Source organism: Poeciliopsis prolifica, unplaced genomic scaffold (assembly GCF_027474105.1).
Source record: "Poeciliopsis prolifica strain line A6 unplaced genomic scaffold, Auburn_PproV2 SCAFFOLD002, whole genome shotgun sequence".
NCBI lineage: Eukaryota > Metazoa > Chordata > Actinopteri > Cyprinodontiformes > Poeciliidae > Poeciliopsis > Poeciliopsis prolifica.
Window position 1 is genome coordinate 23,116,366 of NW_026562377.1, and position 144,179 is coordinate 23,260,544.

General features: G+C 42.3%; 4 protein-coding genes across 7 annotated transcripts in view; 3 read left to right on the forward strand and 1 right to left on the reverse strand.

Moving 5' to 3' along the window:
• Window positions 1–2,781: 2,781 nt before the first annotated feature.
• On the forward strand, window positions 2,782–65,280 carry nhsa (Nance-Horan syndrome a (congenital cataracts and dental anomalies)). Its single transcript, XM_055055716.1, is given in 17 exon segments — window positions 2,782–3,270; window positions 52,107–52,259; window positions 53,068–53,180; window positions 54,236–54,283; window positions 56,434–56,626; window positions 58,311–58,442; window positions 59,445–60,959; window positions 60,962–61,070; window positions 61,072–61,353; window positions 61,355–61,785; window positions 61,788–61,862; window positions 61,865–61,978; window positions 61,981–62,247; window positions 62,653–62,694; window positions 62,697–62,775; window positions 63,513–63,624; window positions 63,627–65,280. Coding segments are annotated over 17 exon segments (4,482 nt in total). The 5' UTR covers window positions 2,782–2,963; the 3' UTR covers window positions 64,137–65,280.
• A 5,895-nt stretch (window positions 65,281–71,175) lies between these two features.
• Window positions 71,176–82,560, forward strand: LOC129378490 (retinoic acid-induced protein 2-like). The gene is made up of 2 exons (XM_055058784.1): window positions 71,176–71,339; window positions 78,756–82,560. The coding sequence occupies exon 2, from the start codon at window positions 78,762–78,764 to the stop codon at window positions 80,370–80,372; it is 1,611 nt and encodes a 536-aa protein (XP_054914759.1). The 5' UTR covers window positions 71,176–71,339; window positions 78,756–78,761; the 3' UTR covers window positions 80,373–82,560.
• A 2,005-nt stretch (window positions 82,561–84,565) lies between these two features.
• LOC129377244 (sex comb on midleg-like protein 2) lies at window positions 84,566–99,262 on the reverse strand. 3 transcript variants are annotated; one of them, XM_055057069.1, is made up of 15 exons: window positions 99,186–99,262; window positions 97,335–97,417; window positions 96,850–96,924; window positions 96,195–96,265; window positions 93,963–94,197; window positions 93,798–93,886; window positions 93,479–93,722; window positions 92,223–92,485; window positions 91,705–91,798; window positions 91,377–91,580; window positions 91,111–91,272; window positions 90,901–91,029; window positions 89,175–89,393; window positions 87,650–87,807; window positions 84,566–87,566 (listed from the first exon to the last, which is right to left on the reverse strand). In XM_055057069.1, exons 2-15 carry the CDS (start codon window positions 97,354–97,356, stop codon window positions 87,441–87,443), a joined length of 2,091 nt encoding a protein of 696 aa, XP_054913044.1. In that variant the 5' UTR covers window positions 97,357–97,417; window positions 99,186–99,262; the 3' UTR covers window positions 84,566–87,440. The 3 variants fall into 3 exon arrangements, with proteins under 3 accessions (XP_054913044.1, XP_054913034.1, XP_054913030.1); XM_055057059.1 differs by having other exon boundaries at window positions 87,650–87,804; window positions 89,175–89,396; XM_055057055.1 differs by having other exon boundaries at window positions 89,175–89,396.
• A 2,305-nt stretch (window positions 99,263–101,567) lies between these two features.
• The window catches only part of LOC129370569 (cyclin-dependent kinase-like 5), a 44,463-nt gene continuing 1,851 nt past the window's right edge, over window positions 101,568–144,179 (forward strand). Inside the window, exons 1-18 of one of the 2 annotated variants that reach the window (XM_055046642.1) lie at window positions 101,568–101,696; window positions 105,617–105,828; window positions 109,869–109,903; window positions 127,349–127,394; window positions 128,016–128,152; window positions 128,246–128,366; window positions 128,872–128,931; window positions 130,462–130,552; window positions 130,653–130,842; window positions 133,774–133,854; window positions 134,814–134,980; window positions 135,439–136,480; window positions 137,677–137,778; window positions 138,149–138,254; window positions 139,010–139,133; window positions 139,327–139,432; window positions 140,944–141,105; window positions 142,226–144,179. The exon at window positions 142,226–144,179 is cut by the window's right edge and continues 1,851 nt beyond it. In XM_055046642.1, coding sequence (XP_054902617.1) covers window positions 105,735–105,828; window positions 109,869–109,903; window positions 127,349–127,394; window positions 128,016–128,152; window positions 128,246–128,366; window positions 128,872–128,931; window positions 130,462–130,552; window positions 130,653–130,842; window positions 133,774–133,854; window positions 134,814–134,980; window positions 135,439–136,480; window positions 137,677–137,778; window positions 138,149–138,254; window positions 139,010–139,133; window positions 139,327–139,432; window positions 140,944–141,105; window positions 142,226–142,585 — 3,024 coding nt within the window. In that variant the 5' untranslated portion in view covers window positions 101,568–101,696; window positions 105,617–105,734 and the 3' untranslated portion in view covers window positions 142,586–144,179. The remainder of the gene's footprint in view (window positions 101,697–105,616; window positions 105,829–109,868; window positions 109,904–127,348; window positions 127,395–128,015; window positions 128,153–128,245; window positions 128,367–128,871; window positions 128,932–130,461; window positions 130,553–130,652; window positions 130,843–133,773; window positions 133,855–134,813; window positions 134,981–135,438; window positions 136,481–137,676; window positions 137,779–138,148; window positions 138,255–139,009; window positions 139,134–139,326; window positions 139,433–140,943; window positions 141,106–142,225) is intronic. The other variant, XM_055046651.1, reaches the window with a different exon arrangement.

Genomic DNA, 144,179 nt, shown 5'->3' on the forward strand with positions numbered 1-144,179 from the left:
ATGATAAATTTTAAAAAAGTACGATAAATCCTGTCACTTCAAATTAAGCAAATTTTAAAAACATTTTTACCTAAAAAGGCTCTTAATTTATTTAAACCAACTGCTTACTATAAATATGTCAAAAAGGTGTTAAATCCACTTAATTTATTTGACTAAAGCCATCATTGTAATTCGCTATACACCCAAGTACTCACTGGACACAGCTTAATTGTTAGCAAAATCTTGACAAATGTGAAATTATATCCACTTTTCTTTTTCAGTTTACTACAATGTTACAATTTATACCGTTCACATAAAAGTCGCAGAACCTGCGATTCCGTTAAAATTGCGCAAATTGAAATTACGAAAATGATTTCGCGTAGTGGAGACACACACACAAACAAAAATAAACACAAATTTCGATTTTGTGTTTAAGATGTTCAATCGGAAAAAGCGGGTGCTTTTTCAGCTGAATCGAAACAGATGTATTTAGCAAAACTGTAATGGGAATGCTACCTTCGGAGTGGTCATGTGATCAACCAGACGTTACTGCTGGTGGAAACGACGAAGACGACGACAGGAAGAGGTAAGGGGTGGACGCTTTGTTTTGTGTTTGTTTTTTTTGACAATGTGTTGCGACAGCTGGCTGTTCCTCTGCACTATAACCAGTATTTACCTGCTGCATTAACCTTCCTGGTCTCCTCCCATACTCATAGGTTTTGTTTCTTACGCGTCACGGGAGAGCTGCAAGTATTCATGCAAACACTCAGCTTAGCCGGGGGCATTTCTCACTCAACTATAAATACCATTTAAAAGTGTTCGCTTTGCATTGCCACATGACAGCTGCGCGGCACGGGGAAACCACTACATGCCAGTTGTGTGTGGACTCTAAGTATACGCCTGCTTAATATAATTGCAGCCCCAGCTGAGTCTGCTCCTGGGTTATTACCGTTAATGAAAAATCAAGCTGGAGATGGTGAGACTTCAGGCTCTCAAACACAAATCCACAGTGACAGAAACGCCATTAAAATGTGTTGGAGTAGCTTGAAGAAGTTGAAAACACTCCGGCGACTTGACGCTTTGTGTCTGTCTGAGCATCAACGCTGAAGCCAACTCTTCTCACAATGTAGATTACAAGCTTCTATGTGTTCAAGTTTGCTCTTTTGTTGCCGCAACATTACTCTAAGATGACGACATACGCCACGTCTCTCGTCCCTCCTTTGTCCCCGAGCCGGGCTTTGCAAAGGTTGCACTTCTGCTGTGGACATTAGCTGGGCCACGGACCGCCACCTCTTTCCATTCTGGCTCCGTCAGCTGGTGGGATTTAGCTAAACACTCATTCAGCAAAAGTGAATGCGGCCCAGTCCAGGATGTCAGGCCTCCACACCCAGGAGGTGAAGGCAACAGAGGCCTATGAGCCGGCGGCAAAAAATGCAGGGAAGGAATTCCTGTTAATAAGAGGAAAAACTTAGCATTGGTATTTAAAATCTTTGAACTGCCGACATCTGTGGGAATTGGGATTAGTAACTAAATTCTCCTTGAAAGTGTATTTAACCTTTGTTTTAAAAAAATATTTTTACATATTTGTGAAAATCGTGTTGTGACAGATGATCTTTGAGGAAAAACAACGGATTTCCAGACTGCAGAAATACAACCAATCAGAGCCAGGAGGAGGGTCTTACTGCTGACAATCACTCAGCAGCAAGAGTGATTGTTACAAATATTTACAAATATTTCCCCAACAGTGGCAGCAGCCAATGGAAGATAATTATTCTGTTATTTGTGTGAAAATGCTAAAAAATATATATTAGTAGTTTCCCGCAGTTGGTTTGTATTATTTATCCATCCATTTTCTAACACCCTTGTTCCAAGTGGGCTCACGAGGAATGCTGGTGCCCGTCTCCAGCTAATGTTCTGGACAAGAGGCAAGGTCACCCTGGACAGGTCGCCAGTCTGTCGCTGGGCAGCAAGGAGACAGACAGGACAAACAATCACACACACACACACACACACACACACACACACACACACACACACACACACACACACACACACACACACACACAGAATTTAAAGAGAGACCAGCGAACCTGACAGTCGTGTTTTTGGACTGTGGGAGGAAGCCGGAGAGAACCGTATTATTATTGTTCTAAATATAGTTTTTTTTCTCCCCATTACGCTTGGTGCTTTTGGAGGCCCCCTGGTGGTGTGGAGGCATTAAGCAGCCGCTTAACTCGCACCTGCCTTGGGCCAGATCTGTTCCCTAACTTTTTTTTTTTTTTTTTACTTGACCAAGTTTTCTCAGTAATATTTTTTTGATCAAACTCATTACTCAGTTTGAATTAAATATCTTGTTCAAGAATGTGAATAAACGATTTCCAAATTAAGGTCAGATTTATTGCATGTTTCAGTTTGAGATGCTGCTGTCAATCATTTTACTTAAGGCATTTTTCCTGTTGCTTTTAGGGGTTTCAGCCCTTTTTTCCCCAGATGGTTTATGCTAAACACTGAAAGAGCAGCACTTAAGTAAATACATTTAATAAACCTGTGATATAAATAGGCTGATTACGGTTATTCAACTTCTCCGTAGTGAACTGGACGTAGTTAATATCACTGCGTCTTTGCCATCTCTCTGTATTACACGTCCACGCTTCAGACTCCGGCTCCCCTTGGAAACCCACTCCAGGTTTTACCCGCTGCCGTTCTTTTTTTTTTTTTTTTTTTTGAAAACAACCACCTCCAGTTTGGAGGAGTGAAGAACGCAGCGGCGTCAGGGCAGCAGATGACCCGGCGCAGCAGCGAGGAGCGCACCAGTCCTCTCCCTGACGAACCAAAGGGATGGGGGGCTTCAGCCGCAGCTGAGCTCCGCACGCCTGGACCAGGGGGAGCGAGGGGCCACAGCAGCTTTCTGCCCCCACTTGGGTGACTTTTTGCTGGATTTCTGAGCCACCCCCCCCCCTCCTCAGCCTCCTCTACACAACAACATGCCATTTGCCAAAAGAGCCGTGAAGCCGCAGTCACTGTGCCGGTATCGGAGCCCGGGCGAGGTGGTGGAGCAGCAGCAGCAGGAGGAGGAGGGTCTGCTGTTCGATGATCTGGTCTCCATCAGTAACGTGGCTCTGTCCCGGACCCTGCGCCAGCTGTCGGACCTGGCCAGACACGCCTGCTCCGTTTTCCAGGAGCTGGAGAGCGACCTGGCGTCCACCAGCCAGCGGGTCAGGGGGCTCCAGGGGAAGATAGCCCAACTCCAGCAGTGCTGCTCCCAGCTGGACCCCAGACAGGAGGCAGTGCGTGAGTACTCAGCCGCTGCACACGGCGCGCGCGTCTTAGCTCCTCTTCCCCTCCGGACCTGCGCACGAGGACACATTTTTGTCTTTTTTTTTTCTCTCTTTTTTTTTCTTTAAACAACTTTTTAGAGAAAACTTACAGAACTTTCCCTAACAAATACAGCTCACTGTACAGAGATTCAGCTCGCCGTGTTTTTGTTCTTTAATCGGAAACGCGTTGTTTACGTTTCTGAAGTAAGTTTTGTTGTTTTTTGTTTGTTTGTTTTTTTTTTTGTCGCGGCAGTCTTTGCTTCACGCTCGGCCCGCTGCTCGTATGACGCCGCGTTCACCTCGTGTCAGCAGCTCTTTAAAACCAGCCGTTTCTCTTCCACGCGCCGTCCTCCGGTAGCTCCGTCACTGTGCCTCTACGACGAGCGCGTGTCATGCGGCCATCGCTGCCAAATGACGCACGTCGCTCGCGCGGCTTCGTCAGAGCCTCGAGAGGAGCGTGATTTCCCATCGACATCAAGAACAGTGTGGTGTCGGTCGGTCGGTCGTGTTTGGGGAAATGGTGGGTTGAAATGTAAAGGTCAAAAGGTCAGCTCTCCTCCTCTAAGTGCTCAGAGGCTCACATAGATTTCCCAGGTGGAGCAAACAAACGCAAGTTGGTCCATAAATGCCAGTTTGTTTGGCAGAACCGTAATTTACACTTTCTGTTCGTAAAGTTTTGAGGCTCATTCTGCGTCGTTGACGGTTTCCTGTTTGAGAAGTTGAGCGTTCTCTGGGGCTCCTCTGCTAAGGATGCTAAACAGCATCTTAGTTTGCTTATATCTCAGGCCGGCTGCCCAAAGTCAAACTGTGTTGTAGGATTCTTCCCACTTCATATGGTGAAGTTTGATTGGCCGATTTGGCAGGAACTCATCACCCTGATACCAGGGGAAGGCGGTTGGATATTTATAAAGGTGTGTGTGTGTGTGTGTGTGCGTGCGTGCGTGTGTGTGTGCGTGCGTGTGTGCGTATGTGAGCATGGCATCCACAGCTTTGGATACATCCCAGCGGATTTTAACCCACTTCACTTTAGGTTCAGCAAGTCCTTGCACGTTCCCCCAGACCCCTGCTTCCTGTGGTCTCTAAATGGGTAATTTTGCCTTGAGGTATTTATGTGTGGCATGGATAGCTTTCTACTGCAACCCCCCCTTCAACCTCCCCTTTGAAAAAAAAAAGAAAGGCCTGACCCCCTTTAAAGCCAATTTAAACACACCGCAGTACGCAGTCTGCAGAGATTCTTAATTTCAACAGCGAGTTGCTGGTTTGTTTTGCCTGCATGCATAGTTGTGCTGTGAAACGCAGGCCGCTGGCATTTCTGTTCGGTCTTGCAGACTGTTTATGTCTGATTTCAGAGCTGTCAGTTGTTGTTTGCGAGTACTTTCCCTGTGAGGAAACCTGCAGAAGTATTTCTCGGAAGAGCATGCACAAACGTCATGCAACGTCAAGGTGTGGAAAAGTTAAGCCGTGAATTTCTGAATGGATTTCTGGGTGCGATGGCGTCTCGCGTGCCGTGTTTCTGTTTTTCCTCCTTCGTTTCTTGTCAACCCCCTTTTTGCTTTTAATTGCTCTTTTCACTGTAATGGTGTCATGCGTGGCCTTTAACAACAGAACCCCGGTCTCATCTGAATGATAATGGGGGTGTAAATGGAGCGGTCCGAGGCTCGGTGGGGTGGGGTGCAGTGGGGTGGGGTGGAACGTCCACAAGGTGAAATGTAGAGGAACGCCCCGCTGAGGGGTTGTTTATCACGCTGAAGGAGCAGGCAGATGTTAAACCTGCTGTTAAAGCCTGGGAGCTGCTCGTTGTCATAAACAACCTGCAGGTAACATGGAGTTATTCTGGGAGCGCATCAAATAAACAGCATTTGAGGTGACGTTAAATATAGCCGAAGGCCATGTGGTAAAATCTGCACAGGCAGACATCTTTTTTTTTTTTTTTTTCATCCAAGATGTTGATTTATGTGGATCGTGACGTCTGCCTCACCGCTTCCATCGGATACACAGCACCTTTTCACAGTAAAAGCAAAAGCCCTGTCTCGTTGAGTCAGAAGTGAACGAAACACTTCCTGCCGAAGCTACAGTCCTTCTGCAGAGCATCTGTACCAGCTCTGCGAGAGTGCGAAGGTTTTGCCTGTTTCTTTGATAAAATGCTCAAGCTGAGACAGATTGGGGAGATAACATTTGTGAGGGTTATAATGTAAGTCTTGCCATGCATTCTCAGTTGGATTTAGGTCTGGACTTTGACTGGGCCATTCTAAACATGACAAGTATTTGATCCAAACCCTTTAGTGTGACTCAGGACAACTTTCTCCTGAACCGGCACGTAAACGGTCTTCATAGGGTTGGAGTTGTGTCATGCCAGGTGTGTTCTCGGTACATTTTGCTTTAATCAAACTCTAGTCTGCTTGTCCAGAAAGTCCATTTTGTTTGGGGAGATGTGAATGTGCAACTCAACTCTGATGAGGACCAAAAAAAAGCTAACTCTAAAATCCTAGGTTTAGGTTTGACTAAAGTGAACTCTGGAGTGGAGACCGCTCCAAAAAGCAGGAAGCGAACTATAGCGCACAGCATTCTGGGTAAATCCAGCCAAACAAACCTGTGTGTTTAGCGCGAAAGGGAGAAATGGCTCATAGTCTTTTTCCAAAAACAAAAGAGAAATCCTCCGGCCGCTAAAGTCTGATGCTACTCCATTTTCTGAAGAAGGAGGTTGCTCTCAGTGTCTTCTTCTGAGGGTTTCTTCTGGAACTTGGTGCAGTGCCCCCACAGGCGAGGAGGGAACAGGTCAAACACAGATCAACGTGAAAGCCAACAGCACCGGCTGAAAATGTTCTAAATGTTGCAACTTTGGTCCCAATTCGAAAACTCCCACTCTTTCCATGTCTTTCTCTAACATACCTCTGCCTGAGTCCTTCACAGACCATTTAGATTTGAATAAATTCCTCGCAGGTTGACTCGGTTTACTAATGAGGTGACTGATGAAGACAATGGGTTTTTTTTCCTCCACTGTACTTGCTGCGAGTTTATTCCACAAAATCCTTAAAATTCTCCACATACATGAAAGTTTGTTGTTGTGATGTGGCAAAAGCTGAGAACAAAGATAAGAGGTGCACTTTCAGCTCTCCAAAAATGTCTTTTCTTTAATCCTCTCTCTTTTACCCTCACACACACCGAACCAGAACCAAACCCGGCGCCTGGCAAATATCCCCCCTCCCCCGGCGTAGGTTAGACAGCTCTCCCATGACACCCCGTCAACATCTTCCCTGGACTACCATCAGATCTCTTCAGGCAGACTGTCCCACCTCGGAGTTTCTGGCCGGGTTTCGGGTTACCCTGGCTCAGTTTGGAGGAGTAGCCGTAATGCTGGCGGCCTTCTGGCTTCTCTGGTCGCGCAGCACATGGCTGGCACTTTGAGCGCATTCCTCATGGCAGACTGTGCCCCAGGAAAACAGTAGTTACGCAGCTCAAACTGAGTTAAACTCGACAGCAAACAGGAGAGCAATAATAATTCCTCATCCCTCTGGCACGCTGTCAGATTCTGCACAGCCATCAAGCAAAGAAAAAAAAAAAGAAGGAAAAGCAGAGTCTAATGTTGTGATAAGACGTATCTGCTGTGAAACATAAACAATTTATAAAACTGTAAAAGTCGGGATGACATAGAGCTGTTTCCATCTTTGGAGGATGAGTACATTTGTCCCTACTGTGTAATTTTTTTGAGAAAATTCATGACCACACATTAAAAATATAGCACCAGAAACATGCCTCCTCCTTTTTAAGAGTACTCTTAAGAAAACTAGATCTTCTTGACGAAATGCATGCATAAAATGAACCAAACGAATGAGAACGTTGTCCTGAAGTCACTTGGCAATGCCTGTGATTGCCCATTAATGTCAGTCAGTAGTTTTCAACACGTAGAATCAATGATTTACACATGAGGGGCCGGGAGCAGGAAGTTTCTCACTCCATATTTCAGGGCATCCCTTCGCACTGTTTTCCATCCACCAGACCAGCTCATGAAAAATGGCTGAACCTCATTAGATAATGCGCTGCAGTTGCTCTCCACCCCATCATTAGCAGTCCTGTGAGCTTCGGCGCCTTGGAACCCAGAGTTTCCCCCGTGTGGACGGCGGTAGCTCTGCTCGCTCTCCACTCCGCAGGAAAGCACGCTCGCTTGCTGACTCTGCCTTCTGAATTTGATTGACCCAGTCTGTCCATTACTGGGACTTTGATGTGCTAAGTGAGGCCTCATCGACAAGTCAATGCTCATTTTATCCGAGGTCAGTGTCGGTCAATGCTGGAGTCATCCGTAGAGCTGCGGTTAATGTATGTTGTTAGTAAATATCAAACGATCTGCACATCTGTCTTTGTGGTTGAAGTAGATCCATTTGAGACATGTAACAAACACACAAATTTATGTTGAAAACTTGATGTTTGTCTCTATGCGAAATGCCGTGTGTGGCAGAAACCACAATACAGATCACAATAAACCAGCCCCAGCGTCATATAATACTATACTTTAAAAAGTTCCACCAAACTTCATCCAAAGCCCAACAGTCTCGTCCGCAACCAGGGTACGCAGTCGTGTTTGCGGACCATTTGCATTCGCAAACACTTTTCATACAACGGTATGAAAGGCGACTCCCCTTCTGCTTCAGTGTACGCCACACCCCTATCCATAGACATAGGCAGACTTTTTGCCACTCAATTGTGCATTTTCAGATTTACATATTGAGCAAAATTTTCTGCAGACAAGCCTCCTCTGATTCAGTTTCTATCCAGGGGTTTTTATCCATTCCACAGTTTTATTGCTGTAGTAGTTATTTTGTGGAAAACTGTCCACATGTCCTCACGTTGTCAGACAAGCATACAAAAACCGCACAGTGTAAGCAGACTATCAACATTGATGTTCGAGTCCATTTTCACATAAAACACGGCAACGAACTTCTGACCAATCGTACGACACTTTGCACGGACAAAATAGTTTGACCCAGGCCTGGTGTCGAGTTTGGAAGGCGGATGCCTGTTTGAACAAAATGACGCAGTTTCCATCACAGGTCTACGTTAGTGGTAGCCGATTTCTAAATTTGGGATAAAGTATGCCCCGGCCTCAACGGGGACAGAGAAACTGGTCGGATTTTCAAAAACGAACCAGAAGTGAACCCATCCTCACAGAGAAAATCCTTCATGGCTCAGAGACTGCAAAACGTCTGTGCAGACCTAATTATGAAGTTCAACAGACACAAAGACTTCTAATAACTCACACCAAGAAGATGACAAAGGTAACTTGGGTCTGCAGCCTCTAGCTCTCTCTTCTCTTTCATTAACAGAACCATTTGCATACTTCTGCAGGTCTGGGCAACCAGCTATTGATATACTAGTCTTGCTAATTACAGTGCAGATTTCAAAGTCTTTGCTCAGTCATTCCTGCGCCCTCCCTCTCCATCCTCCTCTTCACAGGCATGCAGTGAGAGAACCTCAGCCAGACTTGATGCTGCAACGTCTTTCCTTTCATCTGTCATACAGTTGATGTCACTAAGTTTTGAAACTAAAGCACATGCATCGATGAAATATTAAAAGTACTGTTGATGTACCGTGCAGGATTGAAGGTTTCCTACCAACCAGGGTCTCCGTACCTCCGGTGGATCCCCTGGGCGGCAAGTCCAGGCGGTTTCTGCTGAACTGCTCTTTCAGGTCAAGCATTCCAGAAAGCCAGTGGCCAGGAAACCACACTGCTGCTGCTTCACTTCTGGGACCTTTTCCCCTTAATTGGCCTTCAGTGCTTGTGTCATTAGAGGGTGGGAGGGGGTAGAAACCAGAGGCTGGGGTTCGTTTATTAAAGGAGTCACCATTCAAATGGAGGGTAAGGCATTTCATTGCCTCGCTTGAGAGAAATGTGTGACTTATTAACGTATATCTTGCGGTGAGACCACTGACCAGAACAAGTGTTCCTGAGTCAGTTCCAATCCTTTGGCTCGCCGCCTGTATATTTTCAGGTGAATGTGCTAACATTTGGACACCTCTGTGCCGGCGCCAGTGTGAGAAGAGTTTCTGCTTTTGTAACGTCAGATTCCTTCAGAGGATGACGAGTCTTAGTTTGTTGTTGGAAATGGGAGATTTATTTTTATTTTGTCAAGGTTGCTGAATTTATGGGTCATGACAGGATACCTCACCGCCCTGAGATGTGGAAGTAAAATGTCTCCCCCACTCATGTAAACTTTACCCTTATTGGAAACATTTCCCCTTCTCTCATTGTTTATGTAGTTCTGAGTGTGGGACTGAAACACCAGGGGTATAATTAAAGTCCGCGCTAAAGTAAAAGGTTATCTGGGGGGGCTAAGTCATCTACCCACTGACCTTAAAAGCCTGTCGACCTCCTCACCGCCCCTCACCCCCATCCATACACACACCATCGAAACACAAAAGCTCTGACACGGCCGTCCCCATTTTTTCCCTGATCACTGGCCTTTGAAATTAGAGTGGATTTTGACATGATATGGGTTGGCCACAGGTCAGCAAACCTGCAAGATGCAGAGCAGGGTCTGGTCTGACTGAACTGCCACCGTTAACTCAATAAAGTAAACAAAGCCTTCGGTTCAGGTTGCTACCCCTGACTGGAGATGAAGTGAGCCATGAAAAGCTTTGTGGCTACTTTTTTGAAGTCCTTCTTTTTTGTCTTAAATCTCCTGTCACACCGTTTCCTTTCTTACCAAGTATGTTGGCATCTTGGTAGGAAAGATGCCAACATCTACATCTGCATTCATCTTTTATCCATCCCCAATATTGTTATCAACCAATGTTCCGAGCTGCAATATTGGTATCGTATACCGATATGAGGCTGTATCGGTTGAACACCTATAGTATTAAGCCACGTGAAATAAAACCCCTTTTTTCCCCGTTTCTGGCCGCTCGCCATCTGCTCAGCCTTCAGTCCAAGCCCCATCTGGAGCCGCTGTTCCTAATGCTGATGCAGAAACGACTCTTGCTTTGCCAAATATCAAATTTATTTGCTCTCCAGATCTTAACTTCAGGGAGTTTGTGTTTCACTAGCTCTCGCCGCATTCCTTTCCGTGGCAACCTGGAGAAATACGGACAGCCGAGATGGACCAAAGAAACCATAAAAACTATCGGCTGCTCTTTGTTTCTCCGTCGCAAGACAGAAGCATTTCGCTCTGCTAGCGCCAGCTTCCTTTCCCCCCCTCAGCCTCTATACTTGAGGTCATTCGATATCCCCCCTCGACTAACGGCACCGTCACAGAGGCATATTTAAAGGTTATGTAATAGAACTGCGAGTGAATACGCGTCTCTGGATCAGGAAGGGAAGATTAAAAAAGAAACGAAGGAAGGCTCTTATGATCTCTCCTGTTCCAGACTGTTGGAGGAGATTAGTAGGAAGCAAGAGATAAAGGATCTTATATTAGGTGACGAGTCACAGCTTTTAAAAAATAAAAGCTTTATGGTAAGCAAATCCTCCCTCCCCCACTCCCTGCTCTGTTTAAAAGGCTTTACTCTTTCCAACAGAAACTTAAACCGGAGCAGTGAACCGTAGAGCGTTTTGCGTACGCACCACCGTCATGTGAATTCAAGCCCTTTCGAAAGACACCCTCATGCAACTCCACCGAGCAGACAGAGGACAGAAATTGATACTGAAGCTAAATCCCAGGAAGGAAGCACATGTGGGTCTGTGGTCTCTGCCATGCAGGTGTTTAGACTGGGATCTGTGGAGGAATGTGAGCCACCCCCCTCCTCTCCTCTTCTCTCGTCCGCGCCGCTACGTACAGCCGCACACACCAGCCATGTTGAGTCTTTCAAAGTTGAAAGAGCCTCTTCATCCATCATCTTGCCATCGTGCCAGTGCTGCAAAAAATGGGAAGCACCTGTTGGATATCAGGGTATGTGAGCATAACTTCACAGGTTTAGGGTTGAGTTTGTTTTTTTTCTCCTCTGGCACTTGGATCTTCTTTCCGTCTAAAACTGCCTGTTCCCATCTTAATCCCGATCATCTGACTGGAGCAACAGGTTCGTCTAGATTTGGACTACCGATGACAACAGGCTCACGAGAAACGTTCAACATCAGAAAAAAAACACGAAGTAAACGTCACGCTGACGCCACGTTAACACACTCGCTCGCGGCAAAGTTTGCATCATTTATTCATTACATTAATGTACAAAGTCTCATAAAAAATATCAGTTCAGTTGGACATATTCTGCCCACAGTGTGGAAGCATAGCCTGGGAGTTTTTGCAATGTGAGTTTTTTTTTTTTCCTCACCAAGGAGCCATTTAAGAGGAAAATGCTGAAGCATGGGGTGGAGACAGCAGTGGTAGCCATGTTGGCCACAACTGTCACTGAAATGTTTTACTGCTGCCTTGCCTTTCCTTCTGCTGTTCCTCTGCATGTGTTGTTGCATTAGCCAGAACAACAACTCTAAACCAAGAGTCTCAGTTAGTAGGAATCTCCAGTCGAGTTCAAATTGTCCCTCTGGAAAAACAAAATCCGGAACTTCTCTCACTTAAGGCCAAGTTATTTTTCTTTTTCTTTTTTCGCGCCGTTGTCTGCTTCCAGCTGTTCTGGTAGCATCCTGTGGGCCTTCTCATGTCACACTGATTTGTGCTTTTAGCTCCGGTGGTTTATGTACTGACTGGTTCCAACCTACATTCATTAACAACATGGAGTGTTTGTCGGTGAGCATCGGTGACCTGGAAGCTGACGTCTCGGCGCTCTGACTTTTGTCACGTTTACTCTCTCAAAATATTTCTGATTTTGCGATTTGTCTGCATGGGTTTTATGTTTCCGCTTCTCAGACGTTCACCGGAGTGTCGTCGCTGGCACAAGCATGACGAAGAACAGCGGAGCTAACCGTCATGCAGGGTTATGACATGGCACATCTTTCAGGCCTAGTAAAAGTCCTTTCATCACCTCAGCTGAGAATATTTAGCTCTCAAGATTTCATCAGTGAAAGTGAAAGTTGAACGACATGAAATAAGCCTGATAAAACCAGATTATTCTACCTTTGAATGTGAAGAAGTCTTTAAGAATGTGAAACGTTTCTTCAGTATTGAGGACTCTGTCTGCTTTTGAAATAAGCAAATAGTTTAAGTCCTGATTTACATAGTTTAGATTTTTGTCCTCTTCATTGTGCTTAACAGCCCAAACAAGTTCACCCCTGTTTGACTTTTGCTTCTTCCTCCTTCATTGCCTTCCTTTTTAAGGGATCTGTTCCTCACCATCTACATTCATCTTTTATCCTTGCCAGTAATTTCTGTGCCTCGGCTCCCTCGGGCATTTTTCATACTCCGCTCTCTCTAAGCTCTCACTCTCTGAGCATCTCTGTCTCTATTGCACTCTCTTTTCTCTTTCTCTCTCCCAGTTTCTTATTTTGGGAATCAGCCAGTCCTGCTCCCAGCAGCCCCACTGGCTAGAGTGCTGGGATATAAAAATGGATGACCTGCCCTCCATTATGCTCCTCGAACAGCGCTCAGCTTGAAACATTTAGCGACCCTAAAAAGCGGTGCTTTCACGCTCGGCGTGAAGATGCGTTGATTAATATTTGATCCAGTTTCCCCAGGCTAACGCGTACCTGAATCACACACCTGCCGGGCGCCTTTCTAAATCCAGAATTCAAGCTTTTCTGTTTTCTTGGCTTGTGGCTCATCACAGCAGTCAAAATAAAGAATTCATTAGATTTCCCAATAAAGCTTTCAGTTTCGGTCTGACCATTTTATTAAGCTCATGACACAAACCTCCACAAACAGACAGACAGAGAGAGAGGGAGGGAGGGAGAAGCTTTACAAGAAGTCCACCACTGCGTTTCCAAGAAGTTGTTTCTCAAGACCCCGTTTCCAACGTACAGACTCACTGCTCACTGGGGAGCCAATGGGGACTTCCACTGACATCCGAGCGCTGGAAACACTGGACTGAATGAGGCGCTGCATTGTTGCGAGGCACAGTGCAGAAACAGTTAAAGGCCCGCAGCCCATCTGTTCAGATTCTGACATACCACGGCGTTTTGGCTCTCCGGAACCGTCCTGGTTGGCAAACTGCTGCGTAATCCGCCATTAGAGACTGCAAGTACGTTTACTGTACACCCGAGAAGCCAGGGGATAGCAAAGTCCGTCAGTCATCAAGAGCAGGGGTAACACCCACTTCATGAGCGCCATTAATGGCTGGGAAAAGGAGGAGAGGGAAAAAAGTAAGACGATAGTTTTGGTCAAACCCAGATTTATATCATCCATCAAAAGCTGCTGAACGGTCCTTGTGATGCGTTGCCCAGTCTGTGTTGGCAACCCCTCTCTACACCAGGATCCATTCATCGTCAAACAAGTCGCTGCGAAGTTTAGACTTCATGTCTGGCTTTGTGTGACGCTGGATCACATCACCCTTTATCAGGATTTCAACTCTTCCTTCGAAAAGCAATCGTAAAGTCTGATGAGCGTAATTTGTCCCTAACGTTAACTTTACAATACATTTATGCAGTGCTAAGCCCTTTTCGGTCGCTTGCGAGTGAGTCGCGATATTTTCCCGCTCAGTCTCCAGAGTTTCGGCTGTCTCCGCTGCCAGACCCCATGAGAAATAATTGCCTTAAATAACTTTTTATGGCGAGCCATTCATGGGAAAAGCGAGGGCCGGTGTCTGCGGTTGCGTTACAGGACTCACGGATGGGGAACCCTGCTTTGGATCAAGGACTTCGTGGAGTCTGAACGGAGTGTTATTACTCTCTGGCTGCTCTGGAGATGGCAGCTTGTCGGGCCGGGTGAGGAGGAAAGCACCCAGAAGGTGCGCCTGGGTCCTTACTAGCCGAGAAAGTCCCCATGTGTTGGCCGCCAGCCTGGAGGCTCGTAAGCGCCGTGGAAGGTGTCTCATCGGAGGCACACCCTGTCCGTTTAGGAATACTGCTAAAATCTAACCAGATGTGTAGATTTGTTTCGTTTGCTGTGATTTCTTTCTTTTCTTTTTTCACAGAAGAACAGCCCACAGCTCTTGGATTAAGCACTCTGTTATTCAAACACACTAGAAGATTTAGATATAGACATGTTTTCACTCAATCGGGAAAATTGCTTCTGATGCAGAATGAGGCGGGCATCTCTCAAAAGATGACCGTCTTACAGGAAAAGTTATTTTATTTTATTAAAAAAATAATTAAGTTCTGAGTAGTCTGTTGAAAAATGTTTTTTGGCAAAAGATCAGTCAACCTTTGCACATGTTTATCACTGGTGTTTTGATGACTTATCGTCGGTGGTGAACTCTCTTTGAGGTTGGAAGGTCTTCTTGCCATCGCCCTAATCTTTAGCTCCCTCCACTGATTCTCTAAACTGATTCTTTAAGTTTGCACTCTGGCATAGCTGCTCCGAAATCCTAATATTAACGCCATTCAGAAGACAAATATTGATCAGCTCAACCCTCTTTGGTTCTACAAACCTACATATGCGAGGTGGATTCATAATTTTATTAATAATAATATTTTTGAGTGCATTTCCTTTAAGGACACACACATCGGTGTGCTGCTGGCCTTCTTTCTCCAGTTTTTGAAAAGGATTGACCAGCCAATATTGACTTTAGCTGATTCTGATGTGTCTTTAAGAACCGCTTGCATAAACAATGTAAACAATCTTTCTGGCTATCGTGTTGCGTCTTCATTATTTATATTGGGAGCAGAGGTGATGTCACACTGTGTGTGACAATATGGTGTGAGAGAGAGCAGGTGCTGTAAAAGTACTTCTTTAAAACAAAGCTAAAATAATTACAGAGGTGATCTTTTAAAATCCCTTTAGCATTTTATTTTAGCAGCTGGCTCGGTGAGCCTGGTTGCCACAATGAAAATGCAGACCTTTAATTCTGTTTTCCAAATCCAAAAGGTTCCTTGACGAGCTCGAAAGCATGAAAGCTTAATTAATGTAATACTTCCTGTTTTCTGTGGATGTACAGATTTTTGTTACAATGTTTGCCTCTTATCCTTTGGCACCACTCGGCTCAATGCCACTCGGTTCTTAGGTGTGGTGCATTCACTGATCAGAGAAAAGCCTGGATTATTTCCAACCGACCAGTCACTGCTCAGGCCTGAAAATCAGCCTTTCAGCAGATATTTCAGTTTTTTTTTCACACGTTTGGATTCTTAGTGGGTGTTTGTTGCTATAGCTTACACTACTGAATAAAGTTGTTTTTTTTTTATCTAAATTGGGTACATAATCCAAGTTTATCTGTTGTTTTGTTTGTTTGTTTTTTTCTCTTTTTTATTTTTGCAAGGTCGTTCCTCCTCTCTGCGCACTCCAGATTTGACTAGACGTCCTTCCAAAGCAGCCCGGATGACTCTGGCATTTACATGTTTCGTCACACGTGCTCAAATGCAACTCGGCCTTCCCCAAAAGCCGCGGCACACAATCTGCTTTGCGCGCAGTCGCATCTGTATCCTCAGCCCCGAGAACGGGAGGACATGCGGGGATTTCCGTCCTAATGACCTGCTTCTGCCACGTTCCAGAAGCAGGTGATCCCTGAAGAGAAAGTAAACAGAAACATGCCTGCATTATGAAACCGACTATAAAGGTGGATGAAATGAAAAGCGGGTTCTGAATGACTGGCTGCCTTGAGGTAAAGGTCTGGCCTGCATACCAGCTGGCTGGCTGCTGAGTCGCTTTTCGGGGCCCCTTTGCCGTTTCAGAGGGAGTCGGGGGGTGGGCACCTGTCCATTAGAGCTGGGAGTCTCTCTCCTCCACCTTAACACCAGCCCCAGTATTACAGCCCTCCTGCTGGGCCAAAGTCTGGTACCTTCATCACCCAGCAGCTCATTACTAACAGAGTCCTCTGTGGCGGGACTCATTCATCAATGGGAGGTCTCTCCATTCACTTTAATGTTACCTTGGCAGCGCTTTGTGTGAGGGGAGTAATTTCCCAGCGACAGCCACTCGGGGAGGACACATTCACGACTATTGGTTTGAATTCTTTCACTGCATGCGTCCTCAAAGCGTGGCCGGCCCCCGTGTCTGTTTTACGGCCCCCGCTGCTCCTTCCCTCTGAGACTGAATGCCACCGTGGCACCGGCCCCTGGCAGAAACGCCTCGTTCACGTCTTTTCCGCTCGGTTCCCATCGTAAAGCTGTTGTGTCGTTTGGCCCATGAAGAGCCAGCTTTTGTTGGGTTGGACAGGGTGGGCTGAAGAGGTGTAGAAAAATGGTTGTAATTCCTGGACCTGATCATTCTGAATCGATCTAAAAAGTCAGGAATCGATTTCAGAATGTGTTTAAGTGTATTGCATTACAATATGGTTGAATGAATTCTGTTTCATTTTTGTAAAATTGTATTTTGAATGATTCTTGAAAAACTAAGCAGCTGCCTTTTTTTTACTATAAATTGGTGGAATTTGATATGGTGTTTTCCAATATGGAACATTAGAGATTTGTCTTAATAAAATTGACTTTACATAATATTATAATGATACTCCATCATTGAAAAACAAACCTGCAGTATTACTTTGATTTTTTTATGTATGTTTGAGAAATCCTTTAATCTCCCTGTGGCAACCATTTGACTGTGCAAAACACCTGGTTGGACATAATCCGAGGACAGTTTTCAATAGAAGTCTTCCCCAACGACTCCCCCAGTCAGCTCCTTCAGACTAGCCAGGAGCAATTAGCAAACATCTGGTGGAACTGTGCATCTGCTGAGCTCATTATATTAACTATGTCTCAGTGAAACACTGGTAAAAACATTGTTTAACATGGCTAATAAAGGACCCATATTGTGATTACTTCCTGAAGGCGGAGTTTCAGAAAAAGCAGGAGCTTCTTAAAGAGAGAGAGGCCCAATTTCAAGATGTTAAGTGATTAAATAATTTTTTTTTACGTTATAGTTAATGTAGTAGCATTCTTATAACAACCGAAGATAACAGGGAAACTTGATTGTGCTACAAAATTACACTATGTGCCTGGAAAACACACAATACTGCCTCCCTAAATAAATGTTGGATTCGTTTACACGATCTTTTCCTCTTGCCAAATGGTTTCCGAAATGGAAATAATTTATGATTCAAATCGTGACCCAGAAATCGACTCAGAATTGAGTTGAATCACCCGTTCAGTGGACTGTCAGGTTTGGGGAGTTGCTCGTTGTCAGAGTAAAGCGGACGAGGTGGATCAAAGACAGGTCGGTTCTGATGGAACAACACTTTGTAATCAGGAGCATATGCTGCAGCTCTCAGGAGATCCGTGCAGACAGCGAGCTGGGGGTGAACAAGGAGATATTCTGTGAAAAAAAAAATTGCTGGAGTGTTTTTCAAAGCTTACAATCATAATAAATACCCAGCTGCATACCCGGGCAGATTACAACGTCTTAGCTAAAGCAACAACAGTGTTCTGTTTTGTTTTTTTTTCTTCGCCCTCACTTTGTGTGTGGTTTTCTCTTTCAGCTCACCAGCTCCCATCAGGTTAACCCTCCGTCTGAATGTGGGACCTTGTAAGACGCGGCCTGGCACGGGGGGCCATCTGTGACTCTGCAGATGGCCCCCGGCTTGTTAAAGTGGGCCACTATAGATATGGCCCTGTCCTCAAACCCGGCGATGGGACAATGAGAGATTACAAATGTCTGATCTCTCAGTTTAAACGCGGTCTGAGGACTGCGGGACACGGGGAGGGGCTCGGTGCCGTGATCTTTGTTTTGTTTTTTTTCCCCTATTAACATCAAGGGAATACGAAGGCACAAAGTCACAGAGAGCAACCAACGTCCAACTCTGAGAAAACTCAGTTGGAGGATTTAGTCGGTTGTTTCTCATGTTGCCTTCTTGTGTTTTGATCTTTTATGGTGGCTTTCAAGAGAATGGTAATCATTCACAGAAGCCTGAGCAGAAAAAGTGGAGGTCCAAAAGAGGTCCAAAAGAGGAAGAAAAAAAAGAAGAAAAAATGCTTTGCCTGTTTTTACCTCTTTGTTTTCAGCCGTGCATCAACCTTTGCTTCTACTCTTTCCTGCTCTTCGCCACGCCCAATTTAGTGTTTCTTGATTTTTGTTGATGTTGGTCATGAGCCAGAGGCCGATCTGCGTTCTCATCCTGCGGAGCAGCCAGACTGAGACGTTGTACCCTGGTTCAGAGTGTGGTTAGCAGGCAAAAAAGAGCAGATATAGAACATACTGGCAACAGAAGAAAGGAATCTCATGTATCTTTTAAGAGCGCGCCGACTTTTAAGGACTTTTATTGAGCAGCCAAAGTCCAGTAACTCAGACGTGTTTGGTAGTCATTAGTTTTGGGAGAAAATCTCCTTGGTGTACTTTTTTTTTTTTTTTTTTGACGTTTTTTCCAGCTTTTCTTTACAGGCCTCGGAGGTTTATTAGAGGATATCAGTGAAATAACGGCCTTACGAAACCCAAGGGTCACACCAGACAGGACCTGGAGAAACGTGTTAAGACGTTTACAGTAGTAGCAGCAAGTCTATAAAACCATATCACCTCTTGCTTTTATCATCTCGCCGTTTAGCGCATCTTGGTACAAACATATGAGGAAATGACAGGCCACCTAAACCGCCAGGGTTTCCCCCAAAAAACCTGGTAAGCCTGATTATAGAGGCGAGATGGCGGTCCAACAGAGTGTTTTTGTAGATCGGTGATTTGCCAGAAAACTTCAATCAGTGCACCTCTAACTGGATTACTAGCCCAGGTGTGTCCAGCCCTTGTCCTCGAGATCTTGTGTCTCACAGGTTTTAGATGCACCAAACCAGCCGAATCATATAATTGAAACGTGCCATCAAGTTTGGCAGAGGCCTGCTAATGATCCATTTGGTTCAGGTGTGCTGAAGCCGGGTTGACAGGACAGTACATCTCAAGGATCAGGGTTAGAATCTCCTGTCCATACAAACTGGACTCGACCTTGCAATCGGATGAGAGCTCCTGGTTAAAAGACCGGTGGATCCACAGTATGTTTAGAAGCTGTTTATTAGCCACTGAGCGTTGGCTTCAACAGGCTGAGGCAGGTTCTCTCATTCGTCTCATTTAGCATCGCCGATGCGCTGACTTCATACTGCTTGACATTATTTATCTCTGCTGGGAAAAACAACAAGTGAATATCTGTCTCTTCATCTGTCTTGTAGTATCATCGCTGAGGGCCAGATCAGTGTGTACATTGGCACTGTGTCCAATTCTCACTTCTTGCACAACAATCACTTGACTCGTCCCCCTCCTCCCTCAGCTTTCGTGACCTCTGCCTGGAGAATCCTTAAGAAATCCGAGATGTTGGGAAGGCTTCGAGACGAAGGTTATCCCGGAGTGATTTACCTCTCTGTGTAAACCTCCCCCGATCCGCGGAACGCCTCTTAATTTATGTGCACAAACGTGGGAGGGGATAAGCGATTCCAAGGAATCTGTCAGGAGAATTTTGAATCCAGATCGTCGGCCTGTTTGCTTTCATCTGCATTGTTGGGAAACTTTACTGCACCTCTGCAAGAGTGCGAGTCACTGATTGCAGTTGTTACTTATCTTTGATTATGTCCACAGAGCCGGATGTAAACTGTGACAGCTGATAAGTTTTCACTGTGGAATGTGGTCAAGACGAGGCCTGGCGCCATAAGCAATAAATTAATCGCATGATCAATTACAATAAGTTCAATCATTTCCAATAGCATATCTTATCATTTTTCTCTTCTTTCTACCAAAAACTGGTTGACAAAAGTCTTCGGTCTGGTGCTTTGGTCTCAACCAGCTCATTTTTTTGAAGGACAGTTTTGTTTACAGAGACTCCATAGCTCATTTTATTGATTGCTTCCATTAATTTTGGATATTTAAGATGTCTTCCAGTTCCAGTGTCAAATGTTCATTACAATTGAAAGTTTATTGATCTTTGAGAATGCACTATAATGCGATTATCAATATTCCACTTGATAATAGCCTCAAAACAGCAATATTATCGTGCATCGCAATAACTTCTGTGACAATTTATAGTCCAGCAAAATTAATTATTGTGACAGGTCTAGTCTAGACCAATATTTTCAAGATACTGGACTGCGACGTCTACTGCCCTCCGATTCTGTGATGTGGAAACGCATCAACCCCTGACTCAGATCTCCTGTACAGTCGGAATCACCCTGACCTGACTTCAGCCTATGAAGACGTCACCTTTACAGACGTAAATAAAGGGGCTGAGTTTGCCGTTCATCCCCTCAATCACCAGGCGTTCAGTGCTCCCATTATGTTCAGTGCTCCCCTCTAAGTGGCATTTCTGCAATTGTAACAGCAGCACGCAGGAGCGCATGCCTTCTCAGTGATGTAATACGCGCCCGGTCATGCCAATAAGCGAAGAACTACGGCGAGGTTCCTCTTTGAAAGGCGCTGGGGCAGCTGCGCCCCTCGCTCTCCATCTGTGAAGTGTGTACGTTCAACGCAGGCCTTTGTTGCGGGGCGCTGATGGAATTGACCCCGGGTCATCCCGCTGTGGCTTCCCCCTCTGTGAAAATATACACACTTTGTGGCATTTCAATACAGTTTGATTTCAACCAGGTGTCTTCGTCCCTCAGCAGCTTGAGGAACGAGAGGCGGCAGCGGAGGGAGAAGCTGAAGCGGAGATGCATGCTGACGGAGGAATAAGGAGCGGCGTCGACGACGCCATCTGTCTGCTTGAGTGCGTTGAGACGGGGTGTCAGGCGGGCAATCTGTTTTCTTCCTGTCTGTTGTGCTGTTTCACGGGAAAGCGGGTGTTTATTGTCTGAACCTGAATGGCTTTGCTGCTGTGTATACCACTCTCGCACATCGGCCTCGAACTTGTTTGGCGCCTGTGTGACACATCACGATTGTTTACCTTTGAAAAAAAATTCACCTTCCGCTCCGAGCAGATCTGTCTCGCCCACAAAACCAGAGCCAGTTCGACGCGTTTCGGAAAGATTTAATGTTTACATTTGAAGGAGTGCAGGTTTCATTTTTACCAAACAAAAATGAAAATAATCTGTGGTGTGATTTGGACAAATATTTGAGTCTCAGCGTGTTTATTTTTTTTGTATTTATTTATTTGTACTTTTACTTCCTGTGCAACTTTTGTAGGTTTGAAAAAGTCGCACAGGTCTTTTCAAACCTACTTTTTCAAACCTACATCATGTCTGGAAGCCACACTTGATCTGCTATGGCTTCCATGACAGCAAGCTCACTTGTTAGAAATGTGTAAAACCTTTGAAGATGTTTTTCTGGACTTTAGAATTTATAGTTTTCATGTGCAAGCGCACATGAAAACGAAAACCAGCAAATTCTTGAGAATATCCGCACAATTTTTTTTTTTTTTTTTTGCAAATAATTTGCAAAGAACATAAAGTTACATTCCGTAGAAAAATCTGTAAAGAAGTGGATTTGTGAATCCTGAATCATGAAAAGGCGAGGGTCCACAGGTGCAAACATAACTGTCTCTCCGCTGATATTTTAGATGCTAATCTGTTTTTCGCATCTTATATTAGCGGTTGATGTGATTATTGGTATTGCTATATTTTATGAGTTCCCAGATCGGAAAACGGTCTGATCTGTACATTTCCAACCAGCGAACCGGAGACCATTGAGCTGAAAATCCTCCAGTTCACTTCTGTGTCAGTTTCTCTGTGAATGTCTTGATTTTTACCACGAAGCAAATATTTCTCCTCAGTAATTGCTCAAAGTCAAATCTAGTCAGCCTCGCTTGTGTGAGATAATTTTCTGTTTTTACTTCCAGATTCTCACCAGGAATGAGCTCACTGCTCGATTGCATTTGCCATAGCTTTTTAATAAAAACCTCCAAGTACACATTGAAGTGTTTTGTAGCGTGATTTATTCAGCCGGTTCCATTTGTTGACTAACACTTGTAAATTGGTAGCCATTAAAAAGCACAAACAAAAGTGATTTATACATGTGTTACTGTTGCGTCACTCTGGGTGTTTTGTGGCTTTAACGAGTGAGCGGGTTGTTGGTGCTGCAATATCATGTTGCCCAAATGGTCAAATAAGGAGGATGTTTGTGGGATGGGCACCGATCACTGAGACAAAGGGCCTTTTCAGACGCTCTCGGGCGCAATCGGAAAGTTTATGACAAGGTTTCAAAAGGTCAGTTTCCTCGTCAGACAGTGAGAGCTCACATGTAGCTTTTAAGATGTGAGTATGGATCAAGTATCTGCATGTTGTAAGCTTTTAAGGGGCAGTCTTAGGTATTCCCCTGGCACATAGTGGCACTTTATAGCAAAATCAAGTACCGTATTTCCCAGACTATAAGTAACAGTTTTTTCATGGTTTGACTAGAGGTGCGACTTATACTCAGCAGCGACTTATGTGTGGAAATGAACACATCATTATATCATTTCACATGTTATGTTCACACTAAACCACAAGAGGGCGCTCTAGGCCTGTGTTATTCTACCTTTGGAGTTAACAAAGTTGTTTAAAAGCGACATCGAGGACAAAGTTTTCATTGCATTTAGTGATTTAGTGACACGGATGGTTCGGTAAACTTCTTAGCATGTTATTTATGCTATAGTTATCTGAATAACTCTTAATATGTTAACATACCAGGCATGTTCTCAGTTTGTTGTTTGTCATGTAACGTTAGCATACCGTACAATTATTCAGCCTGATGTTGCCTCCATTCTATTTTTATTGCCTTTCAAGATGACATGTCTGTTCTTGGTGTTGGATTTTATCAAATAAATTTGCCTCAAAAATGCGACTTATATATCTATTTTTCTTCTTTATTATGCATTTTATGGCTGGTGTGACTTATACTCCAGAAAATATGGTAACTATGTTACCTTCAATTATAAAATGCTGTATGTGTCATATGTGACTTCAAAGAAATTTAACTTTGGAGTTTTGTGCCTTGAAAATTGGAATATGTCTCTTTAAGAAGCTCTGGCTCTTTCTGAAACTCCGCCTACAAGAAGTCATCACAACATGGCTATTAACCCTCCAGCAACGTTTTTACCAGCATTGCACTGAGCATTAGCTCTTATAATGAGCTCAGCAGATGTGCAGTTCCAGCACAACAATTAGCAGGTGTTTGCTAATTGTCGCTGGCTAGTCTGAAGGAGCTTGGAAGGGCTGCTCTGTGAAGTGGAAGCTTGGTAACTTGTGCTAGGTCCACCCAGGCGTTTTGCACAGCTTGCCATGGGAGATTAAAGGATTTTAAACCACGCATGAAAGAATCAAAGCAACAATCCAGGTATGCTTTTGATGAGAGAAAAACATGACACGATGTAAAGCTAAAAAAAATGTGATTTTACATCATACTGCCCCTTTAAGAATTCTAATGATTGCTTTATATCCCTAATGTTTTCTATTGGGATTTTGCTTATTGAGATTCTGTCCTTTGTTCTACCTCTGCAAAGTGGTTCTTGTATGCCTAAAATGTAATGCCATATGGTTCATCAGCCATTTCCATCATTCTGAAAAATAAAAAATAAAAAAACACAGCCTTTAGATTTTCAAAATCTGCAGGGTGAGTGGGAACAGGGGTGACGGAGGATTCCCTCCCTCTGAGCAAAGGCACAACCCGCCCATTTGGATTTTTGCTTTCTGTGGACTCACAGCTGTCCGGGAGGCGACGGAGGAAACTGGAGGTGTGATGTAGTCATTCTGCTCATGCTCCTCGTCAGATATCGCACCACAGATAAGCTGCCTTCACGCTGCCAAGAGTGACAAGCCTCGGAAACCCCGATCCACTGAGACTTCATTTCCTTCCATAAACAAACTGTGGAGGACCAATAGGGGGGGCCCCAGTTACACCATGATTACCCTGTGATCTTAAATGCACTTGAGGTTCGCCGTACAAACACACACCACACACAGGCGTGTGTAGATTAGATCCGGGATTGTGGCAGGGGTTAACCAAGGTAAACATCACAATGACCCGCCTGTCGCTTCCATGTCATTTGAGTGGGATCCCACTGGGGAGCATGTATACGAGCTCCCCAGTCTCCCCGGCGTGCATCGCTCTGTTTGAAAGTTGCCTGACATTTGAGCGTATGATTGCGTTGGAGCCAGATTCTGCAAGTCCGTTTGTACCGTTTCAGCAGAAATCACCAGCTCTACACGAGGATCTTTGTGTTTATTCACGGAGACGGACGACATTTTGTCCATTTTCCTTTTCAAATCAGATTTAAAGATGAGATTAGAAACATTCACTGTCTCAAGTTCATTCAGCATTTTTATCCGTTGTGCCGTTTCGAACGGAAACTGAACATGACGGCAGCTGAGTCAGTGTTAAGACTGAACAGCTATCAGTCAACACAAATAAATTCACTGTTGGTTTTAGGTTTGGACTTTGACTAGGCCATTCTAACATGTGGGCATGTGTTGATTTAAGTCACATCGTTGTAGTTCAGGCCAGAGGTGGGCGATGTGGACTTAAAAATTTCATCTCAATATTTTGAGGTGCCATTGTGATAAAAGTGACGATAATAAAAAGAAACTGATAATATTCTGATAACAGTCACGTAAAGCAGTGTGATTTGCCATTGTGCAGTTTAAGATTCCAATATGGCGGCGCCCAAATATCCATTGTTCTGTACCCCTCATGAATCTTGTTTTAAGCTGTAACTTCCGCACGCAAAACTCAAACGACAACTATAAAATCTTAGAAAAGGCAGACATTAAAAATACAAATAAATAAGTAATGCTTAGCCTGGTGGGGTCCCAAGTAAAGCCTGGTGGCCCGCCATTATGATGCAATGGGGGAAACCTTGAAAAATATTCTTTGGGAGGCGTCCCAGTTGATTTTCCTGACTGAAGCCTTTTAAATGTAACGGGTCGTACTGCATCTTATTGAAGGACGTCAGAAAAGAGGGGGATGAATACAAATGTCCAGCACAGTTAGTTTCTGTTTCTAAAACTCATTGAAAAACTTTATTTTCTCTCTCTTTTTTTTTAAACCAAAGTACCAAACTTTTTTTTGTTGTTTTATGGGTCTGTCAGATGAAAATTTCATAAAATACATTGCAGTCATATAGCATAGAATATTTGAGATAACTTATTTACGTGACATCGCAGCACAGCAGTCAAATTTTTCCTTGTTTTGTTGTTTGTGTTTATGCAAATAACCAACACAGATCCTTTTTTATCTGGGACACTCCTCATCCCTAATCTGCTGGGTTTTTCTTTTTTTTTTTTTTTTTTTGAAAAACGAGGGTGGCACACTTCTCCCCCCGTAGAGTTTGCTGCCGACCCATTCAGGGACAAAGCGTGAGGGGGAAACCTCATCCAAATCTCAAGCCCCGCCCACGCCGCCGTGCAAGTGACATCTGGTGCGTGGGTGATTGATGTCACCGACTCAAGCTGCCCGTTAATTGCGTGTTTTTGTGCAAAAATATTTGCAAAGTCAGAAGCTGGCCCGTTTCAGTCTGGGTCGTAATCTGTTTTTATTAGGCTTCACTTTCAATTAGTTGTTTCTGCATGAAACCCAAAATGACTCAGCTGAAACCCTGCAAAAACAACGGCAACAAAAAATCCTACAAATTATTGTTTTTGTAGTGCAAATGTCTTGTAAGACAGGAGATATAGCAACTTCTTTTAGCTCCATAATTATTGAATATTGATGTTCAAAAAGTACTAGTTCCATCGACTGATTTTCTTTTTCACTTAAAACATTGGAAGAATGTCTAGTTATAAGTGAAATAAGTGCATATATCTTGCACATAAGTTAGTTGTCTTTGTTTTCAAGTGTCTAGTAAAAACTAGACCTAAACTGCTTGGTAACATTTTGTGTTTTAACATTGCCGGGAAGAAAAATCCATCAGTCAATGACAGGAAGTTGCACTCAATACTTAATATAAATCACACAAGTTCCTCTCTTTTTAAACCCAAAACTATTTCCTCTGGCACACGGTGTGTGCAGACTGCTCAGACCGCGCATGTTCACCAAAACACCCAAGGCTTTCTGAAGCTCATCCCCCCACCGTTTCAAATTTAGCTTTTAATGGCAGGGACGGGTATCAGGAGTGATGTTTGAATCTGAGCCTCTTGAGCTTCCTTAGAGCGTTACTCTGCGTCTCCCAACCCTCTGCTGCGTGATTAGAGGTTCTGTGGACCCACAGGCTTCTGCTCCGCCGCTGGATTTCCACTGTGGCCTGCCAGGGCGGGATAAGCTCGCCGTGATGTCACTCTGCCTCGGCTACAAAGTTGATGTGATTACCATCTTAGAAATCACTGTCAGGCTGCAGAGAAGCAAATTACCGAGCTTGTTCGCTCTCTCTCTCCGTCTCTCTCTCCCTTCCTCTCTCTACGTCTTGTTCCGGCGGGCGGCGGGGTTTGGGTTCAGGTTCACCCTGCTCTGCTATGTCACGCCCTCTTCCCAGGATCATTCCCACACTCAGATTGTCTCTTATGCTTAGTGAGGAAAGCAGGAGAAAAGAAAAAAACAACCTGCAGTTTTTGCCTTCATTTCTTTCCCTGCATGCAGTCAGCCTTGTTTCTTTTCTTCTCTGCCTCTCTTTGATCTGTAAAACATGTGCCAATTATTAAATCACTTGTTTTACAGCGTTCTCCTCTTCAAGGGGAGCTCAGCCTGCACTCGTGGAACAACGAAAGTGGCTCGTGCGCAGGCTTTTCGGTGCTCCCTAAAAGCATTGTTGGCTTTTCTGCGCGCTCGCATTCCAGCTGCAGCTCTCCTGACCACACAAGACGGCCAGCGGTGACGAGTCCAGGAGAGACGCACGAGTTTGCCGGTTATCGAGCACCTACTGGTTGTTCTGGGGCTGGGCGCAAGGATCCGAGGCATCGGGGGGAGCGGTGAACCCCCGTCAGGATTAATGAACCCCTGACAAGGGTTTGACTCTCGGAAGTCGAGGAATTACAAGTTTAAGTTACGGCTGGAATTAGTAAAGCCAAGACAAATGGCTTAGGGGATGAGAGAGGGGCGATTTGAAGATGAAACCTCACTAACAAACCATTTTATCCCTTTATGAGATAAAAAAAAAAAAAACTCATCCTAAAAGGAGAGACTGAAGGCTATGCATAGCTGAACGGCAGCTGCTGACTCTGGGGTCTTTCTAACGTGGAGAAAGGTGAACCCAACCCTGTTACCCTTAGCCCCCTCCCACACACACACACACACACACACACACACACAGACGCAAACTGAGACCCAGTGTTATAAATATGCACGTTTTGCCTTCTGTTACATGTAAATGAATATTTATTCTTGGACTTAGTGGAGCTTTTCTGTTTTAAATCATTCTTTACTCTGGGACTCCGGCACTCCAGCAGAGACTTTACCGACTGAAAGAAGAGTTATTTGTAGAGCTGAACTAAAAAAAAAAATCTGGCAACCAAAGTGAAGCTACGTTTACACAAGACCGCTGACAGGAAACTGCCGGTATTTTCGGATGTTGATTGAGGAAACGTTCCACGGTTAGACTGCGCCGCCGCCGAGACACCTCGAGTCAGCTGTAGTTGTCATGCCAGGCCACTATGGGGCGCTGTGGTGTAAGAGGGCCATCAAACACACACAGACTGCTGTCACTGTTGCTGCTAATGCAGACAGCGGTATCCACAAAACTTGACAATAGCTAGCTTAAAAACCGATCCGTACCTTCCCCTCTTGTCGTGTTCGTTGATTTGATCAAATTATTTTGGACAGTCTGCGTGGAATAGTTTGCCATTGTGACATAAACCGCGTTTCCTATGAAAACGGACATAAAATCTTACAAACGTCTAGGCGCTTACCAGTTTGTTTTTTCGTGGATGCTAGGCCACATACATGATAGTGGGGCATTTTCTCCAATGATAAGTCATCTTCTTCAGGATGCAGTATTTTGTTCCGTCTTACTAATCTCACTTAATTTATAAAAAAGTGTTCACTGCAAATCCGTTTCTAGTCGTTTAGACTAGTTTTGCCCAAAGTTTTAGAAAATTAGAAAACTAAAAAAAATCCATCAGTCAATGACAGGAAGTTGCACTCAATACTTAATATAAATCACACAAGTTTCTCTCTTTTAAACCCAAAACTATTTCCTCTAACCCTAACCCTAAACTGAAAAAAGAAAAAAGTTATGCTTATTATTTTTTGCAGTTATAAGATTACATTTCGCAAAGTTTCCCATTGGAAACTTGTTCAGGTTGGTGGTTGGGCGCTAGGGCAGTCAGTCATCCAGAGGCCCGTCGTGTTTTTGAGCTAAAAAAATGTTTAAAATTGACAGGAAATTAGAAAATATCACTTGATAATCGTGTATTATTTAAAGATTGGGAGATTAATACCTGAACACCAACTATAAAGTCTTAAAAAAATGCAATCATTTTTGAAAAAAAAACTTAAATAAGGAATTCTCAGCCTGGTGGGGGAACAAGTAAAGCCTGGTGGCCCGCCAGGCTTATAATGCACTGAGGGAAACCCTGAAACTTTCATATGTTCAAAGTGTGAGCTGGCATTGTTTGCTTTATGACAGAGAACAAAAGAATTTCTTACTTTCCACCTGACTCTGGACATTATCTGCAAATCTGGCACGTTTGGTATGCTCTGCAGAAATCCCATGCACCAGTAGCAATATCTGTATTGATAAGTTGAATACATTGTATGACACAATGAGTTGTGTCATACAATGTATGACACAACTCAGATAGCTTCAGATAACTTCAGATGTGTGACTTTGAAGCTTCGAGCTGAGTTGAGGCTCCAGTGTTTAAAGCCTGAACAGACGTTAGCAATCACATCAGAGCTGAAGGTCAGTCGTAATTGCATCTATCCTTCCAAAAAAACATTCATTATGAAATTAAAGTGGGCGTAATTGTGCACAGGTTGCCTCTTGCTGCTAACATGAGAGTTTAGTTTAGACTGTAAGGTTGCTCCCTGGAAGTCAGGCGGTTTCAGGAGAGAGCGGGAAACTCCGGCTGGGATTTATGTCCAACTCGGAACGGAGCTGCCAGATCTCCAGAGCCGGCTACAGGCAGAGCGAGCTCACTCTGCCTGGTTGTATTTTTACTGCCCCACTACTTGAGCCTGTGGGGAGACAGGCCATCATCCCGAAGCTACACACGCTCTGGAATATTACGGACGCTAATGCTGCCTCTGGAGAACCACGATTTCCTGCAGACTGAGACAGAAAGAAAAAAAAAATTATAGTCTGCCTCAGTCAGATAAAATGAGAAAAATGTGCTGATTTACTGTGGGGTTTTTTAAATGGGATGTGATTTGGGCTGAGTAGTGAAAGTGCTCACGTGATGTGGGTGTGTGTGTGTGTGTGTGTCACTGCCAGCGCTGTTTATTTAACAGATTATGTCTGTAAATGGGTAGGAGCAGTGAGGAGGAGAGGAGAAGACAATGAAATCCTCTTGCTTGGCTGCCTTCGGTATTGAGGTCGGCCCCGACGTTCTGTCCGCTCTGCTCCCTCACACACACACACACACACACACCACACACACACCACACACACACACACACACACACACACACACACACACACACACACACCACACACACACACCCCGACTCCACCGCACACGGACGAGGCAAGCCGAACACACACACACACACACATACACAGGAACAATGCAGAGCAGCACTATTGGCTGCCAGACCACGCACTTCTGGCCAATGGGAGCACATGTTGATTGTACCGTATTAAGTTTCCCTGATCGCCTTTTCAGTGGTTTATTTGAATTTGGATCAGAAACCGTGGAGGTGTGTGCTGCCTAATGTTCAAGAAACAAAAGTCCAGTGCTTTGCAAAAGTGCACCTTTCCTAGTTTTTTTTATATTTTCGTCCCATTAGAACCAGAAACGTTGTTGTGTTTTAATGGTACTTTGGACCTCTGGCTTTATGTTCAGCGCCGTCGTCCTGCTGGACGATGAATCTCCACTCAAGTCTGAAGCTTCCAACCAGTTTGCCTCCCCTTTATTTATCTCCGTCCAGCTTCTCATCAGCTTCTCACAACCTACACGTTCCTGCTCCAGAAAAATACCCCCATGCATCATGCTGCCACCACCATGTTTCACAATGCTCAGTCTTTGTTTTCTATAACACATGGATCTTTTTTTATTTATTTTCATAGCACTTATTCTTCCAAATGTCTGTCTCTCTCTAGGTTCAAACACTGGGTTCGAATATGTAATAAGCTCCCTTCACCAAGTTAAGTCGGCATTTCGCATCAAATCCGAATTTAAAAAGTTGTAGTTTTTGGTGGCTGTGATGTGAAACAATGTGAATTAAATCGAACTGGCTATGGATGCATTTGTGAGGCTCTTTAAAAACTCATGCATCTTATCTTAAAGTGTCTCTTTCGCTCAGGTATTGGTTCTCTGCTATCAGCTTCTTTCTGATAGCTTCTGAAGAGTCGTTTAGAGAGATTTAACCCGGCCTCCGGCTGCATGGCTACCTTTTTTTAATTTGTTAATTTTTTTCTTTTATTGCATTTCTTCAGCAAAAACAAGTTGCTGAAGAAAAGCAGCAGCGATTGTTGGTGCTTTTGAAAGTCGAGAGCAGACGAAGGAGGCTGAAGGACAGGAGCGTGTTGAAAATATCCCCTAATTGGTTAAAATATCCTGAATGCATTTAGTCTGTGACCTCACGGCGCTTAAGTAATCATGGAGCCATTTTCCAAATAGAAGGAGATTGTGCTGCAGCACTTCAAAAGGCAAAGCTCCGGTTGCTCTGGCAAAGATCTGAGTTTATGTTAAAGGGATCGAATTCTGCCCCGTGTTATGATCTGAACCAAACATCACCGCAGTGTGCGATCTGAGCGGTCCGCTTCTCATCTGGTGTGTGCGTGTGTGTGATGGGGGAAAGTTGTCAAAAGTCTCCACCGGGTGTGAGTTTCCATGTTTTTCCCCCTATAATGCTTTTATTGCCAATATTAGACACGATGTTATACCACTCAGATGGAATGCAAGCCGCTATTGATTACAGAAACGTGTTGAGTCAAACATAAAGGTGAAAGGTCATCCCACTGTGGCATTTCTTCTGCCTTCATAAGATTTGGCTGAAGACATTTTTCATATTCTCCAGCGTGTGAACAGAGTTGCACCCAGATGATAAAACACACACATCGTTAATGTGCAGGTATTGAACAACCTGCCAAAGCATTCGTGTCTTTTTGAGTGTTTCCACTCTTTAGGACGTTTGCAAAGGCCAAACTCCAGACCAACAGACCAGTTTGAAGTTGAAGGAAAACAATGACTGGATTTAGATGTTTTAGCCAAAAGAACAAAAAACATCTGTAGAAGGAGACGTGCTTCGGTTACTCAAGAGGTAAAACGTACCTTCAAGAGGCCCGGTAGACTTTCGGCTTGACGACCCAGAAACATTGGGCGGTCCGCGTTTAGTTCATGTCGACGCAGATTATATTCAGATGAGAACAAATTGGGTTGCATCATAGCGGGCCAGGGCATGAAGTTTTGCCCCTACTCTTTCCTCAGCCACTCTTCCCCCCCAAACACAAACTCTCCCCGTTCCTTTTTATCCAAAGAGAAAAGATCACCGGCCATGACGCTGCGTGTGCTCCAGTGAGGAAAATGTCATGCAGACTGTAAACAACTTCTTTCCTATGTGGGTTTGCATGTTCCTCTGTTGGATATGAAAACATTTCATATGTAATGAGGGTGACCGAGGTGAGACGGTAAAGACCGGTCAGTCCGGTTCGCAGGTAGACAGCGGGGAAACGTTTTTGGGGAAAGTGCTTATAAACGGGATGAATGGATTCTGTTGGAGTTTTGTTTCCTGGTCCCCGGCGAGAGAGAGAGAGAGAGAGGACGGGTTTTCACACCCTCTCGCAAAAGTTGGGCAGCGACTGATTTTCAGAAACGGATGTGAAACAGTTGGTGTACACGTAAGGAGACAGGGATGAAACGGTGGCGCAAAGGTACCAGGCAGCCCTAAAACGTCAAAAATCAAGGCCTTAAATGTCGTAAATTCAAAATTGTAAGTTGTTCTTCACATGCAGCGTGAGAACCACAAACCTTCTGTCAAGACTCACAAAGAGAGCCCAGAAATGTAAAAGGTTTCTTATTTCTGATACAACCATCCCTTATATTTTTTTCTGTCTTAAATTTCATTTAAGGTAGCATGAAAATGATCTTTAAAATACTTCAATCGGACTCGCTGAAACCTGCAGAGACGTCGAGGTGCGCAATGGCGATTCGAAGCTCCCCGAGCCGCCGTCGGCTCGATTTGCAAAAGACCATTTGAAATGAAGTGTCACTCGTCCTCCTCAATCATTTTTAAGATCTGTTGTTGTTTTTAAAGCTTTCCGTTCCATCTCCCACATCTTCGCCGCTTAGGAAACCGGGAACGCCCTCCGTATTGTGACACGTCTCCATCGGCGCAGAAATGTGTGGCTGATGGATCCGCAGGCCGCCGGTCGGCACTAAACCCCCAGTTTCAGGGATTCATTATGACGCAGCGTGTGTTCGTCAACAGAAAGATGTACAATTGTTTTGTTGTTTTTTCAAGTTGTGGTTCACACACTTGGGTTAATGTGTGACACACAAAGCCACCGCTAACCAACCACAAAAAATCCATCCAGCAGGCTTTCTTGGAGCGTAATACAGAGCAGAGCTTAGGAAGTTATGGGAGCATAATGAAGAAATTCCTCTCTCCGCTCGGCCTTTTGAAGATGCCCCCTCCTCCTCCCTTTATTAGCCCCGTATGCCCACTTCTCTCCTAAATCCGCCCTTATGGGAATAGACAGGCAACACTCCTGGGAGCATCCTCCAGTCCCCCTGAATCCTGCGAAGGCATGCCTATTGCAGAGTGGGGCTGCTGCCATATCTATATAAGGTCAAAAAATCCTCTGATTATTGAGAGAGAGCGAGCGAGGGAAGCAAACTGATCGTCAGATAAAGGGGGGAAAAATGAAACATAAACAGGAGCTGTGAGAGCCGGCTTTGATGTGCGCTGCCTTGCGCTCCTGTCCGCCCCGCTGGTTCTTCTGCTCAGGAAGGTTCTTGACTTTAAAGCCCGTTCCCGTGGGGGCGGCCTCCATGCTGCACCGCATCAGACATGTGGACGCTCGTGCATGCTAAACACACACGAGGAAACACACTTTTCCTCTCTAATTGACTGAAAACCCTGCTGCCCAGTCGAGTCTCCGTGGTTATTTGTTCACTTATTAAGAACCCCCCTCTTCTTCACCACGTCCATTAACTTTCAAGCCCCTTTCTTCCTCTCTTTCTTATAGTTCATCTGTTTAAACTGCAGCTGCTAAGTAATTCATCATTAAACATCTCTTTTGTTCGTCTTGTCTAGTTCTCAGCTCTAACTGATCCGTTCGTTAATCGCTTGAAGCGCCGTGGCTCACCGTCGGTTCAAATGACGGCGCGTGATTTTCAAGAAAAAGGGGTTTTTTGCGACTTTCGCTCGGCTCGACGGAGCGTTCTGCTCGTCTTTCAGAACGCTGCGTTGGACCCGTTGTGCCCTCGGTGCAGAGAAACAATCAGACGGGGAGACAAACAGGCTGATTAGCTGCTGGACGGAGCAGAGAGCTCAGCTACCAAAACAACCAGGTGTTTTTTTTTTCTTTTTTTCTTGGGTGTTGATGGAAGCAAATAAAGAAGCTGAGAAAGTTATAAAATAACAACCAAATAAAGTCAACACTGTGATCGTTTATGTGTCGTCATTTTTCTTCCAGCTGCTCAACAACAGCTGTTTTGTTTCCAGGAATGGTCCCACTTAAGCTTAATTGCCTGACATTTACAGTCATACAAAATACTGCATAATTATGAGGATAAATAAAAATAAAATGTGGTTTTCACTTTTTTTGATTTTTTTTCTTTTCTTTCTTGCACATAAAAATCTCTGCCTCCTTCGTCCCGATTCCTCCAAAATCAAAATGAAACCTTCAAAGGTCACCGGTTAGAGCTCGGCATGTATTACTATTGTTTATAATTTATTGTGATAAGTGATAAAAATTTTTGATGTATCGTTGCCTTTGTACATTCCAACAAATAATGTTGAACTATTTGTTTTTTGATAAATCAATAAATCTGAGTCACAGGGTTGCGTTACAACTGTGCCCTATCTTTTCTCACATGAAGTCCCAGTGAAAGTTTCTGGTTGTGACAACTCTGTGAAGATTGAAGGGATGAGCACTTTTCCCACACGGCAATTAACTGGTTTATCTGGGGGAAAACTGGACCTGGTGTGGCTCTGACTGGACTGAACACGAAAGTCGGCGACTCTGTTTGATTTCATTAGGTGATCGGCAGACTCCGAGGAAGCGTTTCTGTCGTGCGTGAATGTGATTAGGTGGAGGCTCGGCTTCCCGGAGCTGAAAGCAAAAGGCTCAAAAGACAAAACGGCAAGTGAAACTCTACACTCCTGGGAATAACCACGACCGGGAAATCCGATGCGCTTTCACTTTAAATCGCTCCGATTGGGTTTTACTGCTTCGGGAGGAGCCGGGTTTCTGCCTCCCGGCTGACTTTTGATATCGGGGAGGGGAACGAGCGGCAATAATAGCCGGTGTTTCAGAAGGGTTGGCTTCCCAGAATAACAATCCGTTGTGGCAGCAGCATCTCTCTCTCTCTCTCTGACACCTGTCTGAAGCGTCAGTGCAACCAAAGCCGCTGAATCAGCAGCCTTGTCACCATGCCCGCCTGCTTAGCGACTCCAGCTTCCACTCTGATGTGATCACAAATTTTAATGAGAGTCAACTGTGTTGCATTTATAGATCCGGAGCCTCCACTTGATACACGTGAGAAGTGACCTCTTTGCCTCGAAGCTGGACGAGCGCATCCTTCACATGCACGCCGCAAGTCAGTCTGCAAGAGCTGTTCATAACCTCACTGTAGTTTTATTTAGCTTTTTCTGATGGCGTCTGTCGTATTATGATGGAGGACAGTGTCTAGGAGGGGTGATCACCTGACTTATCATCTTGAAAAAAGCTTCTGTGGGTTGTTTCTTTGTCATCCTGGATGCTCTTAGATGCCTAAAGATGGCAGCGATTATTGCCCAAATGACTACGAATTTTTAGCGTTTGTATTTTTGTGTTGTGTGATGTTTTTATAGCACACAAATATAGCTTCTTCACCAGTTCCCTACAATTCCATGTCCTGTATTCTCCACAGTTTTGTGAATCCCATAACCTCTGGCTTCTTATCTAATAAAACCAAAACAAAACAAAAACCCATAAAGACTAAGTACCATTTCCCTGCCCCCAATTTTACAACTATTCCCTCATGTGTTTTGATCCATCAAAGTTCATGGTAGTTTGTATTTGCAACCTGTAACATGAAAACGTGAATACTTTTCACTCCGTCTGCAGTTTTCATGTTTCTCTAAGCTCCTGTTGGTGTATTATCTGCGCTGCTGCTGGTATGGTGACATGCAGAAGGTCAGGGTGAGGCTCACCTCTATAAACAGCCATACTACACACACACACAGGCGCAGGCGCGCACGCACACTCGGCGCGGCCGCTCCTGGCTGTCTGACAGTCACACCCCTCCCTGCGCCACTCTGTGCAGTTCAGCTGTTTGTTCAGCTGGAGCAGCAGATCCTCCTCTGGCTTCGGCCGGGAACTTCGACTCCATACTTCCACGGGAGTCTCTCTGGAGCGAGGCGGCCGGCAGCGCGCCGCAAACAGATGTTATATTTTTCAGCCCTGATTTGCTCTCCTGGGCTGAGACCTTTGGGAAGTGGTGTAGAGTAGATTTAAGGGCTTGCATGTTTTTATGAGTTGGCTGCAGCTCCCACAGGTGCATTAGGGGGGAAAAGAGCCCAACTTGCTTGTTATGATTATGACCCAGCTCTTGGCTCCGACATGATTGCTTTCAATGTTTTCTGTTTTCTTTCTTTTTTTTTTTCCTCTCGTTTTGTTTTGCTCATGTCCCCGGTCAAGCCGAGACCCGGCATGAAATGACAGGAAACGTAAGGAAGTGTTTCCGCTGTTAAGCCTGAGAGAATCCAGGATCGGTGATAACAGTCCTGCCTCACTCGGGGGGCCAGTTGTTATCTTAGTGGCATACGCTCCGCTTCACAGCTTCAGTTCGGATGTCTGCTGTCGTTGCTGGAAAATGTAATGGTCTATACCCCCGGCCTCCGCGTGCTGACTCGGCAAAGCGACGTGTGGCACTAAAGCTGAAGTGTAAAACTTCAGGCCTGATCTCCGGTTCTCGGCCTCGGTCGGGCTTCCTCTGAGAAAAAACGTCTAGTGGAGGTCGGACTCCATTAGAAACAAGCAAGAGCGGATGAAGATACGTTTAGTTTTTTTTCTCCCCCCGAAACAACCTGTGCTGGTCTAAAACTGGTTCTGTGCTTTTAAGAGAACGTATTTTTCTGCTCACGACATAAAGGAAACGCGAGTAGCAGTCTGTTGCAATCAGAATACGCTGCAGTATCAAACTCATTGTCAATACTGCAAGAGAGGGAGAGAGCAAGCAGACACACAGTTGTCCAAAGCTGATGCTGTCACTGAGTGAAGAATGTCAGATTTACCGGGAACATTTTTGAAGGCTGTTTTTACATCTTATGCTTCTGCTGAAGCAGCTCAGTGTGGCATTGGCAGGTCAGAGCTTGTGAAAATATGACAACTGGAAATCAGCCAACAAATCCACATGCATCCATCTCCCAATAAAACAGCATCCTGAAGACCTCTGGGCTCCCATTGGCACATCCAGACGTCTGATGGGCGCTGCTGCGTCGAAGACGTCTCCTGGTGTAAAACCGTCGCCACACGTCCTGCAGAGTGTCGCGGGGTGCCGTGCCTCTTCACCGTGCCGCTAATTGTACATCTTGACAGCAGAACGGGACCCGTCATTACCAAAGTGCTGCTGCTGCAGTCCGGTCTGGCGAGCAGATTTTGTCAAGTCGCAGCATATACCAGTCGTGCTGTACGACAGAAAAGACCTGAACAGCATGGAGGAGTTTATAAAGAAAAGAATAAAGCAGTTTCTCTTTGCAGGGCAAAGCTGCTCTTTAGCTCCAGCTTTATGGCCCCAGAAGCATATTTTGCTCTTTGAGCTGGATGGCGCCTGTCCCTCGCAGCATAATAACCCAATGACTGCTGTGATTTCAGGGCCTATTGGCAGCCATTCCTTTAGTTTGCCTTTCACGAAGCTCTTAGGGAAAATAAATAAGAAAAGAAAAATCCCTCCAGGGCCAGCGGGGGCTATTCAGGAGTCAGGCCTACTTTCTCCTCTCTGGACCGTTTCTCTCTTTGTCTCGGCGAGCTCCCCTCGGGGGAAGATCGCATTCAGAGCGAGGCGGTCGGCGCGCGAGCGGGGCCCGACTCCGGCGTCCGTGAAGTTCCGTCAAACTCTCTGGGGAGCGGGAGAGGGGCTTTTTGCCATCGGAGGGAGGCGGCGGGGTTTTGGTTCCTCTCTCCGGCTTGGAAGATAAGATTTTATCAAGGAGCAGAAAGCGGAGCTGCGGTTTAATGTCATGAAACACGACGCCGCCTCTCCTGCGCAGGTAGAAAAACTGTGTTAGCTAAAATGAGATGTTTAGCCGATATCCTGCCTGCAATCAACTAATTGTGTTTTCTTTCTCTCTCTTTTTTTTCATCCTTCTCCTTCCCCTCCACCCTCTGGTGCTTCCTGCTTCTGATCAATAGGTAAGTACCAATAGAAACTTAAAAGTACATCTGGAGCCAATCTGTTTTTCATTTAAACATTAGCTTGTTAATTTCCCGCCAATGATCTCACACACACACACACCCACGCAAACACACACACACACATGCATAATGTGCAGAGGACTCACGGTTCACTGCAGGGGTCCTCTGGAGTTTCCTCTCCACAGCTGAGGCATGAACTGTGAAAGAGCGAGTGCTCTCCTTCATTGGAGGTTACGTCTAATTGCGCTACAAAAGGCTTAACTCCCCTTAAAACATTTTCATGTTTTGTCACTTTTCAACCACAAAATTAACTGTTTGTAATAGGAATTCTAAGTATTGCGTAAACTGAGAAATGGACTCAAATTTTTTTTCAAATAAAAATGTAAAAAGCATGTGATGCTAAAGATTGATTCCGGATGGCTTCACTGTAAACAGGAAGTAACTTCAGCAGCAGTCAGTCTTCCCACTCATTTGAAAAGGCCTCTGACTGAAGAGGCCGGAAGATGTTTGCTGCATGACGGTCTCTTGACTGCAATGGCGTCAGAGGAGCCGAGACAATAGTCCGCAGTCAGACGTCCTGGATGACATCATCAGCTGTTGCCAAGCGATGCTAATCCACCTCACTTGCTTTAGCCGCTCCGCTTAAAACCTGTCTGGCCGTACGCTGTAAACATTAATGCAGGATGTTTTTGTTTTTTCAACGACTTATGGCATGAAAATGAAAAACTTACTCACGTGTGATTTTAATTGTGTTTTTTTATCCATAGTGTTATACGGTATTAGCAGAGCACCGACAAAGGTTTACGTTCGTAATGGAAACGCAGTCAAGCGATAAGTGGAGTTTGTCCAGAGTTAATTCACATCCAGGTCACAGTTTCTGTAATTTTCTGCAGCAATGTGTGTTTTTTTATTTTTTATTTTTTTTGTATTTGCAGCAGTGTGCTGACTCAGAGAGGCTATCAATAGAAAGAGTCTTGTTTATTTCCAGTCTGTCTGGGAACGGAGGGCTGGGCGAGGGCTGATCTTCCCACTCAAACCTCCCAGTCAGCCTTTATGTAACAGACCCAAAAGCACGGTTTAGCGTAGACTTTGACTCGCCAATTTCCTATGAACAGCTTGTCATGCCATCTGGGCGTGGCGTTGGTAGCTGGTACGCTCTGATCCCCTCCATTGTTTCCAGTGAAAGCACTGCTGGGTTGGCTCCATCCCTCCCCCTTGGTAACTGCCAGACGTCCAGTTTACTTTCCCTCCTGCCTCGGCCAAGTCTCCGTCAGGGAGAGAGTTGAGCGGGATGGTTCAACCTCAGACCAGTGCCACTCTTTCCTAATGACTTTCCCACACACACACAACGGGTCACCTGCCTGCAAGGCTAACCTCAAACGGCTAAAGGGAGGTTTCCACTGCGGTCCCTCGTCTTTCTCCTTCCCAAACCGCGGCGTCCCCCCCAATGCCTGCGTGCTCCACTTCCTGTTTGGGTTTCCTCTCCGTCTGTTCTGTTTCTTCTGCTCCATGCGAGCGATGACTGATGCCGCTGAACTGGAGAAACCAGAGTCTCAGGTCGATGCAGCTCGGTGTTTGTAGACGTGGAGGGAAAATCTCTTGAGACGAAACCCTCCAGACGCTTTCAGAGCAGTCTGCGTCTTCCTCTCCACCTGGCGGCAGATCACCTGGCAACCGTCCGAACGTATGAGGGCTCCTTTTAGCCATCCCTCTGTCCCACTGTGGACAGAGACACCTGAACACACAGACAAACACATCTCTCTGCCCTCTGTGTTTCTCCTACTGTGACTGTAAACATACGTTCCATCCCTTCCTGGAGCTTCTGACCTTTGACCTTTCTATGCTCTTGACAACAAGCTGATGAATGAACTGCTGCAGATTACATGCTCCCATTTTTTTAATGGGCAGTCAGCATTGTTCACGAATGATGATGATGTTTTGCACTTCAGCGTGTTTTTCTTGCATACCTTCTTGAAGCATGCCAAGCTGCTTTGCATACAGAAAGAGCTTAAGTTAAGGAAAACCTTAACAAGAAGATCCAATACAGCTTTGCTCAAATACAACAATCAAAAAAAGAAATATTTAAACGGATCAAATGCCCGTTTGTTGTTGTCCCTCAAGACACACGCCAAACTGAAGATCAAAGATGAGTCAGCCATCAAAGGAATTAAAACAACAGAATGCATTTTACAATAAAATGATGGTGTTTCCAGAGTGAATCACAAAACCTCACAGAAGGTTCCGCAAAAGACTCCAGTCGCACTTTGCTTCGTCTGCTTCTACTTGTCCCACACTTCCTGAGTAGCGCCACTCACAGGTCTGGGGGAGTAAAAGCAGAATTTTCGAGCCGTTCTCGTCGTTTTCCGTGTGGATGAAAACATTTCTGGGAACAGTTCCACGTTCAAAAGGTACTAATTGCACTGGCGGATTATTTCACTTATAACAAGACACTTTTCCTACGTTATAAGTGAAATAACTTTTTAATCAGTATTGGAGATAATTTACTTAAAGGAAGCCCCTACATCTATCTTAAAAGTCGATTGTAAGTTAGCTTTGTCTTATTTCAAGTGAACTGAGATATTTGCACCAGAAATTAGACCAAAAATACTTGGTAAGATTTCGTGTTTTCGCAGTGCAGCACAGTGGACACACTCATTGTTGGATCAAATTTCTTTACATTCACTCATAACGTACTCTTTTTAAGTTGAACATGTTGGGTATGTGTGCTCCTCTTCTCCCTGGGTGGGACGAGTGATCTCAGCATATCATCCTATAATCCCTGACGCTCTACTTTTAAGAGGAGTGTTTTTAAAATACGCTTGAATTCCTTTAAATGTGCAGATGAAAACGAGTGACGTCAGACTCACGGACCCGCGTCGGTATTGTGTAGCGTCTCCGGTAGCCAGGCCCTGTGGCAGAACCGTGGCTTCAAAAGGTTCAGCTGAGCGTGTTGGTTTGGCAGAGGCTCGGCTCGATGACAGATTAATCCGGTTTGTTGTTCGCTTCCCGTCGTTTCTGGCTTTGTGGCTAAAGTCGTCGCGCTCTCGCAGCATCCTGTGCGGCCACAGGAGAAAGGTTTCTCTTGTTCTGACTTCCGGCTTTTCCGTTATACTCTGCCTTGTGGTCGACTACCTTTCTTTCCAGTAAATCAGGAATGCGCTTTAAAAAAATGTTTTTAAAATTTATTATTATTGTTTCAATTCATTCTCAAGAATTCCCGCTTTTCTTAGAGTTTCTGCCAGACGGAAGCGCAAAGCAAACAAAACCCCCAAAGGCTGCTGTGAAGCTAATCGATGTACCTGAGAGCCCCTTTGAGCGCGGGCCAGCACCCGTCACACCCCTTCCTCCTCCTCCTCCTCCTCTGTTGAGGTTTTTGCATAAACGTGCGCGAGCTCTTCAAAAAGGTCTAGCTAAAAGCGGGCCAAGCTCGGCGGGAGAGCCATTACATCCCAATGGGAGTCAGCTGTGACCTCAAACGGCGTTAATTGATGTGATACGAGAGGGTGTGTTTGCAGAGTGAGCCTCGTGCTGATTTAAAGGCCAGGGGAATTTTAAAACTCGAGAACGGGCTGTGACTTTTTTTTTGTGATTTGTTTTGTTTGTTGCCAATTAGTGATGGATTAAGACCTCAGAATTTGTTCCTCATGTTGTCGGAGGCAAGACTTTTCACATCCAATGTCGGCTCACTCCACAGCGAGACCGGATTTGTTTCTATCATGTCGTCGCCTTCCTGAAATTATTTTTTGGCCATTGTTTTTATCCAATTCCCTTTTGGCAAAAAAAAAACAGGCAAAGGTCATTATTTTCAGAAGGTGATGATATAGAGCAGGACGAGGGGAGTGAGTGATTTTCCAATGAGCTGGTGATTTACTCGAGTGTTTAATGACATGAGCTGACCTCCCCGTCTGCATGCAGACATCATAATGAGGTGCGTAAAGGTCAATAGGTAAAAAGGTCGGCCTGCTGAGTGTGCATGTGGACGACTGAAATTTAAAATCTGCTGCCTCTGTGGGCTCTGCGTCCTTTACTCTCCTTTTCTTTTCTTTCTGTCAGTCATCAGCTGCAGCTGTGAGTCACAGAGTGGTAAACACGAGGCGTTTCACAGTGTTTGTATTTCCGACAGGCTGGAAGGTCATTCAGAGGTCATCCTCAGATGTAAAGGCCAGGTTAGAATCGACAGAGCGGTGATGTAGTGAGGTAATCCAGCGTGTCGGTCCTTTCCCTCCCGAACAGTAGACGTCCCCGCCGTTACAGTGACCTTTTTTTTTCTTCTGCTTATGCAACGGCGACCAGTCGTACCATTTAAAAATGTTTTGCTCGCTGTACCGATGTCTTCAAAAACAGACACGCTTAGAGGCGCCTCCTGTTTCCTTCTGGACTTTGTGGCCGCGTTTTATGCGGGGAAAGAAACGGCGCTACTCAACTTCCACGAGTCGGTTTTTCAGCCGCAGAGCAACGCTGGGCCCTCGAGTTCTTCGATGTGGAGGAACAGCTTCTCTCCCATGGATGACGTAGTTCCTCACCCTATCTGGGGAAAAGCCTCCGGAGGAAGCTCGCTCCAGCTGCTCGATGCCGATTTTAATCTGGAGTAAATGTTCGGCAGCAGTTTTTGCCTGGAGATCGCTAGGAAAACACAGCATCTTGTTTTAGTTTATGCTCTTTCGCTCTCGTCTCTCTCTCTCCTCGTCGCTTCAAACTTTTGTTTAAATTCACATTAAATCATAAACATCTTATAGCCCTCTGACAACATGGCCGCGCTCATTACTGCACAGTAAACCTCCACCGCACGCTCCCGTGAACATTACACGGGTTTTACGAGGAAAATGTTTCTGAGGACGTCACGCGTCGAACGCCTGCCGCTCTCTTCCCTCCTCGTGGAGAAAGAGAAATCCACTCGCTGGCTTCAAGCCCACTCTACAGTATGCCCCAATCCAGAGGGTTCAGAATGGAAAGTATTTCAAAGCGACCGCAGCCTGCTGTCAGACTTCGTGGCGGTAATATGGAGCAGCTGAGAAAGCAGACTCTGTTCACACGGCGCCCATTCGTCCACAGCTGGGAGCGACGCTGACCTCTCTTCAGGCTCCCAGAACCCAACCAGGTTCTGGAGTGTGTGTGTGTTTTAAATATCGATAATATTAGATATTTTACAGTCCAAGGCTCTTCAACCCAAAGAGCCGCCCCCGGCCTTTAGCGCGCTTATTAAAACACACTCAGACCCGCAAATTTCATGAAAATACAAACTTAAAAAGAAACGCTCACTGAATATCTACCACAGGACATCTGTGGTCACTTTCAAACAGCCGCCATTTTATTTTAAAGCGTTTGCACAAATGCATCAAAATAAAACATTTTCTTGTTCTATGGGATGTTGTTTGTGGAAAATGATTTCGACAAACGGCAAAAACCCCCAAAAGAAACAGTTTGCAAAGTAATGGTGAGAAGGGATAATAATTACTGATTACTGATCTCGGGTCAGACTCAAAAGTGGCAGTAGCCCAGGGCTTCAAGTTTGGGGCCACAAAACTTTATTTATATCAAGTTATATCAATAACTTGAAAAAAGTCATGATACATCAATAACTTAATTGATATGAATCATCAAGTTATTGATACTGACATCTACCCATGTCAGTAATTCATTCATAATTATTGAATGAATTATATTAATTGAGGTGTTTTAATAATGTTGTGTATATATAAACAATACCAAATAACTAAATCAATAGAAATTGAAGTATATAAAATTTAAATGCATCTTTTCTGGCTCAACATGTTGGCTCCTCCCAGACTTTTTAACCAAAGAATGCATTCATTTTTACCCACCAGTGTTGCTCTACTTATCAATGTATTGTAATTTACATAAATAAAATACATTTTTTGGTAGAAAGGGCACCAAAACTGGCTCCAGCCCAAGGACCTTATATCCTTTAGATCCGGCCCTGCTGGGAAATCAATCTGAGATTTAGTCCATGAGGGAGAAAAAAAATAGTTAAAATCTGTATCTGTTATATCTATTTTAGAAATTTGTTGGTTATTGAGCCTCAGCCAGTTAGTGTACCCCTGCCCACCCCCCCACCCCCCTTGACCTTTGACCTTTTCCTCAGATTGGAAGCCTTGCGCTTCATGTCGCTAGTAATGGTGGACGACCCTGATGTGCTCGGCTCTCTGTCTCTCTCTCTCTCTTTCTCTCTCTCTTTCTCTGTGAGCTGCTTGTTGAGCTGCTTGTTGGAAGGTTGTGTTGATAGACTGCATATTTATAGCTTCACATCAGCAGAGCGTTCTGTTGAAGATGAGGTCATGGTAGTTTTCCTCATTCATAGTGGAACCTGTGATATCTGACGGAAACCCCCTTCAAACCCCCCCCCCCCCCCCCCACTCCCCCCCCACCTCCACCCCCCCCCCCACACACACACATACACACATTTCCTCACTTCCACCTCCTCCTCCTCCTTTACCTCCCGGCATGCGGGCAGACAGGCAAATTGGAGGTCCCGGCACTTGCCCAGAAAAACCCGAGTTTAAAGCAGCGTCTCCCGGGGCGATGGTGGGATCTCGCCAGACGACTTTTCGTGTGTGGGCTTGCAGCGCTGCCAGCGGCGGCCATCCTGACCCTGAGTCAGGAAACTCAGGCAAGCCTTCTTTTGTGCGAGAACAATTCTACACACCTGCGTGTCTTTCCCCCCACCCCACCCCACACCCCCGCTGTGGTAATGTCACGCCCTCGTTTTGAAGGAACGGCTCTCGTCATTTTTTTTTTCTTTTCCCATTGGCCAGACTGAATAAAATCAGCTGTGGAGGGAGGCGGGTGGCCTTCCCTGTCTGCCTCTCAGACGCGTAATGACCGGCTGCTTTCTGAGCTCGTCAGGAAGTCAGCTGGTGAGTTGATTACAGCTGGCCTGTGAAACCTGCGGCAACATCAGGCCAGGTGAAACAAACAAACCAAAAAAAAAAGGACAAAAATGAAAAGGGTCGAGTAGAGAAAGAGAGAGAGATGTTGGCAGGCTTTTACGCTCCGCTTTTATCCTGCTCTTTTACAGCCCTGTCTGGGTTTTATTATCTGAAATCATTTTCCCCCCTCAGCTGATAAAAGAGCAGTAAAGTTACACTTGGCAGCAGCAGACGCCACCGGTAAAGATGTGCAAAAAAAAAAAAGCCGACAGATAAAATAACCTTTTATGGCAGTGACACAATTTTTTCTTTTTTTTGTTTGTTTTTTTTTTTCAAAATAATCCATGCTTATTACCAGATCTAAAGAGCCCCAATAAATCAGATGCGTCTGATTTACATACCGAGTCTTTCTACACGTCTCTACCAGAGGAGCCAATAGAGGAAGGCGACATCAGCCGTATCGTTGTTGCATCTTCAGCAGCTGCTTTGTGAAACAGTGGCTCCGTATGGATGTTTGCTCTCACCACTTCCACGATGAACGTCTCAACATTTCACCAACTTCCATCCCAAACAAAGCCGCTGCATTCGCTCCACTCAGGCTTTCCTGTTAGCAGACTTCATCAGAAGCCTGACTCCTTCCAGAGTGTAAACAGTCATGCAGCCCACCTGCTGCAGCCGCTCATCATCAGCATCATCATCAGCAGCAGCAGCAGCAGCGGTCAGCTGGCCGCATGACGGCTTAGAGCGGATTAGCGCAGACGGGTATTATTGTGTGTTTACTGGCATGGGGACTCTGGTCTTTGTCTTTTCCTGATCAGACGTCAGAGCGGACGTTCTCCAGCAGCTCACTGTCACCAGGACGGGTCAGTTCACGCAGTGACATCAGACTGCGGCTTTTTATTCCGATCAGCGTCTGTCAGGTGTTTTTCTGGACTTGTTGTTTTATGTTGGCGTTCAGGTGAGCGGTTAACGTTTATTTCAAGGATCTTTGAGCTGCCGTCATTCTGTGGGAATCCGTCCAACAGGTTTTCCCTAATAATGTTCAGTTTACTCTCATGTCAGGCACAGAACCGGGTTGTAATTGTTCCGTGTGCATGCAGATTAAATCTCGTCATTCAGTTGAAGGATGCCTGCGTCCTGCGCCTCATCTTCAGCCTCCTGGTTAGGCGGTCAGCGGCGTGGATTAACACTCCTCCTCTCCTCAGCAGCACACCGCGTTCAGATTAGCGGTCACCCGAGTCGGGCCCCGACCGGACCATCTGGGTGGTGAAAGCGACATGGGGGGAGGTGTGTGTGCATGTGTGTGTTTGCATGTGTGTGTGAGCAGATGTTTCAGAGAGGTTGAAGGGTAATGCAGCTACAGAGCCGAGGGCGACATTTCTGGAAAAGGAAGGAAGATTTTTATTTTTTTTTCACTTCCGACACTCCAAAAGTACAAAATTTGACCAAGTATAGTTGCTTTATAATCATTTTAAGTCAATTATTCATTAATACTGATAAAAAGAACTATTTCCATTGGCACTGATGATTGAAAACGAGTTTTATCATTTAAATGATCTGCCATTTGAACTAGTATTTGTTTTAATGAAAATTAAAACAAATACTAGTTGACTAAAAAGTTAATTGTAAGTCAGTTTTGTCTCATTTCCAAAGCGCTGAGATATTTGCAGTAGAACCTGGACGCTGGAACTCGGTAAGGTTTTATGTTTTTGCAGCGCGACACAGGGAGACTGTCATTCTGTTCTCGTGGCGTTTCTATCTGATCTGTGCGTCAGGAGTCTGTGGACACCTTTGCCCAGGCTGCTGGCAAATTGTAGGTGTGTGCGAGTGTAAGTGTAGGTGAAGAGGCAGTGGGGTTGAGCCGGCTCCTGTCTGGGCCAGTACCGACTAAATTACAGGACAGATTCAGAAGAGCTGCACAGCAGTCAGGTTATCGGATAATCCTGCTTCCAGATGATCGTGAGGACGAAAATGGAAGTTGATAATGCTGCCGAAGGAAGAAAATGTGAAAGAACTGGCAAAAGGAAAGCCAACCCCTCATCATCCTAAAAAAGAGGGAGCAGTCAGAGTGAGTGAAAGCACCAGGGAAGGGGGTCAGTGAGCTGACAGGAGCCCGATCTGTTGTCTTTGGCCTCATGTGGGACAACAGCTGAGAGCTGTAAATTACCTTTAAAGGCTTCCCCAGATGGGTGTCTGTCCTGGCAAGCATTCCTGTGAAAGTAAAAGGATTAAAACTCCTGAAAGGTTGACGGTGAAGCGCCGGCTCACTGTTTCAATCTTTGTTCTTTTTTCGCTTAGTGCTTCCTTATTTTTATTCTCTTGTTGCTGTTTTATTTAGATCACCTGGGTCAAACTCCACCCACCGTAGCCTTTCCTTTGTATGTGGCCGTGTAGAGTCCAGAGGGACAGGGAAATACAGCGTTCAAGGTAACAGCTGTGTGCTTACATGTGAATTTTTTCATCACATCAAGGACATTTTCATACTACCAAAGCTGCGTTTGTCCCTCCAGTCTTTTGTGGAGCTTCACGTAAAAATTAACAGATAATTCGGAGTCTGTGCCGGATTTTAGAAATGACTCACAGGGGCTATAGCCCAGAGCGCCATGATTTTAGGGGCAGCAAAGATTTTAAATGTTTTTGTAATGAACACATGTTTTACATTGTACCGTATATAAAACTCATATGAAGTGTGTTAATATTGTTACATTTTTAGTAAGGTGTAAAAAGCTGAAATACAAAGATTTTTCTTGTGTTTTACATAAAAAATGCCTGTTTTACGTAGTACCTTAGATGAAACTCATATACCCATATTTTTTTAACTTTGTTACTTGTTATTAATGCATACAAAACTCTAATAGAAGAACAGGTTGAACTTGTAGTTCATCGTTTTGGGACCGACATAAAGTCATTTCACATGGGAAGCTTTAAACCTGCTGATGTTCGCCTATCGATGAATGTACTGGAATTTGCATGAGTGAAAAGCTTGTTTCGTTTTTTCATTATTATTATTATTGAAAAAATAATAATGCCCGTTGAAAACATTTGTGATCCTGATACGACCCAAAATGCTGAAAATGAGTTTGAATCTTCTGATTTAGATGATTCTGGTTATGATCCTGAATTAGGGTCCATTATGACCCTCAATGAAACCACATGAAGTGACTTTGTGCTTGTAAATATATCCTATCATCACGTCTCACTAAGGCGTCAGTAGATTTTAGAAAATGACAAACCTGCAGAGACACTCAGCAACCTGTTGTTGTTGAATAGGTTGTTTGTGTGTTGGAGAGGTGGAGGGTGTCACTGCAGGGCCAACAGTTCATTTCTCAGCAGGGTGGAGAAAGGATGGCTCCCCCCCCCATTATCCCACACACAACACACACACACACCTGACTCCGTATCTCTCTGCAGCTCTCATCTGAACGTCGTTACGCAGTCATCTGTGTCACTTTTGAAATATCGCTGCCGTTTGTTGGGGTTTATGTTGCTCCACTCGTGTGACACATGATATGAAAAGCAAAACGGGAAACAGGGTGTTCCCCAGTGTTTTCATTAAAATCAAAACCAGAGCCAGATGGAAGCTCTAACTCATTATTTACAATGAAGTTGTGATATTTATCTAATGAAATTCATTCTTGCATTCATAGTTTTTACTTGGCAGAAGTGTCATAGTGTCACTTTGTCATGTTACGGCTATTGACCTTGATGCATTGGGATTTTAATTGTTAGGCCAACACAAAGTATTGCACGCTTGTTACATGGATCGCTTTTCTTGCAAAAACATTTTAGGTTTTTTAAAGAAAATTATGAAACCCCTAAATAAATCCAGTGAAATTTGTCAGACTAAATTATCTCATTTGTTAAGTTATTCCCGCATCAAAAGCATATCTGAAGTGTCTTAATTCTTTCATGCATGTTTGAGAAATCCTTTAATCTTCATGGCAACTATTCAGCTGCCCCACTCCGCTCGAGACTAGCTGACAGCAATTAGCAAACACCTGGAGAGCAGGTGCAGCTACTTCTTAGTTCAAGTTTAAAATGTTATTAAAGGGCAACTAGAGGAGCCTTGTTGGGATGACTTCTGTGTCAGATAGAGCAGGAGTTTTTAAAGACAGAGGCCCAATTTCAAAGCATCGCATTATGAAGTCAAATGTCTTTTCAGTCATATTTGACACATACAGCAGTGTTTACAACACACCTGAAGGGTAACATAGTTTCTTGATTGTGTTAGATAATACATAAACTGCCCCTTTCATTTTGGGTGACTGGTAAACGGGCGACACTCACACGTGAAGCCAATCTCATCTTCCTCCACAAAGGTCTGAAAATCCAACTTAGCGACTTTGACACTGTATTTAGTGAGTTTTCAGGCAAAATAAATTGGAGCGGTCCAAAATCGGAATTGGCCAGTTAGGCTTTTTTTTTTTTTAATCAGTGGTCGTCCAGAAAACTGCAGTCAGTGCATGTGAAGAGGCCAGACCTGCATTCCAAAGAAAGTCTGTGGGAAAAACCCACCAAAATAAACTGAGGTTTGAGGTTGTGACATGATAAAATGTTTAAGGGGGATGAAAACCTTCGCAAGTGTTACGTGTTGCTCAGATTAAAATGCACAAAACGGAACAGAAGAAATGCAAAGCCATGCTGCTGGTGCTAATTTACGTCACCACAAACTGGAACGATCTTCCAAAATGTAGGTTTTATTGATATCTAAAGTAACAAAATGCTAGTTAAACATATATATTGTAAATTCTAGTTTCAGATATGTTTATAAGTTGCCAAAGTTAAGTATCCCGGTAGCTTTAGTGGTAAATCAGCCGTTTTCATTGAGCTCTGTCTGGACTGTTTACGTTCTGCTGCTGCTGGCGCTCAGCAGGAGACACAACGCAGAGCCTTCTCGGCCCAGCAGGGTCAACACACAGAGGCCTTTTCAGGTCAGCCAGAGCCGTTTCATGGAAACCGTCAGCCTGTCTCCGATAAACTCATTTCCCTTTGTTTCTCCGTCTGAGATTTAACAGCGCTGTTAGCAATCACTCAGCACACGTAGCAGTCGGGTCCACTGCCACTGGCTGAGCTTCAGCGGGTCGCCCTGACCTCTGCTGCTGAGCCATGTCTTTCTCGACTAAGAGGCTAAAGTTTAGTTCCTGGCAGCGCTGCAGAGCAAACCAGGAGCGTGTCGAACCAGGGCCGGCCCTCGTCGGACACGGGGGTCCCACAGAGCCGGCGGGTCAGAGGTGAAATCCACCAGGTGGGAAAAGACTCAGAGACGTGAAGAAAGCAGGCGAAATGATGCGGGTCGTTTTCTGTCTGTGATGAAATAGCGCAGAAACCTAAATCTTGATACGACAGACAGAGTTGGACAGTATGGATTCACTTTTTTTTCCTTTTCTTTTTGGGCTTACTTCCTTATCTAAAGACGAAAGTACATCAAATATTTCCAAAAGGTGTTTTTATGTCAATCATCTGTTTGGCGTGTACGAGGGCCGGGCTATGAGATTGTTTGTTAAATTATGAGGATATAGTCATAATATTAACATTAAATTTTTTTGTTATTTTTCATGCTGGAGTAAACTGGTAATATTACAACTTTATTCTTGTATTCCTTTTACTCTGTTGTTGTATGGTTGCAATACTGTGACTATATTCACGTAGTTAAAAGTTTTAGTCCGGTGCTAATATTCTGTCACAGAATTCAAAGTCCAAATTATAAGAAGTAGTAAAACACTTGTCGAAAAAAAAAAAAGAAAAAAAAGACAAACCTTGAACGGGTTGATATCGCTCTGAATTATGGAAATCCAAAATCTTCAAAGGCCAAAATTTTGATTAATCAATAAAAACAATTAATTGCCTAGACCTGCTGGGGTCATTGTTATAGAAAGTTTTGTCTCGATTTCTTGTATTTTTAACATTCTGCTCATTGCTCTGCTCATTTATCACGTCTCCGCTCCTCTATAGTGAGTCACCTCAGTGTGCAGTTCATAAACAGCTCCTGTCAAAGTGCTGCCTTTCACCTCCTTGGATCTGCAGTAACGTGAGATCTGTAACTCGAGGTGGGGGTGGTGTTAGTGGTCACAGTGCAGGGACTGGTCAATGTTTGCAGGATGAAAGTCTCACTATCAGGTTGCATTAAGACCAATTGTTTGGCCTCAGGCGATGGATGCCATTGCCTTAGTAAACAGACCATGTTTACCCTGGACCTGAGTTAGATCAGATGTTATTTAATCTCCTGCAAAACCAAAACAATCATCTTTGTGTTCGTGCGCCAAAGAATGTGGCGTCTCTCTTGTCAGAAGCTGGGCCAGGCCGTAGGAAGGGCTGACGAGGGCGGAAGCCCAGGGCTCCAATATTTGTGGGCGGCTCAAAATTTTTTACTGTTTTTTACTTTTTTAATGAATGGGGGTTTTGAAAACATTGTACTGTATGTAAAACTCATAAGCTCAAATCATGTGAGTTGTATTATTTTAGAATTTTTATGTTTTTAAAAAATATCAAATTAATTGAAACTGTAGTGGATTTTTTTTCTGGAACAACATGGAGTTGTTATCACTGATGAAGGTAAAGAAGTTGTTTTGTAAATTGCCTGTTGGCTTATAGTTTGACTGGCTTACTTGGTATTAGTGAGACGAGAATAATGGATTATCAGACATTTATCTAATTACTTACTTTTAGCAATTTATGATATGTTAAGTCATTCCCGATTATATCTACCTGTCCAGGAACATCGTCGCTGTGTAAATAAACAGCATAAAGTATTATTGGCTACAGGGCTGCAACTAAAGATGATTTAGTGATCAATTAATCTATCAATTATTCTAACGATTAATCGATTAGCCCGATAAAAAAAATGACAGGCTACGGAGTTTTCATTTAACCATTTAAAACCATTTTTAATCCAAAATTAGAAATACATTAAAAGATGCAAATAAACAATGGAATTATTTTTCCATTTAAATGAATATTTAAATGAAAAAAACATTTGATGATGCAATACACCCGAAATGCAACATGTGTATATTTTTTGTACAGTTTTAGCTTAATTTACTAGTCTGAATATGTCGGGAGTTGGGTTTGTTTTTCAGCAGTTAATAATTTGTATATTCCAGCTAATAATTAATCAATTACTAATTACTACTTATTTCAGTATTTGAGTAATCACAATTAATTGCATTTTATCCGATTAGTTTTTCAGCCCTTATTAACTAGAAGTCGTCTTAAGCACGCCATGCATCAGTTCAGACCTGCTGATTGTACGACTGGCTAATAATTGTAGTTATCATTGGTAAATGACATTTTACTGAGTAAATAGAGCACAAGACTGGCTGTGGCCCAGGGCCCCAGATTCTTGTAAATCCGGCCCTGGTCAGGCGCTGTGACGTTGAGTCAGCGTTTACCCTCCTACTTGGGGAAATATCAGTTTTGTTTGTTTTTCCCCTCATTGCTTTCTATGTCTTATGCCAAAGAATAAACGCTGTGTTCGTTTCTCCGACAGCGGTGTCTGACCTGGACGTGGAGAGTAAGCTGACGGCACACTTCAGAGCGCCGTGGCGCCTCCAGAGGAATGTTCTGCACCCCTCCACTCGGCCAGCATGTGTGGAAGAGCTGCACAGGCAGGCCAACCACAGCCTGTGGTCACTGAACCAAGGTGAGCCGCTGGGCCTTAGCACCTGACCCATACTTCTGCTGCTCTCTGTGGCTCAGGATGATTGTATGCCATTGTTCAATTTCAGATTTATCACTTAACGTTAAGTTTTAGTATGTTCTCGCTTTGCTTTGAACATACGAAGAAAGCCTAGAGACTTTGGAAGGAAGTACCCCGGAAGTATGGCCTAGTCAACTTGTTAAAATTACTAAAGATTCCAAAGAATAATTTGACTGTTTTACAGTTTTACATGTTGAGTTGGCATGTTGCCTTATTCCAACTCATTCTTAAAACGAAATACAATCTATTGATTTCAAATATGGAAAATGTCAGAGAAAAAAAATGAATAAGAACAAAACAACAAGAAAAAGACATAATAATCAAACATAAACAGCAAAACTTTAATATCTGATTCGAAAAGGAGCAGGAAGAAGCCAAATATATCCCACATTACTCATATCTACACATTTAGTTTTTACTCCACGTCACAGTCTCTGCACTTTCAAATTACAATTAATAACAAAAAAAGAAGTAAAATTTTTTTGTCTTGTGTTTATTTCTGACTTGCATTTGAAGCAGCGCCTTGGTAAAAAGTCAAGTTGTTCTGAAGTCAACCTGCTTTCAAGCAGGATTCTGGTGTTATTTTGCCCCCTGGTGGAAAATGCATGTAAATGCACCCTCACAAAGACTTGATCAAAAGTTCAATCGAAAAGCAATGATGCTCACAAAACCTGTAATCATAAGTGCGTCTTCTGCTTCCTCTCATAATCATGTTTTGTGCTTGTTGTGATTAAAGTGTGTGTGTTTTCAGATCACCAGAGGAGGGAGCGCAGAGTGACCATCTCAGCCCTGCCCCCTATGCCCATGTACCCCTCCCCTCTCATCGAGCCGACGCAAGACGGTCGGGGCAAAAGTCTAACAACGGTGAGGCGATTATCCCGTTATCTTTAGTCTCCAAGAACAACAATCGATACATCAATGTGTTAGGCTGCGGAAGAACAACAATCGATACATCAATGTGTTAGGCTGCGGAAGTCCTTCCAGTCAGCTTGTTGTGTCTCTTAACGCCTGATCTGTGGAGCTGTAAACGTAAAGTTGCACAAACATGTAACATTTAAAGCGACGCAATGGCTTTTCTTTACAAATACATTCATACCTCCAGATGTCTTCCTAATCTTGTCGAGTTTGGTAGCTCATAACCGGGGAAGTGGAACAATGGTTTTCGAAAAATTATTACAAATACAAATCAGAAAATCGTACAGAGTTCAAAAACAGGTTCGAGAGAGGCTTCCAAAACAGCAGCAGAAAATTTGACAATACGGAACAACACTCCCACTGTGGGACCTGGTGGTGGCAGCATTACAGTTTTGGGGTTTTTTTTTTCTTTCCCTCAGCAGGGAATTGGAAAGCCTTTGAGAGTCGACGGGACAAAGCTAAAAACAGGACAAACTCAAAATCAAAAATAAAAATAACAATAGAGATAAGATTTGAAATTGAGAGTGTCAGCGGGTCGTATTCCAGAAAAACAGCAATATCGCACATCCGATGAAACAGTTTTTATGGTTTGTTTGTTTTTTGGCTTGAATTTTAGAACGGCCCTGTCAAAGCCCACACATGCGTCCACTCTCATTGAGCGTGAGCAGTTTTCCAAATTTTTATAGACCTCAATGGACCTGCATGGGCCGCACTTTTCAGATTTGAAATGCTTTTTTAACAAACAAAAAAAAAGTCACTTCACAATTTTTCTCTTTTTTGTGTTTGTAATGTGATAAGATGTGAAACTGCTGTGAAGCATTTTTCACAAAAACCAGCTGAACTCTACAGATCAGTCTCAGTTTAATGATCCAGATGTGCCAAGACTTTCCACTGGCACAAGGAAGGTTTTGTTTAGTTCTTTGTAATATAATGAAGTTTAGCCATAATTCTCCTTGTAACGTGAAGGCGCCTTTTTTTTTTGCTCTCCCCCTCAATCCAAGCAGCCAGAGAGACGTGTTAGAGATGCATCCACTCAGTTAGCCGAGGCTCAGGTAAAGGCGGCAGCGGAGACGTTTTGTTTTTCATGTCACCACTGTATGTTCGGACCTGCGTCACGCTCCTCCGCGCCCTCGCCGCCACTCGTGTCATTATTTTACATTTTTGTTGTCGTTTGCTTGTGTCCTGTGTGTTTCCGTTTTGTCATCGTCTCTCCACCCTGTCGTTCAGTTCGACTCCACCCGCTCCTCCTCCCCCACCGAATGTTGCAGCCTCTCTCCGGAGCAGAAAGGTACTGGTTCTGGTCCTCCCGCCCGCCCGACCCTCCCGTTTGCTTTCCACCTGTCCTTTCATCTGATTTGCATGATTTTCATCTGCTTTAGATGCATGAACTCTCGGTTTCTCCGCCCTCTTGAGGTGGTGAAGTAAAAAAAAGAAAAAAAAAAAGACGGAGGTTATCAGTTTGACGTTTTTCTGTGAAGTTTCAGTTTGAAGTATGTGAGGAATGTGTGTGTGTGTGAGCCACATTCACTCTATGTTAATGAAAGGGTTGACGTTTTGGGAGCTTGTGTCTGTGATTACCCATGATCCTCCTCTCTGCACTAGCCGACAACCTTTGAGCTTGTTTGTTTGACCCAAAAGGCCCGATGTGCGCGGACAAAGACAAACACAAACCGTCGCTACTCCTCTTCACCCTCCTCCTCCTTCATCCTTCCTCTCAGAGCCTCTTCAAAACAGATCAGCTGTAAATGGTCCCCCCCTTTGATTTTGTTTTCTTCTTCTGCTCATTGCGAGAAGTTTCCAAGGAAACTGGTTTCTTTTGTTGGCCCCGTTGGTCTGCTGGGAACCGGGAGCACAAAGGCTGGAGAGGCGGCTTTAAATGGAGAGGGGGCCGTGGGGGTGGGAAGACTTTGGGTGTCAGAGGTGGGAACCAGTTCGGCCTGAGAGTCACTCCCAGTTTCACATGTTGGAAACTGGAGGGAAGGCAGAGAAATCCTCAGCTCGCGAGACGTCAGAGTCGGTTTCCGGCGCGTCTCTGAGGTCCGGGAGGTTTGCTGCAGCTCAGAGGAATTTGATCCTTGCGCGTTTTTCCCAGAGGCTCGCCTGCCACCGCCGCAGAGGTGCCGCTCATTCTCACAGTGCGACTGCAGGCTGCAGAATACATCTCGCAGAATAGGGACTGTGACGTGTGTGTGGAGTGAGTGCTAAAGTTTTTCTTGGTCTGCGCTTCCTGCAAGCTGGAACTGTTTCTCTTTTACTTTTCCTTTTTTTATTGCATGAAAGTCTGTTTGTGTTTCTTTGAATGCTTCTCTCGCTTCCTGCTCTCATTTGCTATGAAGCACGCTGTTCGTTACTCAACGGATTCTTTGCACTGCTGTGTGAAACTCAGCTACTGGAAGGGTGGGTGTGTTTTACTGACGTGTTCTCAGAGGCAGGGTTCACACTCCCGGCTTCGTGGTTCTCAAACTTTTCTCGGCAAACGCCACCTCAGGATCAGGTTTTCCACCACCGTCCTGACCGCACTGCAAAAAGACTAAATCGTACCGAGTCGTTTTGGGTCCAGTTTCTAGTGCAAATATGTTAGGAGACTTGAAATAACACAAAACTAACTGAAAAGTAACTTTTCAGCAAGATGTAGGAGCTTGTTTTAAGGCACTTATTTCTTAATATTGATTAAAAAAATAAGTTTATGTTGCATTGGCAGATTATTCCACTCATAACACGTTTTTCACATGTTATATGTGAAATATATATATTAAGTACACATGAGTATACATTGAGAAACGACTGACTCAAAACAAGCCACTATATCTTGCTTAGTTTTGTCTTATTTCAATTGTCCTGGGGAATTTGCACTAGAAACTTGACCAAAATGCTTGGTAAGATTTTGTCTTTGTGCAGTGCAGAACAAAAGATCAGAAGACCTAATCAGGAAAATCTGAGGTTTCTTCCCAACTTCACTTCCAAAATCAAATTTTGAAATTGCTTTAAATATGCAAGTAGGTGATAGCTACACAGTGCAGAATCTGTTAGTCTGGAGATTATGTATCTCATTAAAATATCCTCTTTCCACATTTCCTCCACACTTTACCCTCTCTGAAGCTGAGTTTTTTTTTTTTTCCTTCTTCTTCTTTAACTCTGCCGACCCATTTTCATATAATCCCACCATAACAGTCTAACCATGCAAAATATCCATCTGTTGCAGGCTGCGCCTACTGACCCCGACACTGACGGGGTGGCTCTAGGTCACCGGTCTAAGTTTCCCATCCCTAACATCCCCTCCACCCTGGACAAGCAGACTAACTGGTCTAGAGCTCTGCCGCTGCCCACCCCAGAGGAGAGAATGAAATGCAATTCCCAAGTCATCGCCTCATGCGTCATTCCTATTAATGTGACCGGTAAATTCAAATCACCAAAATGTCTCAGTTGTCATCTCTTTGTTCAGGTCTGTCTTTGCATCTTTTAAAGAAGCTCTGGAACGCTAAATTTTTTTGTTTGTTTGTTTTGTTTTATCTTTTAATGTATTGGAAACTCCTCTAATAGTAGAAAAATGGCATTTTACAGGAGAATGTGGACGTGCTGGCTGATTAGCCACATTGAGTGAAGTCAGAGTATTATTCTTTTTAAAACATTAAATGAGAGCAGATTTGTTATGGCAACAAAAATACTTAAAAATTGTGGCAAAACTCGCTGAGTCGCAGACGTTTGAGATAAAAACCAGAACAGGAGAAGGCCTTCTTGCTGATATACTTAGATTAGCAACGGTTTTGGGCCATTTTGATAGATGAACCATTAAAATGATTGTGGTGTTTGTTTATGATTCAAAAGACTATTCGACAAATGTATAAAATCTCTTCTTCTTTGGGGAAAAAATAGAAACCTTTCTTCTTTTTTGTAATTCCTGGTAGAAAACGACCACACTACCAGCTGTCGTCTTTATTAATTGATCCACTTTGAAATCCCCATAACAATACAGCTTCTTACTGGCCACATAAAATTAAAAAGTCTTATCGTCCCGTTATAAATAAAAAAAAGTTGTAGTTGTAGCAAAGCCGGATATTGAGATTTCATTTTATTTTTTTTTTTATGTTTAAAATCAAAAAGTTAGCCGCGCTCAGTGAGCGCACAAATGGTAAAGGGAAAACCGTTTCTGAATAGATTTTTCAGTCTCCAGTGAGTTATTGTAGAATGTTTCCAAACACTAAAATAACTAAAATAACGCTTTGCTAGAGCTGGATCGTAAAACTGAATCACTATGCATCTCATTGTGATTAGCCCTTTTGGCTCTGACCTGAGAGTGGAGAGGAAGAAGCGCGTTTACGAGAAGGTTCTGCATATTTCACATTTTGACTCATTTTGTTCCGATAGCGTCAAACTCCTCGTCCTCAAAAGATCCTGGCTTGCGCGAATTACCCTTGCAGACTGCAACTATAAAAGTGCGAGTCATGCTTTGTGCCGGGCGAACTCTGTTCCTCAGTGACGCTTTGCATTGCTGAGAGGCCAGGTGCTGTGACATGAATGGCAATTAGTTTTGTTGAAGCGGATAAAAAGATGTGCTTGATGTTATTTACTGTCCCTCTCGCTGACTTGAAAACAGGAGCTATGTGCCAACATGGGCCGAGTCAAAGACAGTTGAAGGGGGGGGGGGGGGCACATTTATAAGCAGATTCCTGCAATCGCCATGGTGCTGAAAGCCCAGACTTGTCACATGACGGTCATAACGTGACAGAGGGGCAGCAGGGAGGTTAGTTGGTAAACTTCAGCAGAGGTATTCAGTTTACAGTCAGATTTCTCCTTTTTAAATGCTTGTTTGCAATTTCTGTCATAGTTGTCAGAAAAAATTATAGCTCAGCAACCGAAAACTCCACGCAGACACTGCGGCTTTTTATGCTCTCTCAGATCTCAGACCGCCTCTGCTATTTTTGCACGCCGCCGTATTTATTTCAGTCATTCGATGTATTTATTTCAACTTTTGCCGTTTTATGTGACAGCGTGAGAGTTAAAAAAAAAAAAAAAAAAGGAAAGGATTCTCTGCATTTGGGACCAAACAAAGATTCCTCACATGTCCCGTCTCCGCTGCAGGGCTCGGCTTTGACAGAGATGCTAGTGTGCGCTGCTCACTCGTTCACTCGCAGTCTTTGCTTCAGAGGAGACGGAAGCTGAGGAGGCGGAGGACAGTCGCCGGTTTCCCCAGACAGGTGCAGCAGGATTTTGGTATGTATCTTCTTAGTTTGTCTGTTTTTTAACCTCATGTCATGTTGGATTTTTTTTATTATTATTTTTTATTTTAGTAATTATACCCTTTGAACTTCTTCTTGTTTTACAAATTGGGTTTCATGTGGACATTTCTGTGACAGCCCAATACAAAGTTGTGCATAATTGCGACGCAAGAGATGAAGCGTGTGCGGTTTTTAGGAATTTTTTCTGATTTTTACATAATTGTACAAATGTTTGAACCTCTTTGGATGTTGCCATTTTAACTTCAGGTTGCTTCTCGTCTTTATCAGCTTTGACCGCCCGAAGTCTGATTCAGTTGTTTCATACCAACGCAGTTCTGTCCCAGTTATGGGACAATACAGTACAAATTCAGTGGATAATGACAATTAAATGAAAAGAAACAGTTAGCTATTTATCTAAATTATTGACTAAAGGGGGCTGAATGAATGCCACCCTTTTCAAATTTTGCTAGGAAAAAAACAAAAGTGAAAAGTATGTGTCCATTTTCTTTCACTTCTCTAATATCAACTATTCTGTCTTGGTTTATCACACAAAGTCTTTGTTTATCACACAAATGTATCAAAGTTTGTGGGTTTAGCAAGACAAAATAACAGATTCATCTCCATAACATAAAAATATTTTTTATTAATTATCTTGAAGACACAGTACTGTATCCTTTGACTGACAGATTTATTTTTTTTGAAGTTCATACTTTAACACCACAGTTCACTGCAAACACACTAAATTGTACCTTTTTTTGTTTAGTTTGTATAGCAAATATCTTAGCGACAAAACTAATTTACATGTAACTTTTCTTCCAGGTAAATTTAAGTACCGGTATTTTGTTATAAGTAGAACTGGTACTTTTTTCAAAATACAAAAACTACTCTGTAAGATTTTGCATTTTCTTCATTTTTGCACTGTTGAAAAATTCAGAAAATAAAGTCTGGTTTTAAGAATCTGTAGCTGAAACTCTTTCAATCCTCCTTCCTCCTCCAGACTCTGATGACTCCCCTGGTTCCAGGGAGCGGACGGTCATTGTTCACACCACTGCCGATATAACTCCTTCCACTGAGGAGCTGGCCAGCCATCTGACCACCAGAGACTCGGGTTGCCAGACCGAAGACTTTTTGACGTCAGGAGCGCCGTGTCGGAGGAGGCTCCGGGTCCAGAGAGGTCAGGGCGTGTCACTCCTGCTCTCCCACTCGGCAGGCAACATCTCCTGCCTGCCCGACAGCGCTGACCCCATGTTCTCCAGTTCAGCGGAGGCCCGTTTGCGGTCGCGAAGTCTGCCCAGAGACAGCAGCAGGATGATGATGATCTTGATGGACGATGAGCGCAACGACAGCGACGAAGAGGAGGAGCTGGCACCCTTTGACTCCGAGGGTTTCCTTCCCGGGCGCAGAGAGAGGATCCTGAAGGAGGAAGAGGAGAGCGCCGACGACCGTGCCGTGACAGAGCGACAGCTGGGGGCGCTGAAATTTGCGCAACTGTCAGAGAGTCCAGAGTGCAGCTGGATGGAGCGGACCGGCGCTCAGCTGCCCAGGAAAGCCGACATGGGCAGCTGCGAGATCTCGTCCAGTTCGGACACCTTCAGCAGCCCCGTTCACTCCGTCTCAGCGGCGGGAGTGCTGGGCAGCCAATTGGACCATAAGGATGACCATCAGTCTTCCAGCGGGAACTGGAGTGGCAGCAGCTCCACCTGCCCCTCCCAGACCTCAGAAACTATCCCCCCCGCAGCGTCCCCTCCACTCACCGGCTCCTCGCACTGCGACTCTGAGTTGTCCCTCAATGCCGCCACTCACACCGCCGAAGACCAGACCAGCTTCCTGCTGGACAACTACCAGGGCCTCAGAAGCCAGCGAGCCGGCTCCTTCTCCTCAGCAGCTATGGATATATTAGAGGAGGCGGGAGTGAGTACGCCCATGGAGGGGGAGTGGGATTTCCCCAACACACAACCGTCTTCCTCTCAGGGGTTCAGCCCTGAACCGGGCAGGGAGGCCGAGAGCAGCCTGGGCTGCCCCAGCTTCACCAGCATGGCTACCTGCGAGAGCAGCTTCTCTGACAAGCCGCATCAGAGAAAGCAGACCGTCTCTTACTACTCTGTGGACACCGAAGGGTACTACACCTCCATGCACTTTGACTGCGGTTTAAAAGGCAGCAAAAGCTTCACCTACAACTATGCAACCCCTGGTTCCGATTACGGTTTGTCGGAGGTGAGCGGCCAGCTGACTATGGGGAGACGCTGCCTCTCCTTGAAAAAGTCAAAGGCCAAGCCCTCCCCACCAAAGAGGAGTTCCTCCTTGAGGAAGATATGCAGTGAGGAACACATCCCTGAAAAGAGAGAACCAAAGATTACCGGTATCTACAGACATCCAGCGTCTCTGTCCTCTAAAGAGCGGAGAATGCAGCTGGCTCTGTCTGGATCGCAAGGACTCCTGGAGAACTCCTCACTAGTGCGAGAGCCCCTCGAGGTCTGGGCGATGGAAGGCACGTCGGATCTGACGGATTTAGGCTTTTAAGCTCCAAAGACTCACATTCCTTTAAGGACAACGGCATTGTGCAGTCAGACTATGCAGATCTCTGGCTTCTAAACGATTTGAAGTCCAGTGATCCTTACCGATCGCTCAAACTCCAGCACAGCCACGGGTACGACTGTGATCGAGTGCATCAAGTCACAGGAGAGCTCCGAGTCCCAGACTTCCCAGTCTGGCTCCAGAGCCACCACCCCATCACTTCCATCAGTGGAGAGCGAGTTCAAGTTGACGTCTCCGGAGAAGCTGGCCGGACTGGCGAGCCCATCGAGCGGCTACTCCAGTCAGTCTGAAACCCCCACCTCCTCATTTCCCTCCACCTTCTTCCCTGGTCCTCTGTCCCCAGCAGCTGGGAAGAGGAAGCCCAAAGTCCCAGAGGAAGTCGTCTCTTTCCTCTCTGTCTCTGCAGGCACGCTCATCCAGAGACGTAGCGACCTCGAAGAAAGATCTGGAGCTGCCGATGATTCCTCCTTCTCACCTCGACTTAAGTGCCCTTCACAGTTCAAGCAATAAAGACTCGGCTTACGGGAAGCAGTTACCAAACCTTCTCCAGATCAAGCAAAAAGATGCACCAACTGCCAAAGCTGTCACATCTCCAAACTTGGAGTCCTTCACTGCCCACACTCTGTCTATAACACCCTCAGTTCTTCAAAAAGTGCAGCTGCGGTCCATCAGCAAGCAGCCTGAAGACCTGCATGAGAACAAAGCGGCCTCGAGACTCCAGTGTCTGTCTGAGAACTCAACCAGCAGTCGATCGCTAGCTCTCACGAGTCCCTCACTGCACAATTCTCATAACCATCATGTTTCATCAACGACTCAATCCATGCCTCAAATGAAGATCTTTCAATGGCGAAAAGCAAGGGCACAGAGGTATTATCAGGAGCACGACAGCTGTCGGACTGCGGTCAGAACCGTGTTTGGAGGGTTCAAACGTCCCCAAGACGTTGACTGTTCACGAAGCAGAGCAGCGCTCAGAGTCGCCGGTAACAGCCGTCTGCTCCGGAGTCTGTCTCACACGTACTCTTCGGGTCAGCAGCAGACCGAACCGGCCGAAGTGGAAACGTGTCCTTGCCCTCCAGTTTTACACAGCTCACCCAAGAGGTCCAACGGTGTGGACAAAGTTCCTGCAGCTGACAGTCCTCTGGAGACGTCAGGAGAGCTCCATCAGCAGCGAAGGGAGAACGACTCATCGGGGGTTTCAGCCGAAAGTGCCTCACCGGACAGGAAAGAGGAATCCACAGAGGACGCAGACGATTGCTTTAGCAAAGGCAGGTTCTTCACTATAAACTATTATCTACTCCAGATTTGACACATGGATCATTTTAATACAAATAAAAGCATAGAAATAATAAAGAAAAAACCCATGTAACACAGATGCTATATGTTGAAATCCAAATTTGTCGTTTTTTTAGTTTTGTAAAAAAACATTTTTTATAATTTCCCAGGTTTCTTTACTCTGCTAAGCTATTCTTTTACTTAATTATTTACACTTAAACCATTACATTTACTCTTTATGTCTAAACAGAACCTGTTAATATTGTACATATTAAATTTTACCTCAATAGCAATAAAGGAATTTCAAAAAATATATATATATTTTTACATATTATGGAGTTGTTACAATCTGCTAATCGTACTTTTAAAAGTTTTTTTTTCATCTTTTATTTTTGCAGACTACACAGAAAGCGACAACTCTGCGTCGTCGCAGCTCGAGGAGTCAAGAAAGAGGATGACAGTGTGTTTCTGTCACCCACCAAGTCCCGCACCACTGAGGATCTGTTCGCCATGATTCACAGGTGAGCTTTTGGACAGACGGCGTCTCAGTCCGTTCACACAAAGTGTCTCATAGTTGTCCGTGGCGACGGTTCGATCCTCGCTCCGTCGTGTTTTTTGACCAGCTGCTATATTCCGCTGAGCCCATATAAAACCAGTGAGGTCACGCGCCGAAGCTTCAGCTCCCCCTGCTGGAGAGAATTAAAAAGCCTGCTCTCTGACGATCACTGTCAGTAGTTTTAGTTGTCAGCATAATGCACTAGATCTTAGATATATGCATAATACATGATAAAAGAAGAAGGAAAAACAGGGTGCTTTGCTGCTAATTCACTAGCAAGGACCACATTAAACAACGTTTTAAGGATTTAATGTAGGAAGGGGTGAAGAAGACGGGATGTTGGGATGAATGAGTTTGGCCTGGTCATCCGGGGATGGGAGATGAAGACTCGGCGTGGGGGTATAGGTCTTCGGGAAATTTGTTCCACTTATTTTCCCGAGCGTGCATAGATGGCAACGGCAGCAAGAAAGAGTAAAGCTTGGTTGTGAGATGGAAGGACAAAAAAGGGGAAGAGGTCATGGGATGGAGAGGTAAAAGAGGTGGAGGATAAAAATATACCTCCAGGTTTCATTTTGTTAACAAAACTGATTATAGACGACATATAAAAGAACAGTCTTTTTCCCCCCCAGCAGTAAATTTCCAGACGTAAACAATAACATGTCTATAGAGCTCTGATTTCATGTCAATTAATTTCATCCGTAGATCCAAAAGGAAAGTGTTGGGGAGGAAAGACTCCACCGAGCTGGCTGCAAGGCCCCGCCTCAGCGCCTCATCAGGCAACACCCCGCCACCCAGCAGCACCGTCACCTCCCCCTGGTCCCTGCGGCGTCCCCCTCCTCCTCCCCCGCTGTGACCCCGCCCGCCCCACACAGAGTCTTGGGGTCCATCTACAGGAACGCAAAGAAGTCCAGCACCTCCAACGAGGAGTTCAAGCAGCTGCTGCTTAAAAAGGGGAGCCGCTCGGACTCCAGCTACCGCATGTCGGCTGCTGAGATCCTGAAGAGCCCCGTCACGCCGAAGTCGCCGGGAGACCTTCTGACCGAGTCGCCCAGACAGCCGGAGGAGGCCCCCTCCCCACTGCAGCAACTCCTGTTGGACCAAGAGCAGCTGTCCAGCCCGTACCCCAAAGCCAACGCAGAGAGCTTCTCTCCGAGACCCTTCCTCGCGTCTGCCGCATCCAGGCAGGGCCGCTCGAGAGTCCCGCCGCCCGCCAGCAGCAGCCGCTACAGCGTGCGCAGCAGGCTGTACTCCACGCCCATGCAGGCCATCTCCGAGGGCGAGACGGAGAACTCGGACGGAAGCCCTCACGATGACCGCTCCACGTAGGACACGGAGCACGGCGGAAATAAATCTATACGTTTACAAAGACGACAGATGGACCACCATGAAATATCATATATCAAACATGCACAAGGCAGGGGAGCAGATTAAATCATTTTAATTGTTGACAAAAATAATAAAAGTCAATCAGATTCCTCGCAAATTTTTGGGATGAATTTTAAAAAAAAAAATTGTATTTCAGTCCACAAAATGTACCACTTTTTACAAACTATTTTTTAAAATAAAGCCCTGTTATTATAAAATGCCTTTATAAAAAAACCAAAAAAATAATAGAAACATCCGAAACCCAAATATGCATTCTGCCCAATTTAACTCTTAATGTTCAGATTATAGACGCACCGATCGAAGTATCCTATAGTCTTTGTAAACCGTGCCAACACAGACTGTCTTCTACTGCGATTTTTCTACCGAATGGCTGTTTTTCAATAAAGTTAGCACAACTAGGATGACGTAGCTCTGCGTATCCCTTGATAGATTTTTGCGAAAAGCTGCCAGCATTTCAAAGTTTGCTCTATGACTGGCAGAGGTGGAAAAACTCAGAGTTAAAACCAGAGCAACCTGGATCCTGTTTAGCCTTCTTGCTCTCTGCAGACACGTCTCAACATTAAATAACTCCCCATCTCAGCGATTCACCTGATGTCCCTAATAATGTGTTTGAACAGCTAATGTTGAGCCTTCTTCTGACAGTGACAACTTCCACACCGAAGAGTGGTTGTCAGCGGGACGGGTCAGGGCTTACGTTTGATTATCGATCGTCTCTAGTTGTACAGGGATATTTTGTTTGAAGACAGGTCAAGCCTTCGTCTCGGGACAGCACACGCGCTTCGTCTTTTCTGTTCTGTTGACAGATTTAAAAAGAAAAAAAAAAAACATAATAGTTGACCTTCATTTTGTATCCTATAGATGCAGATTTTTACCTTTTATGTATGTATTCTGTGAATACCTGTGCAAGAACAGACACAAAGCTTTCCTCAAGCCTCTTTATCTTTCCCGCCAATCGGCACGTCACAATTAGCTTCAGAGGAATTATCCCTCAGTCTTTTCATTCATGTTGTCAGCAACAGCAGTTAGAATACTTTAACTCCAGACAAGGACCTAAATGACGTAAGGCAGCTACTTGTTAATAATACTTCAGTCATCATAGCGAGGCGGAACGGTCTAAACCAAGCGACGATCTCTGGAGACGGGAAAGACGCAGGTGTTATCACGGGAACACGAAAAAGTGCTCAAAAAGTCCGAGGCGGTGGAAGCGCAGCGTGGAAAGATACAACGAGAAGGTCATGTGTTTAAAGAGCAGTAGTCGTTTGTGGCTGAAGACGCGGCATGTTTGTGAATAGTCGAAAGAGGCGATGGGAAAGTGCTCAGTAGGATCGAATATGCCTTACTGTACTCGACAGGAAACAATACGTGACAAAACGTTTTTCCCCGGGGGAGGAGGATTTTTCATGGTTTCGAACCAGAGGATGTAAAAATGCTTGGCCGGGTCATCAAGAATGGCAAGAATCTGTTAGATTCTGGAGCATTTGCTGCTGTCATGTGCCAAATGTTCCTTGATGACGCCATACGGCCATAAAATAAATATCTTCTGTGTGGTTAACAACTTAAACATTGTTTTTTAATCAGACGGATGGCCCCTGTTTAGTTTTTTTTTTTCCCTTCTTCTTTTAACAAACTAAAGGTAACATTTTAACAATGAACTGCTGGAAATTTTTAAAAACATATTTGAATACCTACTTCCATTTTGAAAGACAGTTTTAGTTTTTCTGTTTTCTGATTTCCTGGTATCGCATTTTGATACGTTATGATATAAGCAATAGATGATTCAAAGAGCTATTTCAAAGCGCTATAAGCTATGCCCAACCTATGCAAAGCTGACAGAATCTGTGTCAGTGAGGATAGATTTGTGGCCTTAATGACACTCCCGTACGCGGCCCCAGCCACAGGGAACTCAGTGAGATTAGCCTCTCAACTTTCATTCCACCTAACCGCCCCGCCCCCTTTTTTGCACTGACAAAGTGATGTTTGTGAGGTTTCTTTTGTCCCTTGCTGCGTGCCGTACCTGGAGATATTCATCGACCCTTCCACTCAGCTGTAGAAATAACTCTTCCTGAATAAGTTTTGTCGTGATGTAAGACTGGAGTTGTGCAGATGCTTCTGCCAAAAGGCCACAGGACCTGTTTGGAGTGTTGGACTGTGCTTTTCTCTTGTTACTTGACCGAAATGTTCTTGAAATCACAAAACAGTACTAAACAAAAGAGAGTCACAGCTTATGGCACTAGATTAATTAACAAAAAAAAAAAAAAAAAAAGAAAAAAGAAATGGGACATGAAATGAACCTATACAAACAGTACTGTATGTGTTTTTTTCTCTTTTCTTTCTTCCTCTCTTTCTTTTTTGTGTACAAAACTGTAAATACACAAACTGTTCAGAACGATCACAAAGGCTATCTAATTGTCTCTAATGTAAAAAATGATAATAATAATAATAATAATGTTTTCAGAGTTTACATTGATTTCAGACCTTTGTATATTTTTGAGTTGTGGAACACTTTGTCTTGTATTTATTTTTTAGTAAGCATCGAGGACATCCCATAGAAAATCTTTATCTACTGCTGAAGCACAACGGGCTGCTTAGCGAAACGTGTATGAACAGACAAATAAATGTGACTGCTTTGGAAATACAGCCTGGAGTGTGAGTGGTCAGTTCCAGGCCGCGGGAGGTCAGCTCATCCTGTCGCTAACTATTACCGACATCTTGCCATTTCATCCCTTCCTCCTGTTATTTTGCTGACATCCTGAACCTAAAGCTACAGTGCGTGGGTTTTACAAAAATACAATGTTTTTTTTTTTTTAAAACAAATATTGTTAATGAACAGGTGTGTTTAAAGAGGACACACCAGGAAGTTCCAGTTTTTAAAACGTTCATATTTTCCCCTTTCCGCGGTTTCTACCAAAACAAAACCGACTGATATTAATAACTTTGGAGGAAATGTAAATCTTCTGGTCCCAGGAAGGATGAAACTGAATCGCGCTTCGCCCCAGCAGAACGCTAGAGGGCGCACTTCACATGAAACCTCAGCATTGTTTTCCAGCTGTGATTCAATGCAAATTGATCAGGTTTTCTTTTTGGTCTCCGTTGCCTTAATATTATTATTTTTTTCTCATTTTTAAACGTTGAAACACGTTCCTCTCCGCGGAAGACCTTCGTTTCTTTCTGCACACGTTTTTTCCGTGTTCCTGCTGCGCAGCTGGGACAGAAAATACCCATTGTTGTTCTGGCTGATGTCAAGGAGGCCTTGGGATGGACAAAAAAAAAAAAAAAGCCTTGTTCACTGGGTCCTTGCATGTCAGCTAAGATTGAGAGGAGGGGGGCGGGAACAGGCTGTAGTGGTGGAGGAATTAAAGGTTATTTCTGCTCTCATGACGAACCATCATGAAATGTTCAAATACAAACGTATTTGAACATTTGGAGCTTCCTTCTGGAGACATGCTGCAGTGGTTGGTGCCCCAATTGAACCGTCAGGCTCAGCAGATGTGTCGGTGGTAATCCAGTGTAATAACGACAGCCTGTGTGCGTTTTGATCATTTTCGTGTGTTTGATCGCTGAGGCGAGGGGGCAGAAAGGGTTCGCCGGTCATTCCCTACATGCAGATGTAAAGAGATGTTTGGAGATTAATTGATAGGAATTCGAATTTTCATACGTCATCGTGGATAGATTTTCTTCTTTTTTGCAGCAAAGCAATTTGGCAGCAATTCCGAGGCCAGGTTGTCTCCTTCAATCTGCTCATTCTGCGTCCGACTCTTAATTGGCTTTCTTGGTTACGTTGAATTATTGAAATTTGAGGAAATAAGACATACAGGGTGGTCAAAGGTCAACCAGAAAAAAAAACAGCCTGGCAGCCCCTCCTCATGCTGGTCACCTGCTTGGTCACTCGCTGAGGACAAATCTGTGACATAAAGCTGAGCGATCACTGACTCCGAACTGACTTTTCTATTCATCTTTCAGTTTGATCAACAAGCAAAGTAGAACAATGGTGAACTTTATTTGAATTCTTAGGGATAATTTCTGTGAGGGACAAAACATTCATTGCTACACAATGCAAATCATAGTTTTTGTTGTTGTTGTTATTTTATTGCTTCTTTGCAAGGTTATTAATCAAAAAGGCTAAAAAAACAAACATCACTCCATAAAAATTTTTTTAAAAACATGCAAATGACATTTTTTTCTGATTTATAGTTTAAAGATGTGTATCCAAAAAAAAAAAAACACACGTCACTTTTTCTGCAGCACTAACAGTTGTTCGCTTCTCATTAAGTTGTCCATAAAATTCCGCTTTGAGAAAACATGAGGGAAGGTCAGCGGGTCGGTGTTGAGTCCTGACTGTTGGAGTCAGACTGGAGATTCTCCAGTATGTAGCCGAGACGGCCTGCAGGTCACTGCACCGAATTTATCGTGTCATGAAAAAGTTTCCCACCCTCAAAAAAGAAAACGCCTCAATGATCCCAGCTGGTCATACAAATGATAATATCAGGCAAAGACAATAGGAGTAAATGTAACGTCTTCCACTTTGATTTTCTCGAGGGAAAACAATCTACCCAAACCAATAATGTGAAAAAGCAATTCCTCCTCCTCACTAAATCAGGAACAAAACAGCAATTAACTACATTTCTGGCTCAATTTCTTCTCTCCACACACAGGCTTGATTGCTACCAGACCCTGAAGAATGAAGACGTCTCCGGACATACGTACACGCTCGTCTGTGGAGTGGACTGAAAGATCTCAACAGGCACCATCACATTGTGACCAGATCTAAAGAAATTCAAGAACAGATGAGAAACGAGCTCAATCTGTCGAGAAAGAGCCACAAAGCCATTAAGGCTTTGGAACTCCAAGGAAGCCAAACGAGAGTCATTATCCACATATGGAGAAAATATGAGGAGTGGTTGGTCTACCAAATGCATTTCAAGTGCATACCAACCTCTTCAATTTAACTTGTGAGAATCTGGGCTTGTGATTCTAAGAGGAGAAGAAAAAAAACCCAAACTGGGAAAAAGTGCGAGAATGTCCAGTGATGTTCAGTATGTGAACTTCAGCTCAGGCGTGCTTGTGATATGCAGTTGGAAGATCCACAAAGTCCAAACCTTAAGTACCAAAGAAAAGGACAAAATTGCAGCTTTGGACTGATCTAGTCCGGATTCAAATCTTCTCGAGGTGATCTTGCGTGACCTGAAACAATTAATTTAGGCTCCGGGAAAGTAAAGACATTTCCAGTAATTGGAAAACGACTGATGGGAGCTGCAGTTGCCAAGCGCGGCGCGGCCACTTTTCAGGTTGAAGGAGTGATTATTTTCACTCCTTGGGCCAGATTGTTTTGGATAGCTTTCTCTCCTCAATAAATGAAATGAACTGTGTGCATGTTCAATCAAATCTTCTCGGCCTGAAGCGTCTCCTCAGCCCCCCGCTTTTTGCTCAAAGAAAACCTTGAAACAGCAGAGAATGTGAACAACACATTCAGCGCATACCTGAGACGTGTGTCTTCAGCTGAGTGATGCTGACTCCATAAAGCGATTGGGGGGGATGTAGCCACACCAAAGTCACCGATGTGCCACCCGGGTATACCACGCAGCTCATTATAGTGTATTAGACAGCGTCCCTGTGGAACGGTGAGAGGCCCCGGGGCCCCCGAGGCAGGGCCCGAGGCTGGCTGGAAACCGATACGGAAACCCAGGGGATCTCGCTCACTCTGGCTGATCATCACCAGACTTGCGTCATCAGCTGCCAAACGGCACGGAGCAGAGAAATGAAGGAGTCACAACCGAGCTGAGGTCTTTCTGAACCTCGAGCAAACATGCTGTTAGCTTGAAGCGCTTCAAATGGCTCTAACTAATCCGGCATGGTTTCCCTGCAGCTTGTTTTCATTAGTGCACAGTGGATTTATATATAGCTGAGTCACAACACAGACTGCCGCACATATTTTCTTATCATGTCCTGATGACAACAAAAGGCATTGATGCTTACTATTGGGAATACATGGTTATCAACCTCTGAATAATATGAAGTAGAGAATGATTTATCACACACCAATCAGGTATTATGACCAGTCAAGAGAATAAAAAAGATTATCCCTTTATTGGGTGGGACGTGGCAGCAAGGGAGCGTTTGTTTCCTCTAAGCTTATGTGTTAAAACGCAACACAAAATGGGGAAGCAGGTAGGAAAGGGGCCAGAGTGAAAACGCAATTAATGACTGGATCAATGCATCTCCAAAACCGGAGCTCGTGTGTCGCGTCCCTGGTCTACAGTGGTCAACATCTCAAAAAGAAGAAATGGTGAACCGGCGGCAGAGCCCTGGGCAGCTGAGGATCCGTTGAGGTAAACGGGGGGTGAAGGCTGGTCCAACCAACAGATGAGCTGCAGCAGCAGGAGAGTTTTCTTGTGAACTTTCACTTCCTGATAGAAAGTCCCAGAATACACAGTGTTTCTCCGGGTGTTGTGTGTGTGGCACAGACCAGTTATTGGTGACTGTTGTTTATTTGTTTGTGTTACAATAGTTTTTGTGTTTAGTTTTTCTTTTTTTTTTTGCTTGCAGGAAAACGTCATCTGTTGAAACCCCCAGTTTAATTGGAGGAGGCCCGTATTTGGTTTGTTACTTATGCTTTAAAGGATTACGGTATATTTACTGTCCACTTAAATGAAAAATGCACAAGTGTTGAAATTAACGCCATTTATCATGGGGGAGGAAAGATGATTCCTCCACAAATGGTGAAGGAAAAGTATGCTTGAAAGAACAGCAGCAACATATTGAAATTAGAAAAAAGTTACATAATTATGCCGTTAGTTATTATTATTATTATTGTTGTTGTTGTTGTTCTTGTTGTTATTATTATTATTGTTGTTGTTGTTCTTGTTGTTATTATTATTATTATTATTATTATTTATAGTTGTCCTTTAGGCCCTACCTTCATTATTCTCCTCTCTTTGTGGAGTGCAGAGGGGAGGAGGGAGGGGGGAGCCGCTGACGATGCTGCGCGCGCAGCTTCAGTCTGGAGTCGCTACGACGGAGCCGCAATGAAGAGATAAATAGCGACGATATCTATTTATTTTTTGGAGTGTCGCGGCTCTAATTTCTTAGTTAATTGGAGTGAAGCGGTCCGAGGCGGAAGGCTTCATGTTCTCCTCTGTTTAGCGGGTGAGTTTCCGCCGACGGTTGGAGCAAAACTGTCATTTGGAGGCAAAATGACACGAGAGGGGGGATAAGATGAAAGCTATGGCTTTTCTGGTTTGGTGTCTCTGGCAGGCTGTAATAGGAACTGACATTAGCATTTTCTACTGAACAATAGTTACCAGGCTAATGCCGTATTGTGTAGCTTTGAAGCGCTAACACGGCTCCGTTCATTTCGCTGTTTCAGACGGTGCGGACAGCTAGCTTGAAATAAGGCGTACAGTGTTTGACGGCTGAGAGGGAGAGGAGGGAGGGCTGCACTCAATAACGCGGCTATTATTATTCAGGACGGAGACAACCTTGTCTTTGATATAACGCGTAAAGTCAGCGGAGCCTCACAGCGACGAGCGGAGATGTGCGCAGACACGGCGCTCCGTCTGCCCTGCTTTTCAAGAGCAGCCGTCGGCTTACGGACCAGACGCACCAGGGTACCGGGTTCAGACGCACCAGGGTACCGGGTTCAAACGCACCAAGGACAGGGTTCAGACGCACCAGGGTACCGGATTCAAACGCACCAAGGACAGGGTTCAGACGCGCCAGAGTACCGGGTTGAGACTCACCCGGGAACCGGGTTGAGACGCACCAGGGAACCGGGCTCAGGGTTGTCTGTGTCTCAGGGAAATTGGAGCTTTCGTCGCTCAGAGGGAGAGGAAATAAGTCGGGGTCTGTCGCAACAAGCCAGCTTTGGGGTTTGCTGTGTTCATGTTCTGATAAACTACAGTCACATGGCTGGAAAGAAAACAGCACATCCAGGCACCTTCTTTGTTGACTTTGTCACGACACAGCCACTAATTTCAGTGTGTCTTAACTGTGACGTTGTGCACTAAGGACAGAATAGTTTCTGTCCTATTTACACTGATACCAGGAATGGAAAGAGTATAACGATAAGAACTGTAGCTAGATCCCCACACTTGCACTCCAGACATCTGACCTTACAGCATAATGGTGGCAGTGTCATGATGTGGGGAAACCTTGACAGAGAGTAAGATGAAGCTAAATACCAAAGAAAATCTGTTTGGTTCACCTTCCAGCAGGGCAATGGCCTAAATAAAATCACAATCTGACTAATTGTCAAAATGCAAAAGAAGAATTCTATAATGGTCATTCAAGTCAACACCAACTGTATATACAGTATTAAAATAATATACAAACATTTCAAAATGTTTTTCTAAAAAAAAAGGCAAATATAACTGTTTCATCTCGCAAGTTTGGCTTTCAAGATACGTAGCAGAACAGGAAGTTAAATTAGAAGGGAAGCCAAGTGGACTGGTCAGAAAATATGGAAATACCGAACACTTTAAGGTGATTGGTCAGATTTGCGGAAACGTGGCGAAAATTGGAAGTCCGTGCAAAATATCTGAATTAACGTTAACAAATTTGATCGCCACTTCCTGTAGGGACTGCTTCATATGTAAAGTATTATTTATCCTTTTAAAAAAAGAAAAAATGTGTGCAGTCGTAGGCCTGAATGACACGATGATGGTCATTTCAGTTGTTTTAAACGGAGGTGTTAAGTGATTATCATAGAACTGAAGTCGCCGTGGCATTTAGAGGATCAACCCGGGGAGAAATGAATAAAACATAATCTGGGCTGATGTGAAAGGAGATGGGAGTCCGCCTGTCTCTCTAATGAGGGATAATTGGCTAGTGGAGCGGAGGGGCCGTTGATGGAGGTGACCTTTAGATCGTCTGCCGTCCTCCGGCCATCTCCGCTGCTTTTGTTTCCTCTGGCTCAACTCAAGCACAAAGCCGGAGAGAGGTCTGTCAGAGAAGAAGCTCTCAGACTGCAGCGTGAGCCTAATGCAGCCGAAGCTGAAATTAGTGGGAGAAGGGGAAGCGGGACGGACGGGCAGGGGGGGGAGGCCGGGTTGTTGTTTTCTTCCTGCTCTTGACTTGCCAATGGCGTACATTTCATCAATGAGGCGAGGAGAAAGGAGGAAAAAAAGGGAAGAAAAAGAGAAAATGTGGAAATGATTACAGTAAAGGGGACATGGGAGGGATCTCATTTGGCTCTCTGTTTGGTCTCTTCTGGCCTATTTACTCATTTAGCTGCCTCTGGCATAGGAACACAGACCGCCTGCGGATGACGTGTGAGGTTTACGAACAAAATGTGCCGCTGATTTACACCGCGCTAAAGGAACACTCTGCAATCACTCAAACGTTTTTGACTCCAGGTTCGTCTGGCGTTGCGTGCTTGCGCCATTAGCTCACGTTTTTAATTGAAGCCGCATCACACTCGGACTGTTTGAAACAGCCCGACCTGCAAACCCGGCTATCGTGCGGCGACAGGGGGAAGACTTGTTCCAACAGCACATCGGATTTAGGGGAAGATTAGGAACTCGTCTTGGAGCTTTTCGGGGAAATAAAGTTAGGTTGAGCTCAGAGACGGCGCACATGGGCCAGTTTGCTCTTTTCTTAGCGACAATCCTTGTTTGTTCTGACAAGCAGGACAGGAAAGACAACATGTAAAACGAGGCCTTGCACAGTAACAAATTATACTGGATGATAAATTGCTCCAGAAATTATCGCAATGAACGATGATATTGTTGTTTTGAGATCATTTTCAAGTACTGATATTGGCATACTCATGCAAGTTTGCCCTCTCAAAGACAGAACAAACACATTTTAAATACCCCAAATAAATAGATGAAACAATCACAAACAATAATTAAAAGGGAAATTAAAACCACAAACACCAGAAACCATAAATGAGACAGATTATGAGGACTCTGTAAACTGCATTGTTTTTCAAACGATGTTAGTCATCAGAATGGGAATCGATGAGCTCATTTTATTGTGCGATTATTTGCTTATTGCTAGCACAACTTTGAGTGTATTTCATTGGAATTTTACGTGGTATATCCTGTGAGGTCGAAGAAAAATCATAAATATTAGACACAAACACACACATATATATAATTAAAATCCAATCTCATCATTTGTGTGAAAACCTCAGAGGTTTGGTAAAAGTCTTTTTGAACAAGTAGGATATGTTAGGAAACAAGCTGCACAGCTCAGGTGTAAAGTTACCCACCACCAAACAGGTTAGCAGCAGCATCTCTCTGGGAGCTTTACTTTTGCCCTGTATTAGGTTTCTAATAATAGGTTTTGGATAATAGAAAAAAAAAAATCGGCACATTCTGTGGTCTTTTTTCACTTGAGCCTATTTTGCACAATATTAAAAATACAGAGAAATAAATTATTCAATTAATTTTAGATAAGGACATACATGTTTTATTACCTAAAATGCAATCACATAGCATTCCTTTGGTGAATCTGATAATTTGTAACAAATAATGCATCTTCAAACAAAAAGAAAATACATCTTATTTGTAGATGCCGCATGTGAAAAGCTCAGTCCTTTCTTCTTGACTTAGCATGAGTACAGTCTTGTTGGTTATTATTATTATTTTTTGATTAATCTATTAATAATTGGACAGTAAAAGATTATTGATAGAAACTTCATTTGAAGAACTGCTAAAATCATGTCACTCGAGGAGGAATATATTTACAAAGAAGTTTGGTTTTTTTTTCACATGAAATGTAAAATGTATTTGTACAGATTTTGCTTAATTACTTGTTCTGATGGTTTTCTTTCAGGATGTGTACTCTAGTTAACCATTGATTAATTGCTGAATCAGTTCACGATTAATTTGATTAATTCTTTCAGGCATACGAAAAGTACAAATAAAGTTGGTCGTTGAAACATGACAAAATGTGAAAGGTTTATAGGGGTGTATTAGTTCTTTGCAGGGTGCTGTAAATAACGCTCATGTCACATCTTTGATCCTCCCTATCTGAGACAACATTGACACAAAGAGAAGGCAGCGAGGTGGATAATGTGATAGGGGGGAAGCGATGAGCACAGCCTCTCTGTGTACTTTGGATCGCTGGAGCAAGCTGGTTAGACTTCCTACTTTGAGTTTGACATTGTTCTCACATGATTCAAGAGACTAGAGGTAAAGCAGTGACCTGTGAACAGACCCGAGGAGAGGGAGAGGGTGGGGGGGGGTGATAACGTGTCACTCGGATGGCGATTACTTTTTAGCATCAGGTCATGTGATCTGGACTAATGCTAACACAGCTTTTAAATTCTCTCATAGCTGACTTATCTGAGCCTGAACACGTTTTAGAAAGAGGCTTATGTTTATTTCCTCTCTGTCTTCATTCTGGAGAAAGGCTTCTTTCTTGGGCTTTATCGTGTCAAAGGCCTCATGACCGTCTTATCAAGCAGGAAATATGTTGCCTGAAATTTCCTGGAATGCATGCGAGGCCAGGGCATCTAAAATAATGGAGGGAGGAAGTGTTTCCGTTTCATATTCCTAAATTAGATCCAGTTTTATTCTGCGTCTGTGTTGTTTTGTGTCTTTGATGAAAAGGGTAAAATGAAAGTGATGAATGAACAATAAAAGGGTCTTGCTTATGGATTTTATTCAGCAAAAGTGTGGTTCCTTGAGTCAACAGTCTGTCCTTTTGGCCTTGGCTGAGATCCCATGACTTGCACAATGAGTGAGGACATTATGAGGACAAAGCAGAGAGTGTGGCACATAAGTCTGTTAGTTGCATGTGTCCTGCCATGACAAGCTGGCTCATCATTCATACATTTTTTTAATAATCCTCAACTACAAGTTTTGTCTTGACAGTGTTTAAAAGAAAAGCTTTGAACATGCAGAGCATTGTTAATTTTTTTTTTTAATACTCATACGCCATAACATTTTAGATTTCTCAATGATGGATGTGTAAAGCTTTATATTTTTCTTTATAACCTGCTTTTGAAACTTTTTTATCTTGTTCGATTAATGTAACTCAGATGATTCATTGGTTTCATCCTACAGCAGACATCAGGGGGCTCTGTGCTTATGATAAATCAAAATACAAAATAAATTACTTGCATACCTTTTGCTCTATTTGACTATATATTTTAGACCAGATCATCATTTAAGTGATCAAGAAAAGAGACAAAAGATTAAAAAGAGGAAACCACTGTATTTGTAGTACTCTGACTAAACATGAACAAAAGACTTTGTTGAAGATGAAGTGCTACCAACACCTCCGGTACTTTCATATCAGCTAGAAATCTGTCCACCAGAGTTAAAACATTTACCAAGAAAAGATCAAAACTAAAACCTGACCCAGTTCCGATCAATACTTTTATCGGAAGCAGGAGCTGATATCTCAGTTCCTGCTGTGTTTTAACACTCTTATCCCACAGTGTGTGCTTTGTCTCACTACATGGCACCGCTCCACAACACGTCCTGCCTGCGCCGACTCATCCTCCGTCCGTCCCCCCAGTAATAATAAAACGTCCCTTGGGTGCTTGGAGAGATGATCACTCCAATATCAGGAGAGTCAATTATTCATACAGATGGGCACAAGCAGGATAATGTTCTGCTCTGGAGGGAAAAAAAGGGGATGGGAAAAGTTTGATGTTTGCGACACATGCCAACATAGGCAGTACCTTTATAGCGAATAACTGCGTTAAATACACCCACACAGTTTCAATTTTCTAATAAAACCGTGACCCTTCTCTTCCTCCGTGCAGCTTTCATGTAGTGTCGTGTTGCCTCAGTGAGCAGTGAGGAGTAGGCATGTTTCCCTTAGGCTGGTTTTATATTGTTCTGTAGCATAGATGAGACATTGTAATAAGGCTCTGATGGATTACTCTGGAAGCAGATGGTGGCTCGGTCATCTTGTCCTGCATTCATGCGTGGAAACATCCCTAAGCATGCTTTAACACAACCCAGTAAAAGCCTTTTGAAAGTTTTCACACCCTCAAACGTGTAGTTGCAGTAGAGCTGCAACTAATGATTATTTTAGTAATAGATTATTCTGGAAATGTATCTATTATTAGGTTAAAAAAAAGTCTTGGCACATTTAGCAGATTTTTTTTTATTTAACTACTAATTTTAAACAATATTTGAAATACTTTAAGAAATGCAATTAAATTATATAAAGAAAACAGGACAATCTATAAGAGCAAGAAGTGTTTTTTTATCACAATAAAGGGATATTTAAAATGTTCTAGAATAAATATTTCTAAGGAGAAAAACTCAACATTTTGATAACTTTTAATCTCTCATCCCTGGACTCCTGACTGACTGAAGGTGAAAACAGTAGGTTAAAATCCCTTGGAGGAGTTTGTTACCGTTTGAGGGGAGTAAGAGGATAAATGACCAAATATTGCCCTTTGACCCAAAATGGCTGTTGCTGTATATTTTAGGACAAAGTATTAAGAAACTTTTTTTCTTGATTTGAGAGGCACGCAGATCTACTTACATACCAAATTCCAGATCTCGACAAAGTACTGTTCAGCCTATCTCAGTTTAGGGGACGGTGTAGAGCAGTTTGACCACACCCAATTTGACATTAAAATGTTTGATTTGTCAGGATTTCGAGTCAATTGTGGAACTCTTATCCCTACTGTGTGCTAATCTTTGGATAAATGTTGAAACTGGGTCACTTTTTGTAGCAGTCAGTAATGTCCTGGCATACTTCTTGGTGGATGTCTGACCACTCTTTCTCTGGATGCTGGTCAAGTTCATGTAAATTGGGTGATTTCCTGCCATAGACTCAACACAATCCACAATAGGGGCCATTACAGTAGAGCTTAATACTTGTCTGCTTTGTCTGTTCTAAAACCAGTTTTAAGTTGTGTTTTGGTATCGTTCTCTCCTTGGGACACAAAAGTGAAAAGTTAGAAAGTTCAACCAGGAGCCACCCAGGGGGAAGTCTACCACTAAATGAAAATCACCAGCATAATGCTCACAGTGAAGCAAGTTTAGCGTTGTCCGTTTCCCTGGTGCGTTGCCAAACAATGTATGGGAGTGTGAGGGGCCTCTAAAGTTTTCATCTGAACAGCTAGGTGGTTGAAAGTTTGACATTTGTAAGAACTTGTGTTCCAAATCGACAATGACCCAAAACACACACCAAACCACGGGGTATTGGAATAAAACTTTGAGCTTTGCTAGCTTAAAGTTAGACTAAGTCTATGCCCGGAAACAAGTCCATTTAAATTTAACGGGATTTCCAAAAAGAAATGGGGTCAAATATGTAGTCAGAATTATGCCAATCATCGACAACAAAACTACAAAACCGTGTGGAAGATAGGCATTTTGTTAAGGGACATCCATCCAAATTATTACTGAGAGTAAATGTATATGTATTTGAACATTTATGTATGTATGATTTTGCTCCAGTGTGGATTAGAGACAATCCACACTGGATTGTCTCTAGTTTGTGGAAACTCACTGTGAGTTTCCACAATGAACTACTGACAGAACAGAAGCAGTTCTGAAGCTCTGCTCATGATCATCAAACATTCAGGTTTTTGTGTTTCTGTATTAGCAGGAAGAACTAACTTCATGATATTTTTCACCTTTTCAGACCATCATGGAAGGCAACGACGATGTGCGTCAGAACACTGTGCAGAATGATGCTGAGGAGGGAAGAGGGGAAGTCCTTGGTAAAGTGGAAGACGGAGCAAACCCTCTTGCCGGTGACTCTTGTGACGGCAGCGTGACTAAAGGAGGGCTCTCTAACCATGTAGAGGATCCTTCGCCATCGGTGGTCGGTCCTGCCACCGAGTCTCCTGGAGGAGTGGCCTTGAAAGTGGCCACCACTGTCCTCCACCCGGTGTGTCTGGGAGAGAGTTCGCTGATGCTGCCCATCCACCTCCAGATGGCCGGAGCGTCCGCGCCTCAGCTTGGACAAATAGGGGCGGCGCCGTTTTTGATAGCAGGGCAAAGCCCGGTGTCACTCCCATTGGTCCTGGACCAGCAGGTCATCCAGCACATGAATCCCACCATCATCCCTCAAACTGCCTCCTGTGCGCAGCTGCCCCTCCAGAACAATGTCCTGTGTCAGAATCCTATTTCGTTTGGTTTGCCTCCAGCTATCGATCCGAAGGCAGCTGGACAGACACAGGAAGCTAACCTGCTGTCCCTCCTGCAAAATCCGGCGTTTGCAGCCATCCTGCAGGATCTTTTCCCACTCCAGACAGGATCTTCTGCCTGTCAGTCCCCAGGCTCTGCCTTTTTCCCCCTTCCTCCTCTCACACCTCCCTACACATCGCCTTTGGCTCCACTGGTTCCACCTGCCACTCTCTTAGTCCCCTATCCTGTGATCATTCCCCTCCCAGTGCCTCTGCCCGTCCCTCTCCCCATTCCGATCCCCATTGCTCAAAGTGAGGACTCGAAAGGGAGCATGCCAAAACCAGTTTGCACTGTGAATAAAAGCACTCAGACGTCACCAAGAGATACTACCTCTCCCTCTTTATCGTCAAAGAAGTGCTCGCCTCATCCCCAGCCACAGAACACGTCCGTGTCCTCACCGCCTCTAGAGGAAGGACAGGTCCTGGACCTCTCCGTCCGGACGTGCCCGATTGAACCAAAACAGGAATATCCCAGTCCTCACCAGGACAACGTGCTTGATCTGTCCGTGCCCGGTGTCAGAAAAAAGTGTGTCCAGTCAGAGAGGAAAGAAGCTTTAGAGTCTGGCCAAAGCGCCACCAATGCCGCGTTGTCTCTGGGCGTTGAATGCTCGCCGGGATTAGATTCCAAACTCCTGGGCAGCTTGACCTCGCTGGAGTTCAGCCGGCAACACAAGTGGCTGGTCGACACCGGCGTCGCTGGATCCAGCTCTCTGAGCCAAGAGGCATCTCTTGGCGGAGCCGGGAACCTGGAGATAGTCAGCACGTCGCAGACGGCCAAGGTCATCGTCTCCGTGAAGGACGCCATTCCTGCCATCTTGTGTGGGAAAATCAAAGGCCTTTCAGGGGTCTCCACCAAGAACTTCTCCATCAAACGGGATGGCAGCCAGGGGGCCTCCCTGCAGCAACTCTACGCCGTGCCGTCATCGTCTCACGGGGAGCAAGACCCCAACAACCCCCATAAAAAGGTCACTAAAAACAGAGCCATCAAGCTAAAGAAGGTCAGCTCCCAGGAGATCCACTTCCTCCCAATTAAGAAGCAGAGACTTGCTGCGCTGCTGCCTAGGAAGTGAGAGGGCTCCCAGGAGGGAGGAGAGGGGAGATTAATGGCCGCATGGCTCCCCTTTCTCTCCCGATAGTATAATATGACACTCACATGAGGGGCATTCTGCACTGAAAATCAAACATTCATCTGTCCAATCAGAGAGCAGCTTTTTGCTCAGAAAGCAAAGCTCTTTGTGAGATATTACATTTCTCTGAACTGCTGTTTTTCCTTTGGTAATGTGTGAGAATACATTACCAAAGGATTTGCGATATTATACTGACATGTGTTGTGTACGGCAGCTTCACTCACTCATTGTGTGCGACTCAGTAAACGGGAGACGTCGATTTTGTAACACGTCACATATAAACCCAAACAATCGCTTTCAGGACACGGCTCCCATGCCTCCGTCCAAAGCTTTCCGCTCCACATGCAGGTTTTTCACAGAAGTGCACTGAGAACCTGAAGAAGAAGGAAAAAAAAGCGTCTGCTGGGCTGACCAAGACTGTTCAAACATGTCACTGGAAATTCCCGCTGACATCAAAGCTCACTGGAGCAAAGCGCTCCTTCCTGATTGGTCGGGGTGATTAACACGAGAGGCTAATGAAGACTTAGCAAAGACCGCAGCCATCGATTCATTGGACGATTGATGGCCAACAGCTGACAGTCGCAAAGCAAAATGGCTCCTTGTTTTCCTGAAAAGCAAAGGCTCTTGGAATGGTTTTCACTTTTAATCCGCGAGTTGATCGGAACGTAGAAAAAATGAACGGGGTGGGAAAAAGAGCTGCTTTTGTTGTCGAACGTGTTTCCTAAAACAATGGCCTTTTTTTGCCAGGAGATTTTGGCAACAAAGTAACTTTGAAAAGATAATTTAAAAAAAATCACTTTTGACATAAAAACAAAAAAAACAACAAACTTGACTTAGGCCCTTATTTTAAGAAGGTGATGATAAATTGTACAATTGAAAAAAATAAAAAAATTTGAAAAGTGCGGCATGCAGATATCTTAAGTCACAACTTGTTGAAAACTTTTAAGCCCTTTTTGTCCCCAGTTTTGGCCTGTATTAATCTTAATTTGTCCCCCTATTAACCTCTGACCAGCTTCCCAGTCCCATCACCACATCAAGATGCCGCCACCACCGTGTTTTATGGTGGGGAATGTATGTTCAGATTAACAAACACAGTACGTTTGTTAATCACCATGTAAATCTTACTTGCATTTCACAATTTTGCGTTTATTTGTGTTGGTTTATCTAATAAAACCCCACTAAAAGCAAATCGAAGATGGCGGTTTTAACTCGATAAAACGTGGAACATTTCAAGGAGTTTGAATACGTTGCAGATACTGTAGCCAAAGCTGATAAAATGCCTCACAGCGTACATGTAAAAGCCTGCAACACCTGACTGTTTGTTAACTTATTTATTTAACCTCCACAGCACGGAAAGTTTCCGTTACATTAGTGGAGAAAGAAAGAAAGAAAAAAAAAACTACGTGTTTGTTTTGTATGTGACTCGTCCGTTATTAGTATTGATCTGACAACATCCTGCTTTCTTTTACCCAACATGTTGTGTAAAAGTTGCTTTTTCTTTCTTTTTGTGTTGTTGTTTCTCTCGGTGGTAAGGACCAGAGTTGTGAATGTGGAGCTTGTCGTTGATTTGAGTGCACTTTGTGATGGATTTTTAGTTGGAAAGACTCCCGGGCCGCTTCGCCGAAACGTCACCCTGGTCGTTTATGAGTTCAAGGGGTTGTGTGAAACGGGACGAGCAGCAGGCCAAGAACTAACAGCAGCCACATGCAGACTGTCTGGATGAGCTGAGATGGAAAATACCTTGAAGCTCCACGTTTCTTTTTTTTTTTTTTCCGTTTCTCTATATTTATGACTCCGTTCCTCAGCAATCCCAGAATATCTGACGCCAGAAGAGAAACAATCTCTTTACATGGACTGGATCTGCCTCTAATTTATGATTTGTGCACCTTTTTATTTATGCAAATGTGTGTGTGTGCTGTTTTTTTTTTTGTTTGTTTTTCAAAACCCCTGAAGTGAGGGATTATCAGCAGCATTTTTATGTCAGTCTCCTCATGGCTGCAGTTTAAACAAAATAATAATAATAAGGGTGAAGAATCAAATGTGGAAATGTGTATTTAATTATTTGCTATGTGTCGTTCGTGTGTGAGCTTTTGTGTTTTTATATGAGAGCAAACTAAATTTTTCAAGCCCAGATCAGTGTGTCGACTTGATTCTTTCTTTAGGATTTCTCCTCACTTCACCTGCCAACATGCCACGCTTTCCCAGACCCACATGTCCCTTGTTCATTTATGTTGGAACAAAAATATATTATATATAAAAAAAGAAAGTTATATGTAGCAGAATGAGCAATAAATACAGGAGGTGATGTCGGAATATTTTCTCATGTTAATGAAAAGTAAAAAGTTCATAGCAGGAGAGTGTTTAGAAGAATCTCAGCTGTTACCTTCGTCCAGGAATGTGTCAGAGTTAAACAGAACGTCAGGCCAGACGGAGAGGGAGAGTTAAAAAAAAAAAAAGACCCAGAGAAAACATAAACACTTGAAATAACAGCAAGAATAATCAGAGAGCAGATGCGACTCATTGAAATTCAGCTTATTTTTGGCTTTCGGAGCACATTAGATAGATGCAAACTCTCCTCTAGAAGATTCTCTGCAAAATGTTCTTAACATGGAACATGATGCCTCACTGCAAGGGACGAAGAGAAGCAGGTAGAAAACATCGCAAAAAAAAAATTTTTTTTTTTAAATCCCACTTTTGTGTCAAAAGGTTTGGACATGAATGCTTTAGTTGAGATAGACGGGAGATAGATGTACTCAAAGGCATCGTCTCTTAGCAACGGTTTCCATCAAAGCAACGTGTGCAGCTATAATTGTTTTGCACCGTAATGGCCTCACAGTTGTCATGGTGATAACAGCTGACGTCAGACACCTCCAGTTTAGTACGAGCATCAAGCTGAGCGATTGGAGGATTTCTCAAGCATGAATCAAAGCAACGCTGCAGGTATGTTGTTGATGAAGGCATGACGTTATAACATGACGTAAATCTCAACAACGTCCATTTCACATAATACTGCTTCTTTAGTCTCCCGCGGCAACCACTCAGCTGTGCAAAACCCCTGGCTGGTCCTCGCCCCGCCTCCAAAGAGGAAGCTCCTCCTCTGAGCTGTCATTTTCAAGAGCTCCCATCTCACAGAGCAGCACTCCTCCACCACCCTCCCATTCTGCTCCTTCAGACTAGCCAGCAGCTCTTAGCAAACAGCTGGTGGAACTGAGCATCTGCTGAGCTCATTAAACGAGCTACTTGTCAGAGAAACGCTGGTATGAACATTGATAAGGGGTAAATAGCGGAGCCATGTTGTGACGACTTCCTGAAGGCAGAGTTTCAGAAAAGAGGAGTTTTTAAAGAGACAGAGGCCCAATTTGAATATGAAGACGTTAAACTACATAGTTAAATTTCTTTTAAGAGATATACACACATCTCTCTCTCTCTCTCTCTCTCTCTATATATATATATATATGTATATAGCACAGAGGGACTAAAGTTATCAAAATCCTCATGTTTTGTGCCAGATCTTAAACTTTGACTCTACACTAAAAAAGAATTTAAATTATGACAACTCCAACAATGGTGACCTTTGACCCAAGCCCACCTCGTGACAGCAGGAAGTGTAACATTTTGTTTTGAAAAGGTCCTAATTTGATCCTCTTGATCTAATTAACATAATACAACTTTGAAGCATTAGACATGATGGATATTAATCCAACACTTAAAAGATGTTTATACTAAAGTTTGTTGAGCGTGGTGCAAGTCGTCCACAGCGCCCTCTACCAGCAGTAAAATGGGAAACCCCAAGTCATGCCATAACTGAGGATTGTGAAATTCAGTACACATATGTAATTTCGTAAGACCTACAAAAAAGTCTCTTGAAACCATGGTCCAAACCTCTTAGGAAGTCGGCCATTTTGGTCCAAAGCCGCCACTTACTTACGGTATAGCTAACCAAACTCATCTGAGTTTGGTATTGATTCCCAATTCCTTAAGTCCTTGCAGGCTTAAGGAATTAGCAATCAAAAAGTTGATCAATAAAAATTTAACCTTGTGTCGTATTCTTGCTTAAAAAAATTAAATAAAATCATAATTCCTTCCATCATAAAGAATGATTTATAAACCCAAAATCAAAGACATCCAAACTGAGACACAGTAAATCAAAGTCTTCCCCTTTCTGAACATCCCTCATTAGTCAAAACAATCCCCTTTAGCTATTAAAAACACATGCAGCTTCATGGTTGTAATTTCTTTATAGAAAAGGAAAAAAAAAAATTACACATCGTAAACATATAAAGTGATGTTTTGCAAAACAGATTTTTTTTCAAGTACTTTAAAGAAGATGGGAGAAGGAAAATCGACAGCACTTCCGTCCTGCGTTGAATATAATATGGCACAAGTTTTAAAGTGGGGGGGGGAATGGGTAACAGGAGAAAAAAAATTTAATAGGTGTATTATAAACATTATGCTACAAGTGTTTCTACTAACAAAGACCACATGAACCTGAGAAATGTCATAGATAAAGCAAGGCAGGATCTAGAACTGGAAGAAAGTGAACTAAAAGCACTGCGTTAAGTATTTATATATATATATAAAAAGACTGGAAACCACTGTTAAATACTCATCCCCCATCCCTTTTTTTTAGCTTCACATTTCTATCTTATGCATATGATTTCCTTAAAATATTACGTTTCTACAAAATGTACATTCTGTTGCTGATATTTATGGTTAAACCCATAAAACTGTTCAGATCTGTATACATAGCTAACAGTGATTGTTGTGGTCAACAGTAAAAACACTGAGGTTTCAGGCAGACCAACAAGCTTACATGAATCATGACCGATTAAAAACACACACATACTCACACACACAAAGAGCAATACTTAACATAAGAAGCCCTTAGAAATGTCTCAAATCTGCATCCTTAAAACATTCTGCTTATTGAAACGGATAAACCAAAGCTTGCGACTTAAAAGGGTTTGACACTGAAGAACATGAAAAAGGTAGAGATGCTCCGAGAAATCCCGGTGACCGGGGTCAACGCGCTGATCTTTTCTCTGAGAACACGCCGTTGTTGTTGAGAACGACACTCTTCGGTGTGCAGGCCGGTGTCGAGTGAAGAAGAGAAGGCTGTTAGCGGTGAGGCGCTTGAAATCAAGTCAGAGGAAGCACAGAAGTTCGAGACTCATTTCAAGCGAAACGGCATCGTCAACATGCTGTCACATGAGCGTCGGGCTGCGGTGGAGCGAGAGAGAGCGAGACTTTCAGGAAACAGATTAAGGCTACATTCTCATAGGCGTATGTGGTAGAGGGGAGCGGATCGATACTAAATATTGGTACAAAGTCGATATCAGTATCGCATCGATACTTTAGTTTCAGATTCCCTCTCGAAATTAGATTTTTGTTTCGGAGTTCCTCAATTCTAACCAAAAAGATTTGCTCTCAAATTATAATTTCTTGCAGTTTGTTGATATAGAAAACAAACATTTGTTCTGTTCTTCCGTTGTTTTTATGTTGTTTCTGTTTGTCATGTAAATATGTCATTGAAGTATTTTAATCACCTACACACTGTCAAAAATAATTTGGCCCTAACTTTAAGCAAAAATAATTCAAAGAAAAAAATCAAAAATGCATAAAGAAGGACAGAAGTTTGATTATTTCTATATATATATATAGAAATCCTAGTAAGGTATTCTATACCTTATGTAGACATTTAATTGCCATTTATATCTGCAATTTTGAAATGAGGTTTGTGTTTTTCTAAAACAAAAACTGCTAACAAACAACTGATTTCCCTTTATAAATTACATAAATTTACTGGAGTATGTGGGATGTGATGGTGAATGATGACGCTTTCGTCAACAACCGATAACGTTTTCGTCTTGATCAGTTCTCAACTGATACAAAACCGCCCTGCAGTGACATCGGCCACTTCTCATGTGAAAGCAACATAATCCGTTTCAGCCTTCGACTGTTCTGCGACGGAATAATTTGGATTTGTAGAAGTTGGCATTTTGGAAAGCTCATATCTAAGGTACAAACATACCGTTGTTTCAGGTCACGCTCACTAAAGGAATTTTAAAGTTAAACTTCCTGTTGTACAGCAACTGCTCTCTCACACACATGGTGTGACGTCGCCTCTAACATAAATAGCTTATAAGCAGGGACTGTAGAACGGTTTGGTATATTATACAAAATAGAGACATTGGCCAGTGGATTCTGATCGGAGCATCTTTACCAATGAGGCAACTTCAAACCCGCTAAGACACAATAATATAGGTAATGATTCCAAAACCATCCAGCGCAGTTAAAAATAAAAATAAGATCATGTTATTCCTGGCAATGACACTGACAGTCTGTGAAAATGTCTGTCTGCACATCCTTCAGGCAGATGATATACTTTCAGGCAGATAAGTAGGGAATGACAATAACTAACGAAACAGTACAGAAAAGAGCAAAGAAATTCTCTTCTGGAGTATGAAGAACATTTTCATGTTTGCTTTTTGTTTTTCTCAGTATTCCAATCCTTTCTCATTAGGCAGAAATTCGACAGTGATAATAATAATAATAATAATAATAAAAAAACATTCTCCATCTTTGGGGATCCAAAAATCAGGATCAAAATATTTCAGCTCCTTTAAAAAAGAACAAAAACAGGGGAAGAAAGTCGTCCTTGTGTGCTCGTGTTTGACGCAACGTAAACACTACAGGGGTCACTCTTGCTTTGGGATTTCTTAGAAGTCAGCGTTTGTTTATTAGACTTGAACAGCTTTTCATTCGCCGATGAGGTGGAGGATGAGGTAATGCGTCAGCGATGCACGGCACACTTTTTAAAAGTTCTTCTCCGCCCCCCCCACCCTTGCTCTGGAAGTCGCATTGAAGTCGTAACATGGAAATTGCCCCCTCTCCTCCAGAAGGAGTCTAGTGTAACATGTAACCCCTGCGTGGCCCCATGAGTCAGGATCCAGAACCGCTGGCTCTTTCTGGGCTTATTGCTCACCGGTCTGACAGACCAGGCTCCTCTCTTTACAGTTTGCCTTGTTTCAGCCGCTCTATGTGATGGCAGAGCTTCAGAGCCGGCCCCAGTTTCAGACCCATGTACTTCATGATCATGTCGCTCCGTAGGAGCATCAAAGCCTTTCCGTCGATCTCCTAGAGAAACAAAAAGGGAAGACTTGTTACCGGCGAAGACGAACCGTCGCGCAGGCTCCCAGAGTTTCTTTCAGCTAACTTACGTGTTTCCTGAATAGTTCTGCGTGAGGCGCCAACGCCGTGGGGTCGGCGTCCCGGACGAACTGCATCACCTCCTCAATGGACCAGGAGGAAGGGTTTTTACTGGGCAGCTGCACGTTCTCTCGATCCATCGATTCGGAACCGGTGGTGGAGCTAGCTGCTGCCGAAGAACACACACACACACACACACACACACACACACACACACACACACACACACACACACACACACACACACACACACACACACACACACACACACACACACAGAGTACATGTTGCGTTCTTGCAGAACAACATCTGAACAAATTTTGCTGGGCGATTAATTACCCCAGACATTATTGGGATGAACGACAATACCGTCGGTTGAGAGACAATTGTTAATTACTGGCACAAAAACGGCACGACAGTGCATGTATCAACTCATTCCTAAAGAACATTTAACACAGGAACTGGAAGACAACTTTAAATAATCAAAATAAATAAGCAAACCAAAAACAAAAAAGATGGTTTTTGTAATGTCTGTAAACAAACATGTTCTGAGTGCTGGCTTTAAAGGGCAGCATGCTGTGTTTGCAGCTGCGCTGCCATTGCAAACGTGTGCAAATCTTTGTCTGTGCTCTGCTAATGTGGGGGGAAAACAATACATAATTTTGCGATTGCTGTTTCCATAATATAAGAAGTGAAATCAAAGTCTTGCATAAGTAAGTGGGCTTGCTCATTAAAAGCCACGGCAGTGACGGTACGTATGCAGCGTTTTGGGGAAATCGGAGATTTCACAGAAGAGTTATGAATTCGACACGTTTGAATGATGCCCAATGTTTTATGAACCGTGATGCTGCGAGAGCTCTGGTGGAACCAGCTGCACATTGTCCAAAAAACAACAACAACAAACAAACAAACAAAATCATCCACCCAACACTTCCTGTCATCTTCTTCATTGTTTCTGCCTGTAGCAACATCTGGCTGTTGATCACATGACTGATGACATAAAAAAAGTGTTTCCATTGCAGTTTTATTAAATACTGTTTACATGGCTGAAAGATCACTTTGTCGTCTTATTAAATGTCATGACCTTTTTTGAAATTGTCATGTTTCCATTTGGCGAATTTATTTTCATATTTTCAATTTGCACAATTTTATGGTTGATGGAAACACAGCTACTGTCTACCATTTTGGCCTTTTTGTATTTTGTTGATTAAACAAAATAGACCATCATTGCTCTGTCCACAGACTCGTTCTGAGGAAGCTCTTTCTCCGTGTGTTAGATTGCCCCCCACGGTTTGTCGCTTCCTGCGTGTTGAGCCCGTCACTAAGAAAACGAGGAGGGGAGGAGCAACTTGTTGCACCGGAGTGAAGCTTTCAGTCATCAAGTCTCTTTGGTAAAAAGAGAGAGAGACGCGACAAAAACAAACAAGCACGCGGCTCAAAATGATCGGCTTCACTTGGATTATTCATGCGTCCTGTTGATTTACTGCTCATCGTGACGTGTCTGCGTGTGAAGCAGCGACGGGACTCGTGGCGTACCTTCGACTCGCCTGAGAGGCTGCGTCGAGCTGAGCTCCGCCGAGTTCGACGAGTGGCGGCGCATGGCGGCGCCGCCGCCGTGATGGTAGAGGCTGCTGGCCTGAGGGTGGTACTCGGAGGAGCTCCGCGCCGTTTGGGGTCGGGGGGTCATGGAGTTGGAAGCCGAGTCCATGTATCGCTGCTCCTTGATGTGGCCGTTCTCTTCGTGCGGCAGAGTCTCTGCTGAAAGGGGGGAAAACATGAAGAGGTTTTCACTTTAAAACCGTCGGCCTTTTAACGGTGTTTGGTTTCAGCCCGCACGTGCTTCTAATCCTGAAACTACACGCAGAGGCAGAGCCGCTCCCGAAATAGAGCTACTGAGCAGAAACAGCGGCTCTCTGCACTGACACTTTAACGAGGAATGACACACGCATTTATGAGGGAATCTACATTTAGGTAAATTACAGACAAAGCAAGTACCAGAGCTGTTTGCGTCACATAGGTTGCGTGGGGAGAAAAAAAGATGTCTGGCGAAATGTTACTGCAGAAGAAAACAGCAGATTTTTCACTTGATCTGTCCTGGTCTATGATCAGCTGGTCAGCCTGTCGCAGTAAGCAGTTCCTCTCATAATAAATTAAAACGAGCTTGATCATTTCCACCCTGACAATTCAGATTTTTGAAGAGCGACTTTGTTTCCACAGATTTTATCGATCGTTTGGGTTGTGTGAGGTTTTTATTTCCTTTTTGATTTTGGTTGTCATGTTTCATTGGACATCCAGTCACAATGTGGAGCATTCTGAACAAAATTAAAGTTCATTGGTCTTTGAGAGGACAAGCTTGATCACGCCGTTATCAATGTATTACTTGAAAATGATCTTGAAATGATAACACTATTGATTATCACAATAATTAGTGGGACAATTTATTGTCCAGCATAATTTGATGTCGTGACAACCTAAAACTCTACCGCGTCACAGTGATAGCAACAGTCTTCGGTGTAGAAGTCTTAACTCAGTAAAAAAACTACAAAGTTAGCTATTTTCAGAATCGGCTTGTTTTTTTTTTATATTGCCAATACCGATACTGATTAAGTATATCGTTAAACTTCTGGCATTGAAGCGTTATTGTGTTTTTTTTTTTTTTTTTTTTGCAGAATTATTTTGTTAAAACCTAAGAAACAATTTATAAAGATAGAAAAACAATTCAAATTTTTACAGTAGAGTTGGAAAACTACAATACCAAAATAAAATAAAAACTTCAACAGAGGTCAAGGAACAAAAGTAGAAATCTTACCATGCTAGTATACAACGATATTTTGGATCGATCTGCCCATCTCTAGTTTTTCTACAAACAGGAAGGCTGAACATATTCGAGAAAAGTTGCTCAGTTTAATCATTCTGATCTTCCACTCTGAACATGGTGAAAGGCTGACGGGCTTTTAAATGAATACATTGGAAATGCTAACAGCACTTAATGCTAACAGAAGTTTTTTATTTGCCCATTCTTTGTTAATGAAAATAAAAAACTGAAATATTTTTCAGAGTTTCAATGGTGAGAATTGGCTGCATCAGCTGGACTTGATGGTGGGTTTTGCTTGCAGCTGTCCTTACAGCAACCTGCTTTGAGAATTCAGCAGAAATAAAGCAAACAGAAAATGCTAAATCCTAGCAGTTTGCAGTATTTCCTGGATTTCTTCTAGGTTTATTAATAAAGTGAAACAAAAATAAATTGAAATATGAGCGGTACCTTCAGATGGGTGAGCCTCGGCTCGTAAAAGTTTGGGGGAGAGAGGAGCGGCGTACGGAGGAGAGACCCCTGAGAGGCTGCGTTTACCGCCCCGGGCCAGAGAGGGAACATCAAGCGCCTCTTCTTTCACTGGAAGCCAAAACATTTTAGAAAAAAATCATTTTATGAACAGCGCAAGACCGCCGCATACAGCTCGGCTGATTAACTTACCAGACTTGTTCCTGTCATAGGCGGCGTAGTGGCTGAATGGCTGGCTGCTGAACAGGTTGTCACACTGAAGGTGACGGCACATGCTCTCTAGGAAGCGTAACACGAAGGAAGCACTGGAGGCGGCCGGTAGTTTGATCACACGGACACCGCCGTCTGTTCTCACTTTGAAGACATTTTCATGTTAAAAGTCATTAAATATGCTCCCTTTCTTCCCCTCTCCATGACACAAAACCTTATCTGTGTTGATTTATTTTATTTTTTTTTACCTTTGACAGCTTCGCCTCCCCCCGAGTCGCTCTGCAGAGCGCTGAGGAGGACTTTTGGCTGGTAGGCACAGTCTATACATGACTGGACCACTTGTTGGAGCACGGCGTTCACTGGCCCCGGCCCAAAGTGGTCCGGAAGGCGCTGCATCTGCTTCCTGTCCAAGTGGGGGCCGCAGTTCCCGTGCTTATTCACGTACACGCATACTGAGGGCGGGACAGGAACACAAAGAGGCGCATTGAACGGATCGGGACCGGCTGAGCGGAGTCTTTAAGTCGAAGCTGAACGTCCAGTGGCAGCGCTGGGAAGCAAAAGACGGTGCAGCCGTACCTGTTGAAACCACCGAGTTGAGGCAGGGAGGGTTTTCTTGTGGAACCTGGATGCTTGGCAGCTGTGTCTCGCTCTGCAGAAGCTTGGACTTTCGCTACAAAAACAATGGAAATAATTTAGAATTCAAATAAATTGTTGGAATTGTAGAATAGGGTATTTATTATTTACACACATTTAAGACTTTTTAATGCCACTTTGAATAAAATTGAAGACCGAGATAAGTATAAATATAGGAGATGATTGGGGGATCCTGATGTATTACAATAGAGGATAGCAACAGTTATGAAAATTCTGTCGTCTCTTGTTCTTCTCACATTGCATGTGTAATCTCTACAGCCGTAACACGTTGTGACCTAGCTTAAAAGTTGTTTTTTTGTACAGAATACATCTATCCTCATGTGGATGGCAAAAGTAATGAGCAAGAGTCGGAAGCAAACATCACTGATCAATGAATTTAAGCCTAAGGATCGACACATGGATGGTGACGACACAGATGAGGTGATTGCGGTTTTTCTCACCTTACTTCCTAATTTGGGTCCTCTTTTCTTGTGAACCCGGGGCACCAGCGGCGTGTCGTCAGGAACGGCTCCGTTGTGGGAAGCCGCGGCCTCCGCCACGGCTTTGAGCAGGGCGAGCGTCTCGCTCTTGGGCCGACGGCCTCTCACCCCCTTCCTCACGGGCAGAGCGGGCAGAGTGGGGTATCTGTAGGGCAACTGCGTGGAGCGCCTGCTGGGTTTGGAAGGCGACGACGGCAGAATCTGCAGGTTCTTCGGAAGAGTGACTGAAAGCACAGCGGAGAGAGACGAACATGAGGAAAGAGGGCCAACGCTTTTATTTCTCTGTTTTGGTCACAGAAGAAAAAAAACTTTCAATTATTAACTATAAAACAAAAGTGAAGACAGATTTGCTATATATTGTAGAAAAAAAATACATGTACTTTTTTCAGTTTCAGTAGAATATTTCTTTTTAAATATTAGGCCTAAATTTTCATTTGATGAACCTACAAATTCCTCTAAGTTCATATTTAGTTTGTCTGATTTTGACCCCATTTCAGACATAGTTTGGAACTGTACTGTTGTGAAACTCTGAAAACTTAAAGATAGTTACATTAAGAAATTATCTGGAAACAAAACCAACAATTCATTTTGCTATTGTTTACCCCAAACACTTCTATGATTTAGTGAACAGAACTTTTCTTTCGTTGTGGCTTTTTTCTGAGCAGAACGTCGTAACAGAAATATAAAACCTTTCAGTGAGGATCGCAAATCTTGATCTATTTTGTCGGAGAGTCTTCTGCTGTCTGAGACACGGCGAAATAGACACAGGGCAGACCTGCTTTAAAGTAAACAGGTGAAATGTGAACCACATAAATTCTCCTCCTGCTCCATCCCACCCAGACAGCCACACTAACATACCGACAGTAAGCGGTGCATCGCTTCTGCACATCAATTCTCTTAGCTCAGTGCTTGTGATTCGCCTTTGTGACTCTTTTGAAAGAGTCAAAAAGACAAAAACTGATGTGAAAATGGTTAGAAATGAGAGTTTGATGTGTCAAAAAAAAAACAAAGCTGCAAAAGCAGATTTAATAAAACATAAACAACTTAAAAAGCAGAATGAAATAGGGAAATGAATCATTTTCCCACATTTTACCAGACATTTAAAAGACTGTAAAGGAACTCGATGGGAAGGACTGAATCAAACACTGTTTGCAAACAACTTCTTCCCACCACCATCTGACGCAAATATCTGCTGCCACCTAGAGTCCAAAACTCACCACTGTTGCCTGGTGGCTGGAGGCTGTGCTTGGTGAGGGAGCACCAACCCACGGGGAAGATGTCCCTGGAGTCGTACTTGCACCAGTAATCAAAGGCCCCCCTCCAGCCGTCGAACATGATAAACACCTCATCGCCTCTCACTTCTCCGATGGTGGCGGGGCAGATGAGGTACGGGTTCTTCTTGTCCACCGCCTCCAGCTTCATTCCTGGCTTGAAGCCGTTTTGAGGCGGTCTCAGAGGCTCCTATGAAACAAAATTAGAGTTCAAAACGTTGGCGTGCCGCTGTAATTTTAGAGCATTTAAGGAGTCGGTGCAAACCTTTTTGAAGGCTGTTACTGGTGCCATCTCTGCTCCGTTCAGGGTTCTCAACAGGAACATGGGCCAGGAGGAGGCATTCATTCGAAATCCTTCGGGAGAGAAGAAGAACCTCAGACACGAGCAGGAAGCTCGTGTCTTAGTGATGCGTCGCGGTATCGGGCTTACCCAGCGGCGGCTGCAGCATGTCTCCGTTCTTTTCGCAGGTGCCGATAGGCTGGATGTCGGACGAGTCCACCAGCCTCCAGAAGTCGTTGCTGTTGTCGCTGCCGTCCAGGCGGAGACGGAGACGAACCCCGGTTAAGCCCATCACCGTGGCGATACAAACCGAGGTGGAATTGCGAGGGTCATGAGCCTCGAGCTTCATGCCCACTTTGAAGTCGTTGGAGGGAGGGACTCTAGCCTGCAGACACGGTGTTATAGGTTTAGGACATTTTATACCTCAGGCGGAAGAAGTGCAGTTTAGGTTAACAGTATAAAGTCACCTACATAAATAATACATCAATCTCACCTTAGTGTGTTAAGTAAGTGTAATATAACTTTGATAACTTACTTTTTTGTTTTTCAAGCCAGGGCTCTGACATATTTATCCAGTTTTTTTTAAACATTCTGCTCTAAATTTCAGCTCTAATATTTTAATACAATAATACTTTTTCAATTCCAATATGATACCAATATAATAGCTTTGAGTATTGGCCCTGAGAATGAAACTATAACACTAAACAACCTCTGGGATGTACATACTATTCATTCTAACTACATTCTATCCAACTATAAGTAAAACATAATTATCAATCAACTGTTTTGCATATAAAACTTGACAGAAATATTCACCCATGGTGAGTTAAGGATCTGCTGTTGGTTTGAAATGTCGTTTCACTGTATGAAACAAACTCCAGGAGATTTCTTTCACTGCTTCAGGCAACAGGTTGAATGTCGGGCAATAAATTCCTCCTAACAGGGCTGCATGTAGCCCCACATCATTAGCTGTATAATACTGTCAGTGTGTCACACAGTAGCAGCAGCCAATACATTCATCGGAAATAAAAGACAAAGACTGGATGGTTTTTGTCGGCGCAATTCTCAATTTAAAACTTTTAGAAAATGTTAAAACAAAAGACTGAAAACAGCAAATTACACCTCGTGAAGTGAAACCTGGACATATTCAGGACGGTTAGGGACTAAACTTTATACACTGGCTCCCTGTAGCTCAGAGAATAGATTTTGAAATACTTCTGTTAGTTTCTGAATGCCTTAGCACCACAACATATTAAACCTCCAGCAGGCAATTTGACCTCACAGGTTTTTCACACCAAGGTTACACTGATCCCGCGTCCGCTTTTAGAAGGGTTTTTCTGTGTGGTTTTTGGAACTGACGTTCTGACAGGACAACATCCTCCTTTCCTGATATCCAACCGTGACATCTGCTGCGCTCCTCCTGAGCATCATGCTAACACTTTGCTGGAGAGTTAAGGATCTGCTGTTGTTATATCACAGCACTGCCACACCACTCAGATGTTCTGGTTCTGGTTCCGCTCTGCATCCCCAGAACCAGAAACAAACATAGAGAAGCAGCATTCAGTTTTTACACTCCACAAATCTGGAACAAACTTCCAGAAAACTGCGAAACTGCCAAAACACTGAGTTGCTTTAAATCACCTACAGTTGTCACTCGTCAATAAGTTTGGAGTATATTTGCTTGATGATTGTGGAGCTAGCTTTTGACAAAATGTGATGCTTATTTCTTGTTTTATAATTAGTTTCTATTTGATGTTTTTTATGATGCAAAGAACTTTGAACTGTCTTGTTCCTCAAAAATGTTACACAAATAATCTTGACTCGGCTATTAAATGTAATGCTTTGTAAGGCATTTAAGTCATTGAAGCAATTTTTCTAGACTAAGCTCAATATTTATAGACATAAAATAATATAGAGCCAAATCAAAAGCCTTCCAAGACACAATTATCATAATTTCATGGATTCATATGGGTCCCTTCATAGTTCAGCCGTTTCTGTGTTCTGGTGAAACGTTTCAAAGAAAACTTGTTGAAACTGACCTGCTTTGGTGTAGTTTCCCCCCACCACTTGTTTCAGGCAATTTTCTATTATCATCTTGTAGAAAAATGTGTTTACATGACACCAATAATACATGCTAGCAGCAGGTCACACAGTTGGTTTGGTCTGTTATGTTTACTATCTCCCACAATTTACCAAAATTACTACAAAGAGGAATGAAAACTAAATGCAATAGGTAACTACATGAGGACTAAATTGTTTTTGTTACAGATAAGAAATGGGGATGTGAATTTAGTGAGGAGCCAATAAAATCTGCAGCTTTTTGAACTGTCTTGTTGACAGACGGTTTTCCAAAGATTAAACTTCGGCTTCAATAAAACTTACCTGACGAAAGCAGCCTGCTGGCGCCGGAGTGGACGATGTTTCCTTCAGGTATTCTTCCCAGCTGAACGCATCTAGATGAAAAAAGTCAAAGTGCTGACGGTAATAACAGCTGAAACAACCAAAATAAAACATTGATAGTCCACAAAAGATTGCACTTAATGGCTTTTTTTAACGGAATGGTTCAGATTTCATTCTAAAATTTAGAGGCTAAGATGCTTCCCCACATTAAATTTTTTTGAATAAATGACACACTAGAATTCCCGTATTATTTTAATTATGAAAAATGCACTTTCTGGTTAATAATAAATATATATTAAAAGAAAAGGGGGGAAAACAAATGAAATAATGCTTCCGCAATTTTATGCTGTATGCTATCTATATCTCACTCAGCTTCATGACAGGGGTGTGTTCATTCTGCTCATGTTTCAGGTAAGTGATTATAAAAAAATCGCCGCACCATAACCTGTGCAGAAAAAACACATCTACTATTAGATGTGTTTTAACGCAAGAAAACAGATGTTTGCCACGTAATATTTAAAAGAGCCTGAATAAATAAACACATTAAAATGAAGCAAAATCGAGTTGGAAGTAAGAGACAGAGAGACATCAAATCTAATAATCAAATATCAGAACAAATCGAACAATCAAATGTTACCTTTAGTTGCTGCAGGGGTTGCACCTGGCAGTGGGAGCGGCTTTCCCAGTTTCTCTTTCTTGCCCTCTTTCTGATCTGAATATAGGAAGTGCAAAAAGAAATGGCAAGAGTTAGAATAAAATGTGTAAAATATCAATTTCAATGGATTAACCAATCAGACAATGTTATATAATCCTAAACTTGAAGATTTTGTTGATAAAAAAACAACTAATTCTAATATGTGAAAACACTGATATGAATACAAAGCACACACAGACATTTTCTAGCTCTGAAGTGATTTAAGTGACACAAAACTACATGATGTTTTAATAGCAGTTGGTGAAATTGTTTCCCACACACTTTAAACTCGATTGAAGCAGCCGGGTAAATATTTCCCAGCACCTAACGGTTCCAAAACAACATTTTAAAGCTCAACCCTGGATCTATAAAACCTCCAGGATACTGTTTACATCAAACAAAGTAGAAAAAAAAAGACTAATTCTTGCCTTTTAGTGGAGTCTTTCCCATGTTGACGGATGAAGATGCCGTTACGACAATAAACGGGGTGTGGGATAATCACCCAGTTTGTCTGCGAAAATGTACAAATTCAACAGATTAAAATCAGAGATGCTTAATGCTTCAAATTGAATTTATCATCCAAATTTCAAGGTGCGCAACGTCGCAACTGCAAATGTTTTGCGAAAATGCAATGATGAGAGGTACACTGTGCCGACGTTCATCGTCAAGTGGACAAAATACAGTGGAAAAGTAGAATCAACAAGAACTGGACATCTTTCCAAAACTGAAAAGACAGGGAAAAACATTTGTCAGGAAAAGAAGTCTCCAGTGAGACTGAATGAACTGCAAGAACGTCTGGCAAATATTGGCTGTTTCACATGACAATAACCTGTTTTTCCTCCTATCTCTGGAGTCTGGTTTCAGGAACAACCAACTTTGGTTAAATTTGCGACTGATGACACAAAATCTCATTTGAAGTTTCCTAAAGCTTGTGGGAAAATGTGAAGCTATTCCTGGATGTTTTGGCCACAAACAGCACATTAGGTAAAAAAAAAAAAAAAAAAGAAAAAAACCCCACCACGCACACATTTTGAAGCATATCGCTTTGGATTTGAACAGTTGCTAATGCCTGTCAATTTCTGCTGGAAATAAAGAGCTTAATATGAACTTATAATAACGTTTTGAAATAGAGCCCAGAACCGAATCAGAGAGATTATCTGATTCGAAATGACTAGAAAATGTAATAAAATCTAAAAAAAAGAAAAAAGTGGTTCAACAATGTATTAGTTTATACAATTCAGCCTGCAGTTCAATTAAGTCACACAAATCAACGCATAACTGAAAATGCTTAACTTGATGTCATTTTCTTTACATCACAAAAAACTGAAACAAGGGAATGAAGATTTTTTTTTTATTTCCACTGTACAAACAGTTATTATTAAAAAAATAATAATAACAATAAAGTATAAATGTGCCGTTTAGCGGCTACAGTAGTGTGGTTTCCCAGTAACCCACACCCACTGAGAGAGGAAGCGTGGGGCTTTTTTGTTGTTTTTTTTTTTCACGAGCTCCAGCAGCCAGGCCCGTGGGGTGTGCTGGGACAGCCCTCCACTCTGTGGACAGTCCCTCAACTTCTCCACGTTTCAATGCAACTCGCAACAATGTCTGCTGAGAATAAAAATAATAATTTAAAATAATCTCACAACTAAAGTTAGGATTCTATTTTTTTTTATCTTTTCAGTTAAAAAAAGAAGCAAAATATTTCACGTTGAAGGTAACATAGTTAATATATTGATTTATTTTTAAGTAAAATCCATGTTATTGATATCTAGGTACACTGTTATTAGTGATATTAGGAGCTGAAGTTACGACATGACCGAAATACTTCACCGCGTAGAAAAGCTCTCTTTTAAATATTTCACAATGTTTAACTCTAACTTGTTGTTCCTTGTCCATCTTCGGTGTGTCTCCCATCAGCAGCCTGCTACTGTTTACTTGGTCCCAGACAACGGGAGGAAATACCGACACGGGTTTTACTTTCAATTAATTGTCGCGCTCACATTTGTTTCTGCGTTACATTTGTGCTTCTAAAATACGTAGACGACGCCAACATGAACCAACTTGCAGGTAATAGCCTGGGCCCAATGTTGACAACTGGAAGCGCTCAGTTGGCTAGCCGAGGCTGCTGGCTAATAACTGGGCAGGCTAACCTTAGCCTTAACCTTCTTACTGTAGTTTCTTCCACATCATGAAGCAGAATGGCGTGTTTTTGGACGCGACTACCTCGAAGTTGAAATGTTCTTAAAATGTATATCATTTACTTTAACGAACGAACTTACAAGTGCCGTCTTTTTTTCGACTGAAGATCCACTTTTTTCTATTCGTCAGCTGCCATTTTTCGCGAATGTAGTGTATGCTTACACGCATGTAATTTATGCCGAAGATAGTGTTATAGCGCGGAGGAGTCACGAGACGAGTAACTCGTCGACGCTGCGCTCAACAAGGAGCTTCTCTGCACCAATAAACACGTGTGTTGTTCACGAGACTGTCCAATCAGAGAAAGGTTTACTCAATTTATCCAATCAGCGTCTAGCCTGGGCCAGCCGAACGTTTTGGGATGCAATAAATATACTGGAGTTAGCCATCTTTCCTCAATGTTTTTTCATACAGGATCTTTGTCATGGATTCTCCTGCTGTGGTTCAAAACAGAAAAAAAATGGAAACATGGACATAAATTACATTTTGGTCGTTTTAGAAATTAAATATTTTTGAGAATGAAATAAAAAAATAAAAAATATATATACATATATTCTTTATATGTATATAAATATATATATATATATATAAGAATCTTTTTTTTTCAAGAACACAGTAGTTACATTTCAACAGTGAATGTCTGGGAAAGTTTCCACATGTCACAGTGCAAACTTTCATTATTATAAGAGCTAACCGTGCGTCGTCACATGAACCGATCTGCAAATGATTCATAATCCAAGTCTGGTGTCTGCTCAAACTGCCGTGTTTTCCCCACCCACCTATTTTTTCCGCTGGAGTTTCATCATCTACCCGTATTCATCAAAACTGATAAGTCACAAATGATCAGTTCAAATCTGCGACTGTCCTTTTATTCTAATAAATAAATAGCCCACAGCAAAACGAAGAATCATTTCTCAGAAATCTATCACTGCTTGTATGGGAAACTGACACAAAACACAAACTGGCAATAATGCAAGCTGCAGCAATCTCTTTTCTCTCATATGTACACCAGGCTGAGTGAAAACAGTGTCACAAAGGTGAAATACCTGTGTTTACTCACTATATTGTGTCATATTGTTTTCAGTTTTAAAATACTTGTCAGTCTGATTTTGTTTCTAACTACCCATTTAGCTAATCATTCGCTATTTAATTTTTTAAATAATAATTTATTGAATTTAAATTGAATTGAATTGTATGAGATTACCTCTGTCATGATCAGCAGCAAAATAACGCAAAAATCCACGTCACTCCAGGTGTAATTTACTTACACCTGCAGCTGACCAGTCAAACGGGTTTTTGTTTCTCTATTGCTAATGGCAATAAATAAATAAATGAAAATAAAGATATGCTTTATTTATACTTATCGGTGATGTATTTTTTATATATACTTGGATGAAGTCATGATTGTTTCACTGGACATTTTGCATTTTCATCTTGGTGCATTCCCTGCCAGGATGTGATGGCTGAACTTTTTGATTTTTTTTTTTATCATTGCGGTAAATGTCCCTAAATTTCCAACATTGGTCGTTTTGTGTATGAAATGTCAGACTGATTATTATTATTATTATTATTATTATTATTATTATTATTATTATTATTATTGAAGTATGTAACAAAAATGGAAAAGCATTTTTGAAATGTTTTTTTTATGACTTTGCAGTCATACTCTCCATGCATGTGGCAACAGTGGAAAGAAAAGAAACCTTCGAAACAAAGGATGAAAAAGGATGTTAACAAGTTCAACTCGGACAAATCGCAAGAAGTTGCTGATTTTTATTCCCGGTGCAGTTACAGGTCAAATCCTAAAGGTGGCAGCACAAGTTAGGCGAAATGCTGAGAAAGTTTTTCCAGGGAATGCTAAAGTTGGCAAGAGACATGGAGATAAACACAGATGCTGCGGAGATTTAGCTCGTCATTTTCCCAACTCTGACAATAACTGTGAAGTCCTACCTATTCACATTTATGAGCTCAGCATAGATTTAGTGCGTCAGAAAAAGGTTATTATACAGCAACAAATCTTCACAGAGCATTTGAGGGGGTAAGTAAATATTTATTATGCCATTGCAAACACCTTGCCCCTGTCTTTTGTCATGTTCTATTTCACGCCTAAGGAATTTATGGCCCCCCACATTTTTTTTTTTTTTTTTTTTATGATGCGCTTTTCCTGTAGCTACAAGCCCTCGGTAATGACCCCTGGATGAATTATGTTATCATAGTGGACGCAGGGTGTGATTTTGTGAATTATGTAATAGAGAATTTGGAACAATAATACCCCACTTCACACGAAACACCCTCACAGACAGCAACACAGTTCTTCCCCCCTCTACCCCCCGGTGAAGCCGTACCGCTCTCTCTGATTGGCCTTCGCGGAGGGGGGCCTGCAGATAAAAAAAAAAAAAAGCGCTTGGGCGTCTCTCATTGGTCGACGGCGGCGCCCGTCAAGGCTGTTGCCTGGGCGACGCGGTTCCAGCTTGTCAACCGCACGATCCAGTTTCTGTGGCCGCTTGCTGCAATGAAAACATCGTCGTTGGTGGGTGGATATATGTTTTGGGCCCGGCTCCATCCTTTTGTGACCCCCCAAAAACACCGACTGAGTGAGTAGTTTCTGTTACCTTACCGAGACGAGGCTTGTCTCTTGCTCTGCGCGGAGCGAGAATATTTGAAATACCGAAACAGAAATGGCAAACGCTTTGTGGTTTGTTTTGGGGCTAATTTGGAGTAATGCATGTTTGAGGGAATCAGAACGGACTCAAGTGGTTCCGTGAGAGCCCAATCAGAGCGAGACCGGGTTTGAAAGCTGCTAACGAGGCACTTCAATGAAGTTATCCCGACAGCCACTGTCTGTTTGACTTGTTGGATTTATTGCTCTGCATTAAAAATGAGGCTGCTACATTTATCCTGTGGGCAGTTGCTGCTAACACACACACACACACACACACACACACACACACACACACACACACACACACACACACACACACACACACACACACACACGCACGCACGCACGCACACAGGCTCCCACACACAATTTGCCCTGATGTTTAGTGCGTGGAGAATGATAGAAAGGCGTCAGGACGAGTCCATGTCAAATACTGGTATCTGTTTTTTCTTATATCTTCGTTTTTATGTTCCACTTGTGTTCTACTTTCGTGGAGCCTCCAAAAATATATATGTTGTGACGTTGTTATGCAGAGAGAAACACTCATCAGTTTGTCTCATTCTCATGAGCACAGATCTATTTCAGCGTCGGAAATAACTGTGAGGCACTATGGCGTCCTAATGGTGCCAAAATTCAATCAATAAATACATCAATAATCATTTTTCACAGTGCCTTCACAAAACTATTGCCACCTTTTAATCTGTTAAATACTGTTATTTTACAACTACTTACTCTATCTATCTATCTATCTATCTATCTATCTATCTATCTATCTATCTATCTATCTATCTATCTATCTATCTATCTCTCTCTCTCTCTCTCTCTCTCTCTCTCTCTCTCTCTCTATATATATATATATATATATATATATATATATATATATATATATATATATATATATATATATATATATATATATATATATATATATATACAGGAGAAAATTGTTGAGTTTTCAAAGTGTAATATATGCAAACAGCTGAATAGTGTGGCGTGCATTTGTTTTTAGCCTCTTTTACACAAAATAAGTCCAACGGGTTATGAAGAAAGCAGGGTTAGAATTGAAAACGGCATTTCAAAGAGCACCGTTCAGTCCAGAGAAGCAACCGCAGTAACTTTGGAGGAGCTGCACCAACACACAGCGCGGGTGAGGGATTCTGTTGACAAATTTTTGAATTATTAAAAAATTGACAGAATTTTTCAAATGCAATGCATTTTTTTTCTCAGAACTTCAAAGAGTTGCTTGTAAAAAACTATTAGACATCTGGCTAGATTATTGTCAATAAATTAAGGAGAGTAGGTATTTGCAAAAACAATGAAACCACTTGAAAACGATCAGAGTTGTTATTTAGAATAAGACCTCTGTCATCTGAGAATAATGGGTTTATTTCTATAAATGTTGATATAAAAGTCAGTTTAGTTCCACTATTGCTGAACAAGGACCATTAACTCTCCTTAAAAAGCAAACTTTATTGATAGCTAAAAGTTTGCACTGTTTTGTTTTCGTCTTTGGTTTAAAAATTACACAGCGACTGGTAGCACTGTGCACTTCTGCATGTTCAGCTTTAAACCAAACTATGTTTGTGTACAATTTCTGGTACATCATTAGTTAAATACAGGTGAGAGAAAGTAAAGAAAAACCTAACCATACGCTTACCTAAATATGTCTTAATAATCCAAAAATAACTCTTTTTATTTATTTATTTTAAGTTCCTGGTGTTTATTTTTACATTTTTACCATAATGATTCAAGAATGTGGGCAGGGTTACAACTGATTTTATCAAGATTATTACCTGCTAACCAATCAGAGAATACATTGATAAGTTTGAAACGTGGAATAGGACCAACTAAACAACAATAAACGGCAAAGTATTTTTCTGCTTACATTAAATTTGAATAATAGATACATTCCTTTATTTATCAAATTACTGCTTCCAATTGGATATTAATGAGGATGTATGCAAATAATCATTTGCTGATTTATTTATTTATTATTATTATTATTCTTGTGGCACTTTTGGCACTTGATACACACCACATGTATAGGCTTTGCCGTCAATTTGACACATTCCCTCCATTACCACGCATGAGTCATTCTGTTTATGAAGACAGAAATATAAGATCCAAGGTGATGCTCAGTGTCTTTCTGATCATATATGCCTCCTGGGTGTAAGGAAATGGCTTAAATCTGCTCTAAAACCAAAAGGTTGCATGCCAAGTGATACGATAACACAAGACTGCAGGTGACTAAATTAAATATGTGTTTGTGTGTGTGTTTTTAAAAAAATAATATCTCCTTCTTTAAAATTGGCAACAGTTGCTGTCAGTTCACCCTCATTGATGCTTCGCTGGCTGAGTGAGATAAGACCACACAGCAATATTTAGCGATCGGGGAGACGGAGTTTATTTTTGGTGCCGAGGACTTTGCATAGTGATGAGCGGCCCCGGTGCCCACAGCACTGTAGGAGACTGGGAGTGTGAGTAGGCAATGGTTAAGTCCTCGTGCTCGCTGGCAAGGGGAAGATGAAATGGGGAAAGTGGTATCTGGAGCCTTCTCTGATTCAATAAGCGTAAAAAGAGTGCGTGGATACCAGAGGAGGAGCTTTAATCAGGTTAAGGATGTGTGTGTGTTTCTGTTTCGTTCTGCTGAAAAGGTAGGAACAGTAGAAGCAGCCTGATTGCACATCTAAAGCTCAAACTCTCCATATTTTATTCATAAGTCTCTTGTCGGTTTTTGGTACGTACGCAATGTTTAGTTTCCCCACAGTCTGTGTTGCATAGTGTCTTCAGGTGCTCCGAAGCTGTGTTATTTATGCTAATATTCCAAATGATATAATCAGTTATGGCCTAAATGATAATACTTAAGACTTAAGTTATGAGGCAGAACATTCGCGGTGTAAACTGGGAGCGAGGAAATTGAATAATTAGGGCATTTTACAGACAAGGGAGGTCTTTTAAAAGAGGATTTTAAAAGAGGATTATAAATGGTGGGATCCACTGGTATTGGGACTGTGATTTCTTCCCATCTTCTAACCAGACTTCAGCTTGAAAAGGGGGCAGAACTGAACTGCATGAAGAGTTCACTTCATTTCTTACAATAACCAGCAGTAAAAGCGCCATGTGGTTTGGATGGGTAGATTCTCATTTTAGCCAGCCAACAATCCCTGGATATCATACTGCAGGTATTTCTTATAAAATCCATCGGTCTGAATGGTAACGTCTCGGGGTTAGGGAGCCTCATATGCAAACGTTAAAGGAAGGGTGAGAAATAAACATGTCAGAGGTTTTTCCTCTGAGAGTTTACAATCTGATTCTTTCACTAGGAGTTTTTTGTTAATATGAAGGAATTATATACCTAAAACAAGCTCCTGTAGCTTGTTGAAAAGTTACTTGTTTGTTAGTTTTGTCTTATTTCAAGTGTAGAACCAACAATAATTGGTAAAATTTTGTGTTTTTCCAGTGTAGAAAATCTGTTGTTATATAATAGTGTTACAGAGATAGGTGGCACTTTGCTAGTTTTTGCACCATGACTCCAAATTTACCCTTTTGTTTTTGAGTGAACCAGGGGTTTAGGGGAAGTGCTGAGTTACTCCATCCTTAGTTCAGTTGTGCAGATTTTTTTCTGGCATCTCATTTTAATGATCTTAAACATTAGGAACGATATGATGGTGAATTTAAGCAGGTTTGAAAACTGTGAATTGTAGTGTGCATTGATGCTAGTAACTGCCCCAAGCCTACTGTAGATAGTAGGTTTTGCCATGATGATGGTTTAAACAATTTCCCCTCGTAATGTTGTCTGCTACCATTAGAGCTGTTTACGCTGTTTTAATTTTGCACGGTGCTTTTCTGCAGGTGAAGACGAGAAGGCATGAGGTCCATGTTATGGATTACAGCAGATGTGGCCGTCTGTGGAGCCGCCAGCTGGCCGCCGCATGCCATCGTGTAGCCAGGGCTGCCTTGCCTGAGCTCCATGCACCTCACACATCATACCTTTGACTTCATGAAGATTCCTGACATCTGTGATGTAATGAATAAATTTGAAGTCCTTGGGATTGTGGGTGAAGGTAAGAATGACTATTTGTTTTTATTTGATCTGTTACAAACAGTGAGTACAGACCAGAAATGCTCTAATCAGGCTTTCTTTCCCCTTCTTTCTGGTTTATACCAAGTTCAGGTTTTTCTTTGAGGTCTGGCATGCTAGATATGACTTCTTTTTAGTAGTCGTTATAAATTAATAATAACAACAACAAAAAATCAAGATTATCCCAGTTTATACATAAAAACACATAAAAAGAGTATGTGTATACCAGAGGAGGAGCTTTAATCACGTTAAGGATGTTTGTGTGTGTCACTTTTCTGTATTTCAGTGCTTTTCGACTGAAATTGGTGGGAGTTCTTAGTTTTGATTGACTTCAGAATTAGGGGAAAAAAGTCATTTAGATTTTGCAAAGTAAGTCATACGTCCTGAATTTGTCACATGTTGCCACGCTACAACCAGGATTAACCTCCAGATACTCTGCATCTAATCTGAGCTGTCTTTGCAAAGAACATCCTAAATATTCTTTAGATGCACAAAATACAAGTAATATTGACTTACATAATTCTTTTTATCAATAATATGCTGCTTTCTGTTGGTCTGTAATATAAAATCTTAATGAAGTAAAAAAATTTTAAACCTAAAAAAAATATGAAAATGTTTATTGGGCACTCCAATTGCTTCATTTATTTAAATTATTGAACTAGATGTCAATAAAGAAGTTTAATAGATCTGCGTCTCTCACAGTGTTAGAGTAGCTGTTTGACTTTAGTTCTGATTTGTTCTTTTTTGTTTGGAGAAATTTGCTCTGATTGTTTTTGGCTGAGGAGTTTTCACAATTATTCCCTTCTGCTGTTGGACGCTGTGCAGAGGTTGTTTTATCACTGTGTTGGTGCATAATCGTAGCAACCAGGTAGCGTTTTCTTGCAGCCAGGAGTACCTGATTAGCATCTCAAAAGACAAAAATAATACCTGAACTGCGACCCCCAAATCCCAGAGGAGATGAAGAGAAGGCTTCATGGAAAACGAGAGAGCAGAAACAGAAGGAGAAGTTCAATCCGTGTCTTTCGTCGATAATAATGGGCCGTGATCAGAACCCTGACCCAGCCTCTCTCTGCCCAGCATCCTGACCACACCAACCAGTTATTCAAAGAGGGATAGCAAAAGCAAACCAGGTGGATTAGCTGAGCTCGCCTAATACTCATGGTGTCACCCAGGATATGTTGCATCGTTTCTGCTGTCAGGAAGTTGAGCTGTTAGCATGTTGTGATAGTCATGATGCAGCAACAGTCTTCAGTCAGAGGCCTCTTCTGATTCACTGCAAGGCTGACTGCTGCTGGAGATTCTTCCTGCCCACAGTCACCATCCACAACAACTCTGTGAAGATTCTTGCATAAAATGAGTTATGACAACATTTAACTTCATTTTGTTTAAATAATGTTATTTTTAATGTTTTTGAATACCGATTTACATAAAAAAAATAGCATATAATCAAAAAGATTGCAATTTGACATCAACCACACAATTCATTTGTACTACCTGACCTGTCACAGTAATAAATTTTGCTGGGCGACAAATTGTCCCAGAAGTTATTGCGGTAAATGATAGTACTGCTGTTTTGAGCCCATTAACAAGTGATAACGCTTTAATAATTCAAGAACACATTCTCAAAGATCATAACACTTCAAATTCTAATGAACATTTAACACTGGAATAATAAATAAATAAACTAAAACAACAGAAACAGCAAATGACCTCCTCCCCCCCATCTCCCCAGCACTTTAAGTATCTGGTTCTTGGTAGAAAAAAAGAGAAAAACAATAAGTCCTGCAAGTGGAAATCATCGAGCTCATTTTCATCTGTCATCCGATCTATTGATCTACTGCTTATCGCGACAGGCCATGTAGCAAGTTTTACGCGGTGGCTTTACATTACAGTGAGTTTTGCATAAAACACTTATGCTGCATTTCCAAAGTGTCGTCAGCTTCAAGTGAACCGCGGTGGGTCCGGGAGTTCGGCCCCTTCGAAAAGCTTCTTCTGGCTCGTCTTTTGCCTCGAGCGGCTCGCTCAGTGTAAAGTTGCAGCAGCTTTGAAGCGAGGCCACCCACTTGTCCCAGTTTTCACGCTCCTACACTGACATTTAGAATGTGTGTGCAGCGTGCCACCAGAGGACACGGGGAAACTTTGAGTGAGAGATTTAGAAAGCTGAGTGCCTCTCCAGTGATGAGTCGCTCAGGAAGGAAGGAAGGAACCCTGCACTTTTAGGGCCACATTAAAATATAAAGCTGTACGAGTTTGTCTGTCTCATATCAACTGCAGCCTCTTCCTTTGCGCTTGTGGACCAAATGTGTTCAGCACCATTGATTTCGTCCTCCACTGATCACGAGTCCAGTCAATTTTGCTAATGACTTAGGGCAAAGTGCTTTATGTAGGTTCACCCCAGCAATTAAAAGCTCTTATGTAACTATTTTTGCTTATTTTTTTTTTTAAAGAAGGTTGTTAATACATTAGTGAAAATTATGCTTTTGGGGTTTTTTTTTCTGCTTGGTGTTTGGTGCAAGGTTATAATTCCTCACAAATGTGTTCAGAACTCCTTGAACTTTTCTCATTGCAGGCACAAACTTCAAAGTTTTTGTTAGAAAATGTAGTTATGAAAATATAATCTGAGGAATTTGTCATGCATTTGTATTCCCAGAGAAATACCGCTGTCGTGCAGCGGGGGGATTCCTTTCTCCAGTTTTGATTGAGCAGTGACGAATAAAACCTTTTTTTGTGTCTATTTTCTCCACCTAATCCAACTGACTTTGAGCTATTTTGCAAAACTGAATGGGCAGAAATTGTCAAAAGGGAATTTTAGAGATGATATAAATGCTTTTGAGACTTATGTTAATAAAACATTTTCAAAGCTATGCTTAATTAACCTTCTACGTCAGATGATGTACTACTTAATAAATCAGTCTCAATAAATACATTGAAGTTTGTAGTTACTGTGTGAAACTTAAAACTTAAACTTGTAGGGATATGAATGATAGAGCAATTTTAGAGCAGAAGCTCGCTAATAATGAAGAAGCAGTTTATCCCATTTTACATTATCAATTAAAAAAATGTTATTAAAAAAAATAAAAATTTTGGGGATAAACTTGAACATAATAATTTACATCCAAACTATCCCATTAATAGTCTTTCTTTGATGCATTTGATTTAAATTTGAGCTCTAAATATTTAGCGATTGATCACAAATAGACAAGTAGAAACTTCAATCCTGGAACAAGTCATTAAAAACAGCCGAATCACCAAGTTTCTTTAAATCTAGACTGTATTAGAGTTGCAATTGTGCCATAATAAATGAAACACTAACCAACAATTTTATGTGTAAATGACGACACTTGGGGAAAAATACGATTTTTCTATTGTGGACTTTTCTGCGTTTTGATCATGTAAAACCCTTCGAACTGCCTTGTTGCTGAAATGTGCGACACAAATAAACTTGACTGATAGAGAGAAGCAACAAAAATATCTGTGGTATCAAGGAGCACGGGTTTTGTCCTCAGCAGGTTAAGGCTGTCGGTGTTTCGGCGTTTTACATTTGCAGCCCGTAGGTCTGGATGTACTTGTACTGCATATCCGAGCGGCTTCCTGCTGAGACAGATGACCAGCTGACACGCTGGAGAAGGAGCACAGAGCAGTTTGCCATGTGCCTGCTCAGTCCAAGGCTGGTGTCCACCAGGGGACACACGTTTGGGACTGCCAGGGTCGACAACATCAGAACCACACCAGCTCGCCAACACTCGTGTCCTATTACTGCACAACAACCTGTGCTTTTACACGTTAAAGATGTGCTGACTTAATTCACACTAAGGTGTCAGAAGTATGACAAAAAAAATTGAAAAAAGATTTAAAATACTGTTGTTTTTGGACTCTTGCTTCACTAATAGAAGTCACACATATGCACTCATAATGTTTTCATCAGCTTGAGGATGTTGCTGCCCGTTCAGTTAATCTGAATGCATGATTGGGTGTTAGTAGAAATAGCTGTGATAAGTTATTAACACTTTGCTTTTGTTTTAGGTGCTTACGGTGTTGTTCTGAAGTGCAGACAAAAGGTAAGACCAAAACTTTGATTGCATTCCTGTCCTTTATATTATGCACATAAAAAATGGTTTCAGAATGATTGCTTAATTGTTACTTTAGGACGGATGTCCCAATCGGAACTTTTTGGTACATTATACCTTGATACCTTGTATATGGAACAAAATAACAACATTTCACCTGTATTACATGCTTTATGTTTGTACTTTTCAGATTAAGGATTTTGTAGATCTTTTTCTTGGATATTTTCTCAAATTTAACACACCAAAATAAGGTTAACGAAACTGAGAAAGCTGCTCTAACATCTCATAGTGTGTCACCCGAAACGCTCCAATGTTAATCATTCATTCTGAACATATATTTGACTCCATACATTAGGCTACATGCATTTTCATGTGAATAAAGTGACAGCTTTCAGCATTTCACAATATCTTGTTTCAGATTTATTGGTTTGTTGAAAGGGAGCCATCCTAACAGTTCACACACTCTCTCTGAATGATTTGGGGGTTTGATTGGGTCTTTAGTCATATTTTATTGAAGCACACCGCTGACCTTAGCACATTTGTCTTTTGTTCTAATATTATTCATTGATAATGTGTTTCATAAAATATTTCAGAGCTGTTGCGGTTCCTGTTGTGCAGATAATACTTTGCTTTCCTGATTCATAAACGTAGTACTTTTTATACAACATCATAAATGTTAAGAATAGTGTTTCGGCTGCTCTCTGTGCAGTTCTCCTGGGATACCTCTGCTTCTCAGTAGCAGGACAGTTGCTAGCAACTGGCCTAAAAGTCACCAGAAGTTGCTGGCCGATCCATCCATCCTCAAGTGATGAGTTCATCACTTACTTGAGTCAACTTTGTTTATTTTTTATTTTTTTATAGATAATTTTCTACTTTTAGTATTCTTTGTCAGCTTTCCAGTGGGGTGTTTATGTTTTCTCTATGACCATAGCAGTGATTGACAACTTTGTTTGCTCTTTTGTGGACTATCTACATTACATTAAGTCGACCAAAAGGAGACAAAAAAAAAAAATGTAGTGATTTATTTTACACAAAAAAATATTGCACATTTTCATCCTGCTCGTCGCTGATACCTGATCTAGAAAGTTTTTGTATATTGGGACCAATACAGACATTAATATCGTATCGATGCATCTCTAGTTATGTAAGATGATGAATGATTTGAGCGAGGCATTTAGAGGGTTCTGTGACCTGACCCATTAGTCATGTTGAAGGAAAGTACCAAAAGGCTTCTGAATGCTCGAATACTGGTTGTAATCGTTTTGCATGAAATGGAGCTTCGCTGCGAAACTGTGCCTTTTGATTTCCTCCCTCTGTTTTTGTTTCTGCCAAAATGGCTCCCGGTTTGTCTTGTTGCCGTTTATTTTGTTTCCGTGTCCCCGTTTCTCGAGAAGCAGGGACACATCTACTGCTGCATAAAAGAAAGTAGGAAGCCCATGAAAAGTGAGACAGCCCACACTGCAGTAACAGCCCTGTCATCTTAGCTCGCTTAAAGGAAGATGCCGTGGCAGAAATTGACAGCAATCCAATATGAGTGAGAGAAATTGCCTCCTACTTACAGAAATCTGCAAAAAAAAAAGAAAAAGGAGACAAAACGTTTTCATAACCTCCTTATTCAAAGTTCTTGATGGTTTTGTTCTCGCTCTGCAAACTGTTCGTCTGCGAATCAGCTATATCACTCAGTGCCATTTTTCAATGCCAGGGAGTTGAGTTAAGCCTAAGAAATGTAACACTTGTTTTTCAGCAAGCATTGTGAAACTATTAAGGAGAATTGGGGGAGGGTGATAGGGTGGGGAGGTGGGAAGTGTGTAAAAAAAAAAGAAAAAAAGAAAAAAGGACAGTGCCGGGGCAGCACAGCCTGTAATTACTGGGCTTTATTATTCAAATTGATTGATCACTCAGCCAGGCAGCTGCAAATGCCAATGTCTCCATTTTAAACAACAGGACGCACATCAATAGACCTCGTTTCGGTTCACATAGCAGATGGAGTCTGCGTTCTGCCGCGCTTCCTTTCTTGTGTTTACTTTGGCAAAGATCCATCACCGGCGATTGTGACGGAACTGTTCAAAATGTTAGAACCGAGTAAAGGCCCCGTCTGCTTGATAGAAAGATAATTTCTCCACTAAATTCTTCCCTTCTTCGTCACGTTTTCTGTGTTTCATGGGGTGTTTAAAAACACACTGCCTCGCATGAAAAGCATGCGGCCGAATCCTCCGGCTGCTGATCCATATGGACCGCTGCCATCTGGAAAAATCTTTGCATTGTTTGTGTGAATGAACGGCCACGTCTTTCTAAGAGCTGACACGCAGATCCGGCCTGCATCATTACGCGTGCACAAAAAGCGCAGCGGAAACAGCGCGCTCGCTTTCAACGCGCACAATCAGCACATGAACCCACAGACGAGGTTCCATGATGCTGCGACCCTGGACCAGGAAGAGCTCCAGGCCGCAGAAGTGGGTTCACTGCATGAGTCTGCAGCTGCTCGTCCTAACAGAACCCATCCACTCGTCTAATCACGATAATTAGATGCAAAGAATGCGCAGGGTTTCGATGTGGAAGGGAAGCGAGTACTCCAACACGTACTTTCATCAGTTTTCTCCCGGTAATCTATTTGCGGACGCCGCATCTGCTGCACGGGATGCGTGCATGAAGAGAGGAGGCAGCTGGGACGAAGATGGGAACAGAACGAGGGAGCTGATGAGGGTTCAGGCGTAATCTTTTGATTGTCTGTGTGGCAGCATCCGCTGATGCTCGGTAGTCTGGGCAAGCTGAAGGTGACCAGGTCCAACAAACATAATCAGATTTTCACACAAAGAACTCAGCTGAAAAATAAAAAAATAAAAATGCAATAGATAAATATTGCAATGACAATGTTTATTGTGATTCATAAAAAAAAAACATCAACATTCCAACACTCTTGATTTTCAGCATCTCTTGTCATATTTTGGGATGATATTGACATGAACAGTGAGAGTTAATAAATATATATGTACTTACATAGGTGAAATTATTGCATTTGAAGCTGTTCTTTTGAATATTAATGTTGCGCATACATATTGCAATGATGAGATATTTGTGATTCGTAGTGCTGTCTTACCAAAAACACACACAGGTAAAATTTTAAAGCCTTGGTCTGTTGATATATATTTTAGCAAAACCTTTTTAAAGAACTTAAACTTTTTCATTTTCCTAAAGCTAAGTAATTTGGTTTGCCAAAACTGATTTTGACAAAAAGAAAGGTAAACCAATACAAAAAAAATGACAACCTCTTTTCTTATTTATTTATTTATTTATTTATTGCCAAAAGATGATTTAGGAAACCAAAATATTTTGGCAAAAAGTGACTCAAACCATTATTTTAGGAAGGTGACAACATAGGAGAATACAAAGAACTGCATTTAACATTTTTTATGATCTTTCTGTACAGTAGAAGCAAAGCTGATGTGTCATTGAGAGAGCAGTGGCTGTAAAAATGATGTTGGGAGTAGGTGAAGGGTTTAAAAAGAAAGAAGTATAGAGAGAATACAAGACAACACCCCAGAAGTCTGCTTCTACACCTGCAGAAAGAGAGAGAGAGAGAAAAAAGAAAAACTGAGCAGTCCAGGATTTCTAAATGGCAGCTAGCATTTAGAAATTAGCTGGCAGCTAGCATTTCTAAATCCAGCGTGTTGCATAACCACATGCTTTTTTAGCATTTCAAGCTTTTTTCTTAGCTTTAAATGCTGAAAAAATAAGCAAATGTGCAATCTGTTTAGCCTTCCTGTTATCTGCTGAAGACTCGCTAGCAAACAGATAACTTTGAATTTTAATCTTTGTCACTCTCTAAAGTGACTGATTAGTAAAATGTCTGTTTTTTGAGTTTCCTGACAGTCATCCTTTCAGCATGTTCACGTTTTGTCATGCTGCAACACAAAACTCGGTTGTGTTTTACGGGGAATTTATGTAGCAGACACAAAAGTAGCGCGTAATGATGAAGTGGAAAAAGAAGGCTTTCCACTTCACAGTTTCACAAAGATTTACTAACCAAAATGAGGACCATGAATTAGATTGAAGCTCCCACGAAGAGTCAGTACCTTCCAGAAACTTCTTTATCTCATATTATGTCTGTGATTCTTTTTAGGCGGATGGGACCACTTTTTCTTACTTATTTTTTTGGCTGTTCTTCCAGTAAAATTATGTGAAGAGTGTCTGTATTTCATTACTTTCCTGGATTCAGGTTTGGACTTTGACTGGGCCATTCATGGCATTAAAATTAGCCAAATGCCTCAAAGCATTTTTTAGGAGTTACTGTTGATGATAAACTAACTTGGAAACAACATACTGAACTTGTATGGAGAAAGACGGTGAAATCAACAAGTGTTTTGTGTAAAGTTTATAATTTAATTAACCGATCTTATATGTTGACATTATATGATAGCTTGATACAGCCACATTTAATATATTGAAGCAATGTTTGGAGTGCTACATGTCAATAACATCTCCATATAAGATATAAGATTGTACTAATTCAGAAGAAATTTTAAGAATAATTACTTTTTCAAACAGACTGTCTTCATCTGCTCCTCTTTTTTAATCAAACATAAGGTTTTGGTCATATTTAATGTGAACATTTGTTGTAGATTTATTTTTATGGATAAGTATGTGCATTTAGCTTCAGATTTGCCAGTAGTTTTTCAAATCTTTTTTTTTTCTAAATATTCTGATTTTTACACTTTTTCAACAAAACAACTTTATGACTTTCACTTACGCAGGTCAGCAATAAAGCAAAATGCACTTCAGCATAGATGGGCTTTTTGGAAACATACAATGAAATATGTACTTTCAAAGTGACAAAAGTGTGAAAAAAATTCGAGTATGAATACTTTTCCAAAGTGCTGCATTAGGACGAATGTTTTTAGACCATTTCAGCCACTCAACCATTCCACTTATCCTATTGCAAAAATGCATTTAAATATGGAGTTAAATTTTTTATGTGGCAGTGCTGCAAGTGTTACTTTGCACACCGATGAGATCTAGTCTCTTTTCACCAGAGCACATTTTATCACAACTTTTTAGTACAGAAAGTACCCAGATTAAAAGTGCAACATTCTGCTAAAGTATGTCAGATCGGGTCGAGCGCACTGGAACACGAAGAAGCTTTTGTTTTACTCCTCATCTTTAATTGATGTTTTTGTCAATGTAAATTATAGATACCAGAAAAGAGGATCCAGCAATTCATTTGTGACACAATATGTTGTGAACTTGGTGTTTTATGGTGACGTTCTGGTGGGAAATGAGTCGCTGCTAGATTCAAACATTGAGGATGTTGTTGCTAAGCATGGTTTCCAATCGAAAGGTCGACATGCAACAGGAACGCACAAAAATTTTGCTGAGTTGTAGCAGCCTGAGTGAAGAAAATAATATTGCCCTCGAAGCATCGTCTCATGACTTTTTGTGCTTCCTCAAATTTCATTTTCAAACTTCTGATGCTAAAAATAGCTACAGCTGAGTGTTCAACCTTTTGTGACAACTTCCTCACCAAAGATTGTTGTTGTTAGGCATTGTTGCATTGAGGTCCTTCCTCATTATCACTATATGAAATTAAATAAAGGTTAGTTACTAGCTAGCCCTAACCCCATAAGGAACGGGATGTTCACTCAAAAAAAAGAACTTGAAAAATTGGATTATTCCAACCACCATTTGTTTTTATTGTTTTAAATATCTGAAACACATCCAAACTGTTGCTGTTACCTTTCCTGTTTGTTCCACCATTTTCACTCCATGCCGTTGTTGTTTTTCCTTGTTTTTAAGCAGTTCTCAGACACAGTGGTGAAGCCTTGAACTGCTGCTGCGCCAGTTACTTGACAGGCTGTTGCTAGGTAACCACAAGTTACCTGACAGGTTGTTGCTAGGCAACCAGTGAGCAAGTGAGTTAGTTGATGCCCCCCACCTTCCTTAGCTGGTCATGAGAGGTTGAGCGCCTGAAGTCTTTCCTCTGCCTACATCCCCCAGAATGCCGTGCGGCCTTGGATTGGAGTTCAGTGACATTATTGAACGTTTCATCCGTCGTATTATCTGTTGATATTTATCAAAGTATGTAAGCAACACTTTATTCTCTTTTTACTGAATTGAATGGAATTATGTGTCTATTGCAATATATTAGATTGTCATTGCTTTGTTGTCCAGATCTGGTTGTGTGTGAAAAAAAAAACTAGTTTTGCTTGCATACTCTGGTAGAACTTTGTCAGTTCTCGATCAGAGTAGATCATTTTCTAAACTTACCAATTTGTAGTTTTGAAATAAAAATAATATAATTTTGAGAACATGTGGTTCCGGAGTTTTGCTGTAATTAAACTTTAGCTATTAGACCCAGAAGCGATACCAACGTTTTGCTAGCGTTAGTTTCACCTTGGCTTCAGTGACCCAGGTAAGAAGTCCTGTTGAATCTGTGTACGTCACAGAACACGCTTCATTCCTCAGCACCATCAGACATCTTTGCAAAAATATTTTCCATTGTCTGAAAGTATGTGATACACTTTTCAGCCGTCTCTCTGCGACATGTTTGCATTTAAAACTGTCCTGCCCAGGTTTGGTAAATCTCGGCCTGGCAAAATGAGACCCTTTGTTGGAATACAAAGGCTTCTCTCTCTTGCAGCTAATCTAAATCCTAGATAAGTCTCCAACATGGTCACTGGTGGTTCCACATGCTCACATACAGCATGTGGCTGTATGTGAGCTGTGTATGTGAGTGGGTAAACATTAGTTGGTGTGAGTATTTGTGTAAGCGTGGGACACCCCTTAGGAATGCACATGGCAGCACCCTGAATGTGCTTGACTTCTTATGAACTCGTTCTCAAACCCACATAGTATACGCAGAGGTAAAACATCAACTGTTCCTCATATGCGTGCCATGTAGAAGATCTGTTAGGCCCTTTTGTTGTCAGACTAAATGTATCAAACTGAGCAGCACGTGGAAGACCATGAGTGCAGATATTCCTCGGCCGATCTAAGCCGGGACGTCCGCCAGATTTCAGAGTGTTTGGTTGCACCGTTAAAGTTTGTCCATCCCTGTAAAGCTGTCTGCCAACGACCAAAGACAATAATCCTTTCAGATCAATATGCTATTCATCAATACATTTCCATGGGGAGCCTGCATATTTAAAATTTTTAAATATCTAACCCGAATAATAACTTTACTTTTTGTTGATGTTGTTCCTGGCATGTTTGGTTATGTAGAGTTTGTGGATTTGAAGCCACCAGATAACACACATTTTGAAAACAACATCTATTCAGTGTAATAGGGATGGGCAATATTGACTTAAAGTTTTATCTTGATACTTTGTGGTGCTTTTGTGATAATGATAAAAGTGACGATAGCATATATTTACTACACCCACACCTTAATATAACCACACCTAAATCTAGGTGGTTAGATTTAGAACACAAAAACGGAACACCAGTCACATACAAAAGTGTGACTTGTGTCACTAAAAAAATCACAGAGATTGCATTTATTCATATTTTCAAATTTATAGGTATTTACTCAATGAAAAAAAACATGGACAAAATTGCAAATCTATCCATCCTAACGAGACAGACAGTTTCTGAGAAGGTTTAGACATTTTTGCAATGTCTAAACCCCTAAAAACCCATAATTTATGGTAAAAATGTATCACAAATTTATCATGTGTTGTCAAAAGTTCAGCACATATAAGTGAATAAATAACATGCAAGGTAATTCAGTGGTTTGAATTGGCAGTGTTGGAGCAGAAACTCATTTAAAACATTTTGAAAACTCAGACTAAACACAGTCATGAATCTATTAATTGATTCTCATGATGAAGGTTTGCTGCAAAGTCGATGAATGTCCCGAATCTGGTTGAATTGTTTTTATAATAGCTTGGGTTGATTTGATTTGAGTCTGGATCTGATTGGATATGAATTGGATCAGTCCAGTTGGTCCAAGTTTGATTGGGCCAATTACATTTTGTGTAAATTGAACCAATTCAAAACAAATTGGTACTACAGTAATAAACTCAGTTGAAGATATATATATATATAAAGTTGGAATACACACACCAACATTTTATTCTCACTGTCTGAAGTTAAGTCAGACTAAACTTTTCTTGTTTTAGCTCAGGTTGAATTTCTAAACTCATTTCTACTTATTAGATGAGAGAAACCTTGACAAGAACATTTTTAGAACTTTTTTTGTAACTTTCCTCAAATTCAACGTTTTACATAGACTTTGGTACGAATCAGGAAACATACAAAAAAAGTAGGGCACTTGCAAAGAAACATCCAAAAAAATTTCTTGTTAAGTTTTCTGGCATTTAACCAATAGAAATCATTTTGGGAATTCCAACTAAGCTAGAAGAAGGTTTGGACTGATGTGACTTCACAGTGAGGGGAAAAAAATGCATTTGTGTCTTTGTAGTCTGTTCATGTAAATATCTTGTTACAACTGTATTTGTACACATTTTAAGAAAAATAATGTAGACACTGTATTATTACGAAAGACAATAACCAGAAAGGAGAATCCTGGTTTGTCACATGTGCAGACCCTCTCTCTTGACAGTGTGCATTTTAGCTATCATGTTCTCAAGTCGTGTGTCTTGCTGCGTGCTCCTCACTGCTGATTTGAAATTGCATGTATGAGCACGCATAGTTGTAAGTGTTAGTATTATCCCTCTGACGGAGTGTCAACCTGTCCAGCATTTCCACCGCCTCCGGATTATATTGGTATACACACTAGATATAATTGCTGTTTTTTTTTTTAAAGCAGCATACGGTGACTAAACCTCTAATATGTCACGCATGGTAACAATTAACTTGAATTTTGGCTGCAATAAATACTATAAGTTATATATAACCAAAGGTATGTCCTTATGGGCTGGTTAGTTTCTCTTCTTGAACCTTAGTTTTTATTTCATGTCATGTTGTAATGATGAGGAATCCAAGAGGAACAGATTGGTGAATGGTCTCTTGCCCCTGCCAGTGGGAGGGGCAAGAGACCATATCTAGGGGAAAATGTACAAGGCAGAATAATCAGGAGTACTGAAAATAGTAAAGGAAAACGAATTAAGTTTAGCTGTGATGTCAAAGAAACCTTCAAATCTTAAAGACTTGAAGCTCATCACCAAAGATAAGTCATCAAAACACCTGCAGAAAAAAATAGCTGTAATGTCAATAAAGATGTTTCTCTTTATTATTGAGAAAGCTTTAAAGAATTTCTGATATGCCATGTTTCAATAAAAATGTACGGATTTTTTTTTTTGTCCAGACATCAAAAAGTGCTTTCAGGAGCAGTAGCCCAAGCCCCGGTGTTTTTTTTTTTTTTTTTTTTTTTTTTTGGAGCAGCAAACATTTATTTTTTATATTTTATTACAAATACATGTTTTACAAAAAATGTACTCTACATAAAGCTTAATGATCAAGTGAAGTGTTTTGACAATGGTAGATTTTTCAAAATATTATGAGTAATTAAATCAGGAAATTTTTAAAATTATAAAGTTGAGGTAGTGCATTAGTTTGAGCTGCCTATTAATGTACTGTGATTATCCAGCAAAAAATACATAAAACCCAAAAATGTGTTAAATGTCTAAAATGTATATTTGCTGGAGAGGGCAAAAATATGTCCCAGGTCCTTTCAAATTTCGCCCTGGTTGTTTTATTCTTTTATAAGAAATCTTTGTCTCATTTCCTATGAAAAACAAATGAATTGGTTGAGGAAAAACGTTATGAATCTGAATCTTCCAGCTGCAGGAATAACTGTTTGAACGAGCATGAAAAGTCTCCAATACAGGGGTTTAAAATGCCAGCAACAGACTGCGGTTTGACGGTTCAGACTGGTGATATGCTGGCATGAAAATTAAAAAGAAAGAACATTAGTTCAAGTCGGATGGAAATACCTTTTGACAACGACGCCCCTGATTTACATGACGTGCAAGAAGAAAGCAAGCAGGATCATCAATTTCGCTCAGTCGGGGAGTTGGGACTTTAACTTACTAGTCTAGTAGAAAAACTTGGAAGACATGTCAGTCGTTTAATGGCTGACATGATAAACAAGTCATTGTATGAGTTTAGCGGCGCATCAGAGCAGCAGAGACGACGAGCACATGATCACAAGTCACACTATTATTAGGAAGTGAGCAAGAACATATGTGGCACATGCCAGAACGAGTCTGCAGGCAGCGTTCGCTCGTTGTGGTGAATGCTCCTGGCAGCTCTGCCGTGGCGTGGGGTGGTATTTTCCTGGCGCGGGTTACGATCACAGAACCCCTGAGGGTTGACGACACATGGCAGCATGAAGGCTTTCTATATGAACATGTTGAGCCAGTGAGGAAGCAGCGGCCACCATCTAGTCAGCGCTGTGTTTCTCAGAATGACAGCATCAAGTACAAAATATACCACATTACTATATATCATTTAAAGACAAAAATACATCTGTCAATGCAGTAAGTGTCCTAAAGGTGGGATTTTAAAGAGTTTAAAATGTATTCACTGTTTATATTATTTTCACTTGTGTTAAATTGCTTTCAGCCTAAGGCTTATGACTAATGCGCATGCTAGCTTGGCAAGTACTTCTGCTGTCAGTCAAGTTGATGAATGGAGCACATACAGAGAAATACTGTCTGGCTTTTACCACTTTAGAAGTTCTTAGAAGTTTGTAGGGCATTTTGGAAACTCATTTAAATGTAAAACTCTTAGGCAAAAAAAAAAGTTTTGTTTTCTGGTTTTCTATGTTTATGTTCACCTGGCACCAGAACATTAAGGAAGAGTTTAGTTTTTATTTGAGACTAAGGGTGCATTCACACCGGCCCTATTTAATCTGCTTTAATCAAACTCCAGTTTGTTTCCAGAAAGTCTGGTTCGTGTGAATCCAACTCTGATGTGGAGCGAAACGGTAAACTTTCACTAAACACCGCAGTCTTGGTTTGGTTGAAGTGAACTTGAGCGCGGTTTGAATACATACGTGAATGCAAGTACATATGCTTGCGTCCTCTTTCTGCATTAAACACAGAAAGAGGCCTACAGCGCAAGGCATTCTGGGTAAATACAACCAAAACAAATGTGAGAGGTCAGGATTAGGCTTTTCAAATGGTTGGGATCGCTCAGTTGAAAATCTGAACTGTCAGCTGAAAATGTTCCAATTTTGGTCCCCAGTACAACGTCACTTAACATCAAGATTTGTAGTCTGAATTTCAACTAAAACTAAATTTGCCTTATTTAAAAACTTATTATAAAACTGTTGCTTACATTACATAAGTAGTATTCACCAAAAATAAGGAAAAATGAGAAGGTTATTTCTACAAAATAATATGATCTAAGTAAAACATTTATATTTATCCTCAGGCCCTAGTAATTTCTAGTTACAGTATGTTGTATCCTCAGGTCTTAAATGCCATATCCTGGAGCAGAGCGGTGTAGTTGAAGAGTTATTTCTGTTTCTTTCTGCTTCATTCTTCCTCTCATATTGTTCCACTTTGCCCCCTGACAACGAAGTCTTATAATTCCTCCAGTTTGCATTGTTTTCGTCTGCGGGTTTACTCTGTGATGAAAAACAAACACACTACAATCTAAAATGAGTTATCATATACCGACTGGATCTTTTAATCCCAGATCGTTCCATGTGAGATCCAGTGAGTCACCCTCCATCTGCGGTCAACTGTTGTTTGTCCTGATCAAGAACAAGACAGGACATTTTTATTTTAGCGTCACTCGAAGCTATTTTTATGTCATAATCAATCTCCCTTTTGCAGCAAAAAAATAAATAAATAAAAGGAGCCGATTCAATTGACGTGGACGCCGTTTTCTTCCAAATAAGACATTTATTTAGTTGGAGGAGCGAGAGAGAGAGAAAAAAAGGAAAGACTGTCACCTCCTTTGACGGGAGCAGTTATTTTTGCAGTCTGAGAGTAGAAACTGGGACAGAGGAGAAAGAAGGACGTTCACGTCTAGCCTTAAATGGGTCACCTTGAGTGGAAGAGTTGCAGACGAGTTCCTATCAGGAGTCGGTGAAAAAAGCAAAAAAAGATGGCGAGGGGACTCGAGTTTGCTGTCTGTGTCGTCAGGTTTTGCTTGTCCCCTGAGAGACACGGGCCATTTAAAGTCCGTCTCACAATGAGGCCTAGTCCACTTGTTGATGCAGCCTGTTGTAGAGGTAAATACAACCAAAACAACACGGGTGACTCTAGCAAGAGGAAATGGCTTGAGGTCTTTCGCCAAAGACAAAGAGAGATCCATCCATCCATCCATCCATTTATTTTCTGAGCACCCTTCTCCCTAACGGGGTCGGGAGGTGCTGGTGCCTATCTCCAGCTGCGTTCCGGGCGAGAGGCGGGGTACACCCTGGACAGGTCGCCAGTCTGTCGCAGCAAAGAGAAATCCTTCAACCGCTAAAAAAAGTCTGACGCTAATCCATTTCTTGCATTTTGTCAAGAAGGACGTTTTTGGGGCATTTCCTTCAGTGGTTCTTGTTGCAGTGCCGCCACAGGCGAGGGGGGGAGCAGGTTTTTCAAATCGTTTGGATCATTTGACACAGTGCAAGAGAAAGAGAAGCCCACCATCTGAAAATATAACCAACGTTGCCGTTTTGGTCCCTGATCGAAGCGAGTCTTCTGGACTGTCGGGCGAGAAAATAGCCACACAAATCAGCTAATGAGAGGCGATGAGTGAGGTGTTCAACGCTTATTTTGCAGTCATGTGGCAAAACTTTCTGTGTTCAAAAGTACATGAATAAAGCTGTAGCTTTATTCATGTACACCAACCCATCATGTTGCTTTAGCAGAAACTCCAGGACAGATGTTGCCAACTGGGATGCAGATGGAGAAACGTAGATGCAAGCCATAGAGTAAGGCGGTGTGCTGCAGCAGCCCCAGCTGCTCTGAATCCACCCATCGCTGTCTTTGTGTATTTTGGTTTGAGAAACCATGCAGTAACATCAGCACTGCATCAGAAATGAATTAAAAAAAAAAAAGAAAAAAAGAGCTGCATATGGTTCCTCCATTCCACACACAGCAAACCATAAACCCAAACATATTCTGTGGCTGTAAATCAAAATAACACTGTTAATATATCATCTTTTCTGACAATATATTAACATCATCAGATGTTAATATCTGATAATGTTATTTATCAGATATTATTTATTTATTTTTAGACTCAGAGGATTTGGGGCATTGTTGTATCAACATTGTGGTGTTGTTCAAAACTAAAAAAATAGATATGGTTTCAGTAATCATTTGAAGATGAGCGATATTCAGGAAACGCTGACAGATCTCGATCTAAACGGAGTAAACTGCTCCAGCTGAGATGAATTTGTGTTAATTGAATGAAAGTGGAAAATCATAAAAACCATCAGCAGATGCTTAACAACAATAAAGCAATAAGGTTGTGATTCTAGCGTTACATTTTTTGATTTTGAACATTTTATTTTGGAACATTTTATTTTGGAACATTTTATTTATTTATTTTTGTTACCAATGCACACTTTGATTTTCTATAGTTCTGAAGTTCAAATTGTTAGCCCAAACAAAAATCACCATCTTCTTTGCTTTGCAGCTTCTATTTATTTTTGGACAACTAACAGAAAGATTAATTAAAATAAAAGCCTATTTTTAATATATTTCATACCAATTGTATATTTTTAAGGAAAAAATTAGGATGAAAAAATATTGATTAAAACTGGAATTTGGATTTGAATTCTGAGATTTTGTATTTAAGTTTTATTGCCTGACTCTTAGCATCTTTTATGAGAGACGAGAGATCATCTACCTTAAATGTGCAGATATCCAAATGACTGCCAGTATTTCTAAATCCTTAATGTTCCATAAGAGAGACTTGAAATATAAACTAATCAAGATTTACCTCCAATGTTAATGTTTAAAGATTCTTGAAAAGGTCCATATGTCTACAGGAACGGCCTTTTATGTCGTCAGGTCTTGTTACCTTTACGCTGAATTTTCATGCAAAGGATTAACATTTTGTCACAAATATGAATTTTACGTGACAGTCCATTACAAAGTGGTGCATTATTGTTAAGTAGAAGTAAAATTGTGAAGCTCTGGCCCAGTCTCAGGGATTTTGATGCCACTAACTGGTTTTCTATCTGAGTGGAGCCTTCGGTTTAGCTCCACTCAGATTCTTCCACATTTCCACTGTGTGCTTTGTATTTGATTTCATTTTCTTTTGTTCAGACGTCACCAATATGCTTTATCTTTGTAGGGACAGATTAACATAGTTCATTGGGAATTAATTCTTTTGAAGTGAGCCAGTGATTCTAGCAGAGGGTTCGGTTTGACTCTGTGGGCTGAATCTTTACTATTCAGGTCATGGAAGAGTGACAGAGTTTTTATATTAAATAATAATCCAACCCATTTGGCTTTTTTCTCCCTCATAACTTAGCCACGCCGTCTCCCACATGGGAATTCCTCAAGATCTTAGAATAAATTGTTCCACTAAGAGGGTCAGAGCATCTACACTGATCCCTCAACAGGTGTGTGAATTATTAATAAACGTAGAAAACCAGTTTGTCTGGCATGAGGTGCTCGTCAATGTTGCGATTAGCAAGCAAAACTTCTGCAGGATTTGCTTCCTGACCGCACCTCTTTCTACGGTTGGCACTTGAAGCAGAAATAGCCTCAACTGTTACACAGAGATGATGTAATGTGCTTCGTATTGGAACAAATAAACTGGATATATAGGGTTTCCAAGGATTTTTAAAGTGACTAGGTTTGGTTGGTTTTCTGAAAATGAAAGGTGAATTTTGGTGCGTTATGTGACTCAAACCTTAGACATTTAGGTGATGTGATATGTAGCATATTCCTTCTAATTATCCGATAAAAACAGAAATAAACCTGCAGTTTTAGAGAATGAATTGAATTAAATACATTGAATTAAATACATATATATATATACCATTTTGAAGTCGTATATCAATCAAGTCTGATTGATTGTGTAAAATAATTTCATTCATTCAGTTTAGAAAGCCATATACTACCTTGATTTGCATGCATAAATATTGTAGCTAAAATACTTGGCATGTACTCTAAAACCTGCTGAATTTAAAACAACCCACTTAAGGTCATTTTGTTAACCTAGCTCTGAATGTGTTAGCCTGACTCTTGCCTTCCTACGCAATTTTGCTTGAGTGTCATCTTTCTTTAGAGCTTGGTCTGCTAAACAGCTATTTGGAGAAATTGTAAATGATGACATTGATTTTCCACGCTGTTTTAGAATTGCTTGTAGTTTTAGCAGGTTGTCCGAAATTAACTTACTCACAACCAACTGAAGCAAAAAGAAGCACTGTCTGTACAATCGATGTTTTGGTCAAAATGTGAATGTTAAATACCTACAGCTAACACCAACTTATGCAAGTATTTTCTAGCACAGCTTAGGGCTTGTTAACGCTAGCATAACAGGTAGCATTCCGCACTTTTCTTATCAGAAAAAATGGCTAATGGTAATATTTTTACATGATAGAAAATCTGTGGGTGTGAACTTTAATTTGAAGTCTGCGGTGAGATTTTGTGACTTCCTGTCCAAAGACCTATGGTTAAACAATCAGAAATTTGAGGGGAAAATCTTCCCCTGTGACTCCTGTTACGACTGGACGCTGTCAATGTTTTCACAAGTCATGAATACCTCCACAGCTCTTTGCTTTTCCTCTTCCTGTAGTGTGGACTAAGGTCATTAAAACAGGCCATTGAGATTTCCATCATTGCACAGCATCCTTTCATCGACTTGCATCGTCTTACTTAATGCATCGTCTTACAAATGATCAATTGTGACGAATAATGAGGCTCCTTCTGGTCTCTTTTTCAGCTCAACAAACTGGGTCATAATTTCTGACCCAATATTTGGTTAAAATTACCCAGCTGTTGTCCCCGGCAACATAAACCCAAAATTTGGGTTAAAGAAATATGATGTATGAGGTTCAGAGCAAACTTTCACCACCATTTTTTTCCTCTCACATTAACAGGTGTGCAGTCATCTCTCTTCATTAAAGTGCAACTTGCAATTAAGTTCATACTTTTCCCTTATTATTAATGGCGTGATAGCCAGCGTAAATGTTTTTAATGATACAGCATTTTGGAGTTTTAAAATGTTAGAAAATGTTCTCTGAGGAATTTTGATGAACAGAAACATGGAAACGTTACGTGAACATTTTTATGAATATACATAATGTGTAATGCACTGCTCTTAACACATGAGCAGTGTTTTATGAGCTCATATAATGTGATCTGAGATAAAAAAAATTTCAGCCTTGCTGTGCTGCTGCAGCACATCCATTTAAAGCTCGATGTTTCAAAGTGCCGCATCCAGAAATCTTGATTGCTTGTTACCTACCGAGAAAGTCTATTTTTTCCTCCATTAGTGAGTAAAGGTTCGATAAAACACAGGTTATTTCGCTGTTACTCGTTTCCTCTCTCAGCCGGGCTTGCATAAGGACAGCGCAGTGATGCATACGCAGCTCTGACCCCACAGTGTGTCGTCTTATATCTCTCAGAGTCGGTAGGAGGGCTCTCTGTTCTCCCTCATCCGAGCTGGAGCGATTCGGTGCTGCCGTTGGCTTCGTTTGGAGGGAGGGATGGAGTGCTGAACTGGAGCACAGCTCTGAGCCACAGGCAGAAATACCATGTCTAAATAGGACATGTCGAGGAAACGGGGCTGCTGGTGGTGGGGCACAAAACTTTGTGAACCGATAACAAGAAGTGACTTTAGAAGACAGGCAAACTGCTGACATTACCTCATGTCTGCCATACCTACAACAGACAGCAATTATTCATGCAGAACTGTCATTAGTTGTTTCTGTGCCACATTTCTTCTGTGGGAGACATTTTAATATAAATCAATGTCTGTTAAACGTATTTCCATCTGCATCAGGTGTTGTTGAACAAGACAATTGTCTAATTTTATTTCACCTGGCCATGCACTCATGAGAACAGCACAAAATTTATGGCTGGTATATTTATTCCTGGTGGTAAATCTAGACTTTTGCCAAGCAGTAAGCCGTTTGCTTTGCCTGTGAAGGCACATTATCATGTTTTGAACACCATAAAGTTTAATGAACCGTGTTTCAGCTCCCGTCTGTGCAACTATCCCCTCGCACTGGTTGTTCTCCAGGCTCTGTGACTGTAAAGCTACAGCAGCAAATACGATTTCTTTCATCATGGCTCGCTAAGCATGCAGCTGACATAAGGTGATAGAAGGTAGACCAAAAACAGAACGTGTGCAGCTCAGTATTGTCAGGGACCCCAATGCCTACCATCGGTCAGAAAGAACCGTTAGCCAATACAGATTGGACTGGACATTAAACCTAAGATTTAATACAATAAATGTAAAAAAACACTTTTTGTTTTGTTTTGTTCCAATGGTCTTAATGTAACTTGATATGTCATATGCAAAGATAAACAGCATTGATTTCTCACAGAGTGCATTCTCTTTCTAATGCAGGAAACCAATGAAATTGTGGCTATTAAGAAATTCAAGGACAGTGAAGGTAAAAAATAATTCCAGTTAAGACTATTTGTTGCAGCCATTCTTGTTGAAATTCTTGCAAAACATAAGTTCTATTCAATATATATATATATATATATTTCAAATGTAATAATATGCTTAAGCTAGTTTGGTACCTAAATTTGGGATTAATTTGATAACTTTTAGACCCTCCCATTAAGTAATCAGAAATGTTTTGTTTGTCAAATGTCAGTATGGACTACAAGAGGCTTCTTTAAGTTATTTGTTGACTTAAATGTGACAAACTTTTAAGTTCCGAAACAAATATACTCTGCGAAAAGACCGGGTGTGGCAACTGGTAGCTTGTTTCTGAACACACCTTTTGAACTTGTGCGATCAGATTAAGTTTTAATTTAATTTACATCTGAGATGTCAGCAATAACCAGTTCATATTTGGTCTATGTTTTTCAAAGAATCTGTTTCTGGAAATGTGTCCCAGAAACAGACTACCTGTTGCTACCTGCGTTTTTTGTTTTGTTTTGGAACTTTAAAGGCCAGGAGAGTCATTGTGACAGAACAACTTAAAATAATCCCTTTGCTTGATTTGAATGGAAGTTCTTCTATACAATGGATTTGTTTCCCCATCTCCCTTCCCTTCATGCAGAAAATGAGGAGGTTAAAGAAACGACACTACGGGAGCTCAAGATGCTCCGCACCCTCAAGCAGGAGAACATTGTCGAGCTCAAAGAGGCCTTCCGCAGAAGAGGGAAGCTCTATCTTGTCTTTGAGTATGTGGAGAAGGTAAGTTTCTACAAACAAGACATGGTCTTTAAACATATAAGCCCACCTGATCTGACCTGACGTGGTGTTTTGGATTCCTTTGCTCTCTTTTAGAATATGCTTGAGCTGCTTGAGGAGTTACCCACCGGTGTCCCGACCGACAAAGTGCGCAGCTACATCTTCCAGTTAATCAAAGCTATTCACTGGTGCCATAAGCATGACATTGTTCACAGAGGTAATGCCTAGATTCACCTTATGTTTTGGATTTTTTATCAAATCACAGAGGTTGCCCCTTGGTGACGAGGCAGCAGAAAGGCCCTTCAGTCTGAGAGAAACTTATGAAGCCATCAGAGAGCAGATCACAATCTGGTATACTGTAGAACTGAGCTGTAAATTTTATCTTGAGTGAAATCTAGTTTCAAAAGGTTAGCTGACGGATTCCGACGCCGTTCTATCCTGTTCACGAACGAAGCTTTTGGTGAATCGCTGGCAGCAGATCAGGACGCCAGATGGCCAATGTGGCACCGTAGCAACAGAGCAGGGATCCAAAGGCCTGTCGTTTACCCGGCTGCAATCTGTCTATTTTTACTTGTAGACGGTTTTTTTTGTTGTTGTTTTTCCCCCTTTCTTTCAAAAGAAAGTGCTATTTTTCTTCTGAATGAGATGAATCCGTCGATGCAGGCACTGATGCAAGCCAGTCCAGGTGGTTTCACTCCCCGGACTGTTTTCTTCCTCTGCAGACATAAAGCCAGAAAACCTCCTCATCAGCTCCGATGACGTCCTCAAGCTGTGCGACTTTGGTGAGACGCCTCTTGTTAAATTCTCACGTTCGGTGCAGCTGCAGGAAAAGTTGCGAAACAGAAAGAGGCAGGAGTGTTTCCAACAGCAGCCATATTTGGCTGACATATCAGTACTTGAGTTCAGGAAAGCTTCGTCTGGTTATCTAAAGCACCGCATGCGGCCCTCTCACACTGCTCCGCTCGCTGTCTTCGCTCGTCTCAATTAACGAAACGTGTTGGGGAAACAAGAACCTAATCAGGCTTTGATTCAGTCTCGTGGCACCACAACAAGCAGAGGGGAGGGACGTAAAACATGGCAAAGCTGACACGACGCAGGCAATCTGGAGTGAGAGACTGACGGCCTGCTGTTTGCTTGTGTCAGCCAAAGGCATTGAGAGAACAGACATAGGGCAAACAGTCTCCGCTGCGAAGGTTCATGTTTGGGCGCGTGTTCTCCTGCGGTGTCATTCTCACCGCGCTTTGTTTTGAAGAGACCAGCAAGCTTCCAAACACTGTTGCCAATTCTCCAGTCAAGAAAGAAGCTTTTTGTTGTTCTAAGAGTTGCTCGAAACAACCAAATGATGTAATAATCAAACCTGCATGGTTGGCTGCTGTGGGTAATTTTATTGGATGCTGTTGGAAGACACACTGCACAAAAAATGGCATATTTGAACCCGTGTATTTTTAATGCCACGATTCCTACCATTCACCCTTGAGCCAGGCTTTGAATCAGCAAAAATTAGATAATTACTTAGGTCTGTTTGGTTTTCTTGCCTGTTCAGGGATTCTTTTTAAAACTTCCTTTTTTTACTCATCATATAACACACGATAAATGGCCTGAATTAAAATGAATTACATACACTGAATAATAAACACATGCGCCTTTTTTTTTCTCACTGTTTCAAGTTAAATCAGACCAAACTTCTGTTGTTTCCACTTAGCTAAAATTACTAAAATTATTTGCATTTGATAAATGCCACAATAATTGTCTTCAAAAGTTTGTTTGTGCATTTCATTTTGCCGCTTGCGTGCTAAAGCTAACATTGATACTCTGCTACAGCGTAAGTACTGTACATCTGTGTATATATATGCATATATAAGTGTTTCAAGTTCATTCTGAAAGAAAAAAGAGACACAAATGTGTTTTTCAGGTAAGCAGCTCGCTCTCTGTTATCCATTCAAAGTGAAACAAAGTAGAGAAAGCCTCTTAACTAAAGCACAAAGAAATACAGCTTTAGTCTTTCTGCATTTTGTTCTGTACAAGCAGAGACAAAAGCAGTGTCATTCTCATTTCCTACAATGGCATCCACTATTTAACTATTCAAACCCATTGAACATTCTGATATTTTGTCATGTCAAAAAAAAAACTGTGTGTAATTGGGATTTTATGTGATCACCCAACACAAGCATATCTCATATCTCTCCCGCCAAATGTATTGCCACGGAGGGATAATCTGATCTTGTACAAGTGTTTTTAAAAAGCTCATCTGTGTGTCGAGCGTATCAGAAACCTTCCTTAATTACAACGCTCCCCCTGTTTTCACTTCGCAGGTTTTGCTCGTAATCTCTCCGAAGGGACGGACGCCAATTACACCGAGTACGTGGCTACGAGATGGTACCGCTCTCCAGAGCTCCTGCTCGGGTACGCCCGCCGCCTCGTTAGCTTTGCTTGGCGGACTCGTTCGATCGGCCATTGTCAAGCCACGCCTTCGTTCACCAACCCCTTAAATCCTTGCTCGCAGGGCTCCTTACGGGAAGGCGGTGGACATGTGGTCGGTGGGCTGCATCTTGGGCGAGCTGAGCGACGGGCAGCCCCTGTTCCCAGGAGAGAGTGAGATCGACCAGCTCTTCACCATCCAGAAAGTGTTGGGACCCCTCCCTCCAGAGCAGATGAAGCTCTTCTATAACAACCCCCGCTTCCATGGGCTCAGGGTAACTCTTCCTTTGCTCTCTCAACTTCTTCTTCTATATGTATATATGCCTTCCCTTCAACTGCTGCGTCCTTATTTTTTTTCCTCGCTGAGTTTTCTGTGCCGTGACCGATTGGATCACAGTGACTCATGGTGTATCATGTATCTTGTATGCACTGTGAAGGAAGGCTGTGATAAGTCTTATGTGGCAGGACGGCGGCTCATCAAACCTCTGTCATCCTCTGCTTCTCCTTCCCCTCTCTGGCTGCAGCCAAAGACGTTTTGAATTGTTTTCAAACTGATCCTATTGAAAAGCGATGCTCACATAAGCGAGCATAAGTGCACCTTTTCTCGCACTTAAAAGATGCAAAATCACACCACTGCACGTCTTTGAAAAGCAGAAGTGGAGCCTCATGCACAACAGACAAAAATGCAGCTCTCTAGATGTGCTCAAGCTCCATTTGGGTTGCTAGGTATTGGTCTGGGGCGAGCAGGGGTAGATCTGCCTGCTCATTTATGACATTACGTTCACAAAGTTTTTGAAACACCTCATTTTCCAGACACCAAAAAGCATTAACTTCTTGCCAAAAAAAAGGCTGGGTGTTTTTTTTTTTATTTATTTATTTGTTTTAAGCGCTTAGCTTGTTTTTAGAAGCAGTAGAAACCCAGATGGAATTATAAAACCATGCTAAATGTGACTTATGCATGGCAAGTCTCCTTTAATTCTTGCAAAAACATTTTTGTCATTTTTGCCTGAATTTGGTTTTTATATCAGGCGATACTCTCTAGTAAGTCGTGTTTGTGCTTGACGTTGAGGTCCAGAATTTGTAGTACATGCTAAATGAAAAAAATGTACAAATAAATCTCATTGTCAACCACATTTCTGCGTACGTTTGTCGTCTAAATATCCGCCTCCTCATTTGGTCTATAACTAACTTATCAGTGGACGTTTACTTCTAAGCCCCTCTCCTGCAATTATCTTAACAACACAAAGAGATTAAGAATGCAAAAAAAAAGGCAATTGCTTTCAATTTCAACGTTCAGTGTTTGTACAATGCTAATTTAAAAAAAAAAACACAGCCAGAAACTCAGAATGTTTGATGGATGTTGTGTCGCGCTGGCCGTCTACTGCCGCTTTTAGACGTGTCATTTGAAAAGAGTGTGAGAAGCACTCACAGTCGTGACATCTTCTGTGGCGTTTAAAAAACGTTTAAAGCAGCTTCCACTGGCTTCCATTACATGCCTGTAAAATATACACAAAGGAGATTTACACAGCTGGGGAATGACTCCAGTGCTAGTTAGCTTAGCAGAAAAATCAGCAGATAAGCAGGGCCATGCCAATGCATTCATATAAAAACAAAAAAATGAAAGTAAGAACTTTACAATATCAGAAAATCAGAACTGTGCAGTCATTAAAAATAGCATAGTTTGTTTAAAATTCTAATTCTAAAATACTTCATTAATCCCAAAGCCAAATTAAATGTTACTGTAAGTCATTAATTCAGATTCTTCAAAGACTTAAAAGACATTTACTTCACATTCTAAGTAAAATTAGCTTAAAAAAAAGACAAAATATTGCATATCCCTGCATAAAATCAACAACAAACTAGGTATAAGAAATACAAAAAATTGTTAAAACATACTGAGTTTGTTGAAAGCAACAACGGTAATAAAATCTTCCTTTCAGTGGAGAGGAAGGACCTACAAATATTCTCCTCTGGGCGCCTCCTTTAGTCTGTCACTAAAGAAGCTCTTAAGTTTTGCAACAGCTTTGTGAATGTGGGCATTTATTTATTTCAATAAGAAGTGATGAAGCTGGTAGAGACTAAAATATTGGCATCTGCCATTACAGTAAAAGCATGGGGGACATTTTTCTTCCACTTTCTGGTTTTGTGAAATCCCAACAACATCCACTTGAAAGTTGTGGTTACGCCGTCACAAACTTTGAAAATGTTTAAGGGGGAAGGAAATTGTTTTTTTTTTTTATATTTTTCCTCTTTCAAATGTGGCTACAAGTGATACAGTCACTAGAAACATACAGTGAATGTGGCAAAACAGCACAAAAACACAAAGAGGTGTTTGCATAACCACTTTCCTGCCAGGTTGACCAAACATGTGGAATGGAAGATTAATGCCTCACAAACTGTGCCTAATTAAAGAAAACTAAAAAGTTATTTCATTGCATTTTCTATTAAAATTCAAATCAGTCTCAACAAATGTTATTTGTTATTTCCTATTATTCTTAAAAATCTATTTAAAATGCATTTAAAAATCAACTGTCAGGGAGTCTAAATTGCATACATCCCATAAATGAATGGGAGGAATTTATTATGGAAATGTATTTTTTTCCTCTGAGTTACATTGTTAATTTGTCTATTGTGAATCGAATGGTTGGAGTGAATCCGGTCAATTAGAATCAACAATTATTTCCTTATTAATAACACTGACATGTGTTAACAATAAAATTAAGAAAATAAACAAGCAAGTATGAATGCTAAGTACTTTGACGAAGGTCATTAGTGGAGTGAAGAGTGTTTCACTGTGGATACCTATTTCGCTGCTAGGAAGAAGATGTAGTATACAAATAAAGTTTGTTTAGATTTTCAGAGGAATATCACCATCCGGAGCGAGTTCACACCTTCAGGGTCTCACATGTATGCACTGAGATATTTTTAGTAAGACAGAAGAACAGAGATTGTTCTCTGTTCTCTGTGTATCTGTTTGTGTACAAGGTCAGTTTTATTGTGCTTTTACAAAATAAGCTCACGTGTTCCCAAATGTCCAGAAAGGAGAAAAATTCATCAAAGTATTAAGATCCTTTGTTAGATATTTGGTTCATCTTAGGTCTGATCCATGGTGTTTGCCTTGAAAAAAAAAAAAAAAACATAAACAAAATGTGGGGTCTATTCAATCAGTGGTCGCAAATAACGTTCTTAAAAATGTTGCATTTCAGTTTCCTGCTGTAAACCACCCCCAAACTTTGGAGCGAAGGTACCTGGGGATCATCGGCGGAGGCCTGCTCGATCTGCTGAAGGTGAGAAGAAAAGGGCTGGCAAAGATCAATTCCGCCTTGCTGAGCTGGTAGATTTATTTTTAGCGTCTTGCTTTCACCTCTTTGCCAGTTCCAGTCAATTCTTTCTTATAGTAACATTGGAAAAAAAGGGACAAAAAGAAAATCCTAAATTTCATTAAAATCCGGTTTTCCTAATAACTTGGTGTTTACGTGGTGACTCCTCGCCGCTCCGGCCTCTGTCGGCTCATATTCCGGTTCTTGGCCCTGCTGTTATTGCTGCGTCTGCACTGTAAACAGGAGCTCCGTGTCAAGAATGTAGCCTGCGCAATTTTTGCACTTGCGCTTTTTTCCAACAGACAAATTACTCACCGCTAACACGATGTCACCCCGCGACCGACTTCACAGAGGACACACACGTCACCCTCGTTAATAATCAGCCTTCGGAGACGCGATCAAACATTTATTTTGCAAAACTTTTCGTCGAGTCCTGTCGTGTTATCGAAGAGAGTTTTGTTCTCTGTCAGTCTTTTTGGGAGAAGCGAGAGAAGTCGCTGACAAAGGGAGTTTTAGCTGCATAGACGCAGGACGAGGCGAGATTGTCCTCACGTCCATATTTCCAGCTTGTATTAAAGGCTACAAAGATTGGTTATTAAACATAGCGATAAGAGAAAGAGAGAGAGAAACAAAAGTGTCGTAAATCATGTTTTCTGTCAATGTTTTTGCCTGTTTGGTGACTGTATGACACAATTATGTGCAGCAGCATCCTGACTGTCATGATAATGAAGATGACTCATAAAAAGGCATGACTGGATGTTCCATCTTGTTTGTGAGGTCTTGATGTGCGGTGTGTGTGTGTGTGTGTGTGTGTGTGTGTGTGTGTGTGTGTGTGTGTGTGTATTTGTGTGTGTGTGTGTGTGTGTGTGTGTGTGCGTGTTCGGAGGACTCATTGTCTGCGCCCCTTCTTCTCCCTCCCGCATCAGAACCTGCTCCTGCTCAACCCCACGGAGCGCTTCCTCACGGAGCAGTGCCTGAACCATCACGCCTTCCAGACGCTGCGGCTGGTGGACCGGCCCGGCCCGCCCACGCCCACACCTGTACGCTCGGCCAAGAGGAAGCCTCACCACGGCGACAACACCACCCCCAGCAGGTCAGCGGCGAGAGCCGGAGCTGTTTCAGACGTGTCAACATCTCCCATGTGTTCAGCTGTTTTCGGGCTGCAATATGTAACTTTTTCATTTTTTACATATTTCATAAGACTGTCACCGTGTTGTGATGGTGTAATATAAAACAAGGTGATCTGTGGAAAAATCGAGTTCCTCCAACTCCTTCTGGTGGTTCTACAGTCATCTTCAGAAAAGGCCAATCAGAGGCTGTCAATCAATCTCGTGTGATGTCATGACAAAGTGACAGTTTCAACAGATATGTAAAAAAATAAGTATTTTTTAAATAAAAGTTACACACTGCAGCTTTAGTTGACATACTGTTCTCTGATTATTATTTTTTCTAAATCAGGAATACAAATATTTCAGTCTGTGTTTACCGAGGACTCTTCAGCTTATTCTTTGAGTTGTTAGCTCTAGATGCTCACGTTGTCCTTTCACCCAGGAGCCACGGGGGGAAGAGCTCAGGAAGCCACCGGTCCAGCAGCAGGGAGTGCTCCAGCTTACCCCGGCAGGAAGACGTCCACCCGGGCAACGACAGCTTCCTCAATGGCAACATGTCGGCGGCCATCAACCTCAGCCCCACCCTGCATCCCAAGAACTACCAGCCGCAGATCTTCAACCACTCCACCACCTACAGCATGGACCTGGCTGGCAGCAACCTGCCTCACCTGCTCAGCCCCGGCGAGGCCAAGGGCAAAGGCGACTTCGAGATCAGCCTAGGCTCCAAGGTGCTGGATGGACCTGGAGCCAAGTACCTCAAATCCAACTTCCGCTCGCAGCAGAACCGCCACTCCTTTGTGGAAGGCAAGACCAACACGCTGCAGTCGGGGGACAAACACAGCCGACACAACTACGTGGACTCCCACGGTTCCGCACCCTCCTCCAAGTTCGGCTACCTGAACCTGTCCAAGAGCTACGGCACGCTCAGCGACGCCAAGTCGGTGGGAAACCTGAACGACGTGCATCTGTATGCCGACGAGCCCACGTCTCGCTACTTCCCGTCCAGCTGCCTCGACCTGACAGCTCCGAGCAGCCCGGCGTCCCGCAGGTTGGAGCGGCTCGGGCCTGGTACGACCGGCCGAGTGGGCATGCGCTCGGAGAGAGAGAGCAACACGCTGGACTCCTCGTACAGACGCTCGTCCACCCGCCACAAGACCTCGGAGGAGGCCAAGTCGCCCGATTCCCTGGACCCGGGGGACGGCAGCACGGAGAGGAGCCACGGCCACTCTCTGTCCGCGCCACGCGACCCTCTGTCATACAGTCAGGGATACACCAGCCCTTTCTCCTCGCAGCAGCGGCCCCATCGCCACTCCATGTACGTGCGGCGGGATCACCAGAGGACACATGGCGGAGACGAGGGCCTGCTGGTTGGCCAGGGAATCCCCACCAGAGCCAGCAGTCTCCAGCTCCTGTCGCCCCAGCTCCAGCATCGCACGCTGCCGCGCCACTCCGGGAGCTCCTCCAGGGAGGACGACATGAGCAGGGTCAGTGGTCCGCCCACAGCGAACCTCTCTCCAACTAAGGAAAGCCTCCACCCACAGAGTCCTGTCATATTGCACGCCTACACCAGATTGCGTTGGATAACTCTGCCTCAGTCTCCTGTTTTGTCCAGCAATGCAGCACAGGATTTCTTTCTGCAGCATTGCAGCACACAGGCCTGTTGCAATCACTAATTTTTCTGCGTGATAAATTGTCCTGGCGATTGTTGCGATAAGTGACGATGTTTTATTGAGAACATTCAAAGCTGCACGATATACCTCTTACAAAACATATTTTGTTTACATATTTGTTATAACTGTCACTATGTTGTGATGGTACAAAATGAGACAGCATACACACGGCCATGATTGACAGCGCTAAGACCAGCCTCCAGGCTCTGATTGATTGTTTCTAGTTTGAAATGGCAGAAGGCGGAGGAGCTGGATTTCTTTCATAGATTATCTGTCTCATGGACGTACTGACATAACAGTGATGGTTTTCAACAAAGATGTAAAAAGCATTTTTATAAAAGTTGCATAATGCAGATTTAAGTTCACGTTCAAGTTTCTTTTTAAAACTGGGACAATACGTATTAATGAACAATTACATGAATTTATAGCCAGGTGGCTGACGTTAAATCAAATTATAAGTACAGGGACAACTACTAAATAATTGATAATGGTAAGATAATGCAAGATCGCCTTTGAAAAACCAATAAGCTTTAATTTTGCACTCTTCACACTGGAATCGGAAGATATTTTACATATCCAAAATAAAACACAATCACCAAAAACAGTAAGCAAAAAGAAAAACCACACACAACCGAAACCAATAATAAAATGTCTCTGCAAATAGAATTACCCTTCAAAAAAAGATCAAGCTCATTTTAATGTATTATGCGCTTAATTGATTAATTGCTTATTGCGATAGCCTTAGCTGCATTCGAATAAAGTCAGGATTTGTCCTTAGAAGTGAAACTGGATCTGGTGACCCACTTAATTGCATAGACAGAAGAAAAAAAGCAGCAAAACAACTAAATTAAAAAAAAAAAAGCGTCATGTTCTTGTTAGGATGTAGGATGAATCATCCAATCCGTCTACTTATATACACAAACGGCATAAACGGCTTTTGCACTTGTGTGTATTTGCATGTGCTGTGATGCTGAGCTTGTCTTCATGCTTCGCCGTGTCTCCATTGACAGAGCGAGCAGGCACCCACTGAAGTTCCCCACAGCAGACCCCCAATAAGGGATTCCACCAGGGACAACACTGCATCTTTTCACACACAGCGGCAAAAAAGCGAGGTCCGACATTCTGCTTTGCACCCACCATTCCCCACCCACATCCAGCCTTCCGAGAGAGCGGATGTGGGTGGATGCTGCTGTCATGAACTGCTCTCAGTCTCTCTTTCTCCATCTCTCTCTCTCTCTCTGCATCAGATGCCTCTTTATTTTTCTCTGTGTGCTTTGCTTCCATCTAATGTGACTCCTTATGGTAGCACAGTCAAGTTTGTCGCTGCAGCTGTTTTATTATTACCAGTGGTTGTTGGTAAAAAAAAAAAACTCCCCCACATTCTTTTTCAATAAAAAGGCTTTTATTTTTTCTGATGAGACGCTTTGCTCGGCGTTACTGGGCGAAGGTTTTATATGACTAGTGTTTCTGCTGTCAACTCAGGTTGGCCTGTATCATGACCAGCAAGCAGAAGACGGAGGCTCCTCCAAGGAGAATCGCAACATCTACAGTGAATCCATGCCCAGGAGGGTGGGCAGCTTCTACCGAGGTTTGTTTCCTATCGCTGCGCCGTGGAGGCAAACATGGCGGCTTCGATCAGGACTCACTGGACTTTTTTTAGGAAAGTTCAGTGAAGAGGCAGTAGTACATATTTCCGGACACTTTATGTCATTTTATAGCTTAATCAAGTAACAAGCAAGTGTTAACTTTAGCTGTTAAAAAGAAATCCTGTATATATCAAATATGACTAAAAATGTATCTGACTTTGTAATTTAACTTCTTGAAATTGGGCTTCTGTCTCTTTAAGAAACTCCTGCTCTTTCTCAAACTCCGCCTTCAGGAAGTCATCACAACATGGCTCCTCTATTATCAATATTTTAACCAGCGTTTCATTGAGAGGTCGCTCGTATAATCAAATCAAAATCAGATAAAATTTTATTTGTGTAGCACTTTTCAGCAACAAGGCATTTCAAAGTGCTTTGTATTATAAAAACAACAGACCAGCAGAAAGGTTTGAGCTCCTCACATTACTGACGTTAAAAGATTTTCTTTTTTTTAGCTGCAGATGCATCCTTTGCTTCAAATGATCAAACGTTCACAAAAGAATCGCTGTTACCGCATTTTAGACAGTAAATGTTTTATTTTCTCATTCAAAAATGAATTGGATTATTTATTTGCATTTTTTTATGCATCTCTAATATATAACAAAAAAAAGACTTAAATGGTGAGGAATGACAAATCTTGCATTTTGCATCTGTTTTTTTTTTTTTTTTTTTTGCTTTTCGTTGTTTCTTTGCCAAACAGTACCGTCTCCTCGGCCAGACAACTCTTTCCACGACAGCAGGGGCCCGGGTCGGGACTCCGGCTTGTCTGGGGACGGCAGCAGTTTGACAAATCACTCCAAGCGTCAGCCTGCCTTCGACCCCTGGTACCTGGGTTCTTTCTTCGCTGAAGAACATTCTTTTGCTGAAAAAAGACATTCATTCACCACTTCTCAGAACAATCCTGCTACATTCAGTAACAAATTACATGGCTGCTTAAGCACAAGTTCTCAGATCTATTTTTAAAAAAAATTTATGTCATTTGGGATTCAACCTCTGTACTCTTTGTTTTATTTTCAGGACTGGCCCAGATACTGTGGTCCTGAATGCATCCGAGCCATCCAAAGAGAAGGAGAAGCAGGGTTTCTTTAGAGCAATAAAAAAGAAAAAGAAGAAAACTCAAATGGCAAGTTACATTCCTCAAAGACATTTCATGTCAACATTTCATTTCAACAACGAATCTCGCTTTAAAGAACAGCAATAGAAATCTGCAGTTTATGCGCCGAGTGCATTGCTCAGGGAAAACAAGGATTAAAAAACTATAAATATAATCTGGTGAAATATTGCTTTCGCTTCAGTTCTTTCCTGAAGTAAGGTATGAGCAGAGATGTGCAACAAACGGCAGACTTAATTCAATGCTGCTAATGTGGCTTTAGTAGCTCTTCGTGCCTGTTGAGGGACACACAAAATATTTTGGTTGGCCCAGTTAATGGGACGAGTTTCTCAGATCTCCGTGCACATTATCTTTAAGTGGACAAAGCATTTGATATGGTTTGATGCATCATGTAAACGGACAAATAATACAAAATATAATTGCAAAATAACATAAAACCAGTGTGATGGCTGACTGCGAGGCGAACGCCAAAGCTCCTCACCAGGCTGAACCTGCATGATGAGGTTAGCGCTGGTTCGATGACCACTAACACACCGACCAACCGGGAACATAATCAAACTGTATCAGCGCAGACAGAGCAATATCATGTTTTTAAACAATGTGTCGTGAATATTTATCTTTATAAAGACCTGGCTGTGTGTACATAAGGCCTCTGTCCCACAACCTAAGTAAAACTAATAATCTAGAGAGATTGTTACCAACATTCAGAAGTCCTTCTCTGTGCTCTCCAACCTTGTGAAATCTAAATAGAACACGAAAAGAGCTGCACTATTGGTGGTGCAAAAAAAATAAATAAATAAAAAATAAAAAAAAACCTCTATTCCACTTAAGTTAATGTATCAGATAGATCCCTTTTTGTATTTGGCTCATCCAAAAGTGATTCAAGAGCGCTTAGGCTTCAGATGAGCACATGTGATTTGCTGCTTATCAACATAGCGCTAAACCATGAGATCAAGCTTTGCAAACCCACTGACTTGATAACAGAGCATAGATCAGAAAGGGGGTGTGGGTGGGGGAGGAGCTGTGGGAATAGTTCCTAAGCCACCATATTTTGACATATTAAACTGTCTACCACCTCTGCAGCGCTAATGGTGCAGCATGGAACCAGTGTTTGAGACTCCATTCACATTTCTATTTATAATCGGCAGTTTGTTCAGATGCTGACAGTGGGTGGGTGTGAGTGGGGGGAGATACTGCTGATGACAGAGCACAAATAAACGCAATCTGGCCTCAGGGAATCAGGCAGCTAGAGCTGTTGAAAAAGAATATATGGTTTGGAAATGCTAAACGCAGCTAATTTCTACTCGTTATTTATTGGATGGAAGAGAGAAGTCGGCACGTATTTTACTGTTTAGATAAATATCTCAGATGCAACATTTATATTTAATTTTCTACAATGAAAGACAATCAAAGCAGAGATGAGTAACCACTGAATCTATAAACACTTTAAAGTGAACTCACTGGCTTTCCTTTAGTTTGACCACAGCGCTTTTTGAATTGCACCTCTGCTCTCTGAATGTCAGGCTGCCAGCGAAGGCATCAACGCAGTCATCCAGAAGAGCTCCAGGTCCTCTGGTCACCAGAGCAGCCGCCACAGGAGCCGCGACAAGAGCAGAGACCGCAACCAGGAACGAGACCGCGACAAGGACTGGCCACGGGAGAAAATCTCCGATTCTCACTCTCCGGTGAGCCTCACACACACACACGCACGCACACACACAGTACACACACGCACAAAAAAAAATTTTTTTACCCAAATGTACTGCTTTGTGATCTATTTTTTAATGTAACTTTTTAGAAACTGCTAGTTCCTGTAAAAGCAATCAAACTTCCTTTAAAGAAAATGTGTTGTGGTCCATTTTTCACTTTGATTTGCTATTTTGATTTCTAACCAAGGTATCATCTGTCGTTATTTGCATGCCTTAAATGAGCATCAAACGTCCAGAAAACTGAAAATTTGTAAACACAAGAGTGGTTTGTAAAGGAGATTTAGGAATGAAATCAAGTTTTACTTCATACTGTTCCAAAGTTTTTCATAAAATGCTAGAGAAAGACATTTTAAAAGTAGAGGAGTTGCTGAGCGCTCGATCTTCACACATTGCAGGAATGAGAAAGTCAGGTGTTTAGAAAGTTATTCACTGAAAACTACTTCTTTAGTTCTTATTAAAGAAGTGACAACTTCTACCATTAAGGTAGTAATTTTTAAAAAAGTACAATTGGCTTCTAAGAGGCTGAATGTGTGTAAAGCAGCAAAGTGCAGGCTAGCTAACTGAACCAGTGGCCTGATTTATTGACCAGCTAATATCTGCCTGTTAGACTCTGACTGTTACTCTGCAAAGACCAGAATGGCTAGTAAAACCCACTTAAAAACTTTGTGAAAACTATGACTAGAACTGTGGGGACATCTAGAATCTACTGATTGAAATGTAGCAATATTGCCTTTTTGCAGGCCCATAGAGAGCAAAAAGAGCAATAAAGAACAAGTTTTTGTTTTTAAAATGTAACACTACTATCATCAATACAAAAAAATACTATGAGTGCCATTTATCTTTTGAATAAATATGAAGTAGGAACATTCAAAAACACCCGAAATTTGTGGTGAATGGCAAGTTGTTTCTTCTGACAAAATATTTAAAAAATCATGTTTAAAATTCAATTTTGCTATTCATATTGTGTATGAATACAGTAGGGCGAAGGACATGAAACTTGAAGGGGCATATGCCGCCTTTTGTCCCCCCTGTAGATCCGTCCCTGCTCTGCCCAGAAAACCCCCATCACTGAGTCATTTCTTTGTTGGTCTTTCAGAGTCAGCCCCTGAAGTCCCTGCGTAAACTGCTGCACCTCTCCTCCTCCTCCTCCAACCAGACGGCGTCCTCCGACATGCGCTACCAGCCGCTGCCTAACTCGGCCTCCGCTCAGGGCGGTTTTTCCGAAAGCCGGGGTCACTCAGGGGTCAGCACGCCCCAGCTCAAGAGCCGGCAGGGAGCCTACCCGCTGCCGGGCCAGCTGGAGCCCGGCTGGCACTCGTCCGCCCTGGGGCGGCCCGAGGGCAACCCGTACCCGGAGCAAATGGGTGTCAAGGGGGGCCAGAATGGGCACGGCTTTGGACGCCCGTCCCGGTCGCGCATGCCGAACCTCAACGACCTGAAAGAGACAGCGCTGTAGTCGTCGGCCCCTCGCTCTCCTCCCACCTCGCCGACCCGCTTCCCTTCTGTTGCTCCTACACTCCTCACCCCCCCTTAACCGGGTGCACACACTCAGCACACACACACACCAAAACACCAAACCTTCTGTCGTCAACACTGCTTGCAAACGGGCCGAAAGCCTTTTTATGTCGTAATTTTTTAAAGCTTCCATGTTTGATAGACTTTATATTATTATTACATCTGTAATTCTAAAATCAGATTTGTATTATAAAGTAAATATGTTACAAATTCAGTATATATATACATATAAATATATATATATATATGTATGGATAGGTAAAGTGTAGATTTTAAGTGCAAGTATTTTTTGCTTTTATTAAATATAGAAATATGGTACATTTTACTGTGTAGTATTAACTTAAGATTAAACTGAAGCATTCTGAACACATCAAGTCGAGCCAGCAGAGACTGGTCACATCAGAACTGGTGTCCCTCTCACCCAGGATCGTACTTCCTTTTGGATGTGCTCTGTCATTCTTGTGCTACTAAAAAACAAGAAACAAAACAAACAGCTGCGCCGACAGTGAGATGGTCTAAACATCTGACTGCTCATTTGTAGGACATTAAGGTTATTGTGTCTTTATGAACTGCGGCCATTTTAGAAATAATGTACCTGTAAACTAAACTTCTATGCTCTGACCTACACCGCCCTCTGTAGGTCATGGTAGATCACTGCATTGACTGTTTCCTAACAGTCGCGTCGTCATTCCTGCTTCAGGTCATGAATCAGTCTTACGCAGCTCAAACAGGGCGAAACGTATGATAAATGTTTATGTGATCATTTAGGTAAAAGTGTTTAAATTGAATCAGTTCATTAAACTTGCTGTGCGTTGTGCACATTTTAGGGATGCAGCTAATGGTAGAGGACATCTGAAGCAGACGATGAGGGGTTTTTTTGAGTTTTTTTTGGCAAATAAAAGAACCTTCAGAGCGGCTCTGAACTGAAGGTTCTTTTATTCCGTTTTAGAAATGCACGAACTCACTCCAAACTCTCCAACCTCAGCAGCCGTAGAAGTAAGAAAAACGTTTCTGACTCACTGTAAGAAAGTGTTTTTATAGCAGCTAGGGGATCATAAAAGCCATTCATACTGGTGCAGTGACTCTCAAAGGAACACTTTGTGTTTTTTATGTGGATATTGTCAGTATTTTATCTTTTAACATAAATTAATGTGAACCTTTAGCTCTTAAGGTTGGGGAAGTTTATTTGCCCTTATTTGCATCAGTGTTGTCACATTCTGCTGAAATTAGCAAAGTGTGTGCTACTTTCAGCCTTTTTTACCAGGACTTTCTGCTCTTTATCATTATTATTATTATTATTATTATTATTATTATTATTTGCTATTTATAATTTATAAATTATTTGAGCAACTATTTCATCTAGTTATTCAGCCATAGCACCCTTATAGTTGTTGGCAACCTGGATAAAGATGTGTAAAAAGTCTTCAAATGAATTATGTCCCTTTAATGGCATAATCTTCCTGTGAATTTCCTTTTTATTTTTGTTGTTGTTTTTAAGCCAACTTTCACATTTATCATTCTTGCTGCTGGTACCT

Coding starts and splice junctions, on each gene's coding strand:
- LOC129378490 (XM_055058784.1), top strand. CDS start 78,762: ATGGAAGGCAACGACGATGTGCGTCAGAACACTGTGCAGAATGATGCT.
- LOC129377244 (XM_055057055.1), bottom strand. CDS start 97,356: ATGGGAAAGACTCCACTAAAAG. Junction 93,887..93,962: donor CATGCTGCAGCCGCCGCTGG/GTAAGCCCGATA, acceptor TCTCTCCCGAAG/GATTTCGAATGAATGCCTCC. Junction 87,567..87,649: donor CAGAACTATTCAGGAAACAC/GTAAGTTAGCTG, acceptor TTGTTTCTCTAG/GAGATCGACGGAAAGGCTTT.